This window comes from Musca vetustissima, unplaced genomic scaffold (genome assembly GCF_032173495.1).
Source record: "Musca vetustissima isolate MV318-11 ecotype Yass unplaced genomic scaffold, APGP_CSIRO_Mvet_v1 utg10220, whole genome shotgun sequence".
Classification (NCBI taxonomy): domain Eukaryota; kingdom Metazoa; phylum Arthropoda; class Insecta; order Diptera; family Muscidae; genus Musca; species Musca vetustissima.
Window position 1 is genome coordinate 4,903 of NW_026881786.1, and position 136,988 is coordinate 141,890.

The 136,988-nt window shown below is 35.2% G+C and overlaps 3 protein-coding genes across 3 annotated transcripts; 2 read left to right on the forward strand and 1 right to left on the reverse strand.

Moving 5' to 3' along the window:
• Positions 1-16,424: 16,424 nt before the first annotated feature.
• On the forward strand, positions 16,425-27,511 carry LOC133327800 (homeotic protein bicoid). Its single transcript, XM_061536337.1, has 4 exons — positions 16,425-16,586; positions 23,723-23,798; positions 23,868-24,844; positions 27,254-27,511. Exons 1-4 carry the CDS (start codon positions 16,476-16,478, stop codon positions 27,509-27,511), a joined length of 1,422 nt encoding a protein of 473 aa, XP_061392321.1. The 5' UTR covers positions 16,425-16,475.
• Positions 27,512-35,165: 7,654 nt separating this feature from the next.
• LOC133327799 (protein Skeletor, isoforms B/C) lies at positions 35,166-77,826 on the forward strand. Its single transcript, XM_061536336.1, has 14 exons — positions 35,166-35,289; positions 50,764-50,843; positions 50,898-51,046; positions 51,102-51,449; positions 51,507-52,060; positions 52,120-52,342; positions 52,403-52,470; positions 55,871-55,959; positions 56,031-56,453; positions 72,771-72,929; positions 76,439-76,751; positions 76,809-76,990; positions 77,065-77,227; positions 77,291-77,826. The coding sequence occupies exons 1-14, from the start codon at positions 35,169-35,171 to the stop codon at positions 77,764-77,766; spliced, it is 3,348 nt and encodes a 1,115-aa protein (XP_061392320.1). The 5' UTR covers positions 35,166-35,168; the 3' UTR covers positions 77,767-77,826.
• Positions 77,827-99,109: 21,283 nt separating this feature from the next.
• On the reverse strand, positions 99,110-115,751 carry LOC133327792 (uncharacterized). Its single transcript, XM_061536328.1, has 10 exons — positions 115,632-115,751; positions 109,131-109,321; positions 105,071-105,282; positions 104,670-104,824; positions 104,076-104,610; positions 101,244-101,410; positions 100,993-101,194; positions 99,802-100,919; positions 99,476-99,638; positions 99,110-99,410 (listed from the first exon to the last, which is right to left on the reverse strand). The coding sequence occupies exons 1-10, from the start codon at positions 115,741-115,743 to the stop codon at positions 99,110-99,112; spliced, it is 3,156 nt and encodes a 1,051-aa protein (XP_061392312.1). The 5' UTR covers positions 115,744-115,751.
• Between the last annotated feature and the right edge of the window lie 21,237 nt (positions 115,752-136,988).

Sequence of the window (136,988 nt, forward strand, 5' to 3'; positions counted from 1 at the left end):
TTTTCGAATATCGCCTTCAGATAAAAACCAGTGATCGGAGCAGTATGGTCGAACAGGCCGACGGCCATATGTCATCTTATATATCAAGCATTGCACTTTAACATTATGGGGATCTATATTCCTAGAATGGGAAATATTTCCTGATATTTGACTGATTGGAAATCAACAGCTCCTCATTCTTACCCCGAAGAGAGCTTCTAGAAAACCAGTCAAAAATAATGTTTTGGGTCCAATTCATCTCCTCATCTAATCTAACTTAGATGGCTTGTGACTGAACTTTCGTTCGTTCTTAAAAAAAGATTTTCGGGCGCGTCAGTCTTTTGCGCAGTTTTTCCAATTTGAAAGACCCTGTTCGGCAATTTTGACTTCTACTTGATCTTTCCATATAATTCGTGGTCTTCTGCGTGAACCATCAGCTAGTTCGCTTTTATATGCCTTTGCAGCTGGGACATCTTCATCCTTTCTCACAACATGACCTAGCCAACGCAGTCGCTAAAGGTCGATACGTCTAACAATGTCGATGTCCGAGAATAGATGATACAACTAATGGTTCGATCGCCGGCGATATTCACCGTCAACGCAGATAGGCCCATAGATCTTTCGGACAATTTTTTTCTCTCAAATACTCCAAAAGTATCTCCTTGCGTGAGTACCCATGCTTCAGATTCATATAACAGGAGGTGCTTCTAAACTGCTTACTTAGACCATAGTAGCATATGTTGGCCAACAAAATCTTTTTTCGAATTTCAAAACTGATGACATTAGTTTTATTTATAGCGGTACCAATGTATATAAAATCTTTGACTACCTCGAAGCTGTAGTTCTCAAGTTCCACAGTTGGTACGAGTCTACTGGACGTCTTGCGCGTTGATACCATCAGTTTTGTCTTCTCGCCGTTTATTCCCAGACCCACTTTGGCAGACTCCTTCTCAATTTGTCCAAAGGTGGTTGTTCCCACTCGCAATGTTCGACCCATTATATCGATGTCATCGGCGTAGGTAAGTATCATGTATTGTTTGGTGTACAGAGTGTAATTTCTGTTCACATTTGCCTCTCGATGACCTTTTCCAGCATCATGTTAAGAAGGTCACACGTTTTTCGTGTGTCTTTACCTAGATTTGATGAGTGCAAATGTCTGATCTAAAGTGGATTTGCAAGGCCTGAAGCCGTATTTGTATGGTCCAATAATCATTTACCGCAGGCTTACATTCGTTCACACAGCACGCTGGATAAGATTTTATATGCAATGGGAAGGAGGCTAATTCCTGTGAAGTTGAAACATATGGTCTTGTCTCCTTGTATGTGTACTATTCTGATATAATTTTGATCAGGTTTTATACACACTATTCAGTCATCTCTTATTGGTTCAGGAGTATCTTCTTCGCAGCCACTTGTTGATACCATAAGTTTTGCAATATGATCCTTCCATATCCTGAACACGCTATCTGTAGCTGTCATTATATTTCCTTCTTCATCACTACAATAGGATGTTCCTGCACCAAATCCTTCTGTTTTGTGTTTTACTCATTGGTAAAATTTCCGGCCTTCATTCCGACTTCTGTACATCTCGATTTGCTTATTTTTTTCATTTTCTCCCGATAATTCACTCTCGCATTACGTTTTCCTACTGTTCTGGGGTCCGCCCTATATTTTTTCACCTCAGTAGCTTTACGACCTGATCGTGTTTTTTGGTACCCGAGTGTCCCCTTGGCTGCAGTTTGTAGGGGATGGACAATTCTTTGCCATTGTGTTTTTCTATATTATCCGGACAATGAGTGTTTTGAGCGGAGTAGGCTTCTGAAATCTGTTTCAGTTTTAGATGTCGATTTCCCATGTTGTGTTAAATCGCACCTAGCTGTCACATTAAGACTGGTGTGAACCTTGGCTGCCACAAGGAATTGGTCCGATGCGATATTCGCTCATCGAAACGTTCGAACGTCTAAAGCACTCGATGTATGCCATCAGTTTATAACAATCCCGATCAATTTGATTTCTCGCTCTATGATTGGGTGAAAACTAAGTCACCTGGTGATTATCAATATGGTTAAATCTAGTGATGCTAACTACAATGTTTTTGTCGGATATTACTTCATTGAGACTGAATTTTCCCACTGTGGGTCCAAAGATATTTTCCCTTCCGATTTTTGCATTTAAATCTCCTAGCAAAATGTTATTGGCACGACCAGGGCAGCGGTTATATGTTGTTTCTAGGCGCTCGTAAAATATGTCCTACGTCTTCTTACCTTCGTCTTCGGCCGGAGCATAGGTGCAAATGAGACTGATGTAGAATAACTTCGCTTGGAGTGAATATGGAGAAGAGGTATTTCAAGTTTTGGTAAAAAATAACTTCAAAAATACAACACGTTGATATTATTGGAAATAGAAATAATTTTAAAATAAATAATAGTCCTCCAAAAATATATATTAAAAAAATCCAAGCGCCAGGAGTTCTTTAAGAAACCGATGCTTTTACTAATTCACGCTTTTATGTTTATAGTTCCGCTTGCCATGCGGTAAATTAAAAAATTTCCGGAACAAATTGCGTACCATTGTAAGTATATATCTAGTCCATTTCACACAGATACCCATCGACATGATGTACTTTTTTGGCGATGTAATTTTAGCCGTGTGCAGGACACTATTATTTTCAACAATGTGAATGCGATGAAAGAACGCTCAGTGCTATCAACGGCAACGATAAACTGGCGAACGAACGATGGAACGCATGCTGGGATCAAAATTGTTGGCCGGTCTGCCAACTGCTGGGCATGGACGGATGTTTGGCACAATGCAATGATGACTGACTCTGCTGCTGACTGTGTGGCCAGTCACCGCTTACTGTGCAATGTTGCCTGAATAGCCTGATTGTGTTTATTTAGTATCTCGTCGATATTTACTGCCACAGATACTTTCGCTATTGACTGCAGCCGTTTGTGGCGTACTTGGACCGGTGAGAATATATGTTGTAGTCCCACAGCTACTGCGTTTGTACAATTGCCAATATTTTTTTGTTCATTGGCAATTTTGTTGTTTGCCTTCCTTTAGATTTGCCCGAAGTTTTATTTCATTTTAAAATTGTTGGTGTTTTTTTGAATTTTTTAATACAAAAAGAATAAATAAACGAGAATAGGAGAACAGCAGAAGAGGGATGCACTTTTATGCGTGGCCATTGCCATACAATTGTCTATAGTAACAGACAAAACGGGCCAAAATGATTGGAGTAACTACTTTTGCGAGGACATACCGACAAAGTTGTGTATGAAGTGGAGGTTTGGGTGTATTGGTGTATGTATGAAACATTTGTATGTATTACATTGTTATTTGTTGTACATAGTGTCTTGTTTGTACGTAATATTTAATTTATTATTTTTTTGTTCGGTTTTTGCAGTGAAATGCTTTAACATCCTGTGATCGTAAAAAAGGGTGTTGCGGTATAGAATGATAAATTGGAAATTAAGTCAGTCTAGACTAAATATATACACTCAATCTATTTACTAAAATCCAACGAAATCTGGGATTAGGATTACGATTGAGGATTGAGCTACATATACAGCTTTTGAAATTCGTATTTAAGAAAAGTACTATACAGCACCATATTTGGTACAATTTGGATTTAGGTAAACAGAGAGAGAGCTGGAATCATAAAATTTGGAATATTGCTTGCTGTTCGAGTGCCGAATTGAGATATTGAAGTATATTACTTATGTGTACTAAATGGTAATATATTTGGTAAAACTTGATTATGTATGAACGAATAGAGCTGGACTCCAGAATTCTTGGAATTAATATTACCGCTGGAGTGTAGGATTGTTGTAGTTTAGTAAATTCGAACTTATGAGTACAAAAAGTACTAAATGGTACCAAATATTTATACCCTACACAACTATGTTGTCAGGGTATTATAGCTTTGTGCAGCCCCAAGAGTTTGTAACGCCGCGAAATATTGGTCCTAGACCCACCTTTAAGTATACCGATCATCATATCTCGACTAGCTGAGTCGATATAGACATGTGTGTCCGTCCGTCTGTCCATTATAATTTGTCACAGTTATGGACCTATCTTCACGAAATTTTGCATGTAGGATGGCCAATGAAGACCGCTATTGTTTTTGGTAAAGATCAGTTAATTTTTAGGGGATGAAATGGACCAAATACTAAATTTTTGTCGGTTTTTCTGGTCGCTCCAGAGGCCGCAATAATGGCCCGAACATTGTGAAATTTTGCATTGAGAATGGGATCGGGCCAAAGAATAAGCATGCCTGTTTTTATAAAGATCGGTCAATATTTAGCGGATCAAATGGACCCTCACTTTTGTGTGAAAAATGTCAAAATTTGTATTTTATGGCATATATATTTACTTCTAAAGGTCATAGACCCGAGAAGTTGACAGTATATCAAAGAGGAGTGGCTGACCTTTAAATTGATACCAATTATATGGTCGTATGTTCTCGGATGTGAGAGTTACACTTAAAAATTTACAGGTGCTTACGTATTCAGATACTATTTAATAAACCATTACCACACTTGAAGACGGAAATATCGCGCTGATCGCTTTGAAATGTTCCATGAGGTTCCAGTTATGTTCAAAGACAACGCTTAAAATTTTCTGTGATGATCAGATAATTATTTTGGGATAAAGTGCGCCCAAAATATATTTTTTATGTTTTTTTTTCAGTTCGATATATAGGCCACAATTATAAGCCGAACATCACAACACAGCTCACTGTGAAGGGAATATGCACAAGTAATTAGAAGGACTATTCTGAATATTAGTAAAATTCGGAAAATATGTCAGTGTAAGGATAAGGTGATGTAGACCTCTAATCGAACAAGAGAGTGCAAATATCACAAAATATTACCCAGGCTCGGAATAAAAATCCGCAGAAAGTTAGAGTTCCGTGGAAGTTTTGTAGGGTATCGCATGGTCGGCCCCGTCCGAATATACTGCTTTTTGTTTTTGTGTGAACGGAAAGGAATGGAATCCTGAAATTTGGCATTAAAATTACTGTTGGAATGTATATGTACCAAATGGTACTAAAATTGGTAAAGTTTAGATTTGGTTGAGCGGATAGAATTGAAAACCTGACATTTCAATTACGATTAGTGCTAGATATGTAATTGAGGGCGTTTAGTAAATTCATGGGTACGAAAATTACAAAATGGTACTAAATATGGTACAATTTAGTTTTGTGTGAACGGATATGGCTGGGATCCTGATTATTGGAATTAAAATTACTTTCAGAGTGTAATGAAAAGTAATAAATGGTACTAAATTGGGTACAATTTGGATTTGTGGAAAGATTACTTTGATGTGCATTTTTGGGTATGAAAAGTACTAAATGTGGTACAAAAGGGGAAGAGGTAGAATTTGGAATATGGATCATTGACGGAGAGTTAAAAAGGGGTACCAAAGGATGTTTGGTACTAACGGCACTAAATTTAGTAAAATTAGAATTCGATTTTTATATAGAGATAGTCTTTAACATGTGTACTTATGTGTTCGAAAAGTGCTGAATGGAACTAAAAGTGGAACCCGTAGGTATTGGCTAAAATATATAATTGAAATTCTAATCACTTTGTGTCTGTACAATGGATATAGTACTAAATGGTAATAAAATTGATATTACATGTAGGAGTAGAGAAGGAATTCGGAATTATAGTACAATAAATTTTACAGTATTCACGAATTACATATAAAGTATTACTTATTTGTTTTATACTCCCTTTCCGCATACGAAGTAGCTGGCACTTCGCTAGTAATTTATATACTTTGATAACACCCCAAATGTTTTTCATCCCCTTCGAAAAATTTAAAGTCTAAAAATGGTGAGGTCATTCTGGGTTTTTGTTATGTACCATTGAGAGGGAGAATAGTTTCCCATTGGGCTTTATTGGGCCTTCACTAGTAGAGTTACCATTCCCGGACTTTATAGGCTTGTGGAAGATTATTGGGTGAATATCGAAGGCTGTGTCGAAGTCAACATCAAAAGTTGTTGGCTTAGCCACCTGATTATCACCTTCATTTATCGGCTATGCTGGAGAGTCTGCATCTATTGTTCAAATGGTAGTAATTTCGGTTACGAAAACGTCTGTGGGAATCATTCCTGAAGGCTTGTTGAACAATTGTTGGGAGTGTTGGAAGGTAAGGTGGCTGCCAATCTCGAAATATGTTGTTAGTCAATTTAACTTTTTATCTCTGTTTAGCGATTGTTCCATTGTAGGAGTCCTGCAACTATTAGTTGTAATTGTAGTAGCTACGGCTATGAAACAGACTGGTTTAAGTCTGTGGTTGACCAGTCCAGGCAGTTTAACTTTAAAAAGCTACAGTTTTTAACCTGACCGAAGGTCTTCGGTAGCACCGGTGTCAGAGCCCCCTATGTCCGTGGCAGCATCCGGATACTTAGCTTGAGCTTTATGCTCAAATCGTGTGTAGATTTTCGGCTCGTTGTGTAGGAGTTTTAGATGGGTTCCGCTCCTGATCCAATGAGCGATCACAACCAAATACATGTGACCGATTGGTACCTGCATTGTGGTTAATGCTTTGTATTTATTGACTGTTGTGGGATATGATAACTCTCGAAAACGGTGACAGATTTAAAACTTTGTCCAAACTAATATGTTTACTGCAGAAAAGAAGATATATATAAGATTTTAAATGTTATAAATCGCCTATCATGCGATTGAAGTTTCGGACTTTAGATCATAATATTCCGAATGAGTACCTGATTTTATAAATAAGTTGTAGATATGGGCGGTAGTTCGTAAGCATATTGTCAGGTTAAAGTGGAAAAGGACGATATAAATATTGATTTAGATTTTTTAGAATATTTGGATATCAAAAAAAATAATTTTGTTGTACTTAATTTAGGCTCATGAAAATAATGGAAAAATGGTACACAAGGAATCATGTCAGAAGACGAGTTTGTCATATTCGAAAGCCCTTGATTTCATCCCAAAAATAATTTCCCACTCCAAAATCGTGCTGCACAGTGTAATTTAGTAGATTTCATTCCAAACATTATACTTGAAGCAGTTGCGAATTTGATCCCTTCCTTTCATGTTTACGTCTATATTAGTTAGCAGAATATAGTGTGATGTCCATCTTCCAATATTCACCAGACAGACAAAATTTGTTTTAGTTATGACATTTTTTTATTCTAGCGGTGGACGGGTTGAAAACCTCACCAGTTCATATCTGAAATATATCGCATCCTGCGTATATTACTTTGAGTCCGAATCTTTTCTTAGATTTTTTAGAATAAATTTCTCCTTGCAACAAACGATGTTCTTTCCGACGTGTGAACTATTTGCCTATTAACAATTTACGGTTCGATTTTATGTCATTCCAATCAATTCACAAAAGTTTGCTTACCCGTTCAAGGCTACACATAGGAATTGGTCACGCCATTTTTTATTTGTGTGTGTATGTCTGAGCCAAAACACACACACATACGTAGTGGTTAAAGCAGCCACTTCCTTGCAATGGAAAAGTAGGTGGAGTTTAAAAGGTCGCCATTAACAGAATGATGAATTATGTGATAGTTTCAATTTGTAGGAAAACTATAATAAACAGATATTTCCGACGCAAAAATAAAAATGGGAATCCTTATAATTAATACAGGTTGATTTGTTTTCATAATATTATAGTCGAAGAAATTAACATGATTTTTGAGGAGAACCGGGAATGTTTCGATATATGGGGGTTATGTTTAGGCATAACCGCCACATATCGAAACATTCCCGGTTCCCGGCCCTTTTTCGAACAGCAGAAGTAAATAAATTAATATAAAACAAGATAAAACTATGTTAAGTTCGACCCCGACGAAATATGTGTACCCTCCAGTATGAGGATACCATTAAAATTATTAGGGTCTCCTATGTGAAAACTTATGTCATGATAGAACTTTGAATATACCGAAAAAGACGTCAAAAAAGAAGATAACCTAATTACAGCAAATTTGATTAAACAACGTGTCCAAAATGCCCTATATACCGTAAATTGGGGGTAGCGTTATATGAGGGCTACCCTGAATCTTGGTTCAATATTTATTTGGTCTTCCATCGATGATAAGAAGATCTTTCCATTGAACGCCAAAAAATCTTCTCATCGAGTAATAGATAGTTTTCTAATAGAATATTAGAAGATCTTCTAATGGAAGCCAATAATTTCTTCTCATAGAAGACCAGGAACTCTTTTCGCAGTATACCACAAAGTCTTCTCCTAATATAACGGAAGGTATTTCCAAAGAACATGAGAAGTCCTTCTCCGGAAGGTCTTCTTGTAGGAGACCGAAAGGTTTTCTTATAGGAGACCGGAAGGTCTTCTCATAGAATACGAGTAGATATTTTCATAAAAGACCAGATGATGTTCTTATAGAAGACCAAAAGATTTTCTCGTAGAAGGAAGTTATTCTCACAGATGTCTAGAAGGTGTTCTTCTAGAAGTTTATATGATATTCTCATAGAAAACTACAAGGTCTTCTTATAGACGACCCGAATGTCTTATAGAAGACCTTGGTTTCTTCTATGAGAATTCCTACTTGTCTTCTATGAGAAGACGTTCTGATCTTCTATGATAAGACATTCTGGTTTCCATGATTCTCACAGAACGCCAAAATGTATTCGCATAGAATGCCAGAAGGACTTCTAATAGAATCTATATATATATATATATAAAAATGAATTGCTGTTCGTTAGTCTCGCTAAAACTCGAGAACGGCTGAACGGTTTTATACGATCTTAGTCTTGAAATGTTCGTGGAGCTTCAGGGAGCTCGTGGAGAAAAGATCGAATATATGCCGGGAAATCTCTAAAAATCCGACTTTTATATTTCCCATACCAATGTTTTCTAAATAAACTGTAGATTCATACATTCAATTTGCTTTTTTTGTCAGAATTTGTTTTTTTAAGTTTAATAATTTAAAATTTTTTCACAAATTTAGTATCTGAAAGGATTAACAGCATGTTTTTGTAAAATTAAGTTTCGAGTGACTTACGACCAATTATTTATGTTTATAAATGTTTTTGATTCAAAACAAAAATAAATGACATATTTTTCAAAACCAAGGAGTTTGGTCGTAAGTCACTCGAATTCGTTCGTTTGGAATTTTACAAAAACAGGCTGTAAGTTTCGATTACCGATACGTGCGCGAGAATTTTCTTTACTTTTGTGATCCTTTGAGATAGTGACCCTGCCATAGTTACACTATTGTTCGGCATCTTAACGGCATTAATTAATAACGTTAAGATTCCGAGGAGAAGACGACCTGACTTAGGTCGTCCATAGAATGCAAGTACATTTTGGGACTAATGCAAGGATGGAAAATCAGAAGAGATTCTGAATCGAGTTCGTGTCCATTCAGAGTATTCTGATTCTAAGATCCATGCACTTGATTAATTTGTTTGAAGATAATAATAATAGGAACATGTTGTTGCTTAAAGTTCCTGAAAGATAATTTAATATTGGGCTATCGTTATGTGAATTATACATCAACAATATTGCTATGCAAGACAACGTTTTCGGGCCGGCAATGTTGAAATATTCGTGGAGCTCCAGGGAAGGTTTAAAAGGTGAGAAAAAGTCAAAAACCGCGAAAAATTTGCAAAAGGTATTTTGCAACATATTTGCATTTTCACGAATTTAGTATCGAGCTATTTGAATTGCACCAAGTCGTATCATATCACACTGAGGTTGGAAAACGGGAATAAGAACTTCAACATACCGAAAATTGAACGGGAAATAATTATGACGTATTTCTAAAACGTTAATCTATAGTCCATAATTTCTGGGATGGTGTTTTTTATTCACAGGAGTAGTAGCAATGTATGTGCAAATTTCAGACCAATTTTTTAAATCGTGGAGTGTAGCTTAATATTGGGCTATATTGAATTATATTTGTGAATTATACATAAACAATAATGATATGCAAGACAACGTTTGCCGGGCCCGCTAGTACTAGAATATTTTTTTTCAGGCCAGAAGGTCTACTCACTGAAGACAAGAAGGCCTTCTCATGCTACTCACAGAAAACCATAATGTCTTCTATGAGAAGACTTTCTGGCTGTCTACGAGAATTTCTTCTGCCCTTCTATGAGAACACTTTTTGGTCTTACATTAAAAAATTTTGGGAATTCTATGAGAAGACATTTTGGCCTTTTGTAAGAATCACAGAACCCACGGAAGACCTGTAGGAATTCTCATCGAAGAAACCATAAAAGATCAGAAAATCTTCTCGTAGACGACTACTTTCTGGGTTCCATGAATCTTAGAGAAGTCCAAAATGTCTTTGCATAGAAGGACTTCTCATAGAATACCAAAATATATTTTCATGCAAGGCCAGAAGGTCTTCTCATTGAAGGCAAGAAGGCCTTCTCATGATTCTCACAGAATACCACAATGTCTTTTATGAGAAGATCTTCTGGCCTTCTACTAGAATTTCTTCTGGTATTCTATGAGAAAACCTTCTGGCTTTGGATGAAAACACGTTTGGTATTCTGTAAGAAGTCCTTCTGGCCTTCTATGCAAGGAAATTTTGGCTTTCAGTGAGAATCATGGAACCCAGAATGTTTTCTAACAAAAGAACAGAACGTCTTCTTATAGGATACCAGTAGGAATTCTCATAGAAGAAATCAAGGTCTTTTCATAAAAAATCAGAAAGTCTTCTCGTAGAAGACATTCGAGCCTTGTACAAGAATCATTTTTCGTCTTCTATGAGAAGACCTTCTGACCTTGTATGAAAAAGCATTCTGGTATTCTATGAGAAGTCCACCCGGCCTTCAGTGAGAATCATTGGACCCCAGAATGTCTTCTCATAGAAGATCTGAACGTCTCCTCATAGAAGACTACAAGGTTTTCTTATACACGATAATAAGGTCTTTGTCATAGAAGATCAGAAGGACTTCTCATAGCAGATCAGAAGGAGACCAGTTGGTCTTGTCATACAAGGTCAGAATGAATTCTCATAGAAGACCAAAAGTTCTTCTGTTAGAAAACCAGACGATCTTCTTATAGAAATCCGGAAGGTATTTGCAAAAAAAAAAAAAATAAGCAAGACTATCCATAGAGGATAGAAGTCAAGTGACTGATAAAAATAAAAAATAGACAACCACAAGTACGAGTGTTGTTGTCACATGACCCATGTAATTCAAAAAAAAAAAAAAAAAAAAAAAATCATGATAATATTGGTTACCCTTTTCTTCTCAATGATATTCTGTAAACTACTATCACAGATTCTATCGCATTTTAACTTTGTCGGTAAATGTAACAAATCATTCAATAAACTTACATTTACCACTACAAACAAAGTGCTGTTGCAGTTTTGTGATACGAATTTACCTTTATCGGAAATTACAAATTAAAATTCATCCATCATTCCCACAGACTGACTGACTGGTTGGTTGGCTGATGGAATCATTTTGAGGGAAATCTAGAGGAAATTGTATTAAAGTCGTGGATCTGAATAATCAATGATTTTGTAGCATTTTTTATTTAAATTGATTTTTCTTTAAATGACTTATTTTTGGGAGTAAATTTTTTTGTGTAAAAAAAAAACAATCGTTTTTTCCATCACGATAAAAGCAATAAAAGTGTTTTGTTCTACCAACGAAAATAACAACAACACTAAACCAAGGAACATTCATTGTGTCATTCATTTTTCTCATTAATCAGTTTTGTTGGCCCGAGCAGAATCCGTCAAGCAACCTACAACCAGAAATCCATCAATCATCGACTTGTAACCTTTCGCAGACAATACAAAATGATAAAGTCATCGTCTGGCAGCAGCAGCTGTTAGAATTCACTCTTTGAGAAGCTGTTGGGCGGAATGCACGAAGGCTGCAGCATAGTTTGAGTGTGTATCACAGTCTGTCACATGGATTGTTTGTTACTAAAATCCCATGCGATGTGTTCCAACCATTTCACAATAGAAATTTTCTAATAGATCTGTTAATGTTGTCTTTAAGGCAAAGGGTTTATTCGACGTGTACATTTATTTAGAGATTTTTAAAGGAATTATATACAATAATTTACATTCTCATAAAATACCTGAAAGTTTTCTATTGAAATACTAGGAGGTCTTCTCATCGAAGGTCAAAGGATCTCTTAATTGGAAACTAGAATAGAAGATCAAGGAAGACTAGAAGGCCTTCTAATAAAAAACTAGAAGGTCTTCTCATAGAAGGCCAGAACGTCTTCTAATAGAAAACCACAAGGTCTTCTATAAAAAGACATTTTGGTCTTCCATGAGAATATCAGAAGGTCTTCTCATTGAAGACCAACATGTCATCCCATGAATGCAAAAAGATCTTCTCATTGAAGACTAGAAGGTCCTTTCAATGAAGACCAGAAGATCTTCTCATAAAATATCAGAATATATTTCCGATAACACCAGAAGGTCTTTTCATAGAAAACCAAAGCAAAGGAGACGAGAAAGATTCCCTAAATAAGGCCAGACGCCCTTCACAAGAGAACCAGTAGGTCTTCGTATAGTACACCAGAAGGTCTTCTCATGAAAGATTCAGATTTTTTCTCATAGGAAACCAGGCGATCTCACAAGAAACCCATGAGGTCCTCTCAAAAACGACATGAGTCCTTTTCATAGACGAACAGAAGGTATTACCATAAAGAATTACCCATAAAGAACCAGAAAGTCTCAAAGAATACCGTAAACTCTTCTCAAATAAGACTTGGAGAACTTGAAAAATAAAATACATCCTTATTATAAAGAATGTACAAATTATATACTGAAACCAGCAAGGAAATAATAAAACTCGGCCGAGGTCGACTATATGATACCCTTCACCACTTTGGGTACATACAGAGATCCTCATATGTACAATATATTTTAGATAAAATAACCATAGCATTTTTGGAGGACCATTAAAATGGAATCGAACGAAATTAACTGCGTTAAGCACAGAGAACTGAACTGAATTAAAACAACCCATAGACATACCAATCGGAAATGTATGAAAAATTGAATGTCAATCATCGAACAAAATATGTAAATAGATAAATGGACGTATTTGAGCAATCGTGGCATCCACCATTTGCTATGCTGGAACACAGTGCGCTATCCAAAATTTATTTCGACACAAAATTCAATACAAAACTTGACATGCATCAATCTATACCTAATACAGTACTCTGTGCAACATTTTGTCTCAGACGGACAAACATTGATAGTATGCTGCACCATTTAAAATAAAATCGGAGGAAACTATTTATGGGAGCTATATCAAAATCTGAACAGATTTCAAAAAAATTTGTACAAAAATTTGTCTCAATCGGACCAATATTGACAGTATGGTGCTCCAGATAAAATCGGACGAAACTATATATGGGAACTTATCTAAATCTGAACCGATTTCTACAAAACTTCGCAGACATCAAACTGCCCCTAATTTAGTATACTGTGCAAAATGTTGTATCCATTGGACACTTATTGGGAGTTTGGTCCACCATTTACCAAAAATGGGACAAAACTATACATGGGAACTATATCTAAATCTGAACCGATTTCAACAAAACTTCGCATACACAAATTTGGACCTAATTCAGTACCCCATGCAAAATTTTGTGCCAATCGGCCTTAATTTTAATCTTTGGTGCTCCATTTACATAAAATCGACGAAACTATATATGGGAGCTATATCTAGATCTGAACCGATTTCAACAAAACTTGTATGTATAAATCTAAACTTGCATGTATTAATCTAAACCTAATTCAGTACTATGTGCAAAATTTTGTGTCGATCGGACAAATATTGGGAGTTTAGTGCACCATTTACATAAAATCGGACGATACTATACATGGGAGCTATATCTAAATCTGAACCGATTTTCTCCAACTTCAATATGGTTCGTCCTTGGGCCAAATAAGTGATATGTGCCAAATTTCATCCAAATCGGATCATAAATGCGATCTGTACATTGTTCACAAAAATACATGGACGGAAGGACGGACATGCGTAAATCGACTCAGAAAGAGATTCTCTGCATATTTTCAAAAGGAACCATGGGTCTATCACGATTCCTTTTGCCTGTTACAAAAATACAAGAGAGGCATAACTCAAAAAAGCGATTTTCGAGTTAATGATGCACGATTGGTCGCTATAATAGACCTCATATTGTGTAAAAAATTCATACCAATATCTCTTACACACTCTTATTGAGAAGCTGTATAAGTTCCTCTGTAGAAGCTCATCCTCTGTCCCATATAAAGTGTGATTAAATTGAAATCTTAAAACGCATTTTCTGCAAAATCGTGTTTTTTTTTGACAAAATACCCTGTACCACAGTGTGGTGAAGGGTATAAATAGTTGTACGATAAATCTGTAAAATTACATTACAATGCCATCTAGCGGGGAATAGGAGTACACAGTTAGGCTATGTTCCATACTAGTTTAATGACGTTAAAAGTGGTAGCACTGTGCAGTCGTGCACTGCATTACCATCACGAACTTTTAAATAACTTAGTAGTTCTTATATTTGCCGGTAGATGGTGATTAGCGCATTTTTTTATCGTAAATATTGTTCAATCATGTTAAAAAAGGGACATGGAACTCATCAAATATGCTACAGGATGAAGGGTAAAGTTTAAAGAACATCTAGCCATGTAGTTAACAATTTTTGCGAGGGTTCTGATTTCAGAATTTTTTTCCGAGCTTTCTGATTTTTTTTTGGAAATTTCTCTAACATTTTCTTAAAAATTGGACCTTGTATAAGAGATATTCATGTGAATTTTTACACAACATGAATTCTGATATAGCGAACATTAACACAAAAATCGCGTTAACGCAAAAAATAACGATTTTTGATTTAAGTTGGTCTTGCAGCAATTGAGCCAAACCTCCTTTGGAGATTTTTTTCATTTATGTCGGTCTTGCAGCAATTGAGTAATATGTCGATAGGCAAACCTCCTTTGGAGATTTTTGATTTATGTCGGTCTTGCAGCAATTGAGTCATATGTAGATAGCCAAACCATTTGGAGTAACCAAGCTCTGCCCACATTGAGGAATCTTTAAGGCCATTTGTTGGATATTACATTTGCAAAATCCACAAAACCTTCTAAGGGAAAGATTCCAGTTGCTGGTTTGGGGTTTCACTATCACTAAGGAAGAAAAAGTGACTGTAGAATCACGTATCTCGTATCCAATTGGGGTGTCAATATGAGAATTAGGAAGAGCTAGGAACGATCGAACACCTTCTAGGTTGAAGTCGAATTTTGCGTAGGAGGATATGTCAAAGATTTTGAAGATATGAGATTGTTACTCCAATGTTCTTCTTCGGAATAAATCCCCCCAAAATCTATAGCTCTAAAATAGCTGTCCTGCTTCAGCTATAATATTTAATTCCATCGTCCATCCCTCCGTTTTCTACAAATACTCAGCACAATGGACTATAGGTCTCTGGGGGGAAAGAAACACTAAATGATTGGTGGTTTACATCATATAACCTAAACTACCATCCAAAAGAAACTTATGTTGGGATCGGCTCATCTTCGATAAAGGCATTTCTTGTCAAATTGTATGGGACGAAAATAAACAAACTGCCATAACGAATGTATGCTGTTGGTCGAAAGGAATGCATATATCTCACGATAGGTAACTTTTTGGCCAAAACTCTTACCTCCTCTCCCTACTGAGAACGTTTATGCTAAAAAATGCCAAAATCGCATTGGAAATGTGAGATAGATGCATCTATCAGCAATATTGACTGATTCTTCTACTTAGTTTATTAATACGTCATTCTGATTATCAAATTTCTGATAATTATGTCGATCAATGTCAAAATAGTGATATACATCATCATCACTCCCATGTCTGCATGTTTACATTTAATACTATCACAGGTTCCCTTTTCATACCCACATTTATCATGCCAGTGACATTTTTCCTTGTGCCGTTTCAGCAACCTCAGCACTGACTACCCGACGACTCACTCTAACCTAACACAATGGGTTAGGTGAAAGGTATTATTCGATCGATCGATATTTGCAACATTCCAACATACCAAAAATCACAAAACAGAATAAGACCAAAGAACAAGCAAATAAATAATAAAAGAAATACCACGAAAGTTTAATCACAAAGAACGAACACAACTTGACAAACAAATTGACTTTCGTTGTTTTCATTTGGTGTTCCTCGTTCGTTCGTTCACACGCAGCCAGCTCAGTTGGAATCGCGTCAATTAATTGCCCTCTCTTTCTGTTTGTTTGTGTTTTTGTTTCAATTCTAATTTGAAAATCGAAAATTAATTGAATATTTTCGAACAAAATGTAAACGGGAATAGAAATAAAAAAGTGAAAAACAAAGCAAAAATTGTGTAATTATTTACTTTGTGTAAAATAAAAACTTGTACTGTTCTTGTTTAACATTTCAAGAAAAAAATCTTGTGATAAAACCCATTGAAATTGCTAAAGAAGACACAAGGAAAAACACGAAACCGAGAGAGTGATAATTACGAACATAAAAATGGCGCAGCCGCCACCTGATCAGAGTTTCTATCATCCGCATCCACATGCCCATCCCCATCCCCATCCACAGTTGCAGTTGCCACCACAATTTCGGAATCCCTTTGATTTGGTAGGTATTGAATATTTAAAGCTGTTTTCTATGGATTTTTTCTCGGCTCGATATTTTTAAATTTCGTTCGATGAATATGTGTATGGATGTGTTTGTGTTTCCCATTTGCTATTTTTGGGGGATATTCGTTTTTTATCCCATACAATAGTTGACGTATATATACTAGGGTATTTTGACATAGAATCCTTTACAGTCCCCGACCTTGTTAAGGTTATTTTAAGGTCCACAAAGTATATTCGGCTTGAGACAATTATATTTTTATTATTGTGGAAATCCATATTTCCAGAGATATGACCCTTCAAAGTTCAGTAGGGACCATTGTATTTTCCTCATGCTTTTTAAATGCACTGAAGCAATATGGATATTATTCTGAAGTTGTTGAAGTGCCGATTGCAAATGGGTTATTATTTTTATCGACCAGAGATATGAACTTCCAAAATCGGTATTTGTGCACAAAAATGAAACTTAAAACACCGGCCCAAGTCCGTTCATCCACATACTACTCATATTACTCAATGACCTCAAGATACACATATTGCACAGGTCCCAACTCGGAGCCTGATATCAAAGGAAATAGGGATTATTTTTGAAAATATTTGACACTTAAGGGAACCCCCCCCCCCATTCTCGATTTTTTATTTTTAAGATTTGAAATGGGCTGGCAAATGAATACCAATGCTTGTTAAGGTTTGTAACTTTGCACATATATATTTGAAGATTTAAAAAGGAAGAAAAATAATTTACAAAAAATTGTTGTTGTTGTTTTTTGTGATCAAAGAAAAGTCCTTATTTTTGATGGCGGGCATGATAACTCCTCACTGGAACATCGGAACCCGAAAATTCCAACGGTGTTAGAAAGAGTGGCGTAGGGGATGATAGATACCAAGCAACGGCTTTGATTGGCTTTAACATGGCGAAGCCCAGGCTTATCTTGGTCCCTCTTTCATCTCAATTGTGGACACTGACCTCCCCGCGGTGCCACCTGGGGAGCTATTCTCATCACCCGATGAAATAGTGAGCTAATATGTGCCGCGAGTTCACCCATAAGAACTATAAAAAAATGGGTTGAGGCGTCGGGTTAGTTGCCCACTCTCGGAAAACCCAACCTACTATGAAAAAGCAAAGAAAAAGAAAACCAAACCCCCATAATGTTGACGACCCCCGCAAACGTATAAAGGACCACGATCTGCGAATCTGCACTTGGAATGTGCGCACGCTATACAGAACAGGGGCAGTGTTCGCTTTGGCGGATATACTTAAGAAGTACAAAGCCGATATTATTGCCTTACAGGAAATGCGATGGAAAGGGACAGGCGTAAGTAAATCAGACGATTACGCCCTGTATTATAGCTGCCATGAAACGAGACATGAATTTGGCTGCGGATTTATGGTTAACAGGAGAATAAAAGACCTTGTCTCCAGATTCACTCCAGTAGATGAGCGAATTGCTATAATCCGTATAAAAGCGAAGTTCTTTTACATCAGTCTAATTTGCGCCCATGCTCCGACCGAAGATAAAGATGAACAGACCAAAGATATATTTTATGAGCGCCTAGAAACAGCATATGACCGTTGCCCTGGCCATGACATTAAAATTCTGCTAGGAGATTTTAATGCAAAAATCGGAAGGGAAAATATCTTTGGCCCCACCGTCGGAAAATTCAGCCTTCATGAAGAAACTTCCGACAACGGCATGAGGTTGATTGACTTCGCGGCAGCAAAAAACATGGTAGTTAGCAGCACCAGATTCAAGCATCTCGATATACACAAGGCCACCTGGATTTCTCCTGATCAAGTAACGAGAAATCAAATTGATCATGTTGTGATAGACGGAAGGCATGCATCCAGTGTGTTAGACGTCCGATCGATCCGAGGAGCGAATATCGATTCGGACCATTACCTTGTGGCAGCCAAGGTACGCACCCGTCTAAATGTTGCAGCAAAGGTGCGATCTAATACAACACGGAAACTCGACGTCGAAAAGCTGCAAACACAACAGGTAGCCGAGGCCTACTCCGCTCAACTTACCCATCTGCTTGAAGAAAGCACTTCTTGTCCCGATAATAGTATAGAAACACAATGGCAAAGAATTGCCCACTCCCTACAAACTGCAGCAAAAAGAACAATTGGGTACCAAAAACCACCACCAAGAAACCCATGGTACGATCAGGAGTGTCGTAATGCTACTGATGTGAAAAACGCAGCGTATAGGGCAACCCTGCAGACAGTAGCAACACGTAACGTGATGGAGAATTATCGGGAGAAAAGGAGAGAGGAGAAACGTGTTTTCAGAAAAAAGAAGAAAGAACAAGAAAAACGTGAGCGTGAGCAAATCGAGATGTACAGGAGTCAGAATGAAGTCCGGAAATTTTACCAACGAGTAAAACACCAAACCGAAGGCTTTGGTGCAGGCACATCCTCCTGTAGAGATGAAGAAGGAAACCTGGTGACAGATACAGACAGCGTGTTGAGGATCTGGAAGGAGCATTTCGAAAAGCTACTAGTATCAAATAGTGGCGATGAAGAAGATACCACAGAACCAATAGGAGATGATGGTATAGAGTGTATACCACCTAGCCAAGATGAGGTCATAAAAGCAATTAATCGGCTCAAGAACAACAAAGCAGCAGGAGCCGATGGGTTACCAGCCGAACTATTCAAGACTGGTGGCCAGATGCTGGTCAGGAGCATGCACCAGCTGATTAACACAATTTGGCTAGATGAATGCATGCCCAATGATTGGAACCTCAGCATCCTGTGTCCCGTGCACAAAAAAGGAGACAAGACGATATGTGCCAACTATAGAGGAATAAGTCTCCTTCCCATCGCATATAAAGTGCTATCCAGTGTGCTGTGTGAACGATTGAAGCCAATGGTCAATGACATCATCGGACCATACCAATGCGGCTTCAGACCTGGCAAATCGACCATTGACCAGATTTTCACTCTGCGCCAAATCCTGGAAAAGACCCACGAAAAACACATCGACACATATCACCTATTTGTCGACTATAAAGCCGCATTCGACAGCCCTATCCGTTCAGAGGTGTTTAAAGCCATGTCTGCGTTCGGCATTCCTGCAAAATTAATACGGCTATGCAGGATAACTTTAAGTGGCACAAGGTCAGCCGTTAAAGTAGGAAAGGACCTATCGGAGCCCTTCAATACCGAACGAGGATTCAGACAAGGTGACAGTTTGTCGTGTGATCTTTTTAACATCCTACTGGAAAAGGTCATACGAGACGCAAAGGTGAACAGAAATGGCACTCTGTACACCAAACAACACCAGTTACTCGCCTACGCCGATGACATCGATATAATGGGTCGAACATTGCGAGCGGTAACAGCCACCTTTGAACAAATTGAAAAGGAGTCTGCCAAAGTGGGTCTGGCAGTAAACGGCGAGAAGACCAAGCTGATGGTATCAACGCGCAAGACGTCCAGTAGACTCGGACCAACTGTGGAACTTGAGAACTACAGCTTCGAGGTAGTTAAAGACTTTATATACCTTGGTACCGCCATAAATAAAACGAATGATATCAGTCTTGAAATTCGGAGAAGGATTGTGATGGCCAACAGATGCTACTATGGTCTAAGTAAGCAGTTTAGAAACAAGGCCACCTCTCGCCAGACCAAACTCACACTTTACAAGACGCTGATACTACCCGTGCTATTATATGGATCAGAAGCATGGGTACTTGCGCAAGCAGATGAGGCAGCGCTTGGGGTGTTTGAGAGAAAAATTCTCCGAAAGATCTACGGGACGATCTGCGTCGACGGTGAATATCGGCGTCGAATGAACCACGAGCTCTACAATTTATACGCAGGCATCGACATAGTCAGTCGTATTGAGCTGCAGCGACTACGGTGGCTAGGCCATGTTGTGCGGATGAATGAAGATGCCCCAGCTCAAAAGGCATATAAAAATGAGCCTACGGATGGTTCCCGTAGAAGGGGAAGGCCACGAATTAGATGGAAAGACCAAGTAGAAAACAACATCTTGGAACGTGGTCTTCCAAATTGGTGGACTTGCGCACAAGACCGACGCGCTTGGAAATCTTTTTTAAGCTCGGCTTATGGAACAACCGTTCTGTAACAAGCCAGCTAAGTAAGTAAGTTAGAAAGAGTACATGTCTGGCTCTCGTATGAACTAGGATTATTGACTTCGCACAACAATTAACAAAACGGCGGAACTTTGAAAAATTATTTTTTTTTTTTTTGGAAAATCGCCTATTTTTTACCACAAACTAAGTTAAAAATAAGGTAGTTCTTCACCGATTGGCATTATCCTAGCTCATACGAGAGCTATAAACTCCCAAAATTTGGAACCGATTGGATTATTAGTTTTTGAGTTATCGTGCCCGCCATTCGCAAAAGAGAAAAATGCGTTTAAAGTTTGAGATGCCCTTTAGGCGTCACTTGATGCTGACACAATAAATCGCCTATATCTTCAAGAGTTCTTGAGATTTTCACTTGAAATTTTGTAGGGACATTCTTGAATTAGTGTAGATTCGAATAAAATCAAGAAAATTTTTGACCCCGAGAATGGGGGGTCCCCTTAATGAAATTGAACAACAGCAACTTGCCACTCCTAATGAATTTGAAAGGGTATGAGACAATACTTGGCTCACAGCTCTCATATAACGACCTCTCAGCATTTTCAGTACTTTAAAGTCTTAACTGCATTTTTCGCCTGGCCTTTGAATGGAGAAAATGGTTTTTATAGATCTATAATTGACATAGCACCCATATAAAGGGCGCATTTCCTCATACATTGGCATTTTAATTTCTTGGAGGTTACTTTCAGACATACTTGCACAAAATTTCTATTTTGAGTAATTCTCATAAAAAAGTTCTGCGAATGTTTGGTATTTTTAAGGTCGTATCCCCATTTTCATACCGAAGTGGCTGTAATAAGGCATTCAGGTTTATTGGAGAGTAAAAAATCGTTTAGGGTGAACAATATTCTTAAATAAATCAGTAAGGAAAGTGGTGAAGGGTATCATAAGTAGTCGGCCCTGCCCGACTATATGTCTAGGTTTCCTCGATGGAACACATACATGCCTTTCTGCAACCTATGCTAAATTTAATTAGATTCGGGCAGATTTAGAGTCGATTGCTAACAAAGGGACAAATTTATGGAAATCAATTTATAGCAAACTTGATACACGAAATATATATGGAAAATATATCTCAATTTAATGCGTTGTGCAAAATTGTGTGTCAATCCTACAAACATTAGGAGTTTGGTGCACCATTTAACTAAAATCGGACGAAAATATATATATGAGGGAGCTATATCAAAATCGGAACCGATTTTCACGAAACTTAGCACACATAATTCTATACTCAAGTCAGTACGCTATGCTAAATTTCGTGTAAATCAAAAGATATATAGGGGCTTTGGTACACCATTTACATAAAATCGGACGAAAATATATGTGGGAGCTATATCTAAATCTGAACCGATTTTTACGATACTTAGCACACATCATTCTAGACTTAACTCAGTACGCAATGAAAAATTTCGTACAAATCAAAAGATATATGGGGACTTTTGAGACAATTTACATTAAATCGGACGAATATATATATATATATATATATGGAAGCTGTATCTAAATCTGAATCGATTTTCACAAAACATCATTCTGGATCCAATTCAATACGCTATGCCAGATTTCGTGCAAATCGAAGAATATATAGGGACTTTGGTACACCATTTACATCAAATCCAAAATATATGGGAGCTATACCTAAATCTGAACCGATTTTTCCAACTTCAATGGAGTTCGTTAATGGACCAAATAAATGAGCTGTGTCAAATTTCATCCAATTCGGATAGTAAATGCGACTTGTATTTTGTTTACAATTTAACATCAACAGACGAACGGACGGACATGCATAAATCTAGAAAGAGATTCTATGCATATGTTCAAAAGGAACCATGGGTCTATCTCGTTTTGCCTGTTACAAACATATGCACAAAGACACAATACCCTGTACCACGGTGTGGTGAAGAGTATAAAAATTAATAAAGGTCAATTTTATGTCCAAAATTTTGACATTTATTTATGGAGACCACCAAAATTTGGTCTCATGTTTGTATATATTTGGACTAGATTTGGATTATTTCGATTTCGATACATGTCATATATATATTTTCGTGCGATTTTATATAAATGGTGCATCAAAGTCCTTGTATATCTTTCGATTTGCTCGGAAATTGGCATAGCGTACTGAATTGGCATAGCGTACTTATGATGTGTCATAAGTTTCGGAAAAATTCGGTTCAGGTTTCGATATAGCTCTCACATATACATATATATTCGTCCGATTTTACATAAATGGTGCAAATCATAAGGTTTGTCCGATAAACATGAAATTTTGCACAACGTATCAAATTGAAACTTGAATGACGTTATTGCGTTTTATTGAAATTAGTGCAGCTATAGCTTCCATATTGATTGAAATTAAATAGCGTGTATCAATTTTGATATAAATCGTTTTCTATAAATTTGTCCCATGGTACCCAGACGACTCTAAATATGCCCGAATGAAATTAAATGTATCATACGTTACAGAAATAAATGAGTATGTTTCTTCGAGGGAACATTGACATGCAATTGTAAGGATACATATGTCAGTCAGACTTTACTTTTGATTAGCTCCAAGAATAAGTTGTTTACCCACCAAGAAATCAGAATTCAAAAATGCATCACTATGATTGTAGACCAAGTACATTATCATCATAATACCTAAAAGAAGAACTTCATTAGAAGATATTTCAAAACTTGGATCTGTATTTTCACCATAAAAACCCCCCATTATATGTCTTCGATGAATTTTCTAAGTTATTCCGATTCCTTGATAATATCGTCAACAATTTTGGCAAGCCTTTTCAGTTGTCGACAGTTGTCGAATGTAGACGAGTGAACATTCTCATCTACGGACAACTCCAGCTAAAGGTCACTAGACCTTCTTCAGCTTTTATGTCAATTCAAACTTTTGTCTTTTAAATATAGTCTTTAATTTTTTGATATTTTGGGAAGGAATTTATTTTGTTCTCAAAGTCTCGCTGTTTCAAAATTCATGGCATTCAATTTGAAATCAATAACATGTCACTATTATTACAGCTATTTGACGAACGTACTGGTGCAATCAACTACAACTATATACGTCCATATATTCCTAACCAAATTCCTAAGCATGGTAAGTTTTTATTTTTATATCATCATCGTGATATTGTACTCTTTAACATTTCTCGTTTCCCTTTCTAAGAGGATCTCTCCGATTCCCTGGTTATGCGTCGACCTCGACGCACCCGGACAACATTTACCAGCGCTCAGATTGCCGAGTTGGAACAGCATTTCCTTCAAGGTCGATATCTGACATCATCACGGCTGGCTGAACTATCAGCGAAGCTAACATTGGGCACCGCCCAGGTCAAAATTTGGTTCAAAAATCGCCGACGACGTCACAAAATTCAATCCGATCAACAGAAAGACTTTTCATGTGACGGTATGCCCTTGTCACCATCAGTGGCGCATGCAATCAAAACGGAGACCCAAGGTAGTGCCAGCAGCTGTGGCAGTAACAATAGTAACGGTTCCTCGACATCTTCTTCCTCCTCATCAGGTGGACCGCCAAGCTTACAGTCGTTGAGTCTGAACGGCAATGGCGCCTCAACACCTAACCCCATGACGCCATCCCCAACTCCCACAACACCGACCACAAACTACATGGATCATTATAGCGAACCAGCAGCGTTCAATCCCTACTATTACAATAATTATCATGCAACGCATTCGACACATCCTCACCAGCCAACACATCATGCTACGCTCACCCATCCGTATGGTAGTACAGCAGCGGCTGCTGGAGGCCAATACTATCCTCCACCGCCACCACCTACAGGCCTACAACATCATCACAGTCAACATCAACAACAATATCACAGTCCACATCCCCATCAATTCCAGATGCAGCATAAACCGCACACCCCAACCATTAAAGAAGATCCGGATTATAATTACAACAATCCGTACTATATGCGCATGCCACCGGCTGTTGTGTGTAATCCAACACTGGGAAGTATCGCATCGAACACGGTGGAACCATCCAGTGCCATGTCACCGAACTCGGAAGTCTATGAACCGTTGACACCGAAAAATGACGATAATTCGAGTATGTGTAATGGTGCTGGCGGTAATGTCGATGTGGGTGATAATTTAGATGAGACCAAAGCCAAATTACGGGTGAGTTTGTAAAATAGGAATATAGGTAGTAAGGTTACCATTAAAAGTTCTAGAAATAAATCATGATGGCATAATATAGGATATATTGATCCATTAGATGAAACTCAAATAGTATTATGGTTAATGAGGGTTTATAGGGCAAAAATGACCCCATGTTTCTTTGGACCAAATCCTTTTCAGTCAGTTGTGAGTCGATTTACAAATTGCCGTCCGTCTGTCTGGCCAGGTGGATCGCATAATAACTCTCGAAGAGAGTACCAGGTTTCATCCAATATTTGCACATCGTAATATTTCTTCCAAACATGGTTTAAATTCGAAGATGGGAAATATCAGTCTACTCTTTCTGGTACATCCCCCACAAAATGGTCATAATTCTGCTGAAAATTAATATTATAATATCTTGCGAACGGACTATTATCTTTTCCAAGCCTTGATCAAGTACGAAGATGGAAACTATCGGTCCACTCCGTCTGGTATCTCCGAATCAAACCAAACTTCGTACAACCTAATTCTTTAAGCATATTGTAGGGACATTTCGGTTCACATGTTAAATTTTGTTTCCATCTGACAACTCCTTCAGGTGTTCAAAAAGGACACATCCGAAATTTTTTACAATGGAAAAATTAGAAATGTGTGCTTTCATTGTAAAAAAAAAATTCGGATGCGTCCTTTTTGAACACCTGTTTCTATATGAAGGAGTAGTCAGATCGAAACAAAATTAAACATATGTTCATAACAGAGATGAAAGTTTCCAAAACACTTAACTTTTTTCTGTTTTTTACCGCGCATTTTGTGCTAGGCTAAGAACTTTCCGAACTGCCTATGTATCCTTACAATTGCATGTCAATGTTCCCTCGAAGGAACATACTCATGTCTTTCTGCAACCTATGATAAATTTAATTTCATTTTGGCAGATTTAGAGCCGTCTGCGTATCATGGGGCAAATTTATGGAAAATGATTTTTAACAGTGCGGTACGCCGCAGCTAAGGCTGCATCTGCACCAATTTCAATAACGTCATTCAAGTCTCAATTTCATACGTTGTGTAAAATTTCGTGTTAATCGGAAAAAATTAGGAGTTTTGCGCACCATTTAAGTAAAATCGGACGAATATATATGTATATGTGAGAGCTATATTTCGAAATCTGAACCCATTTTCCCGAAACTTTCCACTCATCATTCTATACTCAGTTCATTACGCTATGCCAAATTTCGTGCAAATCGAAAGATATAAAGGGACTTTGATGCATTATTTACCTAAAATCGGACGAAAATATATATGGGAGCTATAAATAAATCTGAACCGATTTTCACGAAATTTAACACACATCGTTCTAGACTCAATTCAGTTTCCCATGCCGAATTTCGTGCAAATCTAATGATATATACGGATAATGATGCACCATAAACATAAAATCGGACGAACATATATATGGGAGCTATATCGAAATCTCTACCTATTTTCCCGAAACTCACCACTCATAATTACAGACTCAATTCAGTACGCTAAGCCAAATTTCGTGCAAATCGAAGGATATATAGGGACTTTGGTGCACTATTTACCTAAAATCGGACGAACATATATGTGGGAGCTATATCGCAATCTCAACGGATTTTTCCGAAATTCACCCCTCATCATTCTAGACTCAATTCAGTACGCTAAGCCAAATTTCGTGCAATTCAAAGGATATTAAGGGATGCATTAATTACCTAAAATCGGACGAAAATATATATGGAAGCTATATCTAAATCTCAATCGATTTTCACGAAACTTAGCACCCATTACTCTAGGCTTAATTTAGTATGCTAAGCTAAATTTCGTGCAAATCGAAGTATATAGGGATTTTGGTGCGCCATTTACATAATTGGACGAAAATATATATGGAAGCTATATCTAAATCTGAACCGATTTTTCCCAATTTCAATAGGGTTCGTCATTGGGCCAAATAAATGATCTGTACTAAATTGCATCCAAATCGAATCAATAGTGTGTCCTGTGCTTTGTTTAAAGTTTAACATGGGCGGACAGACGGACGGACAGGTATGCATATATCGACTCAGAAAGTGAGTCTATGCATATTCTCAAAAGGAACCATGTGTCTATCTCGTTTGCTTTTTCCTGTTACAAACATATGAACAAAGACATAATACCCAGTACCACAGTGTGGTGAAAGGTATAAAAATTAGTCCCATCGGTCCACTGCTTCTTTTACTGTATAACCATGTCTGTATAATATTGGAAGATGAACCACTCCTTCTAGTACCTCACCCACAAATAAGGTACTAGAAGTATAGACTACAAGTTTAGTGTAGTTTCGAATTTATTAATTCTAAAATTTTGAATAATATATTTTTTTATCCTCTTCTATCGATTTCATATATAACTAGCGAAATGATTATTTTTTTATAGGTGATTGTATCCAGTAATGCCAACCGAACTGACGATGCTTGCAGCAATACCAATCCAATTGGAAACGAAGGTTCTGGCACACCGGCTATCAACATCATGGATGAGTGTACGGGTGCATTTGCCAAATACCAGAAGATGACAACCGCTGATCCGAATGATCCCAACTATCAGTGTACGATGGATACGATAATGCACGCGTATAACAATCATCGTAATACATCGGCCAACAATCAACAATATGCCTACTGTTTCAATTGATATGATGGCGAGATTGGAGAAACCGACTCGACGCATCTATCAATCGATTGGTTGCAATGAATGTTCGCCAAAAACTAAAAAAAAAGAAATTGGCGACCAACTGGCTGGCTGTGATGTATATGAAAACAAATACAATGAAAGAAAGAGAATGAAAATCAACAAAAAAAAAATTAACAAACCCCCACCCACCCCCTTTTATCCGTTGTTCCTTGATTGTATAAAGTTTTAAATCATAAAATTGTTATATAGCTTTTTTCTTGTTAATTACATTATTTTGTCTAGCATTTAAGTTCTAATTTTGAATTTTAGGTTATGTTCTATGTTTAAAATATAAGTTTTCTAATTTAATTTAAGTTTATCATTATGCCACTTGTAAGAACAATTTCAAATCTGTTTTGCATTTTGTTTATTGAAAATAATCGATTATTAATTTGTATGTCAATGTATGTGTGTGTATGTGTATTTAAGTTAAGTGCGTTTATTTTAAGTTTGAAATATGAAATATTTTAAGATTTTATTTTTTATGTCAAACTTCCCTAATTCAAATTCGTTATTCATTCGGCAGAGCTGTAAATTCCCGAGCCCATGAATTTACACCGCTGCCCACAATGAGTGCATGGGCTCGAATTTAAATTATGGAAGTTATTCACAATCTCCTAGTCCTTAAGTTATAATTGTTTTCAAAAATGCCTCCATTGAATTGCTGCCTGCCGCGCCGATACAGTGGTCGGGGTGATGTCAGTTTGCAACAGATCACCAATTACCTTCCTTCGTATTATTGATATAGAAATGCTCTGAAACTGCAAACCCACCATAAAGTGTAAAATGTTGCTCATAGTAAAAACGAATATTTCGCTGCCAACAACGGCTTGGTTTTTAACTACAGAGAGCCAACATTTGGACAACAAATATTCAATTCACTAACTGAGTATTTTTCAATAGAGAGAGACATTTCTGGGGCATCTGTGTTTGGTCCATAAAATGGCCCAGAAGTGGCAAAATGAATTCTTTTGTTCGTCGACAATCTGCCATTTTTGTCTGCTGCAGCCCGAAATGCATGCGGAAAATGTCAAAATGTCAACGGATCGGTGAAGAATTCAAACTTTGCCATCTTTTAGAGATGCTTTATTTATTAATAAGGTGTACGTACGTATGTTGCAAATTGCCCGAGGCAATTCAAAGGTGGGCATTTTTTCGATTCTTTTTTAAACAAAATGCATATCGAAATTTGTTGCTTCTTTGGCAAGCTTCCTCTGTCTATCTTTTTTGTTTCCAATGACAAAAAACACACACACTTTTCCACAAACTCTATTCTAAAACTTATTTTTTTCTCAATTTCGAACAAATTCAATTTTAAATGTATTTCTTTCTATGTTTTTAATAAAAGTAACTTGTGTAACTAAATATATTTTTGTTTTGCTATGTTTGGTTTACTTGGGGAATATTATTATATTGCAGGTAAAATAGAAAATAATATAAAATTAGCACAGAAATTATTTTTTTAATAAATTTAGTTTTGCAACAGACATTTTTATTTCCACTAGAATTTTCCATATTTAATATATTCGCCCATGTGCTGAATATGTGAGATCGTACGTGTTTTTCTGAGCACGTACAAGTTGAAACATAACTCTGAAGTAATATTTAAAGTGTGTTTACAATATTTATTTAAAAATACAGTATTTACATTAGTTTTAATAGTAAAATTAAAGAAAATAAAAAAAGGGATCCTTTTATCAAAAACAGCGCGTAACATTTTTGAGATCAATCTGGCAACTCAACCACCATATGATCAAAATAAAAATAGAATCTATAAAAATCCACTTTGAAGATTTCCAATAGTCCCTTTAATAATGTTTCTTTCAGATGTGTGCACTTTTTGTATCGATGTTGACAAGATCCATGCTCCACTTGTTTATAGGGCGTCAAAAAATGTTTCTAAAGCGTAACCACTGTCTCCTAGAAGCCAACTATTTTGCATACCATTTTCTCTTTTGTTAATGCTGCCTAGCTGCACTTATATGCCAAATAAAATAATCATGGCTGGATCCTGGTCTGCAGCTGTCCACAGCTTGCACACACTTTGTCTTCCAGGACTTTCATTACTCTCCACAATATTTTACACATTGTTGTGCGATCAACACTTATATTTAAATTATTTACCACTATCCTCTGAAACCCATCTAAAGGTACCTGCTAACTGGAGGCTTTCGGGAACGGCACCCTTGTATATGAAAGGATCCACTTCGGCTTAAATGTACTTTACGGACACCTCTCAGATCATTTTGAAATTTTTATCATAGGTAGCCCTTCTGATGCTGATTACAGCAACATACGTTTTTTCGGGGGGAAATCTGTACTTCCCGAGTTATGGGGTTCCAAAAAATACCCCCACTTTTTATTAAACATATTTAAGAATACCACTCCGAAACGTTTAATTTTTTTACAGCACGTAGTCCGTTTGGAGCTGATTACAACCACATAATTTTTTGGGGGGGTACTTCGTACTTCCGGAAATATGGGGTTCAAAAATTTTAAAAATAAGCTCATATGGTTATTTGTTTGATTTAAGGATTTTTTCCTTTAGGGACACTCGGATTGTTCTGGATCAGCAGAGGTATGTATAATTTACCTGATTACATAAATATGTTACTATAAAATTGAAATTAAAAGAGAATACTGCTCGCGTAGCCCAACATTCCACCTGTCCATAGGAGAAAGTCTTAAATCCCCGGCCGAAGGCCGTCTATTTAGAAAAAATTGAAATTAAAAGAGAATTCTGATCGGGTAGCCCAATTTTCCATCTGTCCATAGGAGAAAGTCTTAAATCCCGGCCGAAGGCCGGCTATCAGAAAAAAATTGAAATCAAAAGAGAATTATGCTCGCGTAGCCCAATTTTTCACCAGTCCATAGGAGAAAGTCTTAAATCCCCGGCCGAAGGCCGGCTATTCCGAAAAAATTGAAATTTAAAGAAAATTTTGTTCTCATAACTCAATTTGTTGTCGGATAAGTAAGGGTATAAAATGTAGGTTTTTATTACATTTTGATACCTCATATTTCCGGAAATACGAAGTTCTCCCCAAAAAAAATTATGTGGTTCTAATCAGCCCCAAAAGGACTATGTGCTGTAAAAAATTTAAACGTTTCGGAGTGGTATTCTTAAATATATATAATAAAAAGTGGGGGTATTTTTTGAACTTTGGAACCCCATATCTCGGGAAGTACTGATTTCCCCCCCGAAAAAACGTATGTTGCTGTAATCAGCATCAGAAGGGCTACATATGGTAAAAATTTCAAAATTATCTGAGAGGTGTCCGTAAAGTGCATTTGTTCCCCAGGGAAATTAATAAGCCAACAGGCATATTTTTCCTTAATTTTGTTGGTAAACAAATTGCAAATTCCAATGAAACATATGCTTTTTTATTGAACACATTTCGTAACATATTGAACACAGCTATGCTTTCGAGCCGCACTTTCGCTCGAAATTGAGCACACCATTTTGCACAACATGGGAATTTAAAAAAGTATGGGAATTCAAAAACTCTCGGAACATGTCACATGGGCGATTATAAGTATTTTCATTGAATGCTGCTACTCCATTACTCATTGCTGTACTACCATATTTGTAGTAGAATGCTACCCTTAAGCCGTTTGTTTCTTAAGTCTTTTGTTTTAGTGAGAGAGGGAGAGAACAACTAAAAGAGACTGTTTACTAAAGAGACCGGCAATGTATCTCTTTTGTTATTAACAATACATACACACTTTAAAAAAATAAAATAAATAAATTACAGTTAGAAAGAAAATGTTATTAAAATTCAACACAACAGACAGCTCTCTTTCTCTGGTTTACCTTTTATGTGTTTCGAGCGCATTGACCACTACTTTTGTGTAGATTTTAGAAATGTCGATTTTGAAATATTAAACAAATCTTAAAATTGGGAATTTCAATATATGAATCACTATTCTAGTTATGTTAGATTACATAATAGGTGTCTCCAAAATCTTAAATTGGAATTGTTGAAGACAATGGAACAATTGAAAAAAATGTTGAATGATTGCTTTGAAAACTATCAATAGACTTAGTCAGATTACATTTATAAAATAAAATTGTATCAGCATCGTTTCAAAGAAATAAGGACGATAAAGACGCAAAAGGATTCGAGACAGATGGAGAATATGTTATACAAAAATTTAATTCTCAATTTTAAATTTCGACAATTTTTACCAGAATGGCATTATGCAAAAGGCTTGTTACTTTGATGATTTAACCCTACGGTCAATAACCGGGTACATTTGTACTTTTTTTTGAATAAAAATGCTGTAAAATTTTTAATAATGGAGATATTTGGATCAAATTTTGAGGAATCATTCTTGAGATATTTTCACACATAATCGAAGAAAAAAATTATAAATATTTTCCATATAAATAATTTTTACAATTTTTTAAAGTTATTGCCTACGTAGATCAATAACCGTGGTACATCTGTACCCATCCAAAGATAGCTCTGTAACTCATTAAAAAAATGGACTATCGTTAGGTTTTTTGTTTTAAATTAGTCTATACGGATCTGTACTCAAAATTATATATACATTAAAATAATATATATTTAAATCCATGCTTAAATGATAATCTATCTAAAACAATCATAGTAAATCCGTTATAGCTTTGGATTGGGTTAAGCTTTTTTAGTTATTTCTTTATTGGGGTCTTATTTAGGTGTTCCTCAAACCCTCTGCAAATTTTTGTGGCCCTAGACAACATGGGCCCATCAGGGCGACTCGTGGAAGTCAGAAACTACCCTGGTTTTTCGATTATGGCGTTGAGAAGAGCTCTCGCTGCCACCTGTCGTTTACACAATAAATACATTATATATTCAAGCGTTTTTGAAATTTTAAAGAGACATTCCTGAGATTTTAAGGTGAAAACTTCTGTAATTTGACATTCAGAGTGTAATTTGACATTCCACCTATGAGTGAATGGTATGAAAAGTTCGGCAGGGTCAAATTTAACCACATTTTTAATTTTTATAATCTCCAACGTAATATTAAATTTGCCATTCCGTTTGCAACACCTTGAAATATTCACATACATATTCCTGATCATAATAAAATTCGATTTCGATTTATGCATGCCCGCCTTTTGAAATTACGATTCGGTATAGTCCCCATATAAAAGTAATCCCACTATTCGATATTTTGAGAATTGCAAACGTCACACTTTCAAACGTTACTCGTCATTTTTGTTATGTTCAGGGTTTTAGCCCAACTTCAGTGTCGATAGCTTGGTATTTCGTGTTCTCGTGGAATACCCAATCGTTTGTAGGTATTTTGAATGCCCTCCTCATTGGGCAGGGTATAAAAAGTTCGGCCCCGCAGATCTTATCCTTACTTTACTTTTTGTCTATTTAAAGATTTCAACCATATTTTTAAACCAAGTTGGATCTGATTTGCGATTTTGAGTTATCATTGGTTGGAAATCAATGTACAAACCAATACGGAAAGTTCAAAAGTCGGATGGGGCCGACTATATGATACCCTTCAGCACTTTGGGTACATACAAAAGATGATAATGTGTACAATATCCTGTTGATAGAGGAGGCATAGCATCTTTGGATGACCTTTGATATGGAATCGGGTGAAAAACAAATGTGATCTACATAGATATTTGAGCCAATAAAAATCATACACATACTATTCTGAAATCTATACAAAATTTAATGTCAATCGGGCAGATTTGAATTTTTGGTGTAAAATTTGTATGAAATCCGCAAAATTTTATTTGGGAGATATATGTAAATCTGAACCGATTTCAACAAAACTTCACAGTCAAACTGAACTAAATTCCGTACGTTGTGCAAAATTTTGTCCCAATCGGGCAAAATATTTTCAGTTCGACGCACCATTTACCAAAATCGGACGAAACTATATATGAGCTATATCTAAATCTGAACCGATTTCATTAAAACTTGTCATGTATTAATCTAGGCCTAATTCAGTACTATGTGCAAAAGTTTGTCTCAATCGGGCCAATATTGGCAGTATGGTTCTCCATTTACATAAAATCGGACGAAACTATATATGAGCTATATCTAAATCTGAACCGATTTTCTTCAATTTCAATAGGATTCGTCTTTGAGCCAAACAAGTTACATGTGCCAAATTTCATCAAAATCGGATCATAAATGCGACGTGTACTTTGTTCACAAAAATACATGAAGGGACAGACATGCATAAATCGACTCATAATCTCAAAAGGAACCATAGGTCTATATCGATTAATTTTAACTGTTACTAACATATGCACAAAGACATAATACCCTGTACCACAGTGTGGCGAAGGGTATAAAAATAAAAACATCGGACGATTTTTGGATATAGCCCCCACACAAAGGTCAAGTCCCCTTTTCAACCGATATTATTATATTTTACTATTACGAAGTAGCAGAAATTTGGAGTTTCGAGACTTTTGTAGATAAACACTTTGTCCAAAAATATTTTAAATATGTGTCAATTTATATGTACTCACATACGAAGATCATGTGACATTTTTTGGTTTGTGTATGGTCCTAGCGCAATTTTCCAACCTAAGTGTCTGTAGTTCGGTATTTAGTTTTCTCCCGGCAACAACATAGTCCCTACAGAAAAAGTCTCGGTCGATTTTATGTATTTCGAATTTACACATCATGGTGGAGGGTATACAAGTTTGGCTTGGCCGATTTATTTTTTACATCTGTCTCTAAACCTTTTCGATTTTTGTCTAAATATGTTCCCCATATTAATATTTGTTTATATAAAAATCCCCTACTCATCCGTAAATTTCTCTACTGTCAACCCTACCACAAAATGCATGCCAACACATTTCCATTGTTTGCTACTTGGAGCTGGCCATAATAGCAGTCTTGACTTTAGTTTAAGAAGAACCACGCTACGGTACACAGGCACCAATTCATGGTACAACGCGAAGCGCAAGAGTCTCAGTGAAACGCTAACAATCAACATTGGTGAAGGGAGTAGAGCGGAAAGGCGGTAACGCATGCGCGCATACCAAAATACATTCAGCTGAGAAACAACAACAGCAACAAAGAAGTAAAAAAGAAAAATTAAAATCAAAACGAAAAGTGAAACAAGTTTGGTGGTGTACGGTGTATTGAAGGTTTTGTCGGTTAGTTTGTTAGTCGTCAAGTCAGTTAGCCAGTTTCCTCTTTATGTGTGTACATTTCGGCTTGAATTTCGCATGATAAGTACGACGGCAACAAAAACAACAACAAGAAACTGATGACGCAGATTGACTGACTGACAGTCGAAACGGTATGCTACGGTGCGAGTTTGAATACGTATGTGTGTGTTTGTGTGTACGTTTTAATAGGCAATGAAATTTCTTAATAAAATAGAAAACAAATAAAAATAATACACAAAGTGAAATGAAAAAGAAATAGAAAAGTAATGGTGATTTTTTTTTGTTTTATTAAAAAAAAATAATTACAAAAATAAGAAAATAAAATATTTTTGAAATTGAAAATTATGTTGAAATTGAAATAAACCACAACATCATTAAGAATTTCCCACCAAAGCAAAATAGAAATCTGTTATTCATCAAACATCCACGTAGTCTCTGAAATAAACAAAAAAATAAATCGACGTTTTTATTTTACCAAAAATGACATTGAATCTACGGCATTCAATTGACGGAAGTTGTGTTCAGTTATTCAACTTTAAATCAATATGGAGATTATGTACCACCCTGGCTGTATTATGTTTAGTTTTTCCATTACACACAGGTAATATAACTATTTTTTTTTTGTAATTACAAATTAACATAATTTAAATACTTTTTATTCTCTTCATCTGAAGTGAACAGCCTTTGGTCATTGAATTATAAAAGTAAATTGCAGCCACACTGATCTATAATTTATCATTAAATACAATGTGTTGGATATAATAAAATATTCATAGGGAAAATTAAAAAAAATGAAATCTTTGAAATGTCCCCTAGGTTTTTGCGGATTTTTTAAATGATTTTCATTTAGAATTTTGAGATCTACAAAATATCTACAAATTCAGTTGACTTAAAATTATAGGGAACATACCAAAAAGTGAACCTATACCGATAATTCTACAAACCGGTTTATGACACCCATTGTGTACACCAAATACAAATGTATTAATGAAAACCCCAAAGCGTGGACTGACACTAATAACGCATGGTAGAATATACAATCCTCAAACTACTGCAATTTAGATTACATAGTGTAAGAATTAGCGAATATTTGGGGTTGTAGTTATATGAGGGCTATGCCTAATTAATAACCGACATATGTCAATTTCAAACCCAATATTTTTGTTTTGTTTCTCCATTCTTTCCTTCATGAGGTTTAATTATATGGGAGAGATGCCTAAATGCTGGCCGATATATTTCGTTATCGTCAGGATTGAGTTTTTTTTATCACGATTTCCTTAGAAAGCGGAATGATTATAACCGATGGCTAAATCAACTTAGAATGCCATAATTTGTAGGGTAAATCTGACTTTTCGAGTAACGACTATCCTCTTTGCTATTGTATAATACGCCTATATAGGGACAACCCCTACACACGGAACTAATCAGCTAATTATTTTATTATAAGAAAAAATGGGCCTATATTTATAAATTTTAGTCAAGAAATTTGGTACCCAATAAGAACCCATTGTACCAAATTTCAGCGAATTCGGTTTAAAAACGCTCTTAAAACCTCACAAAATACCGTAAATTTGGGGGTACCGTTATAAGTGGGCTACCACTTTAGAACCTTAAACATAAACCTTAAACATGGAGTTACAGTACAACTGTTCTGTGAAGAAGTTATTTACCCACTAAGACTCTGTAGTGTCAAATCACAGGCACATCGTAATGCCAAAATAATATCACTTCGATTGGAAAATCCGTATAGGACATCAAAATACCTGCAAATGTAATAAACTACTTACTTACTTAGCTGGCTTGTGGCAGAACGGTTGTTCTATAAGACGAGCTTAAAAAAGATTTCCAAGCGCGTCGGTCTTGTGCGTATTTCATTTAATTTGAAAGGCCATTTTCCGAGATGTTGTCTTCTACTTGATCATTTCATCGGTTTCATGGCCTACCCCTTCTGCGTGAATCATCACTTGGCTCGCTTTTACATGCCTGGGCATCCTCATCCATTCTCACAACATGACCTAGCCAACGTAGTCGCTGCAGCTCGATACGTCTGACTATGTCAATGTCCGAGAATAGAATATGTATAGCTCATGTTTCATTCGACGACGATATTCACCGGCGACGCAGATCGTCTTATAGATCTTCCGGAGAATTTTTCTCTCAAACACTCCAAGAGCTGCCTCATCTGCTTGCGCAAGTACTCATGCTTCAGATCCATAGAACAGCACGGGTAATATCAGCGTCTTGTAGAGTGTGAGTTTGCTCTGGCGAGAGGTGGCCTTGCTTTTGAGTTGTTTACTCAGACCACAGTAGCATTTGTTTGCCAACACTATTCTCCTCCTAGCGGGGTATATGAAATCGTTCACTATCTCGAAGCTGTAGTTTTCAAGTTCCACAGTTAGTCAGCTTGGTCTTCTCGCCATTTATTGCCAGTCCCACCTTGGCAGACTCTTCTCAATTCTTTCAAAGGTGGCTGTTACCGCTCGCAATGTTCGAACCATTATGTCGATGTCGTCGGCGTAAGCGAGTAACATATGGTGTTTGGTGTGCGAAGTGCCATTTCTGTTCACATTTGCAGACTCCTTCTTGGCAGACTCCTTCTCAATTCTTTCAAAGGTGGCTGTTACCGCTCGCAATGTTCGCACCATTATGTCGATGTCGTCGGCGTAAGCGAGTAACATATGGTGTTTGGTGTGCGAAGTGCCATTTCTGTTCACATTTGCAGACTCCTTCTTGGCAGACTCCTTCTCAATTCTTTCAAAGGTGGCTGTTACCGCTCGCAATGTTCGAACCATTATGTCGATGTCGTCGGCGTAAGCGAGTAACATATGGTGTTTGGTGTGCGAAGTGCCATTTCTGTTCACTTTTGCATCTCGTATGACATTTTCCAGCAGGATGTTAAACATGTCACACGGAAAACTGTCAACTTGTCTGAATCCTCGTTCGATATTGAAAGGCTCCGATAGGTCCTTTCCGACTATAACTGCTGACGTTGTGTCACTTAAAGTTATCCTGTATTAATTTTGCAGGAATGCCAAACTCAGACATGCCATTAAACACCTCTGAATGGATATGCTGTCGAATGCGGTTTTATAGTCGACGAACAGGTGGTATGTGTCAATATCGTGGGTCTTTTCCAGTATCTGACGCAAAGTGAAAATCGGGTCAATAGTGGATTTGCAAGGCTGAAGTTGCATTGGTATGATCCAATAATGTCATTGGTCATTGGCTACAGTCGTTCACACAGCACGCTGGATAACACTATATATGCGATGGGAATGAGACTTATTCCTCTATAGTTGGCACATATCTTGTCTTGTCTCCTTTTTTGTGCACGAGACATAGGATGCTGAGGCTCCAATCATTGGGCATGCATTCCTCTAGCCATATTGTACTAATCAGCTGGTGCATGCTCCTGACCAGCATCTGACCACCAGCTGCTTTATTTTTCTTCAGCTGATTAATTGCTACTCTGACTTCATCTTGGCACTCTATACCGTCATCTCTTATTGATTCTGGGTAGGGATAAGTAAATCGACTTTCGATTATCTATGAGGAAATCGTAAAGTCGACTTTTAAAGATCGACTTTCGATTTTATTCATAAATACTTGATTTGTTATCACAAAGCCCAAATTGTCAAAAATTACAGATTCCACAACTTTATTTTATTGGTTGACAACTATTCACATAAAAAAATAAAATTTCAGTCGATTTCGCATTGGTCGGTAAAAGTCGAAATCGATTTTAAACAGGTTTGACAAAGTCGAAAGATCGAAAAGTCGACTTTTTAGTCAGAGGCAAAAATCAAAAAGTCTACAAGTCGACTTTTGTGCTCGCCTACGAGTCCCTGGTTTTGGGTATCTCCTTCACCGACACTATTTAATAACAGAAGCATTTCAAAATGCTCCTTCTAGATCCTCAACACGATATCTGTATCTGTCACAAGGTTTCCATCTTCAACTCTACATGAGGATGTCGGTGGTAACATTTTCCGACTTCATGCTGACTTCTGTATACCTCTATTTGCTCACGCTCACGAATTTCTTGCTCATTTCTTCTTTTTTCTGAAAATAAGTTTCTCCTCTCTCCTTTTCTCCCGATAATTCTCCATCGCATTACGTGTTGCGTTTTTCACATCAGTACAAGGAACTGGATGAATGCTTTCCGTCTATCTCAAAATTATCAATTTGATTTCTCTTTGCTTGATCAGGAGAAATCCAGGTGGCCTTGTGCATATCGAGATGCCTGAATCTGGTGCTGCTAACTACCAGGTCTGCTGTTTCTTCATATGTATATGTGTTGTGGAAGAAAATAAAAATGTGTAAAAAAGTTTGACATTTTGACAAGCATATTAAACACAATTTAGGTAGTTTTTGGTCAAAGTCGTATTTTCCAACCGAAGTTTTTGTTATAGTACCATTTTTTGGGATTTCATTACGATTTCCCCCAATAAAGGATACATTTAAAGATACTAGTCCCATTTTAAAACCACTCGGGTCACAAATGGAGAATTTGCGATCCCTACGAAATAAAATTGTGGGTGTTAGATATAGCTTTTAAGATTACGAATATAATTGATCTGGAAATTTTATAGACATAGGGAGCTCTCTTTTGAATTCGACTCTTGTGATTGAATATAAAAATTGCAATTTTAATATATACACCCCAAGCTGTGCCACAATCAACAGCTTACGTTGCTTTTCTTTGTTTTTAGCCAAGTTTCCCTTTCAAGTTTATTGGAGTAAAGCAAAAATAAAAACATAAAATAAAAGATAAAACCAAACAACTAAAACTATACGCTAAAGAGTAACAAACTAAGCGTTGTTGCGCTTAACTGAACTACAAACGCCCGAAAGAAATTCACTTTCGTACAAAACTAGAGAAACTGGTCTAATGGCCATTGTAGATGAACAACAACAAGAGCAGCAGCAGCAGTAACAACTGACTGAGTGTCTGTCTGGTCCCTGACTACTGTCATGCTTTGCTTTTACAACAAGAAATGTTATTTTTTGTTGTTAATTTTATTTCGCAAAGCATAAATTAATAGAAATGATAATAATAATATTCACATAGTTGTGCTTAAGCATCGCCAGCAACTTTTGGTCTGGCCTTTCTTTACTTTGTTGCTATTTTGCGTTTATCGTTTTTATTTATATTTTACTGCATGCCATTGATTCCAGCTTAATAGGTCATACTGTATACTGGTTATTCCAATGCAGATAAAAGATATAATAAGAAATAATCGCATTTAGTCACCACCGAAGATTGATTGGAAACCAAAATATGAGCTAAGGTTTTGGTAATGGCCTTTAAAAATTCTTGCGTTTCTTCATTAGTTCTTGTTATGATGGCTAAATTCGTCGTTGAGTCATCGCAAATGTCGGGGGGTTTGATTGGAGGTTTGTTAAATGGAAGCAGTTCTTAGTGGTCAACCCAATATTAAATAAATACATAATGAGTAATTTTTTCTTTGGAAAGTTCCAAAATTTCTGATTTGCATATGGGGTCACATATGTAGTCATTATACCATACTGTGGTATATCCCAAGACATGATAGTCATTGTGAATTTGTATGAAACATGTAGGAGAAAAATAAGAAAGAATCATATGTAGTTAATTTGGAGGATATATAGCATCACTTTTTGAGATGATTTATGAATTTCCTGCCAACACCCTGTCTGTCAGTTTATGTGGCATTTTCTCCACAGTAATTTGCACCATATTTATTCATAAAATTCTATGTAGACTTAGCAAGGTCCGCCTGATAAACATTTGTATTGTCTTTGTGCATATGTTTGTTATAGGCAAAAGGAAAAGAGATAGTCACATAGTTCCTTTTGAGTATATGCACAGAATCACTTTTTGAGTCGGTTTATGCATGTCGATCCGTCCGTCTGTAGATGTTAAATTGCAAATAAAGTACAGGTCGCATTTATGATCCGATTTGGATGAAATACTACACAAATCACTTATTTGGCTCAAGTACGAATCTTATTAAAATTGGGAAAAATCGGTTCTGATTTAGATATAGCTCCCATGTATATTTTCGTTCGATTTTATGTAAATGGTGCACCAAACTCTCAATATGTGTCCGATTCAGACAAAATTTTGCACAGCGTACTGAATTCAGTCCATTTTGACGTCTGTGAAGTTTTGTTGAAATCGGTCCAGATTTAGAAAACCTCCAATATATATATATATATACTTTCGTTCGATTTTATGTAAATGGTACATCAAACTCTCAATATTTATCCGATTTAGAAAAAATATTGCACAGCGTACTGAATTGAGTCCAGTTTGATGTGTGTGATATTTTGTTGAAATTGGTGCAAATTTAGATATAGCTCCCATATATAGTTTCATCCGATTTTAGTTAAATGGTGCACCAATCTCCCAACATTTGTCCGATTAAGACAAAATTTTGCACAGTGTACTGAAGTAAGTCCAGTTTTATGTCTGTGATGTTTTATTGAAATCGGTGCAGATAATATTGCTGGATTTCATACAAATGTTATACCAAGTCTACCAATTGACATTAAATTTTTCATAAATTTCAGAATGGTATGTGTATGGTTTTTTATTGGTTCAAATATCTATGTGGATCAAACATTTTATTCGCCAGCTTTTGGTTCAGTGGACTTCCAAAGATGATATGTCTCTTCTATCTACAGGATATTGTACGCATTATCATCTCTTGTATGTATCTAATGTTGTACAGGGTATCATATAGATACGGCTCCTTCCGACGTTTGATCTTAGATCAGTGTCTCAACATATTTGAAATAGTTTGAACGTCTAATAATTTTTTGTATTTTAAGAATTGTCAGTTTTGGCGGTGCCTTAGCCATATTTTCGATATGATGAAGTTCAAAGATTCTGGGAAATTCAGTGTATGATAAAGTTTTGGCATAACCTTTATATAATCGTCCAGTCATTTTTTCATTGTGTCTAAGGTGGAAGAAAATTTGCAATTTAGATCCATATGTTGACATAGACCCTCCCCCTTAATTTGGGTAAGGGGGTTTTAAGGGCATTTTTCTGCCGAATTCGTAATTTGGCACAATGGGTTCTTATTGGATACGAAATCTATCCACTAAAAATTATCTATATCGGTCCACTTTTTCGGATATCATCCCTATAAAGGTATCCCCAAAATATTCGGATCTTCAGGACTTTGGACAAGTTTTGCAATCAAATTCGTAACGTCAAAAGTTATCAATATTTGTCGAATTTTTTGGGTGCCCCCTAAGACAGTGCCCCAAAGTTTTAGATATTTTGGCGGTTTTGAGCAGGTTTCGAGTTCGCTGTAATTTGATGTTTTATATTCGTATTTGTTAACTACCAAAAATTATTAGTATTAGCCCCCTTTTTGGGGGTAGTTAACTGATTTGTTCCGTGTGTGGGGGCTGTCCCATATGGGCGTATTTTATCTTAATATGTGAGATTTCCTTTACTCGAAATTGTCAGTTTATACCCGTCCCATCCGTTGTAATCATTCTACCTTCGGAGGATATCGAGATAAAAAACTCGAACCTACCGATAATTAAGTACATTGGCCAGCATTTAACCCTAGCTTCATATTTGGGGGTATTTTTGGTATTTTTATAATTAACGTGTATAATGAAAAATCCAAATAAGCCAGGGTTAGAAAGTGGAGTTGTTGATCTATAATCGGTCAAGAGGTTGCAAATATTGTAAAACATTGCCCAGGCTCAGAAAGAAAGTTAAGTTTTCGTGGTAGTTGTGTAGGGTATCATATAGTCACCCAAATTCGATTAAACTGCTCCGCTCACCGCTTCTTTTCATAGACCCCATGTAAAGGTTCTAACTCTTTTTTATTTAAAAGTTAATTAACTATTAAAGTAATTAACTATTTTTAGGTCCTAGCTTTATTTTGATATAGCTATAGTTTTCAGTATGGGTATATACATTGGCAATTTTGTATTTTAAGGCCAATTCAAACCAACCACTAGTCCTTTTAAATGTCCGCTGTCTATATGACTTTTAAATGCCCATTCAGATTCTGTGAGGGAAAAATCAAATGCTCAATAAGGCCCATGTTTGGGCATATAAATAATTCCGTTCAATTTTAGGAATACAAAAGTTTGAAGTCACACTTTTCAACTGAAGTGGTTGTAATATATCGGTATATATTAGGTTGGGGAAAAATAAATCAATTATTTTTATATGAACTATATAACTTTATTTAACATGCATCGGAATGTCCGAATTGGGCCAAATATGCACCGTTTTGTTGTATGATGTGTTGCCATTTTAATGATAACTTCATAATCCCTCTCATATAGAAGACCAGCTCTCTATTTGCAAAAAAACTCTTGTAGTTGATTTTCACAATACTCCCTAGATACCAATTTTTTATCATAAAAGAAATTTTGCAATGAAAGAAAAAGATGATAATCGCTTGGTGCCAAGTCCGGACTGTATGGTAGATGCATTAAAAATCCCCAACCAAGCTCCCGAAGTTTCTGGCGAGTCACTGTAGATGAGTGTGGCCTAGCGTTGTCCTGGTGGAACACTACACCTCAATTGTTACTGACACCTGGTCAATTGCTATCTTCAAACTGGCCAGTTGTTGACAGTAGAGATCAGAATTTAGCGTTTGTCCATATGGAAGCAACTCATAATAAATATTCCCCCTCCAGTCCCATTAAATGCATAGCAGAACCTTCCTGGCCGTTAGTCCTGGTTTGGCCACCGTTTGAGGTGCTTCGCCGCTCTTTGACCACGATCGTTGTCGCACAGGGTTATCGTATGTGATCCATTTCTCATCTCCAGTCACCATCCGTTAATGAAATGGTCGTTTGTCCAAGGCTTCGCAGTTGAAACTTCGATCCATCCTATTTTTTTCTGTTAATTGGAGTGGCACCCAAACATGGAGCTTCTTATGTAATCATGATTTGTGTAAATGGTTTACGACTGCCGGCCTAATGGACTTGTTGTTCCCCAACTTAAAATTTGGACGTAGCTCTCGTATAACAAACCAATCTTTTGTATACCCTTCACCACACTGTGGTACAGGGTATTATGTCTTTGTGCATATGTTTGTAACAGGCAAAAATAATCGAGATAGACCCATGGTTCCTTTTGAGAATATGCATAGAATCACTTTCTGAGTCGATTTATGCATGTCCGTCTGTCCGTCCATGTATTTTTGTTAACAAAGTACAGGTCGCATTTATGATCCGATTTAGATGAAATTTGGCACAGGTCACTTAATTGGCCCAAGGACGAACCCTATTGAAATTGGAGAAAATCGGTCTACGTTTAGGCATAGCTCCCATATAAGGATACCCCCAAATTTTCGGTATTTTGAGGTTCTTGAGCGTGTTTTTTAACTGAATTCGCTGAAATTTGGTACTTTGAGTTCTTATTGGGTAGCAAATCTCCATACCAAAAATTATAAATAAAGGTCCATTTTTTCGCATAGCCCCTATATAAGGGTACCCCCTAATTTTCGGTATTTTGAGGGTCTTCGGCGCGTTTTTTAACTGAATTAGCTGAAATTTGGTACTTTGAGTTCTTATTTGGTAGCAACTCTCCCTACCAAAAATTATAAATAAAGGTCAATTTTTTTCGGATAGCCCCCATATAAGAGTACCCCCGATTTTCGGTATTTGGGGGTTTTGATCGCATTTTTCGACCGAATTCGCTGAAATTTGGTACTTATTGGGTAGCAAATCCCCCTACCAAAAATTATAAATAAAGTCCATTTTTTCGGATAGCCTTCATATAAGGGTACGCCAAATTTTCGGTATTTTCGGGTTCTTGGGCTCGTTTTATAACTGAATTCTCTGAAATTTTGTACATTGGGTTCTTATTGGGTACCAAATTACTCCACTAAAAATTATAAATACAGGTCCAGTTTTTCTGGTAGTCCCCATATAACGGTACCCCCAAATTTTTGGTATTCTGATCTTATTTTTTCGACTGAATTGACTGTAGTTTAGTACGTCGAGTTCTTATTAGGTAGCAAATATCTCCACTATAAATTATAAATATTGGTCAATTATTTCTGGTAGCCCCCATATAAAGGTACCCCCCAATTTTCGGTATATTGAGGTTCTTGAACCAAATTCTTTTTATACCCTTCACCACACTGTGGTACAGGGTATTATGTCTTTGTGCATATGTTTGTAAAGTGGGCCACACACGTCAAACATGTGCGTTCGATCGGTGTGAAGCTCCTAGCCCACACACGTCAAACGGATCCACAAAACTTCATTTCGAATTTATTTTTGAAGCGTTAAGATGGACAGCGATAGCGATGACGGAAAAAAGACCAAACATTTTTATTTAATTTAAATGTATTAAATACTTTTATTTCATTCCGGGAAAAACATTTTTATTTGCCAGACTGTAGAATATGTGTAAAAAAATATCAAAAAAATCTTCAAAAACGTTTTTTTGCATATGTTTGATATTGTCCGCTGATGTGCACTCCACGAAATTTCGCAACAAACGAGAAAATATCCACACACCAGCCCACAGACGTCAAACATGTGCGCGTCGCACAACGAAAAATTAAAAATTTTTAATTTCTTTCGATCGGTGTGCGCACCGGCAAATCGGTGTGAACACCGTACCACACACGTCAAACATTGCTTCGATTCACACCGATCGAACGTACATGTTTGACGTGTGTGGGCCACTTAACATGCAAAAGGAGATAGACAAATGGTTCCTTTTGAGCATATACATAGAATCACTTTTTGAGTCGATTTAAGCTCGAAATTTGGCACAGCGTAACAAATTAGGTCTAGAATGATGTGTGTTAAGTTTCCTGAAAATCGGTTCCAATTTATATATAGCTCCCATATATATTTTCGTCCGATTTAATGTAAATGGTGCACCAAAGTCCCTATATATCTTTCGATTTGCACGAAATTTGGCTCAGAGTAATGAATTATCTCTAGAATTATGTGTGTAAAGTTTCCTGAAAATCGGTTCAGATTTAGATATAGATCTCATATATACTACCGAATTGAGTCTAGACGTGTATTACGTTTATCTTATATTTGTTCCGATTTAGATATAGCTTCCAAGGTCCGATTCTATGTACATTTTGCACCAAAGATATACATTTTGTTCAATTTTTATAAATATTTAGATAGACAATCACGTAGAGTTTAGGATATTGAGGCTCAATTTTAAATCGATTCGGTTGAAATTGTGATATAGCCCCCATATATAATTCAACAGAAGAAGTTCCATTGCGATCGTACTTTGGATCAATTATAGTAGGTAACTAAATTCTGCACACCCACATTATCTGGGAGAAAATAACTCGTGATCGGGATCGTAAACAATCGTGAGACTTTGATTTTTATTCAAATTACCCTAATTCACAATGTGGTAAGTGAAAACCAGGATTTCTTTTACACGAATTACCCTAATACACCATTGTGGATTGTTGGGTGGAGGACCGATTAATTGTCTCACAATTGTTACCAAGCTAAGAAATATATTTTTTCAGAAAATACCTTAAAGCAAAACATGTTTTATAATTATATGTATGTATGTGTGCTTGTTGAAGTATATCAAATTGTTGTACAAATCTAAACGAACAACAAAAATCTGACATAGAATGGTATTATTATGATCGTGTATATCAATATTGATTTCGTAAAGTCGATTAATAGCATTGTTGTTTGTTGTTCGTTTTAGTTTTAGAAATACAAAATAATTGCAATTTAATTTTTACGAATGTTATTTTCTTGTTTTTTGTTGTGGCTGTGTGATAATGTTGGATCGTGATGGTGTTAGTGGTACTTATACCCACCTACCATACCACACCACACCATTCATTCATACATTCCCTCACTCATTCTTCTCACTCTGCGTTGTGTGTATTGTTTTCGAAGGAAATATGGTTACGTGTAATGTCTTGTAAAATGATTTCTTTGTCTTTAATTAGGCCCATTGTTGTTGTTGTCGCTGTTTCTGTTGTTGTTATTTTGTTATGCCTCGTCGACAAATAATTTTGTACTTAAATAGTGGGTGTTCATTTGGTATGATGAATATTTTGTTATTTTCAAGCGAAGGTCATTGAAAAGGGAATGATTTTGCAAATTTCATTTATCTGCGTTGTATTCATCATCAACTGATGATGGTGAAAATGATGTGAGCTCTGTGCAAAAATGAAGTCAAGATCAATCACACAATTGGTTAATAGGTGGAATGGTGGTAATGATCATACACACAATTTTTCGTAACATCTGAAATGAAAAGAAAAAAACAATAACAAAATGAAAGTAAGGAGGGTATACGTTAGAGTGCATCGAAAGACTTTAAGACGAGCTGAAAGGAGTCTTTATAGTAAAGCAGAAGCGAGGAGTCTTTACAGACGAGTTGAAGTGAATCTTTATGGTCTTTATATATGTGCTGAATGAAGTCTTTATAGAAGAGATGTTGTGGGTGGCTTTAAAGACGACTTGAAGGTAGACTTTATAGACATTGAAGGCAGTATTTATAGACGACCAAAAGGGAGTCTTTATAGAAGAGCTGAAGGAGGAATTCTTTTTAGCTTCATAGATGAGCTGAAGTGAGTCTTTATAGGCAAGCTGAAGTCTTTATGTATAGAAAAGACGAAGGGAGTCTTGATAAATGAGCCAAAGGGGGTCTTTACAGTCTGCTGCAGGGAGACTTCATCGAAGAGATGGGAAGATCCTTCCTTGCGCATATCTTCCACCAGCATATATTTAATATTGCATAAACATTTGTGAAAAACGTTTGTTCTACTTGGATACCGAACAATATGGCAATCGCTCAGAAAAAGGTTCGTGTCAATTGGAGCAAAATTTTTTCGAAAAAATACGATCTTATAAACACGTATAACAGAAATAGACCTTGTGACACTTCAAAGACGAACCAAATCCAACGATGAAGCACATCGAAACAAATTGTCTTCAATTTATTCAGCAACAAAGGAGATCAATTATGATTGACTCATAACAATTTGATTGCCCACAGTTTTCGGAGAAATTCCATAAACGAACATGGGAAGATGAACCATATGCATCATGGCAATGCGAGTTCTCACACTTCGGCTCAGACCAGCGCCTTAGCACTAGTTTTATTCCGCACATCAAAAACAAAAAATTATTTTCATAGGCAGAAGATCCGACTGGATCGTTTAAAAGCCATGTTTCCATGTTTCAATATTTATAGCCTACACAACTATGCATTTAACTTTATGTGGCCCCAAGAGTTTGTAACGCTGCGAAAAGCATCTAGTATACCTATAGTCATATCTCAACTAGCTGAGTCGATCTAGACATATTTGTCTGTCCTTTATAATTTGTAAAGTCACAGTTATGGACCAATCGCCACGAAATTGTGCATGTAGGACGGGTGATCGGTTAATTTTTAGGGGATGAAATAGACCAAAAACGTTATATTTGTCTGCTTTTCTGGTCACTATAGAGACGATAATTATGCCCCGAACACAACGAAATTTTGCACTTTGTCTAATTTGCATTGTATTGTATGCCGCTTGTTTCTTAAGTCTTTCGTTTTAGAGATAATGAAAAAATGCAGTACTCAAATTGTGACTCTAATACTAACCTTCAGACTTCCCGTTTTACTAACTTGATAACATTTAGGGGTATATTGGTCCATTTTGGCAGACGATTTTGAAAATAGTGTCATGCTTTCACATATTTCCCCAAATTGAAATCCCGACAAATTTGTTTACCTTTATCATACTGTGGTACAGGGTATTATGTCTTTGTGCATATGTTTGTAACAGGCAAAAGAAATCGAGATAGACCCATGGTTCCTTTTGGGAATATGCATAGAATCACTTTCTGAGTCGATTTATGCATTTCCGTCCGTCCGTCTGTCTGTCCATGTTAAATTGTAAACAAAGTGCAGGTCGCATTTATTATCCGAATGAAATAAAATATGGCACAGAGCATTTATTTGCCCCAAGGATGAACCCTAATGGAATAGGTGAAAATGGGTTCAGATTTACATATATCCCTCATATATATTTTCGTCCGATTTTTAACAAATTGTGCACCAAAATGTCAAATTTAGGCCGATTGGCGGGAAATTTTGCACAACGTACTGAAGTTAGAACGTGTGCCAAGTTTTATTGAAATCGGTTTAGATTTAATTATAGCTCTATATATATTTTTGTTCGATTTTTAGCAAATAGTGCACCAAAGAGTCAAATTGGCACACAATTTTACACAACGTACTGAAGTTAGAATAGCATAACGTGTACCATGTTTTATTGAAATTATTTCATATTTAGATATAGCTCCCATATTGTCCCAAGTTCCATTATAGACGCCATATAACGTCACCCTTCACTATTCGGAAATTTAGAGCACGTTCTCAACAAAATAATTTAATTTTTTTTGTTCTAAGAAGTTAATAACGAAAAATTATCAATATCCGTCGACTTTTGGTATAACTCTCATACACACCACATTATTGGACTTTTTTGAGGTTTTCGGCACGTTTGGGTTCTCGTTGGGTGGCAACCACGTCTTACTGAAATTTACCAATATCGGACCATATTTTGAAGATTTCCGATATGGATTACAGCCGAGTTGGCTCAAATATATTTTGAATAGGCTGGCAAATCTTCTTACACACAAGTAAAAAAGTTTCAGTCTATGTTTTCGACACATATATACCCTCAGATTTTATTATTCTCCATATAATGTATAAGTTTTTATGAAAGAGTATTCGGTTTTAATGCTGATAAAATTAAATTTATAAAATATTGAACATTTGCGGGGGAGGTACCAAAAGGAGAGAGCCGATAGGTCGGACTTGATCTAGGCTTGGTAAATAGGATTAGTTGTGCAAAGTTTGGTTTAAATCGGACATTCCTTTCGCCAAATGTTCACTCGCCAATATCGGTATGTTCAAGATTGCAGCACAATTTTCCAACCTGAGGGTTTTTTGTTTAGTATTTCCTTTTCTTCTGAGAGCAATTCACCATGGCATAATTCCCTTCTAAATGTTTCGATCGATTTTAGGTATTTTGAATAGCCATGGTGGAGGGTACAAGCATTTCGCTCCGGCCTAAGTTAGCACCATTTTTACTTGTTGAATATAAGCCCAAGTTTTTACATGGTTCTCTTACAAAGGTCCCGCTGAATTTTCTCATAAACAATCTACTGGTAGAAAATTTACCATGGCATATTCCCCATCTAAAGGTCCCGATCGATTTTGGGGAATTGGCCGGGCCGAACTTTGGATGCCCTCCACCATAGATACACTGACAGGTACTTGAAATAAAAATATAGGGAACACACCAAACAGTGTACCTATACCGACATTTCTACACACCGATTATGGTTCTAAACATTGGTCCCATTTATGGTACCTTATATGGGGGCTATCCGAAAAAAGGACCTATATTTATAATTTTTTCTGAGAACTCAAAATACAAAACTACAGCCAATTCGGTGAAAAATACGATCAAAACCCCCAAAATACTGAAAATTAGGAGGTACCGTTATATGGGGGCTACCAGAAAAAGTGGACCTATATTTATAATTTTTTCTAAGAACTCAAAATACAAAACTACAGCCAATTCGGTGAAAAATACGATCAAAACCCCCAAAATACTGAAAATTAAAGTTATATGGGGGCTACCTATATTTATAATTTTTTGTGAAGACATTTAGTACCCAATAAGAACCCAATGTACCAAATTTCAGCGAATTCGCTTGAAAACCCCAAAATACCGAAAATTGGGGGGTAGTCTTATAAGGGAGATATGCCTAAACTTGGACCGATATATCACATCTTCGAACTTAAACTTGACTTGACAAAAGACAACCCTATGCAAAATTTCAGCACCTTATCTCAATTTCTTCGGAAGATAGCGTGAATACAACAGACGGACGGACATGGCTAGATCGTCTTAGAATTTTACCCTGATCAAGAATATATATACTTACACGGAATATACGGAATTACAAAATTAATATACCCTCCCTACTATGGTGGAGGGTATAAAAAGTTCGACCCGCCCGAACTGAACGCTTTACTTGATGGTTTATTTATTCGAGTTTTTGTCTATTTTATTTACAGAAGCAGCTGGTGGCTTAGATGATGAAGACGGGCCCTATCAGGGCAAATATTTAGGCAAAATAAATTCTTATCATCACCAGGTAAACTTTTTTTAATTTTTTTAAAAAATCAAAATTTCAAATTTTCAAAATCAGGTATCCGGTGATGTCTATGCTGTGAATGAGTTTACCTTCCTGTTTGTGGGTTTCAACTATGATGGCAATGGTGCTGATACATTTTTCTGGGCGGGTACCTCAAATAGGCCGGGACCACAAGGTTTTATTGTGCCCGATGAATATGGAAAGTAAGTATGAGATTTTTATTACATATTTAACATTTATTAATTTTTTTTGTTGCAGAACAAATATCCTCGATCGTTATCACAATAAAGACTTCACGTTGCAGTTACCGGATCGTAAGAAAATTACCGAAGTCAAATGGTTGGCTGTTTATGATTTGAATAATCAAAATAATTTCGGTGATGTTTATATTCCTGATGAATTTGAACCACCACAGCCCCAGATAGGAGGTACTTTCTCCAAACGTAGTCATAATGTTAGTAGTGGTGCTATTGAAATCTTAGATTCCAAGACAATACGTATACCGGATTTCACCTATGATGGCAAGGGCAAGAGAACTTTCTTCTGGACTGGGGTCGGAGCACAGCCATCCAGTCGGGGTGGTAAAATACCCGATGAAATGGGATAGTAAGTTTTTATATAGCAATTAAAAAAAACAGAAAAATAATCATTTCTTCATTGCAGTTTGGACCCCATTCGTGAATACAAAAAGGAGACCATAACCCTAGAACTGCCCGGAGATAAGACCATTTTCGACATTGATTGGATTAGTATCTACGATTTGGCAGATAATGAAAATTATGGCCATGTCTTGATTGCCGATAATTTAAATGTTCCTCCGTCTTTGGTGAAAATTACACCCTATGAATTTGCCCTACCCAATTGTCGCCAACTGCATAAAAATTTACAAGTTTCATGGGAAGTCTTTGGGCCTCAGATAACCTTCCAATTATCTGGCCAAGTGGAAAAAGATGATTACATGTCATTTGGTTTATCGGGCTCGGATACATCGTCACAGATGATTGGTGGTGATGTCGTGGTGGCCTATATCGATGATATTCGTGGTTATTCTGTGGATTATAATATCACATCACTGGCGCCCTGTGTCCAGGTATTGGGTCAGAACAAAGGTGTCTGTCGTGATGATGTTGTCGGTGGGTTGGATAGTTTTCAATTGAATACCTACAGCCGTAAGGATGGTATTAATACCATTACCTTTAGAAGAACTCTAATATCGTGTAAGTTGGAAGTTTTGATTTCTCAATTAAAAAACTAAATAAATGATTTGTTTCCTCAGCTGATCCCGGTGACAAAGAGATCCGTTTGGATCGCAGCAATTATGTTATTTGGGCCTTGGGTCAATTGGACACAAATTATGAACCGGCCTTCCATACCTATTATCCGAAAAGTGATGTTCTAATTGATTTTAATACCACGGAGCCGGTTAATGATTGTTTCAGTTTTACCAAACATGTTGATAATCCCATCCAGACATGGGAAAGGGTTAAAATTTTGGATCCGTAAGTAAATGAGAATATTTTTTGTAAAAATTATATTTATATTTTGCTTTTCTTTTCTAGAACTGTTCGTACATTCAATGCCTATTTGGGTCCATCGGGTGGCCAAAAAGCATACCAGGGATGGACGGGTAAGTTTTCCATGTACCGACTCTTTGGGGTTGTAAAAATTGGAATTATGGGAGTATAATATGAACCGCGAAAGACAATAGGTCGTCAAAGTTCAATTTTTAAATTGTGGCATAATGATTTTTGGTGCTAGTGAGTTGAGCCTCGTCAGAATTTAATAAGAATTGTAAGAATTTACTAACTAACTTTAACCCTACATACCAAGGGTCCCCCTATACCATATTTATATTCAAAAATAAAATCTTCCCTCATCTCCAAATGTGATACCATAAGTATTGTACCATATATAGTACCTTTCGTACACTATTGGCAATAGTTTATGTATCGACATAGCCCCCATATAAAAGACCCGTCCCATTATCGATATTTTTAAGGTCTTAACTTCAAATAGTGCCGCTATATTTTCAGTATGTTTAAGGTTTTAGGCATGGGTTCACGTAGGGTATAAACACGTTTGCAAAATATAGTTCTTTTCATGTATGAAATCATATTTTCATTTTCAAAATTTTTGATACAAGTCCATAAGTTCCCATTTAAACTATCGGTATTTTTAAGGTCTCAGCAGGTTCACACAAAATTAAAATTGTACAAAATTTAGTGACATTTTAGCCGATAAATATATTTTATTTTGTTTTTCACATAGAACTACATATGTCAGAAGAGCTAATCAACATACATACCAATATTGACCATAATTAAAATTTTAGTACCATTTAGTTCCTTTGATATCTCATAGTTCGTGTTTCAAAAATCCGCAACACAAATCTTATTTCCTAAATTAAGTCCAAATTGTATGATTCGCTCTATAGGTTTAACCAAATTTAGTACCATTTAGTACACATTAATATAAAACCAACAGAAATCATATTTCCCAATTTCAGGATTCCTGCCCTATCTCTTCACCTAAATATAATTGTAACAAATTTAGTACAGATTAGTACGAATTTCAAAAATTTTCTACCATACACCCCATCAATGATCCTAAATCGAAATTTCAGGATTCCAGCTCTATCGGTTTACCCAAATCCACATTTGGTACCATTTAGTACACATTAGTACGAATTTCCAAAGCTTCCTTAATATCTTCACCAAAAGTCCAACATTCCAACTCCAAATTTCAGAATAACAGTTCTATCGATTTACCAAAAATTTAATTGTACCAAATTTAGTACATATTGGTACGAATTTCCAAAGCAAACACCCCATCAATAATCCTAAATCGAAATTTATGATCCCAGCTACATCGGTTCACCAAAATTCACATTTGGTATCAAATAGTACGAATTTCCGAAACTTCCTGCGTGCCCCAATCCTACACCCCATCAATGATCCTAAATCGAAATTTCAGGATCCCAGCTCTATCGGTTTACACAAATCCACATTTTGTACACATTAGTACAAATTTCCAAAACATTCTACATATTCACATCCCACACAGCAATTTACACCCAGACCCAATCTTACACCCAACAATCATCCTAACATCAAATTGTAGGATCCCATCTCTATCGCTTCACCCAAAATTCAAAATGTACCAAATTTAGTACAATTTTGTACTGATATGTTAGAATTTCCAAAACTTCATCCATACCCCATCCCAAAACTCAAACAGTAATTTTATTTCCGAATTACAGTATTCAAGCACTATAGGTTCACCCAAATCCACATTCGGTACAGTTTAGTACACATTAGTACAAATTTCCAAAACTTCCTATTTGTAACAACCAACAACGATCTTAAATCCAAAATTCAGGATTCCAGCTCTATCCACTCCAACAAAATCCAATAGTACCAAATATAGTACCATTTAGTACTTCTCCAACTCATAAGTATACATTTCTAAAACTCTCAACATGTCACTAAACTCTGACGGTAATGTTATTTTCAAATTTCAGAATCCCAGCACCATCCGTTTCCCAAAATTCAAATTGAACCAAATTTAGTACAGTTTAGTACTTTCTATATAGACGAGTATACGCTTTCAAAACCACCTCTTTATATCGACTCTACTTCTCAACCTTAACTCGCCTTCCAATTTTCAAGTTTTTAGCTCTATCCATTCACATACCAAATTTTGTACATTTTAGTACCTTTCGGTACTCTATCAATAACCCATATTTCAAATTTAAGAGTTTTATCTCTATCCTCGAAATTCAAATTGTACAAAATTTAGTACAGTTTAGTACTTTCTATATAGACAAGTATACGCTTTAAAAACCACCTCTTTATATCGACACTACTTCTCAACCTTAACTCGCATTCCAATTTTCAAGTTTTTAGCTCTATCCATTCACATGCTTATAAATTGTACCAAATTTTGTACATTTTAGTACTTTTCGGATATTCATAGTTCGAATTTCTAAAAAAAACCCCTAAGGTACATCTATACTACATTCCATCAATAACCCTCATTTCAAATTTAAGAGTTCTAGCTCTATCGGTACCTCGAAATTCAAATTGTACAAAAAATAGTACAGTTTAATACTTTTCGGATACTTATAGTTCGAATTTCTAAAAAAAACCCTTTGGTACATCTATCCTACACTCCATCAATAACGCACATTTCAAATTTAAGATTTCTAGCTCTATCGTCACCTCGAAATTCAAATTGTACCAAATTTAGTACAGGTTAGTACTTCAGTAGTTTAGTACTTTCTCAACTTTAATTCGCTTTCCAATATTCAAGTTTTTAACTCTATCCACTTCACATGCTATGAAATTGTACCAAATTTAGTAAATTTTAGTAGTAAATTTTTTTAGTAAATTTTTAGTTTCTAAAAAACACGTTGGTACATCTATCCTATACTCCACCAATACCCCTCATTTCAAATGTAAGAGTTCTACCTCTACTGGGTCACCAAATAGTAATGGTACCACATTTATGAAAAGTATTTTGTACCTTTTTTGTACAAATTTCCAAAACCCAGCAATACAGTTAGAATTTATGATCCGAATATGTAAAATTTGGCACAAGTCATTGTTTCAGATTCAGATATAGCTTCATAATAGTTCACAAAAGTCCCAATGTTTACGGTGTACAAAATTTTATACACCGTACCAAATTTAGCCTAAAATACCATGTACAAAGTTTCATTGAGTACCCATTCAATAAATATCCGTCTTCATGCAAATTGTACCTAACATTTGTTTGCTTAGGATGAAATTTCACACGCATTAACTTCTACTCCACATTAACAAAAGAGTAAAGCTCTCATATATAATTTTGTCCGATTTTCATAAAGCCAATAAGAATTTTGGTATTATGAAAATCGTCAATAAGCATTTTGGGAAGATCTTTTGTACATATCCAATATAATTTAGGGTATAATATAGTCATCCCGTCTAACTTGTGTCCTTTCCATAGTGATTTTTTACAATAATTTTTGCATTTATTTATTTTAGGACACGTTTCCAGTGGCCTGGCTTGGTACATAAATGGTTATATGATCCCTGAGCTATTTATGAAACGTGGTCTCACCTATGTTTTCAAGGTAAGAACCGAACTGCAATAAATTTGGAATAACAAATTTTCAAAACTAATTATAAATTCTTCTACCTACAGGTTCGTGGTGGCAATAATCCTCATTCGCCGGACAACTATCATCCGCTGGTAATAACCGATGAACCACGTGGTGGCTATGATCGTCTCAGCGATGCTAAACAGAGTGAAATTCGTGTCTTGGCTGGTGTCGAATTTACACGACGTGGTCGACCCAAACCCACAGCTGCCGGTCCTCTTTGCATATCTCGCTATCCACCCGGTTATGATCGTCGTTTGGATGATAATTTCCCAAGTTTTAAGAAATTCAATCGTTCTCTTATCACCGATTGTCCACCCGAGGAGCCAGCCTATTTGGAAATTACTCCGAATATAACATGGCCGGATGTAGTGTATTACAATAGTTTTACTCACGCCAATATGGGTTGGAAAATCAATATTATCGATAGTTATAGTAATGTCAGGAATGCAGGAAAATCGTTGCATGTGAATAGTTTAATTGCATTAATTGTTGTGTTCGTATTTGTGGGGACTATAAGAAGGAATTAATGTGCGTAATATGTATTCAATGATTGATTGAATGACTGATGTTATTATTTGTTAGATAATTAATTCTACATACGTTTGTATGTATGTGTAGTACATGTGTACATATTTCCATATGCATGTATAAAAAATTAAATCATTTAAATTTTATTTTTTATATAATTAAAGAAAATTGTCCATTAACTCTCGCTTCACATAGTCTTCACATTTGATTTCCTGTTACCTTTTAATCTAAAAATTACATTTTTATAAGTCTAAAGAAAAAATGTATAATCTTATGTACAAACATATATAAGATTTAAGTCAATAAATTAAAATGAAAAAAATGAAAAATTTGTTTTCTTTAAATGATTTTGATCGACAATAGGTTTTTAAATACAGAGAAAAACTATAAAGATATAATAACAGACTTAAATGTAAAATCAGAAAGGAAAGGGCAAAAGTCGGTCGGTGCCGTCTATGTGACACCGCACATCACTATAAGTACATTATAAAGAGGGGGGAGCCCCCTGTAAGATGTTTATTTCTCCCGGCAAAAAAAAAAAAACGGCAAAGTCAAGGTAGAAAATTTTCAACGAGCCCAAAAGTTAAACCGTGGTCGACTGGAAACATGTAATCGTGTTCGAAGAATCCAAGTTCAATCTTTTAAATCCGATGATAAGCTGATGATTGCTAATGAAAATTAATTCACTGAAGAACCCTTGAGGAATCGCCATGGTATGGGTTGACTTTAACTTGTGGAACCATGGACAACAGTAAGGAAAGTGGTAAAGTCGGACTGGGCCGACTATAAAATACCCTTCACCACTTTGGGCATATTCTGCATATGTATCCTAATAGACGTCGCCTTTTTGAAGTAACATTGATATGAAATTGAACGAACTTAAATATGTGATCTTTACCTAAATCTAAACCGACTAACATCAATCCGTACACATGTCATTCTGCAACCTATGCTAAATTTTGTAAATCGATTTAAAGTAAACTTGACACACGCTATTTGGTATGCTCATCGGTATAAAATGTAATCTCAATCAGACATGCATTGATTACTTGGTATACTATATCTATATCTGAACCGATTTATTAACTTCAGTATGTTTTGTCAATAGGCCTAGCAATGGATCTTTAGTGCAACATTTACTTAAAATCGGACGAAAATATATATGGGAGCTATGTATAAATCTGAACAAAACTTAGCACATGTCATTATAGACTTAATTCAGTAGGCTATACCAAAATTCGTGCAAATCGCATTAAATATATGGACTTTAGTGCACCATTTACATAAAATCGGACGAAAATATATATAAGAGCTATATCTAAATCTGAACCGATTTTCACGAAACTTAGTACATATCATTCTAGGTTTAATTCAGTACGCTGTGCCAAATTTCGCGCAAATCGACCATTTACCTTTCGTGGACCATTTACCTTAAATCGGACGAAAATATATATGGGATCTATATCTAAATCTGAACCGATTTTCGAGAAACTCAGCTTAAGTCATTCTAGACATTATTCAGTAAGCTATGCCAAAATTCGTGCAAACCTACGATTTTCAGGGACTTTGGTGTACCATTTACCTGAAATCGGGCGAAACTATATATGGGGGCTATATCTAAATCTGTACCGATCTTCACGAAACTTAGCACACATCATTCTATACTTAATTCAGTAGGCTAACCAAAAATGCTTGCAAATCGAAAGGTATATAGGTAGTTTGGTGCACCAATTATCTTAAATCGGACGAAAATATATATGGGAGCTATATCTAAATCTTAACCGATTTTTCCAAATTCAATAGGGTTCGTCCTTGGGCCAAATGAATGAGCTGTGCCAAATTTCATCCGATTCCGATTATAAATGCGACCTGTACTTTGGTTACAATTTAACATCAACAGACGGACATGAATAAATCGGCTCAGAAAGTGATTACATGCATATTCTCAAAAGGAACCCTGAGCCTATCTCGATTATTTTTGTCTGTTACAAACATATGCACAAAGACATAATACCCTGTACCACAGTGTGGTGAAGGGTATAATGACAATATAATAATGAAAGAAATCTACAAATCGTACCACCACATATAACGTTACCACGAAATATTCAGCTTTTTGGACCTGTATTTCATCGATTTGACTATAAATAATTTTATTTTAGTTTCTCATTGGATGACAAATCTTCATACCAAAAATTGTTATTATTGGTCCATTTTTTTAAAGTAGGTCTATTTTTTAGGTATTTTGAATCAACGCGTTGGCGTTTTGGTGAAGTGTTTAAAAAGTTTGACCCGGTCGAATTTACCGACGTTTTTCTTTACAACAATTTCTGCTTCAAATTTGGCCATTACGATATACTTTTCATATGTTGTAATAATTGATTATTTTCATTTAATTTCAGAACTTCCAAATTTGTTGTGTTTCCGAGATGCGGTAGATAATTTGTTAATTTTCATAACATACATATATATATACATGATTGTGATTAGTGCTGAAATTATTAGTACCGACAATTATTAGAACAATTTTCCACATGAATTCACACAAAATAATAAAATAAAAATAAACTGGCATTAAATTTCAATTTCAAGATTTTGTATAGAATACTGGTGAAAGTAATTTGCCACAATCGAAGTTAGCTTCTATTTGATAATTTGGCAGACACTTTCGAGTTTTCGATAATATTTGTTAAACCAGGATGTTACGTTTCATCCTAATTTTTGGGTTTTGTGTTCCAGTAAGTAAGAAACACAATTTAAATCGATTTTTTAAGACCTTTGTATTTCAGACAATTTTAGGTGAAATCTATTTGAAAACTAATAAAATTGTTTGTGAAACAAATCCCAGTTTTATACACAATCACTCATGTTCCCTGAAGCCGATAAATCGTTATAAGACTCTTATTTTTATGGAAGCTTGGACTGAAGTTATTCTAAGAAATTCATCAGTAAGTAGAAATTATGAAATTTGGCACAGCTCATTCAACCCTATTGAAATTGGGAAAATCGGTTCAGATTTAGATAGGGAGATCCCTTATATAGTTTCGTCCAATTTTATGTACATGGAGCACCAAAGAGGCAATTTTAGGCTGGTTGGCACAAAATTTTGGAATCGGTTCAGATTTAGATATAGCTCCCATATACATATACGTCTGATTTTATGTTAATGAAACACCAAAGCGTCAAATTAGGTCGATTCGCACAAAATTTTGCACAGCGTACTGAATTAGGTCCATTCAATTTTTAATAAATTTCAGATTGATATGTACACAGTTAATTTCGTCCGATTCCATTTCAATGGCCCTTCAAAGTTGCTATGTCTATTCTATCTAAAGGATATTTGAACTTTCCTTACTGGTTTAAACTGGTTTTACTTAATTTTTTACATTGTTTTTTCTGCAACAGGTGAACTTTTCATTATACACCCGTAACAGTGCAAATGTCTATAAACCATTCGTGATTAACACCACCATCAATGTGTGTCAGCTGTATGCGAAAAATACGCAGGGCGTTTATGGGAAAATTATAAAAAATATGTTCACTCAGTTTACGAACATCAATCACTCATGTCCATATTCGGTAAGTATTATACGTGTAATTAAATTGTTAAATTGTTTAACAATTTTTAATACAGGGTAATATCTACGTCAGAAATGCATATTGGGATTTTTCGCTGCTTCCCGTTACCTTGCCGAAAAACGCATATAAAATTGTTTTTACCTTCTACGAAAATTATCCAATATCAAATTATGGTTTTGTGGAATTTTATATGGAATTTATTGAAACCAGAACGAAATCGCCAATTGAATAAGTATTCAAAAAATTGGTTCGCGGGACTTAGAAGATAAACTTTTATTTACAGGTTCATCCATTTCGTGTTTTAAATAGTAAACCTAAATAAATCACATATAAAATATTTATATTTGATTCAAAATTTTTTATACCCTTCACCACACTGTGGTGCATATGTTTGTAACAGGCAAAAGGAAACGAGATAGACACATGGTTCCTTTTGAGAATATGTATAGAATCACTTTCTAAGTCGATTTATGCATGTCCGTCCGTCTGTCTGTCTGTCCATGTTAAATTGTAAACAAAGTACAGGTCGCATTTATGATCCGAATTGGATGAAATTTGGCATAGGTCACTTATTCGGCCCAAGGACGAACCCTATTGAAATTGGGAAAAATCGGTTCAGATTTAGATATAGCTCCCATATATATATATATATATATATATATTTAACCGATTTAATGTAAACGGTTCCTATATATCTTCCGATTTGCACGAAATTTGGTACAGCCTAATCATTTAGGTCTAGAATAATGTCTGCCAAGTTTCGTGAAAATCGGTCCAGATTTAGATATAGCTCCCATATATAGTTTCGTCCGATTTCATGTAAATGGTGCCCACAGTCCCTATATATCTTTTGATTTGCACGAAATTTGGCACAGGGTACTGAATTGAGCCTAGAATGATGTCTGGCAAGTTTCGTGAAAATCGGTCCAGATTTAGATATAGCTCCCATATATAGTTGCGTCCGATTTCATGTAAATGGTGCCCCAAAGTCCATATATATCTTTCGATTTGCACGAAATTTGGCATAACGTACTGAATTGAGCCTAGAATGACGTCTGCCAAGTTTCGTGAAAATCGGTCTAGATTTAGATATAGCTCCCATATATAGTTGCGTCCGATTTCATGTAAATTGTGCCCCAAAGTCCCTATATATCTTTCGATTTGCACGAAATTTGGCATAACGTACTGAATTGAGCCTAGAATGACGTCTGCCAAGTTTTGTGAAAATCGGTCTAGATTTAGATATAGCTCCCATATATAGTTTCGTCCGATTTCATGTAAATGGTGCCCCAAAGTCCCTATATATCTTTCGATTTGCACGAAATTTGGCATAACGTACTGAATTGAGCCTAGAATGATGTCTACCAAGTTTCGTAAAAATCGGTCAAAATTTAGATACAGCTTCCATATATAGTTTCGTCCGATTTCATGTAAATGGTGTCCCAAAGTCCCTATATATCCTTCAATTTGCACGAAATTTGGCATAACGTACTGAATTGAACCTAGACTGATGTCTGCCAAGTTTCGTGAAAATCGGTCCAGATTTAGATATAGCTCCCATATATAGTTGCGTCCGATTTCATGTAAATGGTGCCCCAAAATCCCTATATATCTTTCGATTTGCACGAAATTTGGCATAACGTACTGAATTGAGCCTAGAATGATGTCTACCAAGTTTCGTAAAAATCGATCAAAATTTAGATACAGCTTACATATATAGTTTCGTCCGATATTATGTAAATGGTGCACCAAAGTCCCTATGTATCCTTCGATTTGCACGAAATTTGGCATAACGTACTGAATTGAGCCTAGAGTGATGTCAGCCAAGTTTCGAGAAAATTGGTCCAGATTTAGATATAGCTCCCATATATAGTTGCGTCCGCTTTCATGTAAATGGTGCCCCAAAATCCCTATATATCTTTCGATTTGCACGAAATTTGGCATAACGTACTGAATTGAGCCTAGAATGACGTCTGCCAAGTTTCGTGAAAATCGGTCCAGATTTAGATATAGCTCCCATATATAGATTCGTCCGTTTTCATGTAAATGGTGCCCCAAAGTCCCTATATATCTTTCGATTTGCACGAAATTTGGCATAACGTACTGAATTGAGCCTAGAATGATGTCTACCAAGTTTCGTAAAAATCGGTCAAAATTTAGATACAGCTTACATATATAGTTTCGTCCGATATTATGTAAATGGTGCACCAAAGTCCCTATGTATCCTTCGATTTGCACGAAATTTGGCATAACGTACTGAATTGAGCCTAGAGTGATGTCAGCCAAGTTTCGAGAAAATTGGTCCTGATTTTGATATAGCTCCCATATATAGTTTCGTCCGATTTTATGTAAATGGTGCACCAAAGTCGCTATATATTTTTCGATTTGCACGAAATTTGGCATAACGTACTTGAGTAGAGTGATGTCTGCCAAGTTTGGAGAAAATCGGTCCAGATATAGATATAGCTCCCTTTTATTATAGATTGATTTTAAGTAATTGACGCACCAAGGAACCAATAGGCTGTTAGGAACAAAACTTTCTGAAATTAGTATAAACTAAGCTGTGACAAGTTTGTTTGAAATCGCTTAATATTTGGATAGAGCTTCCATATATATTTTCACCCGATTTCAAGTAAATTGGTCATCAAACTCCTCATGTTAGTCAGATTGACATCAAATTTTGCACAACATACAAAATTAAGTATAGAATTACGTAGTTGCGTTTTCTAGAAGTACAGACATAGCCCAACAGATGCCCTATTTATATTTGTTTGAAGTCGATTTACATAATTTTGTCCCATTGTAACAATCGAATGACATGTTTATGGATAGACCTAAGTTGATTCACATTTAGATTAATATCCCATATTTTATTTCATCCAATTTCATGTTAATAGTCCTGTTTAATATACCCATAATGGTGAAGGGTATCATATAGTCGGACCAATCCGACTTTACTACTTTCCTTACTGGTGTTGAAATTGGTGCAGTTACAACCATAGCTTCCATATGTATTTCGAACCTGTGACTGATTGAAATTAAACAGTGAGGTGTACCGAATAGCGTGTATCAATTTTGCTATAAATCGTTTCCCATAAATTTGTCCCATGGTACGCAGACTCTAAATCGGCCTGCATGAAATTAAATATATTATAGTTTGTATGTTCCTTCGAGGGAACAGTGACATACAATTGTTAGGATACTTATGTACAATATACCCAAAGTGGTGAAGAGTATCATATAGTCGGCCCAGTCCGACTTTACTACTTTCCTTACTGTTTTTTTTTTCGTTTTGTGCTCATATTACGAATGAATTTATGGCGATAAAATCTTTACCAAACGAGCATTCGCCAAAACATGTTCGCACACAAATAACAAACGAGTGAGAGCACTCAACAACGATCGTTCCTTTCGTTTGGTGGTTGAAATTCTTTATGACATTCTCTAACGAATGAAAACACAGTGCTGCCAGTTAAATTTCATGAGAAATCGTCATTTTTTCAGAAAAAAATCGGCATAATCGGCATTTGTATTTTTAAAAATCGGCAAAAAAATCGGCAGCATATAATTCATAAATAAATGCATATTTTTTTGGTTTATAACAAATCAATATTGTTTATTACATTAAAAAAAGATAACAAATTCAATTCTGTATAAAAAAATAACATAAAAGATTTTTCTAAAATATAGTAATTATTATGTACACTAGTGAGATCTTTCGTGTGCGCACTTTTTATTCGTTTATTTTTAATTTTGCCTTATTCGATGTAAAATGTAAACTAGACAGAGTACAATGCTGACAAAAAATGCAGATATCTAAGCCATTGAAAACGGCTGCGGTGAGTCGCCGATAGTTATAATGATTTAAAGCTGCCAATTTTATATTTTTGTACGGTAGCGCCGTATTAAATTAAAAGGTTGGACAATTTGTGTCGATTGTTGAAATATCGGCAATTCTGAGGCAAATATCGGAAAATCGGCATTTTCCATTTTTAGAGTGAAAAATCGTCAAAATGCCGATAAATCGGCAAATATGGCAGCCCTGTGAAAACATATATTCCCGAATTCTCGCGAATGCTCAAAACAGCAACAACAATAACAACAAACGTTCGTGAACTCAATAGTTGTTGGACATGTGTTTTGTTATTCCACACACTTTCTGCTACACACACATTCTTTCGTTGTTTGTGTGTTTTTACTTTTTATACCCTTCACCACATTGTGGTACAGGGTATTATGTCTTTGTGCATATGTTTGTAACAGGCAAAAATAATCGAGATATACACATGGTTCCTTTTCAGAATATGCATAGAACAGCGGTCGGCACATATACATATGCATTTGTTTGGTCACACAGACACAAAGTGTGCGAGAGTAACTTTCGTTCTCTCGACAAACTTCGCCTGCAATAATACATTGCTACGATCAATATCATAAAAACAAGCGACAACACAACCACCTTCATCAACAGCTCAAACGAGACTGATTGGTGGTTGTTTACGCTCGCGCTTTCTGTGAGTGCACATGTGCGGTCCAATGCCGAGACATGGCATAGAATCACTTTCTAAGTCGATTTATGCATGTCCGTCCGTCAGTCTGTCCATGTTAAATTGTAAACAAAGTACAGGTCGCATTTATGATCCGAATTGGATGAAATTTGGCACAGGTCATTTATTTGGCCCAAGGACGAACCCTATTGAAATTGGGAAAAATCGGTTCAGATTTAGATATAGCTCCCATATATATTTTCGTCCGATTTAAGGTAAATAGGGTACCAAAGTACCTATATATCTTTCAATTTCCACGAAATTTAGTATAGTCTACTGAATTAGGTGTAGAATGATGTGTGCTAAGTTTCGTGAAAATCGGTTCAGATTTAGATATAGATCCCATAGTTTCCCCCGATTTTAGGTTAATTGTGCACCAAAGTCCCTATATATCTTTCGATTTGCACGAAATTTGGTATAGCCTACTTAGGTCTAGAATGATGTGTGCTAAGTTTCGTGGAAATCCGTTCAGATTTAGATATAGCTCCCATATATAGGTAAGATTTTAGGTAAATGGTGCACCAAAGTCCCTGAGAATTTGAGAATTTGATTTGCACGAATTTTGGCATAGCGTATTTAATTACGTCTGGAATGACGTGTGCTAAGTTTCGTGAAAATCGGTTCAGATTTAGATATAGCTCCCACATATAGTTTCGCCCGATTTTAGGTAAATGGTCTACCAATGTCCCTATATATCTTTCTTTTTGCACGAAATTTGGTATAGCATATTGAATTAGGTCTAGAATGATGTGTGCTCAGTTTCGTGAAAATCGGTTCAGATTTACAAATAGTTCCCATATATAGTTTCGAACGATTTTAGGTAAAAGGTGCACCAAAGTCCCTGAAAATAATTTGATTTGCTCGAATTGTGGCATAGCATATTGAACTAAGTCTAGAATGACGTGTGCTAAGTTTCGTGAAAATCGGTTCAGTTTTAGATATAGCTTCCATACGTAGTTTCGTACGATTTTAGGTAAATGGTTCACCAAAGTCTCTGAAAATCATTCGATTTGCACGAATTTTGGCATAGCGTATTGTGCACTAAAGATCCACAACTAGGCCGATTGACACAACGTATTGCAATTAATATAAATTAATCTCTGGCAAGTTTGCTTCAAATCGGTTCAGATATAGATATCTTGTAGCTTCCATATATAATTTCGACTTATTTATTGAGATTAAATTTTAAACAGTGCAGCATACCGAATCGCGTGTGTAAAGTTTGCTTCAAATCGATTTACACAAATCTGTCCCACTCTGCGCAAACGACTCTAAACTTGTCCAAATGAAATGAAATTTAGCATAGGTTCCAGAAAGACATTAAAATCACATATTTAAATTCGTTCAATTTTATGTCAAAATTCCTTCAAAAAGGTATTTTCAGATACATATGTACAATATACCCAAAGTGGTGAAGGGCCCAGTCCGACTTTACTACTTTCCTTACTGGTTTATGATATTTTAGTTAGTTGTTGTTTTCGCGAGCAATTGCGAACATTTGGTTTTTTAGGTTTTTTTAAAAGAATGTACTTCAGCAAAAAATGCTCGCGAACGAACGAATCGAGGACGCTTGCAGCAACATTTACAACATACAAAATCGTGCCGAATTGACAATCGTTTTCGGAGGACCAAGTTGCAATCCCAACTTCGGACCAAAGAGTGCACCAAACAGTGGATTTTTCTGGATATAATGGCTTCTTTTAAATCACTTAAGGGTTCTCAGAACCGATTTGACTTAACATCAGAACTAGATAATTTATTATGTTTACCAATGATTATTGAGATTGGTGCGGAAATTATTACCAATAATTATTGCAGTAATTTTCTACTTGAATGCCGATAATAATATTACTATTGAAATCTAACATTGAATTTTCAATTTGTATATATATATATATTTTTTTTTTTTGGAATGCTGGTGAAAGTAGTTTGTCACATTTCGTTGTCGGATTTCATATGAAAATTTCGTATTTTCCATAATGATGTTACGTTTTATTATAACTTGTGGGTTTTGTATTACAGTAAGTGTTGTAAACATTTCAATTAAGATCGATTTTATTTATTTTTTTTTTTTGTATTTCAGATCATTTTTGGTGATAATTATTTGAAAATTACCAAAATTGTGTGTGAAACACATCCCAGTTTTATATACAACCACTCGTGTTCCCTGAAGCCGGTGAATCGTTATAAAACTTATATTTTTATGGAATGTTGGACAAGGATTCTATTAAAAAATTCTTCAGTAAGTAGAATTGGATTTCATGCATATCAATCAAATTGGCTATGATTTGTCATATTTTGTATTGTCATTTGGTCGAAAAGCTCCTAACGAAAATTATCAAAAAAATATTTTAGGATAGCCCTATTATTTTGGTATTTTGGTAAAGTTTTTCACCCCAATTGGCTTTAAATTGAATTTTGAATTCCCATTGGGTTTGGCTATAAAAATTATAAATATTGGTCACAACCAATAAATGTCCATCCTTATGGTGGATAGTGTAAAGAATTCAGTTCCATCGAATTTTTCGTTATTATTAAAGAATATATTTAATCTGTAATAGGTGAACTTAGCATTATATGCACGAAACAGTGCAAATGTCTATAAACCATTTGTGATTAACACCACAATCAATGTCTGTCAGCTGTATGCGAAAAATACCCAGGGTGCTTATGGAAAAATCATAAAAAATATATTCACCCAGTTTACGAACATTAATCATTCATGTCCATATTCGGTAAGTGCAGACATGTTTGATAACATTTGTTATTTAAATTATTATTATTTTATTTGTTTTTTAATTAAAGGGCCATATATTCGTTCGAAATGCATATTGGGATTTTTCACTGCTACCCGTTGCCCTGCCGAAAAACACATATAAAGCGGTGTTTACCTTCTACGAAAATTATCCAATATCAAATTATGGTTTTGTGGAATTTTATGTTGATTTTATTGAAACTAGGAGCAAATCCAAAATAGGATAAGTATAATGAAGATTTTCTAAACAATTTGTGTGTGTTGTACCATCTAAAAATATTGAAATGTATGTGTATAGAAACAAATATTAAAAATAAATCATAAATAGTGGATTCATGAGGATTAGGAAACAGAACAAGTATTTTATCTATAATCATTTATGATTTTTGTTTTTTGAATTTTGCCTTGTAAGGGTAGTGATCATTTGAAAGTAATTTTTAAGTAATTATTTACACTCTTTCGAGTCGAGCTTCATGATCTAAGTTTTGCAATGAAAAGTAAATCCAGGATAAGAACCTACGTACCCACCATTATGCGGCGCGTTTCGCCTTTGGTTAAGCGGCTCATCAGGCATATTGGGCTATGTGGCTTTACAAAGGTCGTACCGTTGATAACTTGTATTTATTCCGCCCTGATGCGAAACTTGCATATGCGAATTAAATTCAAATTTGTCAAAGTTCGACATTTGTCTTCATTCTAGGAACAGTCTTTTTCAAAGCAGATTTTTGTTGTAGCGATGGATAATTATTCAACACACCTACAATTGCTTCCATGGTATACACATGTTTTTTCGCAACCGTTTTGGAAGTGTGTTATTGGCTCAGAACGTTAAGTGGTCTGGCAACATTTGTGGTGCTCCGAGGACCTAGGTTCGAGCCCTTGTTTTGTGCAACCGTTTTGAAAGTGCAAAAACATGTGTATACCATGGAAGCAATTGTAGGTGTGAGGAATAATTATCCATCATTAATCAATTATCAATCATTTATGATATTTAACCAGTAAGGAAAGTAGTAAAGTCGGACGGGGCCGGACGGGGCCGAAACATGTCATTCTGCAACCTATACTAAATTTTGGTCAGATATAGAGTTGCTTCTTACAATGGGACAAAATTATGTAAATAAATTTAAAGCAAAATATCGAAATCTAAACCGATTTCATCAAATCTTGTCACATGTTAGGTTACACTTATTTCAGTATGTTTTTTGCATTCGGCCACATTTTGAGTTCTTCATTAACTTATAAATCCAAATTTCGTGCAAATCGAAGGATATATATAGGGACTTTGGTACACCATTTACCTAAAATCGGACGAATTTATATATGGGAGCTATATCTAAATCTGTACCGATTTTTCACAATTTCAATAGCGTTCGTCGTTGGGCCAAATAAGTGAACTGTGCCAAATTTCATGCAAATCGGATCATAAATGCGACCTGTACTTTGTTAACAAAAATACTTGGACGGACAGACGGACACTCATAAATCGACTTAAAAAGTGATTCTATGCATATTCTAAAAAGGAACCATAAAATTAAAATTGAATTGAATGTTGAAAAATATTAATATTTTCGTTTTGACGTCTACTATAAGTTCTTATGTATGTATAGGCTTCAAAACTTTATACTCACCTGTGCTTACTGGTCGACCTTATATAGGCCTTGGACACCAGTATTAAAACATTTTTAATTAATGAGACTTTTTGACAGATACAGTATGTCACAGTTAAAAGTATCCACCTGGTTATTTTAATACCCTTTAAGTATACCGATTGTCATATCTCGACTAGCTGAGTCTAGGCGATCTGAGTCGATCTAGACATGTGTGTCCGTCCGTCCGTCTATCCATTATAATTTGTAAACATGATACAGGCCACAGTTATGGACCAATCTTCACGAAATTTTGCCTGTAGGGTGGGTTCTGGCCAATGAAGTCCCCTATTGTTTTTGGTAAAGATCTGTTAATATTTGGGGATGAAATGGACCAAATACCTAATTTTTGTCGGTTTTTCTGGTCGCTCCAGAGGCCGAAATTATGGCCAGAACATCACCAAATTTTTCATGGAGAAGGGGATCGGGCCAAAGAATAAGTGTGCCAGTTTTGATAAATATAGGTCAATATTTAGCGGGTCAAATGGACCCTGACTTTTGTGTGAAATATGACAATATGTATTCTATAGCGTATATATTTACACCTAAAGGACATAGACCCGAGAAGTTGATGGTGTATCAAAGATGAGTGGTTGGCCTTTAAATTGATACCAATTATATTGTCGTATATTCTCGAATGCGAATTACACTTAAATATTTACAGGTGCTTACGTATTCATATATTATTTAGTAACCCATTAGCACACTAGAGGGCGGAAATATATCGCTGATCGCTTTGGAATTTTTCATAAGGTTCCAGTTATGGTCAAAGACAACGCCTATAATTTTCAGTGGTGATCAGATAAGAGCTTTACTGAATATTTATAATATTCGGAAAATATGCCAGTGTAAGGAAGAGATGATGTTGGCCTCTAATCGAGTAATAGGGTGCAAATATCACGAATTATTGTCAGGCTCGGAATAAATATCCGCAGCACTTAGAGTTCCGTGGTAGTTGTATAGGGTATCGTATGGTCGGCCCGTCCGACTATACTGCTCCGCTCACTGTTTTTTTTTTGTCTTTGTGCATATGTTTGTAACAGGCAAAAGGAATCGAGATAGACCCATAGTTCCTTTTGGGAATATGCATAGAATCACTTTCTGAGTCGATGTATGCGTCCATCTGTCCATCCGTCCACGTATTTTTGTGAATAAAGTACAGGTCGAATTTATGAACCGATTTTCATGAAATTTGGCATTTATTTGGCCCTATTGAAATTGGAGAAAATCGGTTCAGATTTAGATATAGCTCCCATATATTGTTTCGTCGGTTTTATGTAAATGGAGCACCATACTGCCAATATTGGCCCGATTGAGACAAAATTTTGCACAGAGTACTGAATTAGGTCCAGATTGATGTATGCGATGTTTTGTTGGAATCGGTTCAGATTTAGATATAGCTCCTATATATAGTTTCGTCCAATTTTATTTAAATGGAGAACTAAATAGTCAAATTTAGACCGATTGGCACAAAGTTTTGCAAAGCGTACTGAATTAGTCCAAATGTGAATTCAATATAAAAATATAAAACCAGTAAGGAAAGCAGTAAAGTCGGACGGGGCCGACTATATGATACCCTTCACCACTTTGGGTATATTCAACAGATGGGATCCTAACAGGAAACTTAGCACACATAATTCTAGACCTAATTAATTACGCTATGCCAAATTTCGTGCAAATCGAAGGATATATAGGGGCTTTGGTGCACTATTTACCTAAAATCGGACGAAAATATATATGGGAGCTATATCTAAATCTGAACCGTTTTTCATAAAATTTAACACACATCGTTCTAGACTTAATTAATTACGCTGTGCCAAATTTCGTGCAAATCGAAGGATATATAGGGACTTTTGTGCACTATTTACCTAAAATCGGACGAAAATATATATGGGAGCTATATCTAAATCTGAACCGATTTTCACGAAATTTAACACACATCGTTCTAGCCTTAATTCAGAATGCTATGCCAAATTTCGTAGAAAACGAAAGATATATAGCGACTTTGGTGCATTATTTACCTAAAAGCGGACGAAAATATATATGAGAGCTATATCTAAATCTGAACCGATTTTTCCCAATTTCAATAGGGTTTGTCCTTGGGTCAAATAAGTGAGTTTCATCCAATTCGAATCAAAATTGTTTACAATATAACATGGCAGACGGACGGACATGCATAAATCGACTTAAAAAGTGATTCTATGCATATTCTCAAAAGGAACCATGTGTCTATCTCGTTTCCTTTTGCCTGTTACAAACATATGCACAAAGACATAATACCCTGTACCACAGTATGGTGAAGGGTATAAATATTGATTGTTAAAAAAACCAATTGCATCCTCACAGCGAAAAGTATCCAAGATAAAAAACTTTTGGACAATTATAAAACATCCATTCTCGAACGATCTGGGACTTAAACATTGTGTTTCAAATTAGAATGTTAAATCATAAATTTTATTCACAGTTCCTTAAAACAACAAGATTTACCACTCTGGCAGCGCCACCATTACAGATCCTCCTCCATGCTTCACGGTCGGAATTGTCTTCTTAGGTTCCACGGCTTTATTCGACCTACATTCGACCATTTATTTTCCAGATATTTCTCTGTGATTTTATCAAGTTTAAATGCATATAGCTTTGGATAGTCGGAGCAACCACCGTGTTTATACAGAAAAACGTATAAACACGGTATATGGCGTAGACCTGGAAGCCTTCTTATGAAACACCTGAAGGTCTTTTTATTGAATGCCACGAGCTATTCTTATCGAAGAGCTTGAGGTCTTCTTATCGACGACCTGGAGCTTTTCGAATAGCAGACCTGGATGACTCCTAACATAGCTGGAGGTCTTCTTATAAAGAGCTGGAGGTTTTCGTAGTCCCATAATCATGGTGGCCAGTTGATACCGCCACGACGAGAAATTACGCTGAAATGTCTCTTGCAATAAAAGCATATTCGATCCAGTTATGTGGCATGTGGCAACCACGTACTGTTGAAACTACATATTTTCCATGTCGTATTCTTCAATAGCAGGCAATCATATGACTATATGGGGACTATACTTTGTATGTTCCAAATAAGAGACACTCATACCATGAAATGGGCAATAGAAATACCTAGAATTGTTAGCAATGAAGTTTATTAGCTGACTAAGGGAAGGACTGTGGCCAGTACCTTTATATATGGGCGTATGTTGTTCCGATTTTTTCAAACAGAATGACAAATGGAACATACCCCCACTTTGGCGGTAATGACTAGTATTCCATAAAGTAAACGATATTCAAACACTGTTGGACAACTGTAAAAAAATTAATGAGCCCTCACGCGAATCTCAATGACCATAATATGTAATATCCATATCAACGGTTTTCTAATACTTATGAATTTATTTTTATGTTTTGGGACGGAGAAAACTATAGTCAACAATTATTATTACAATTTTCCGCCTGAATTCCAATATATTTTTGTAATTGATATCTGGCACTAAAATTCAATAAGTATTAAAAAAAATAGTCATCATTTTCAATTTTATAAAGTAATTTGATAGTTTACATTGTACTTCGTTTGATAGTTTCACCAACATTGTCATGTTTCATTTAAATTTATGTCGGTTCAAATCGGACACGATGTTACCTTCTGTACTTATATTTGGATTTTGTGTTCTAGTAAGTCTAAGTAGAAAATTCCAATTAAAATAGTCTATTAATTTTTTTTTTGTATTTTATTAGACCATAGTTGGTGAAACTTATTTGAAGATTAACAAAATTGTGTGTGAAACACATCCCGATGTTATACACAATCACACGTGTGCCCTGAAGCCAATAAATCGCTATAAAACTCTTATCTCAATGGAGTGTTGGACCAAGGTGGAAATAAAAAATTCTTCGGTGAGTACAAAAGAAGATTACTTACGTAGCTGACTTGTAACAGAACATATGGTTCATAAGACGAGCTTAAAAGAGACTTCCAGGCTCGTGGGTCTTACTAGCAGTTCTTCCAATTTAAAAGACATTGTTCCGAAATGTTCTCCATCTCAATTCTTGGCATGCCCCTTCTGCTTGAGACAACAGTTGGATCGGTTTTATATGCCTTTTGTGTTGGGTATCCATTCCATTCTCACATGATTAGCCAACGTTGTCGCTGCTGATCTATACGTCTGAAAATGTCGATGACCGAGAATAGATGGTACAACTCATGGTTCATTCGAAGGTGATATTCACCATCAACGCAGATCGGCCCATAGAGAGAATTTTTCTCTCAAGCACTACAAGAGCTGTCTCATCTGCTTACACAAGAGCCCCTGCATAGCATCTGTTGGCCAACACTATCCCTCTCCGAATTTTAAAACTGATTTCAAAAGTTTTATTTATAGCGGTACCAAGGTATATAACATCTTTGACTACCTCGAAGCTGTAGGTCATTTTGCGCATTGATATCATCAGCTTGGTTTTCTCGCCATTTACTGCCACACCCACTTTGGCGGTCTCCTTCTCAGTTTATTATACCCTACACAACTATGTTGTCAGGGTATTATAGCTTTGTGCAGCCCAAGAGTTTGTAACGCCGCGAAATATTGGTCCTAGACCCACCTTTAAGTATACCGATCGTCATATCTCAACTAGCAGAGTCGATCTAGACATGTGTGTCCGTCCGTCTGTCCATTATAATTTGTAAACACGATACAGGGCACAGTTATGGACCAATCTTCACGGAATTTTGCATGTAGGATGGGTTCGGCCTAATGAAGACTCCTATTGTTTTTGGTAAAGATAAGTTAATATCTAGGGGATTAAATGGACCAAATACTTAATTTTTGTCGGTTTTTCTGGTCGCTCCCGAGCCCGCCAATCTGGCCAAGTAATTAGAAGGGCTGTACATAATATTAGTAATATTTGTTGACCTCTAGTCGGTCAAGAAGGTGCAAATAATGCGAACTTTTGCCCATGCTCAGAATATAGAACAACAGAAAGTTCGATTTTCATGGAAGTTGTGTACACTGAGAGAAAAATGCTTCATTGGATCAATGAAACATTTTCATAAGAATTTTTTCATTCATCCAATGAAAATTTTCATTAATAGAATGAAACTTCATAGATCCAATGCAAAAGTTGCATTGATCCAATGAAGGTGTTATGAAGGCTTCATAAAAAAAATCATAAAAATAATTTCATTGGTTGAATGCAATATTTCATAGGTTAAATGAAATTGCTTCATAAAATTGCTTTCATTTTTATGAAACTTTAATGAAGGTTTTCATAACCCATTTTCATAAAAGATGTTCATTGGTCGAATGAAAAGTTGCATACATGTTTTGAAATAGCTTCATTAAATTGCATTATTTCTTATGAAACTACATTGAAATTTTTCGTCCACAATGTTTATAGAGAATGTTCATAGGCTGAATGAACCGTTTCACATTGTTAATGAGATGGCTTCATAAATAAATGGACATGCTGTGCTTTGCTTTTTACGTTTGGTCAAATCTCTCTAAACATTATTTCTAGCTTTTTCCTTAATAATGTTCGTTAGAAGCCTAAATATACAAAAACATTCTTGTTACGAGAAACAAAATACACAAGACTGAACGTGACTGAAACTGCACTAAGAAGAAAATACAGTTGAACCTCGATTATCTGAAATAGTTCCTGTTTGATTTATAATGAATAATGGAAAGCCTTTCATGGATGAAATTTTTCAGTTTATAAAAATATATTTTATTTAATTTACAAAATAATATTGGCGGGTATGTTTTATGTATTAGACAAACAATTTTATATTTAATATAATTTTGTAAATATCGCATACTCGAGTGTCAACTGTAGTTTGGTTATTCAGTAAAGCGTGTGTGTGTATGGGAGCGTACCAACATAGAGTTTGATTCAGTGTTGATAACTTAGCCTTATTCTAACTATATTTCGCGTTTATTTAATTTAAGTAGACGAAAGATTTATACAATTATATTTATTGTTGCTCTGATATATTTTGTGTACACTTGAAAAAGAAAAAATATAATCGCAATAAAATCGAAAAGTGATCCGGAACTTGTGACAGCTACAGACGAAGTAATAAACATGTTTGCATCTTTAACCATTTTTTATGTTTTTTTAATATTTATGTATTGCTCCGTTCTGTATTTATCAAACTTCTGAGACATTGATGTAAAGAATTTAAAGAAATTTTAAGAATTTTATATTGCGTTAAGGCTTTTTCACGGGAAACGATATATCGTTTATCGTATGTTTTATCGTTTTGAAGCCAAATCGTACAGGCCTTTTCTCACCAAACAATTAATCTTTCAATTTTATGTCAAATAATTATCAATAAATTGAAATCATTTGACATTTTCCGTTTGAGCCGTTTGAGACTATATTTGTGGAATCGTTCCTCGAAACTTGCAAAACAATAACATTTTCAACGGATTTTGCCTTTAGGCAGAAGTCCTTTTTTTCGTTTATTTAATTTGCTTTTATTTTATTTTTAATATAGTATAAATAAACAAACAGTTTACTTAAGTGTACAGACCTATATCTGGTTTCTTAAAAACATTAATTATTAGTACATTTATTATAAGTATTTTAATAATTCGCAATGTATTTATGTGTATTGTATACTTGTGTTTTAAATAAAGCTTCACTCCATTAGTTTTTAATAGAACACAAAACATTTTTTATAATAACAAATGTCGTCTATATTTGTTTCGAAAAAGCGGATTGGTACTCGTTCTATATAAAAAAAGTTTATATTTTGACGCGTTTTTTATTCTGAAAAGTTTGCATCACATTTAATGTGTACTCATGAACTTGTTGGCAAACTATGGAAGCAACAACTACACACACACATATCTCTTTCGTCTGAACAACTCCACTAACAAAATAGAGTAACGATCAATTATAACGGTATATTTTTGTTTGTCACATATTTTTGGTTCAGCGAAGTGAAATAGAAAATTGCTTATTCATTTCATTGTGGTTTTCAATCGGAGAACATTTAAAAGTGAGTTTGTGAATTAAATAAAAATAAAAGAAATACATTCTTCAAACAAAATAAAAAACAGTGGTAAATAACACAAAATAAAATGATTTGCTTTATGTGTAAAAAAAAGTTTTGTGACAAAAAACATTTCTTCAAACACCTTCGGGGTGATCATTTTCTGAAATCTACTGATTTATACAAGTGTTGTGGTCAAAATTATGAATATAGGTCTTTTCAAAGACATATAGCAAAACGGCATAACAGCAGTTTTTCTCCCCAAGAACAAAAAAATCAAATAAAAGAGACGCGGGTTTTAACAAGTGTGAAACAAATTGAGGAAATAGAAGCAGACATTCCGGTTATTCTTGACAATCAATGCGAACAAAATATTGACGTTTCTCCAACTCCTTCAAACTATTTGCAGCCTGAATCGGAAGAAAAGAAATTTGAAAGGGTTAGCGAGAACGTTATTAAATTCCTAACAAGTATGCATTCAAACTATAATTTTTCAAGAAAAGATGTTACTTTTATTTATGGTAATGTCATTGATGCAGTCGTTAACCCGTTTTTGGAAGTAATAAATGCCTTTGCAAAAGACTTAGATAATAATTTGTCCACAAAATTATCAATATTACTATCAAAATATTCTGCAATTTTATGCTGGAAACGAATATTCTGCAATTTTATGCTGGAAAACGAATCACCTACGGCGTCAAAAAAGGCTAAAATTACTTTTGGTAGGAAATGTGGAATTTGTGGTTTAGTAATGGTTTTTAATTAATTTGTATTTTCAGTACCTGAGGAGAATGGAGAGGATTTGGTGCAAGTTCTTAAATATGACAAGCTTTCAGCTGAAGAGTTTGAAACAAAGTGGATTTCTTGTGCCAACTATAGACTTAATCAAGTACTTAACGAATGCAGTAGCCTACGAGAGATTCTTAAAAAGTGGCCTGAATATAAATCACATTATAAGTTGGTGAGTATATATATATCAAATTGTAAACATTTGATAATTTTAGCGTAATTCTACAAAAACTGTTTTAAATTCAGATTGATATTGACTTCTCAATAATGCATAAATCGCACAACAAAATGCTCAACTGGGACCAAAAAATCCTAAAGTTGTTTAACTTTTTGAAAAAATCTAAGCAACTTAAATGTCATGGCGAGTCAAAAATGTTAGAAACTCTCCAGGACGAAGATTTGGAAAAGGGTAAGAGTCTTCAAGTCAAGCTCAACAAATCGATCAAACCTAATTTAACGTTATTATTTGCAGATCGAGGCACATTTGCAGTGAAAACCCTGTGGATTTTACATTATGTTCTTTTCCCGACTGGGCGGCAAGTTCGAAAAACAATTCTCGGAAAGAAAGAAATATCTCGCTATACAATAAAGGACTCCCAGAAGACGTTTTTGTTTTTGGGAAAGACTTTGCAAGAATTACACGACCATATTGATTTTTTGTTAAAGATGAAAGAACATATTCAGCCTTTTATATTGGGAATCGGAAGTCTGGACGATATACATGAAATTTTTGTTTATTTTGATGGTGACCTCATACGGTTTCCTAATTTTCTTCGCTCTTTGGATATTTGTTTTAAAATGTTCCATTTATTTAATTTACAATATCCCACAGCATCTGAAACATTTTGGATCTTTTTGGAAAACTACTTTTTTGAAATAAGTTCATGCTCAAAGAAAAAGTCAAAGGTAAGCATCCTCTTGGATGATTTAGAGAAACAATCTGAGTAATTGGTTTCAATTTAATAAGTTATAAATTCTCAGATATTTAAAACACTAAATTAAATAATAATTAAGCTATTTATACCCTTCACCACACTGTGGTACAGGGTATTATGTCTTTGTGCATATGTTTGTAACAGGCAAAAGGAAACGAGATAGACACATGGTTCCTTTTGAGAATATGCATAGAATCACTTTCTAAGTCGATTTATGCATGTCCGTCCGTCCGTCCGTCTGTCCGTCTGTCTGTCTGTCTGTCTGTCCATGTTAAATTGTAAACAAAGTACAGGTCGCATTTATGATCCGAATTGAATGAAATTTGGCATAGGTCACTTATTCGGCCCAAGGACGAACCCTATTGAAATTGGGAAAAATCGGTTCAGATTTAGATATAGCTCCCATATATATTTAACCGATTTAATGTAAACGGCCCCTATATATCTTTCGATTTGCACGAAATTTGGTACAGCTTAATCATTTAGGTCTAGAATGATGTCTGCCAAGTTTCGTGAAAATCGGTCCAGATTTAGATATAGCTCCCATATATAGTTTCGTCCGATTTCATGTATATGGTGCCCCAAAGTTCCTATATATCTTTTGATTTGCACGAAATTTGGTATAACGTACTGAATTAAGCCTAGAGTGATGTCTGCCAAGTTTGGAGAAAATCGGTCCAGATTTAGATATAGCTCCCATATATAGTTTCGTCCGATTTCATGTAAAAGGTGCCCCAAAGTCCCTATATATCGATTTGCGCGAAATTTGGCATAACGTACTGAATTTGGTACAGCCAGATTTAGATATATCATTTAGATTTCATGTAGAAGTCCCTATATATGATTTGCACGAAATTTGGTACAGCCTAATCATTTAGGTCTAGAATGATGTCTGCCAAGTTTCGTGAAAATCGGTCCAGATTTAGATATAGCTCCCATATATAGTTTCGTCCGATTTCATGTAAATAGTGCCCAAAGTCCCTATATATCTTCTGATTTGCACGAAATTTGGCATAACGTACTGAATTAAGCCTAGAGGGATGTCTGCCAAGTTTGGAGAAAATCGGTCCAGATTTAGATATAGCTCCCATATATAGTTTCGTCCGATTTGATGTAAATGGTCCACCAAAGTCGCTAAATATCTTCCGATTTGCACGAATTTTGGCATAACGTACTGAATTGAGTCTAGAATGATGTCTGCCAAGTTTCGTGAAAATAGGTCCTGATTTAGATATAGCTCCCATATATAGTTTCGTCCGATTTCATGTAAATGGTGCACCAAAGTCCCTATATATCCTTCGATTTGCACGAAATTTGGCATAACGTACTTAATTGAGCCTAGAATGATGTCTGCCAAGTTTCGTGAAAATCGGTCCAGATTTAGATATAGCTCCCTTTTATTATAGATTGATTTTAAGTAATTGACGTACTAAGGAACCAATTGGAATAAAACGTTCTGAAAGTTGTATAACCTAACCTGTGACAAGTTTGTTTGAAATCGCTCAATATTTGGATAGAGCTTCCATATATATTTTCGCCCGATTTCTAGTAAATTGGGCATCAAACTCCTCATGTTAGTCAGATTGACATCAAATTTTGCACAACTTAAAAAATTGAGCATAGAATTACGTAGTTGCGTTTTCTAGAAGTGCAGACATAGCCCAACGGATGACCTATTTATATTTGTTTGAAGTCGATTGACATACTTTATGGATAGATCTATGTAGATTCACATTTAGATAAATATCACATTTTTTTCATCCAATTTTATGTTATAGTCCTGCTTAATATACCCATAGTGGTGAAGGGTAAAATATAGTCGGCCCCGTCCGACTTTACTACTTTCCTTACTGGTTTTATATTGATATCTTCATATCAATTAAAAATAAGTTCGAAAATTAGATTTATGCAAATAACAAACGTTCCTAAATTCCGCAGATTAAAAACTGACTGTGTATTTGAATTACCTCAAGTAATTACAAATAAAGACTTATAGACTATATAAGTAAAAAAAGTTATAGTATTTTATAAGAACTTGTATGCTAAAAATATATTAAATATATTACTGTTAAAAACAAATCAAAATGGACTGAAAAATGAATTATAACTAAGTAGAATTGTTTACAAAATATGATATGTAAGAAGAAACATTAACTTTTGTAACACTGATTAAATAATATTTACAAAATTAATTTTTAAAAACCGCTTGCAAAACAAGTCACAATATGAATTTATTATTTTTGAGTTTAACATAGATATCTAAGACCTCTTTTGTTTGTAAATGAATTAACAAAGATACGTTTTTACAAAATAAAGAAAAATAAAAAAATAAGTATGTGAATATATTCTTGTCTAAATGGTAAATAATGCCTGAACATATTCACACAACAAATGAAACCCGTTCATAAAAAATTAACAATTTCATAAAATCAAAGAAACCCTTTCATTATTTAAATGTACATCATTCATTTAGCATATGAAGGGGTTTCATTTGTTGTATTAATGTTTCATTTGCTGTATGAATATGTTTCATTCAATCTATGAACACATTTCATTGGATTTATGAAGACATTTTATTCTATTCATGAATAAATTTCATTATATCTATGAAGATGTTACATTGAATTAACGATTATGTTTCATAGAATAAATGAAAGCTTCATTAAATCAATGAATTTATTTCATTACATCAATGAACATGTTTCATTGGGTTAATGACTTTGTCGTTAGTCCAATGAAACTTTTTCAATATATGTGTGAATATGATTCATTCGACGAATGCAACTATACATTAAATATGTGAAGATATTTCATATATTCTATGAACTTGTTTCAATACATCTATGAATGGTTGTCATTAATCTAATGCAATATTTCATCCATCCAATGATGGAAACGTTTCATTAAATAAATGTTTTCGAATCATTCATCCAATGAAATGTTTCTTTGGTCTTTTTTTAATGAAACATTTCATTGGGCCAATGCAGAAATTCATTATATTGATGCAGAAATTTCTCTCAGTGTAGGGTATCATATGGTCGGCCCCGTCCGACTAAACAGCTCCGCTCACTGGTTCAAATGTGGCTGTAACAGTTTGCAATGTTCGACTCATTATATCGATTTCACCGGCCTAGGCGAGTAACATGTATTGCATTAGGTCTTTTCCAGTATTTGGCGCAGTGTGAAAATCTGGTCTATGATGGATTTGTCAGGTCCAATATGGTTCATTGGCATGGTTCAATAATGTCATTGATCATTGGATTCAGTTGTTCACATAGCACGCTGGATACCACTTCATATGCGATGGGAAGAAGACTTATTCATTTATAGTTGTCACATATCGTCTTGTCTCCTTTTTTGTGCACGGGACACAGGATGCTGAGATTCCAATCATTTGGCACGTATTCCTCTAGCCAAATTGTATTAATCAGCTGGTGCATGCTCCTGACCAGAATCTGACCACCAGTCTTGAATAGTTCGGCTGGTAACCCATCTGCAGCTGCTGCTTTATTATTCTTCAGCCGATTGATTGCTGTTCTGACCTCATATTGGCTAGGTGGTATAACTTAATACCGTCATCTGTTATAGGTTCTGCTCCTTCCAGATCTTCAACACGCTTTATTATCTGTCACCAGGCTTCCTGCTTCATCTCTACAGGAGGATGTGGGAACGCATCAAAACCTTCTAGAACATGTGGGAACGCTTCTGTCTCTAGAACATGCAACCCATAAAACTATGTTTCGATGGACGGTTTTTATCTATGGCTCATCATGAAGCTAATCGACTGGTGTAACAAGGAGACACTATGTTGCAGTTCTCAGGGTGATGTCCACACTCACTTCTTGGGATCTGTCAAACTTTAAATGCGACAGTCGTCCTTCCTGGGTTCGAGAGTCACTTAAACGTTGATCACAATTTACTGGTCACATTGTTGTATTGCTTCAGGTGGTCTAACCGGAGGTCGTAACACGCCAGCTCGCCAAATTCATTAATCATTATCGTGGCCTCTACAGAGAATTTTGGGTCTTATTTCGTTGAATCGTTCGGCAGGAAATTTCCCGAAAAAATCTCAGCTACCCGATGACCTGAGAAAATAAACAGCTCTCTGAAACAGTTATTGAAACACTCTCCGAAGTCTTTCCAATTAGCTTCTCCATGGTTCAAGAAATTATCGCGTTCAGATGTTATTAAGATAGGTAGCTCTTTGAATCAGAGATTAGAAACCCCTTCTGAAAGCTTGCCCAATAGCTTTCACATTGTTCAGGAAGTTTTAAAGTTATGTGGTCTGCAAACGGAGGTAAAGATTGAAAACTTTTTTTAAACCGGTATATTGCCAGATTATGTCATTTATCATATCTACTGCCACTATGACCATTCACCTTGTGGAATATTTGGAACTATAAATTTGCTTGGCCACAACTCTTGATGGACCTTGAAATCGCCTAGTATTCACCGACTCATTAACTCCTCAGTTTTACTGTTCGGAGTAGGGATTAGTCTTTCGACAAATCGATTAATCGACTTTTTGTATGGAAAGTCTAAAAGTCGCGGTCGACTTTTGAACTTTAATTAACCACGCATTCATAAATGCGTGGTTAATTATCACAAAGCCCAAATTGCCCAACAAGTACACATTCTAGAACTTTACTTTATCTGTTGACAACAATTCAAGCAAAAAAAAAAAATCAAATTTTTTGTAGATTTTGCAATAGCCGGTAAAAGCCGAAAATCGATTTAAAACAGGTTTGAAAAAAATCAAAAGATCGAAAAGTCGACTTTTTAGTCGAAGACAAAAATCGAAAAGTCTAAAAATCGACTTTTAGGTCAGAAAAGAAAATCGAAAAGTCGACTACATAATTCGGAGGCCTATGCAGTTAGGCAGTGTCGAACAACAAACTTTCATGTTAGATGCAGCATAAATTACTATTCAAACACACTATTCAGACATTATTAAACTTAGTCCTATGGGTAGGCGCCCATAGGACCAAGTTTCATAATTTCTTTATATTACACCGTTCTCCCGATAAAAATAACTTCCAGCCTCTAGTCGACATATTTTTTTGTAATTCAATGCGTTCCATAGAATGTAGGATTGTTTAAATAAATAACCCCATATTACTTTTTAATTTGACCCCCATAAATATTCTAACTATAGATCTGGTACAATTATGCAAGGAACTGCAATATTCAGCTGATTTGATTGTATCGTAATACTCGTGTCAAGTTCGATATGACATTTTTGATTTATGTAGAACGACCCAGCCGGAAAATTTTGTAAACATTCTATTTGAAATAAAAAAGTACGATAATACAATTTTGAGCTTTACAATATAGGGTATTTAAAACCATTTTGTGAAATGTTTGGCATTAATCATTGCTATATTTCCAAAATATGCAAAATATCAATGAAATAGCAACAGAAATTCGTGGCCATTTTGGTTTACAATTTACTTCTATTTCCTAATGGGCACATTTGAAGCAGTAAATCATTTTGTAATGAAAAATCGCCATTTTCTACGCTATTTTTAGCGTTTTTGTATTAGTTACCTCTACATATGGCAATGACTCAATTGGAAGAAAGATCTGGAATCTGGAATCCATAGAATTATAAAATTTCTAAATTTTCATTATTGTTTTTCAATTATATTCTGAAAATTGAAAAATATTTAATTTTGAAAACAAATTAAATTTATTTATATTTCGTAGTAGTGTTACATACGAAAACAATTTTCTATGTGGTTGTTGCTGAATTGTATTTGTTGTAGTTTTGAAGTTACCTTGTATAATTCATGCTATAGCTATTCAACATATAGAACAAAACTGAGATTTTTTAAATTAAAATTTCTAATTAATTTTCTACAAATTGTGTTACCTTTTCTCCAACAGGTGAACTTATCATTGTACGCCAGAAATAGTGCAAATGTTTATAAACCATTTCTGATTAATACTACCATAAATGTGTGCCGACTATATGCGAAAAATATGCAGAATGCTTATGGGAAAATTATAAAAACGGTTTACAAATATTAATCACTCGTGTCCATATTCGGTAAGTATATACACATATTTCCAATCACGAAATTTCTCAAACGATTTTAAGTCACTTTCATTATTTTCTATTTTGCAAATTTTGGTTTTTATTTTCTTATATAATCTGTATCCCTTTCTTTTCAAAAACAGGGCCATATATTCGTTCGAGATGGATTTTGGGATTTTTCGCTATTACCCGTTGCCATGCCGCCAAATATGTATAAAGTTGTATTTACCTTCTACGAAAATTATCCATTAAAAAATTTTGGTTTTGTGGAATTTTATTTTGAATTTATTGAAACGAGAACCAAAACCAGAGCGTTATAACTATAAAAACATAAATTTGTGTGTGTGTGTGTGTGTGTTATTTATTTTTACAAAGATGTCTCTATAAAAAAGTAATAAAGTTGGTTATGAAATTTAGAACTTATACAATTGTATGTAAATAAATTCGTTAGCGAATGTGTTAGTTAAACATGTTATTATTAACATATTATTTTATTTTTAAAGAAAACTGCATATGTCAGAAAAACTATGCTATCCACACATTAATATCGACCGTAAATTAAATTTGAGTACCATTTAGTACCAAATTTCATGATTCGAGCTCTACAGGTTCACAAAAATTCCAATTGTTCCAAATTTAGTGCAAAGTAGTATCAATTTCAAAAACTTCCTACATATCCCAATCCTTCACCCCCACAGTGATCATAAATCCAAGTTTCAGGATTCCCCACAATTCAAATTGTACCAAATTTAGTACACATTTTTTAAACTTCCTACAAATTCCGATCTTACACCTCAACAGTGATCATGACTCTAAATTTCATGATTCTAGCTCCATCAACGACCACCAATCGAAATTACAGAGTTCTAGCTCTACCGGTTCGCCAAATACAAATGGTATCACATTTAGTATTTTTCGTAGCGTTCTAGTACGTATTTCCAAAAACCCAGCCTTATCTGTCACATTTGGACCAAGAGTGACCCTCACCCAAAATTTCAAGATTCTAGCTTCAGCCGTTTCGCCTGGACGTTGATGAATCGTTAAATCAGTCAGCCAGTCAGTCAATCACTTTATTCTTTTACTAGCATATACCCGCTACTTCGTTAGCGAATGTCGGATGTATTCAAAACCACCCTATATCGACCATTATTAAAAATTTAGAACCATTTAGTACCATAGTATGTTCTCAAATATACCTCTGTATCTCAACCCTACACACCCATTCCGACCGCAACAGAAATCTACCTCTATACTAAATTTGGTGTAAGTTTTTACCATTTGTACTCTTGTTATACTTATTTTGAAAAAAAAAATCACCCAAATCCAAATTGAGTATCAGTTAGTGCACATTAATATAAATTTCCATAACTACCTACTTTAGCAATCAAAAGTACGAATTTCCAACACTTCCCACATACCCCAATCTTAATTCCAAATTTCCAAATTCTATCGGTTCACTTAAATCCAATTTGCATCACATTTAGTACCACATAGAACACATAACTAAAAATTTCCATTACTACCTACATCATGCAATCAAATTGAAATCATGAATTAGATAAAATCTTAATTATAATCCAAATAGTATCAAATTTAGTACACAGTAGTACGAAGTTCCAAAACTTTCTACTTAACCCAAACATACACTCCCACAGTGATCCTAAATCCAAGTTTCAGGATTCCAACTCTATTGGTTCACCCACAATTCAAATTGTACCAAATTTAGTACGTAGTTGTACCAATGTCCAAAACTTCCTACACCCCACAGTCATCCTAAATCCAAGTTTCAGGATTCCAACTTGTGGGTCAACCCCACAATTCAAATTGTACCAAATTTAGGACACAGTAGTACCACTTTCCAAAACTTCCTGCATACCTCAATCCTACATCCCCACAGTGATCCTAAATACAAGTTTCAGGACTCCAACTCTATAGGTTCACTCACAATTCAAATTGTACCAAATTTAGTACACAATAGATCGAATTTCCAAAACCTCCTTCTTACCCCAAACCTACACCCCTACAGTGATACTAAATCCAAGATTCAGGATTCCAACTCTATCGCTTCACCCATAGTTTAAATTGTACCAAATTTAGTACACAGGAGTACGATTTTCCAAAATCTCCTTCTTAGCCCAAACCAACACCCCCACAGTGTTCCTAAATCCAAGTTTCAGGATTCCAACTTTATCGGTTCACCCACAATTCAAATGGTACCAAATTTAGTACACAGTAGTACGAATTTCTAAAACATTCTACACACCCCAATCATACCCCCACACTGATTATAAAACCAAGTTTCAGGATTCCAACTCTATCGCTTCACCCACAATTCAAATTGTACTAAATTTAGTACATAGTTGTACTAATTTCCAAAATTTTCTACATACCCTAATTCTACACCTCCACTGTGATCCTAAATCAAAATTTCAGGATTCCAACTCTATCGGTTCACCCACAATTCAAATTGTACAAAATTTAGTACATAGTAGTACCAATTTACAAAACTTCCTACATACCCGAATTATACACCTCCACGGTGATCCTAAATCAAAATTTCAGGATTCCAACTCTATCGGTTCACCCACAATTCAAATTGTACCAAATTAAGTACACATTAGTACCAGTTTCCAAATCTTCCTACATACTCCAATTCTACACCTCCACAGTGATCCTGAATCAAAATTTCAGGATTCAAACTTTGTCGCTTCACCCACAATTTAAATTGTACCAAATTTAGTACACATTAGTACAAATTTCTAAAACTTACCACATATTTCAGTCTTACACTTCAACAGTCATGATTCTAGCTCTATTGGTTCACCTAAAATTCAAATTGTACCAAATTTAGTACCATTTAGTACCCATAAGTATTATTTTCTTAAAATGAATCCTGACCCTAATCCTACATCCCTACAATGATCCTAACTCCAAACTTCATTGTTCCAGCTCTATCGCTTCACCCAAACCCAAATTGTACCAATTATAGTACGATTTAGTACTTTTTGTACACATAAGTAAAAATTTTCAAAACTACGTACATATCATAATCCTACACTCCGACGGTAATGTTAATTTCAATTTTCAGGATCCCAGCTCGATTTGTACCTCCAAATCAAATTTGTACCAAATATAGTACCATATAGTACTTTTCGTACACATGAGTACACGCTTTCCAAACTCTCCTCATATCGACCCTACTTCTCAACGTTATTTTACATTCCAAATTTCAAGTTTTTAGCTCAATCCATTCACATGCTACGAAATTGTACCAAATTTAGTACATTTTCGTACTTTTCGGATAGTTATAGTTCGAATTTCCAAAAACCCTTTAGTACAGCTATCCTACAGTCAATCAAATTTCAGAGTTCTAGCTCCACCGGTTCGCCAAATACAAATGGTATCACATTTAGTACTTTTTAGTACTTTTCATACCGTTCTAGTACGAATTTCCAAAAACCAAAAAACCTTTGGACCAAGAGTGACCATCACCCAAAATTTCAAGATTCTAGCTTCAGCCGTTTCGTCTAGGGCGTTGATGAATCGTTAAATCAGTAATCGTTACTCTTTTATTAATATAGAATTAGTACTTTTCGTACCGTTCTAGTACGAATTTCCAAAAACCCAGCCTTATCTGTCACATTTGGGCCAAGAGTGACCCTCACCCAAAATTTCAAGATTCTAGCTTCAGCCGTTTCGTCTGGGCGTTGATGAATCGTTAAATCAGTCAGTCAATCACTTTACTCTTTTATTAGTATAGATTAGTATAGATTAATACATACGAACTCAGAACATAATAAAGTCGAACAGGATCAACTATATAGTATCCCACACCACTTTGGATATACACAAGATGGTTTTGTATGTGGCATCTTGATGGACCCTTTTGTATATGAGCCGACATTCGGCAATTTATTCAAAATTTAACGTAAATCTGGCCGACTGCGTGACTTTGGTGTACCATTTTATGAAATCGGACAAAATTATATATGAAAACTGCAGTTTTATTTTAAATCGGTACATAGCGTTGAATAACGTTGACATAAGTAATTCGCGGTGGTCTGATACTGAACGACTGAAGCCAATGTTCAACGATATTATTGGACTTATCAATGCGGCAAATTCTCTATAGACCAGATTTTCACACTGCGACAACCCTATCCGATCTGTGGTGCGTAAAGCCATGTCGGCGTTCGGCATTCCTGCAAAAGTATTACGTCTATGCAGAATAACTTTTACTGGCACAAGGTCAGCAGTTAAAGTTAGAAAGAACCTCTCGGAGCCATTCAATACCGAACGAGTATTCAGGTGACAGTTTATCGTGTGATCTATTTAACGTCCTGTTGAAAAAGGTCACACCAAACAGCTCATGTTACTCGCCTACGTCGATGACATCGACATAATCGGTTGATTGCGAGCGGTAACAGACATCTTAGAACAAATTGAGGAGCCTGCCAAAGTGGGTCTGGCGAGAAGACCAAGCTGATGGTATCAATGCCCAGTAGACTCGGACCAACTGTAGAACTTGAAAACTACAGCTTTGAAGTGGTGAATGGTTTTATATATCGCCTTGGTATCGCCATAAATAAAACTAATGACATCAGTTTTGAAATTCGGCAAAGGATAATGTTGGCCAACAGATGCTGCTATGATCTACGTAAGCAGTTTAGAAACAAGGCCACATTATCGAAACATGATCTTTGAAATCGGAAAAGCTGCTCACAAGACCGACGCGAATGGAATTTGTTTCTTGAGCTCGGCCTATGGAACAAATGTCTCGAGCCAGCTTTGTGGGGAAGTACTAGAAGAAGTGGAACAGACAGAGACCCATCTTCGACCCCTTAGCGTCATATGATGAGTGCAAGGAATTGGGGAAGGAATGCAAGGAAAAGTCCCATTTTCCTACTTAATTTTCCGCAAACCTTCAACCAGAGAGAGAGAGGTACAAGAAGGAGTGGACCGATAACTCCTATCTTCGAACTTGACTTGAGTTTGAAAGAGATATTACGATATGCACAGTATGGATCAAATCGAACATCCTCATTCGCCCAATAACTATCATCCGCTTGTGATAACCAATGAACCACATGGAGGCTACGACTCACAGTGGGAAAAACTGCAGATCTAGCGCGCAGAAAATAAAAGTAAATGTTTTACTGTATGTTTATCGATATTTTGGATAAGAATAGATTTAGATGGACAATTTTAATTATTTAATAAAAAAATTTGGCATTTTTTTATTAACCCATTAAGTGCCGATTTTTTTTAGAAAAACACTTAAATTTTTAGGTGAAAATTACTATTTTGAAGCATTTGAAACATTTTATAATAAGCAACATTTTTTGTTATAACTAATAGTACTCCTAAAATGGGAGCTTCATTTAAAAATTCCGAAACATTTGGAGGGTATAAAGTGGGTTAAGGGCAAACACTATTTTTATTATATATATCTTTATTATTGTTAATATTACATATCTAAAACATTACACTATATATATTTTACAAAATTTAGGCATTACTTATTAAATACTAATCAGAATCCGAGTTTTGATCTGAATTAGTTGGTAGTATTGGAACCTCCAGTAGTTTAAGGACTTTTTCAGATAGTGGCTCACTATATCGATGGTAAAGAGATGTACTACGAGACAAACTCTATAATTTTGGATCAGAAGAAATAAGCAACCTATTGAAAAGATCCCTCATTTTTTCCTCACCACTAATTTTTCTGGTGTACAGTTGCCTGTAGTTCCGAAAGTCCTTATTTCTGGATTCCATGGCTTCTTCAGACAACATTCCTATGGGCAAAGCTGCACATTTAGTTATATCAACTCCATGCACTAATATTTTGTGTATGCTTGAAGGCATATAGAACCAAGAATATAATTCCACGAAAAGAATAAATGTTTCCTCAGTAAGCTTTTTAAAAGACTCTGTGTTAATAGCATATCCACATGCCATGGTTGAAAAAATTATACTAAAATGTTTAATTAATTTTTCATCAACACCAGTTATCGACGATGCCAAGCCAGGTTGGCTAAAAAAACGCCTAGCAGTATTGCCATCGTTTGTTGTTCCAGATACTGACTTAGGTGTGTCAACAATAATGTGCATTTCTTCCTTCAAATCATTAATGATACGTGCCTTCCTTTCTTCGAAAAGTGGCCGATCGGAGCTATTAATTTTCCACTTTTTCTAAACCAGTCGGTATGAAATGTGCAATATACATTCTAAACATCGAATCCTTGCATGTAAGGTAGACAGGCCGTATTCGTATAAGTTGATGTTTGGTTTTAGTGACGAAATTTTGTTGTAATCATTCATTACTTTTGGTGTTATGTGCTTATGCGAAAACCATAAATGTAGGTAAAACCGTGTATATATGAATGTTACACCAATGATATTTTTCAGGGTTCATAAAGTGGACCCTTTACTTGCGGTATTTTAGAAGACTCTTACAACCGATTTCGTTGTAATTTCAATTTTTATTTAGAAAGACATTTGGAATAAATGTATATTCAGTGCATGAGTTTAAAATCAACGTTTGGAGCAGCTTACTTAAATACCCTCATTTTCATACTCACACCCAGTACTCTGGAACCTTAGGATGGACATTTTGAACTTGTATTTTTCTTATCTGCTATGCTGTGATCTATTCCATCTATTATATCAAAAAAAAAAAATTCACAAATTTTTAATTTTATTTGAACAAAACCTTAAAAAAACTTCCTACACCAAATTGGCATTTTTTAAACAAAATTGCCATAAATCCGAGAGTCGCAGGAAGTCGCAGGAAAAAATTTAGTATGATGTTCTAGACAGACACACAAGAAAAATAAAACAAAAATCAACGCTGAACTCGACTGCACTCCATACTAAACCCCTATTTTAATTGAAGGAATTTAAAAAAAAAAAAAAAAACGGACCTTACATATATTTAGCCCGAAACACCTAAATTAAAATAACTTATGGGTTATATAACTATACCATTTAATTAAATACCAATACTATATATCAAAAATGGACAAAATTTTATAATAATATATTCACAGAATGCACACGACCATCGCAATTTTATAGCTAAAAAATATCATTTTTAACATTGGAAAAAATTTCTATTTTAAATGTACCGTTATTCCGTTCTAGCTTATTAATTCGGATTATTTTATACGGACTTAAGTACTCTCAATACTCTACTTTAAAACTGCATTAATGTTTTAAAGTTTCCTTCAACCTCATTTTTTTTTATTTTCTGCGCGCTAGATCGGTATTTTTTCCCACTCCTGCGGGGGAGAAGACTATCTATACTAAAAAAAAGAGTAAAGTGATTGGCTGACTGACTTAACGATTCATCAACGCCCAGACGAAACAGCTGAAGCTAGAATCTTTTAGGTGAGGGTCACTCTTGGTCCAAATGTGTCAGATAAGGCTGGATTTTTCGAAATTCGTACTATAACGATACGAAAAGTATTAAAAGTGATACCATTTGTATTTAGCGAACCGGTAGAGCTAGAACTCTTAAGATGTAGCAAGGAATTATTTGGAAATTCGAAGTATAAATATCCCAAAAGGTACTAAAATGTACTAAATTTGGTACAATTTCGTAGCATGTGAATCGAAAGAGTAAACACTTGAAATTTGAAATGCGAAGTAGGGTTGAGAAATAGGCTCGATATAAGGATATGGTTTTGAAAGTGTGTACTCATGTGCACGAAAAGTACTATATGGTACTATATTTTTGTACAAATTTGATTTGGAGGTACAAATCGAGCTGGAATCCTGAAAATTGAAATTAACATTTCCGTCGGAAATAAATGTTTGCCAACTATACGCTAAAAATATGCAAAGTGCTTATGGGAAAATTGTCAACAATGTATTCACCACATTTACAAACATAAATCATTCATGTCCTTATTCGGTAAGTACGAGTATGCACATGGATTTTACATGAAGGTAATGGGTTTTAAACATAGTAAATTAATTGATTTTGATTATTACAGGGTCGCATAGTCGTTCGGAATGGATATTGTGATTTTTCACTTATACCGGTGGCCATACCGCCAAATATCTATAAAATTGTATTTACGTTCTAAGAAAATTATCCAGTAACAAATTATGGTTTTGTCGAATTATATTTTGAATTTATTGAAACCAGAACGAAGTCCAGACTATATTGAAATATATATTTTGTTATAAAAAATAATAAGAAATAAAATAGTTAAGACAATGCGAAATAAAATCTGTATATTATTATCTTTTAAAATGGCTATAGTTAATGCTTTAAAATAGACATAAAAACGGACGGACATGCATGGTCAAAATTAACTCAAAATTAACCATGGTTCTAGCTCGTTTCCTTTTGCCTGTTACAAACATATGCACAAAGACATTATACTCTGTACTACGGTGTGAAGAAGGGTCAAAACACACCACAGTTATACACAATAAATACCCCGTATCACACTGTGGTCCGACCGTCAATCTGTCCCTGTTAAATTGTAAACACATTACAGGTCGCATTTATGATTCGAATTGGATGAAATTTGGCACAGCTCATCTATTTAGCCCAAGGACGAACCCTATTGAAATTTGGAAAAATTGGTTTAAATTTAGGTATAGCTCCCACATATATATCTTTCGATTTGCACGAAATTTGGCATAGCGTACTGAAATGAGTCTAGAATGATGTGTGTTAAGTTTCGTGAAAATTGGTTCAGATTTAGATATAGCTCCCATATATATTTTCGTCCGATATAATTTAAATAGTCTACAAAAGTCCCCATATATCTTGCAATTTGCACGAAATTTGGCATAGCGTACTGAATTGGGTCTAGAATGATGTGCGTTTAGTTTCGTGAAAATCGGTTCAGATTTAGGTATAGTTCCCAAATATTCAAATTCAGATATAGCTCCTATACATTATAGTCCGATTTTAAGTAAATGGTGCACCAAAGTCCCTATATAACCTTCGATTTGCACGAAATTTGGCATAGCGTACTTAATTTAGCCTAGAACGATGTGTGCTGAATTAGGTCCAGAATAATGTGTGCTAAGTTTCTTGAAAATTCGGTTTAGATTTAGATATATCTCCCATATATATTATCGTCCGATTTAATGAAAATGGTTCATCAAAGTCCCTATATAACTTTCGATTTGCACGAAATTTGGCACAGCGTACTGAAATGAGTCCAAAATGATGTGTGTAAAGTTTCCTGAAAATCGGTTCAGATTTAGTTATAGCTCAAATATATATTTTCGACCGATTTAAATAGATTACCAAACTCCCTATATATATTTCCATTTGCACAAAATTTGGCATAACGTACTGAATTGGATCTAGAGTGATGTGTGTTAAGTTTCGTGAACATCGGTTCAGATTTCGATATAGCCCTCATCTATATTTTCGTCCGATTTTATGTAAATGGTGTGCCAAAGTCCCTAAATATCATTCGATTTGCACGAAATTTGGCATAGCGTACTGAATTGGGTCTAAAATTATGTCTGTGAAGTTTCGTGAAAATCGGTTCAGATTTAGATATAGCTCCCATATATATTTTCGCCCGATTTTATGTAAATTGTGCACTAAAGTCCCTACATATTCTTGGATTTCCACGAAGTTTGTCATGGCGTACTGAATTGTGTTTAGAATGATATGTGGTATGTACAGAATAGCGCGTATCAATTTTGCTATAAAAAGTTTTCCATAAATTTGTCCCATGGTAGGCAGACGGCTCTAAATCTGCCCAAAACAAATTAAATTTATCATGGGTTGCAGAACGAGGGAACAATGACATGCAAATGTAAGGATACATATACCCAAAGTGGTGATGGGTATCATATAGTTGGTCCAGTCCGACTTTACTACCTTCCTTACTGGTTGTACTTGTCATTCACGAAAATCAAATAAAACATGTGCAGTTAACGATTTTCGTTGCCGAGAAATTGTCCATACATTTTTACTAGTTTACGCGTGTATTCAATTATTTGATCATTTTCCACATGAACGGCGATAATGATTATAAAATTTTATCTGAACATTATATTGCAATAAAAATTTATGTTTAGAAATTTTAATAAAATGTCACGTTGGCTAAAATAAATATTGAAAAACTATAGAATTTCTGCAAACTTTGTGAACACATTGAAGTTTTCGGCAATTTGTTGAATTTAAAACGTGGCATTATGTCCTATTATATTTTATTGGTCATTGCTTGTTCGACCGTAAGTTCCTAATTTCCATAAGTGTAAGCCAATTATTGATATTTTTTCAAATTTCCAGTTAATATTGGGTGAAGAGTATTTGAAGATAACCAAAATTGTATGTGAAACACATCCCACATATATTCATAATCACTCGTGTGCCCTGAAACCGGTCAATCGTTATAAAACTTATATTTTAATGAATTGTTGGATTAAGAAAGAGTTTAAGAATTCCTCAGTGAGTATATATTAACTATAGTTCGAAACGGTTCGACCGGATCGAACTTATTTTACACTCCAACATCATCCACAATGCTTTCAAAACTCCTTGAATTGGAGATAACTGTAAGTGGGAATGAAATTGTATGCAGTAGGCTGTTTATTATGCAAAATTACAGACCAGAAAATTAAAAAGGGGCCTTTTTTACGAGGGGTATGTTAAAACATGGACTAAAATTGAAGGTGGTCTAGGAGTACGTTCTGTATTCATCCGAAATCTAGAATGACAAATAACAGAAATTAGACAACAAACTTCAAAATACTGAGGGTTATATAGGGGATACTGCGAAATTTGAGTCAATATTATTAATTTTTATCGGCAGGTTGGCCATACATTCAAAATACAAAATTTCAGCCAATACCGATGAAGAAATGTATCCAATATCCCCAAAATACCGAATATTAAATGGTACTACACTGAAATTTCAGTAAATATTAATCATATTTTTTATCCCCTATGCTGTACATTCAAAATAAGGGTATTTCAGGAGAAAACCAAATTACAGCCCATTCCGATGCAAAACGTATGCAACATCACCAAAATATCGAATATTAGGGAGTACCGTTATAAGGGGGCTACACTGAAACTTGGGTCAATATTATTAATTTTTAATCGGGAGAGATTGACAATACAATTGGAATCCAAAATACCAAATTATTGCGTATTGCGATGAAGAAACTTGTCCAATATCCCCAAAATTCCGAATATTAGGGGGTACCATTACATGTGGGATATACGAAAACTTGGGCCAATGTACCTCATTTGCAATATCAAACACCCTAGAAGTACTAGCAATGTCAGTTCAAAATTTCAGAGCTCTCTCTAAATTATCCATCGTAATTTCTAGATATGGACATGACTAAATCGACATAGAATTTTATTCTGATTTCGAAGTGTTGCAAACGGAACGGAATCCATATGGTATCCTCCACCATAAAATGTCTCTTCAAATAAGTTCGGAATGTCTCCTCATAAAAACCCTGAAGATCTTCCCATAGACGACCAAAGACACCAGAAGATCCTCCTCCATAGGGTATCCTCCACCATACTTATAAGGGGGCCATATTCAAACCTGGATATATACAGAATATTTCCTATAAAAAATTTGAAAAATGTCTCTTCAAATAAGTTCGGAATGTCTCCTCATAAAAAACCTGAAGATCTTCCCATAGACGACCAAAGACACCAGAAGATCCTTTATTATAGGAACTGACGGTTTTCTCATAGGAGACCAGAAAGTCTTCCCATTAAAGACCACAAACTATTCTTATAAGAGACTGAAAGGTATTATCATAGAATATATATATAAACCATGAACCCTTTCTCAAAATACCTGATGGTATTCTCGTAGTGAACCAGAAAGGTGTCGATAAGAGAATTCCTAGAAGAACATGATACCAAAAGGTTATCTCACAGATGATCTTTGTATAGACAACCGAAGGTATTATAAATACAATACCAGAAAATATTCTCACAAAAGAAGAAAAATCTCCAAAATTGGACCAGAAGGTCTTCTCATGGATTACTAGAATCTCTTCTTCGAATGTTTTTTTTTTAAGAAGACCAAAAGTTATTCTTGTGACGTATTTTCACAGAGTACAGCAAGGGAGGATCAAAAGGCCTTCTCATAGAAGATCAGAATGTATGAATACGAAAGTGTCTTCTCCCAGAAGAGCAAGATACCAGAAGGTTATCTCATACAGAATGAGAAGGTATCTTCTTAGCAGGACAGAATGCCTTCTAATAGGCAATCGAAGGTATTAATAAAGAAAACCAGAAAGTCTTCCCATATCAGAACGGAAGGTCTCCTCAAATAAGACCAGAAAGGTAAACTCGTGCACCAACAATACCCTCCAACAAGGTGCTTCAACTGAAAATTGTAAAAACTGGGACAAGAAGTTAAAAATGTAAAGTTTTTAGTTTTTCTATCAATTTCCTTCCGTATATCATTTGGGAATGAGGAGTATTCATAATAGTTTAGGAAAAAATTGAAAAAAATCAAATCCATATTTATTTCAGTCCATTTCAGTATTTATAATAGTTTTGGAAAAAAATTGAAAAAATTCAAGTCCATATTTACTTTTCAACCCTTCTTTCTATATTTCTGACAGGTAAACTTTTCATTATTTGCTCGAAACAGCGCCAATATCTATAAACCGTTTTTGATGAACGCCACAATTAATATTTGCCAGCTCTATGCAAAAAATATGCAAGGTCCTTATGGGAAAACTATAAAAAATATATTTACCACATTCACAAATATTAATCATTCTTGTCCCTACACGGTAAGTAACGATACAATAATAACAAATAATATTTAAAATAAATAAAAACAAATAAAACCAGTAAGGAAAGTAGTAAAGTCGGACTGGGTCAAATTTCGTGCACATCAAAAGATTTCCAGGGACTTTAGTGGACTATTTACCTAAAATCGGGCGTAGCTATATATGGGAGCTATTTCTAAATCTGAACTTATTTTCACTAAACTTTGCACACATCATTCTAGACCTTATGCATTACGCTGTGCCAAATTTCGTGCAAGTCAAAAGATTTCCAAGGACATTTACCTAAAATCGGGCGAAGCTATATATGGGAGCTATATCTAAATCTGAACCGATTTTCTCAAAACTTTTCACACATCATTCTAGACTTAATTCAGTACACCATGCCAAAATTCGTGCAAATCAAAAGATTTCCAGGCACTTTAGTGGACTATTTACCTAAAATCGGGCGAAACTATATATGGGAGCTATATATAAATCTAGACCGATTTTCACGAATCTTTGCACATATCATTCTAGACTTAATTTAGTACGTTGTACCAAAATTTCGTGCAAATCGAAAGATATATAGGGTGTTTGGTGCACCATTTACCTTAAATCGGACGAAGATTATATGGAAGCTATATCTAAATCTGAACCGATTTTCGCGAAACTTTGCACACATCATTCGTGCGTGACCTTATTCATTACGCTGTGACAAATTTCGTGCAAATCAAAAGATATATAGGGACTTTGGTGCACCATTTACCTTAAACCGGACAAAAATATATATGGTAGCTATATCTAAATCTGAACCGATTTTTCCCAATTTCAATAGCTCCCATATATATTTTCGTCCTATTTAAGGTAAATGGTGCACCAAAGTACCTATATATCATTCGATTTCCACGAAATTCGGCATAGCGTACTAAACTAAGCCCAGAACGATGCGTGCTAAGTTTCGTGAAAATCGGTTCAGTTTTAGATATAGCTCCCGTATATAGTTTGGTCCGATTTTATGTAAATGGTGCATCAAAGTCCTTATATATCCTTAGATTTGCAGGAAATTAGACATAGCGTACTGAATGAAAAGACCTGTGTTAAATTTCGTGAAAATCAGTTCAGATTTAGATATAGCTCCCATATATATTTTCGTCCGCTAAATGGTGCATCAAAGTCCCTATATATTCGAATTGCACGAAATTTAGCATAGCGTACTGAATGAAGTCTAGAACGATGTGCGTTAAGTTTCGTAAAAATCGGTTCAGATTTAGATATAGCTCGCATATATATTTTCGTCCGATTTTATGTAAATGGTGCACCAAAGTCCCTATATATCCTTCGATTTCCACGAAATGTGGCACAGCGTACTGAATAAAGTCTTGAGAGATGTTTGTTAAATTTCGTGAAAATCGGTTCAGATTTAGATATAGCTCCCATATATATTTTCGTCCGATTTAGGGTAAATGGTGCACCAAAGTACCTTTATATCTTTTGATTTGCACGAAATTTGGCATAGCGTACTGAATTGAGTCATTTAAGGTAAATGGTGCAGATTTAGATATAGCTCCCATATATATATATATATATATATATCTTTACGTATATATTGCACGAAATTTGGCATAGCGTACTGAATAAAGTCTAGAGTGATGTTTGTTAAATTTCGTGAAAATCGGTTCAGATTTAGATATAGCTCCCATATATATTTTCGTCCGATTTTAGGTAAATGGTGCACCAAAGTATCTATATAAAATTCAGACTTGAATGGCGTTATTGCGTTTTGTTGAAATTAATACAAATGCAGCCATAGCTTCCATATGGATTTCGAACGGGTGTCTGATTGAAATTAAATCGTGTTCCTATAAATCGTGTTCTATAAATTTGTTTCATGGTACGCAGACGACTCTAAACCTGCCCAAATGAAATTAAATTTTTCATAGGTTGTAGAAAGACATGAGTATGTTTCTTCGAGGGAATATTGACATGATATTGTAAGGATACATACGTACAATATACCCAATGTGGTGAAGGATATCATATAGTCGGCCCAGTCCGACTTTACTACTTTCCTTACTGGTTTTACTTGTTTTAAATATTTATTTTGTCTTTATAGGGTCAGATAATCGTTAAAAATGCATTGTGGGAATATTCGCTGTTACCGGTGGCCCTACCACGAAATGCCTATAAGGTTGTATTAACATTCTACGAAAATTATCCCCTGAGAAATTATGGGTTTGTCGAATTGTATATGGACTTTATTGAAGTAAGGCCGATATCGAAAATGGGATAAGCCTACAGAAATTCCCATTTTTAAGTTTATTGAAATAAAAAATATACAAATGTCTTTAAAAAAATGTCATAAAATATTTTTATTTAATTGTGAAATTGCAAGAAAATAGAATGGTCCAACTAAACCGCCAAATGACATCCAAAATATTATATCTACTAAAAGAAGTTTATTTATATTTAAATGCAATTAAAATTGTTGTTGTGAAAAATAATAAACTTGATGGAACTTGCTAGTTTTTTTTTTTTTTTTTTTTTTGTATCTACATTAATTTTTATCAGCATTCCTTATTTAATTGGTTTCCTTTTGGAATTTCCTCAATTCCTTTTGTATTGCCTCGATGAGCGGTGCTGCAGAAAGATCTTGCACGTGACGCGATGACGACAATTGCGGTTGGATTTCGGCTGGCCGATGGAAGGGTCCAGCACTCATCGGTCTGACCAGGGGTGAATGTGAACCATACGTGCTGCCACCATCCCAGGCGCCCATTGTTGGGGATGGTGGTTGTGTGGAATGATTGGATTTTGTGGTTTTTGAGGGTTGAGCTGTGGAGGGGCGATTATCGCTGGCATTTTGCATTTTCAGATTGACGCTGAAAAAAGAAGAAGGAAATAATAAAAATTCTGACAAATTTCAAAATCGATTTAAGTTACTCACTTTGAGGCCCCAGCTGATGAGCCACGTAATTCCCGTTTGGTGGGCTTACGGTTATTGGTAAAATCACGATTCGGCAGTGGCATGGGTAGATCGTCTTGACTGGAATACATTTGTATGGCTCCCTCGAGTAGGCCCTCGTAATGATTGCGCATTGCAGCTGGATCTCTAGAGGGACTGTAATAATCAAAATTTCGATGGTGATGTACCTCATCATCATGATCTTCATATAGCGATTCCATAGTGTTCAGGGATTTCCGATTGCACAATAAAAGATGAAAAAGTGTAGAGAGGGAGTTGAAAATTAGGAAATTTTGAAGCTTAGTAACGCTGTCTTCTTTGGTAGTTACCATTGTCCAAAATATCATCGGCACTGAGGCGCTTCTTGTGTCGCTCCCAAACAATGGGTCCCACAACACCGGGATCGGGATTATCACTTTGTGATGCAAATCGGGGAACTTTTTGTGGTGCCTTGGGTGTGGGAAATCCTTCAATGGTGGCGATTGTGGTGGCATCCAATGCATCATGGGACGAGATACGTTTATTGTGCTGGTTCCGCGATGATTTGCTTGATTGCGGAACATTTTCCACATTGTCGTAATAGGTTACGAAAACCGGTTCTAGAACACGATTTAATGGTTCCGGCAATGCTGTCTTTGGAAAGGCCTTTACCGATTGCATAGATAAGAATGACCCAATACTTCCCGAGTCCGATGATTTCTCAGCAGGTTGTAGGGTCCTTATGATTTCTTTATTTATTGCCTCTGTGGAAGGTTGGTGTTGTTGGTGTCGATGTCCTTCCACCGGATCCCCTCCACGATCTGTGTAAATTGTCTTCTGATGCAATAACTTATTCCGATGATAATTGGTGTGCGGATTAAATGCCTCATTGGGTGGATCAAAATTAACATAGGTCCTATCCAGTTCATCAGCCGAATCATCGCGATGACTCTGAACGGGACTTGTTTCCAAAGAACCAACACGATTTTCCGATAAATATCTCCGCTTCGGTTTGTGTTGACGTGACTTGTCACGTTTCTTTTCGGAAATGACAGTTGTATAGATGGCCTCTTCATTCGTTTCAGCGCGATCATATTTATTGAGACGTCGTGTTCGATTTCGCTCAAACAGTCCATTTGATTTATCGTCTAACATTCGTTGTACATCAGCCGTAGGTGGATTTATGGGGCAATACACCGAAGAGTCGGATGTATTATCCGAAGAGGTTATTGAAGATCTACGTTGATTTTGGGCGGGTGGACCGGGGAAGTGGATGCGTGGTTCTCGGGTCGTACGACCATTTTCATGTTCAAAGGAGAAATTTTGTATGCCCGTATCACGAGACTCGGCGGTTGCTATGGTACGGCCTGTATCGGGGGCGGTAACACTGGATGTGGCACGTCCACCAGATTGGGGCTCCGAGATAAGTTCATTGCGACTCGTGGTCCTAGAAATGAAAACATAAAAATCAATACTCGATTTTCTCTCTCTCTCTCCCTCTCTTCTTTCTTAGCTCTCACCTATTTATCTGATCATTTCTATGCCTAACATGTGATCTGCCCATCAAAAGTAAAGCCAACAGCAGCAGGAATAATAACAAAATCGCTATCGAGCTGACAATTACCAATATCGGATTATTTTGTATGGAATCTATGAAACCATGGCTACCGCTACTATGTGTGGCGGGTGCCAATGGTGTGGCCTGCGGTTCTCGTAGATATGCTAAAATTAGTAATGGTGTTATTTTAATTCATATGGGGAAAATTTGTTCTTGTCTTACGTTCTGCTTTCATTATAATTTCTTTGCCCAATACTGTGGATACTTCCGATTCACTGACCAATTTCATATCATTGGCAGCTGTTACCGCCAATACGGGTCTTCCATTAACAAAAACGGAATAAATCAATTCAGTTTGGTTGGTGAGGGGTCGTTCATCTCTGAAATTAATAAAAAAGTATAAATTTTGTTAAGTTTGGGGCCGAACGTTTTATACACTCCACCATTTAGTGTACTTAAAATATCCAAAACCTTCCAAACCTAAGTGGACCAATATTGATAAAATACAGAACATTTGGAAGGCTTATGTCGATTGGTTCAAAAAAATTAAAAATATATTAACATATTAATGGGTCTATAGGTTAGGTTGAAAAAAGGAGTGGTTTGGGTGGAAAGGAAAGAGAAGCACCACAAAATTGGACTTCTGATACTTCTAGGAATTCTGTGTTCTTACTGTGTTCTTCTTTAGAATTTTCCATAAATATCCCCTTAGGTTGGTTAGTTCGTGGGTAGTTTAATTTCCAAAGTATTGTGTGCGAAGTAGTGGGTGCTTCCCTAACACCCAATCTTTTGTAAATAATATCTATCAGACTGCTCGCTCAGGTTTGCTTAGTGGGTCTATAAGTCATTAAATTCGCCGGATCGGAAACTAAATTCGGTCGGGACATTTGTGAGGGGACTACGACATTATAATTTTTCCGCCAGAAGGAGAAAACGAAATGAATGTTACAGAAATCTCTATGGTACATTCGGCTGAGAAATTGGAGAAAAATGGAGAAAAATTGTCAAAATTGGACCCGTATTTATAATTTTTTTTTGTATTGACGCACAAATACTCTGGATCTCCTCACTTCGTTCGAAAAATTGGCACGGCATGTCGAATTGTTGTATATTGGAAATAACAAAATGGGTCCTATTGATTAAATGCAGCTTGGTGTGTGGGTCTGTACCGTTAATGATATTGTTCTAGAGGCATCCTTTTGTATGCTTTGATCTTTCTCTCTAGATCATGAAGATCTTTCCAGCAAAATGTTGGGGTTGTCACCACCATATAAAGGTTGCTCTGCATATATTTATATGGGGGTGACGGTATGGAAGAATCTTCGTCTCCTCGTGTCGATGGTCCACATGTCTTATGAAGAAGTAACCTCTTGCAGTTCTCAGGTCGGCATTTTGACAGGTCCACATTTGTTTGCGTGAACGATTTAAATAATCTACTGACTTTTGACCGAAAAAAATTGGGGAAGTTAGTGGTCGAAATTGTATGCCTCCCTGATATTCCACATTACACATATGTTCCCAACGATAGGACCCAAAGACATGATCGTACATTCATCTGCATACGTAACCGGAAAGGTAGTTGTTAAACAGCTACGGAGAGATTACACCACTTTGCGTAACTCTCAGCTTCACTGAACGGGGTTTGGGATTTTTATTCCGGAACATCACAAAAGACTGGCATTTTCGACGTTCTCAAACAGTATGAAAGGCTATTAATAGGTCAAACGCTACCAACACTGTTCTATGACACGGTCTTTTCTGGTTTAGTTCACGATTTCCCCAATTATGGGTATCTCAAAAGCGGGTAAACATCTTCTTCTGGTACCTCCCCCACAAAATGGCCAAAATTGAGCTAAAAAACATTTTTTTAATATCACTAATCCTACATCAAGTCCGAAGATTTGCACGAAATTTTGAATAGAGTACTGAATTGAGCCTAAAATGATGTGTGTTAAGTTTCGTGAAAATCGGTTGGGATTTAGATATAGCTCCCATATATATTTTCGTCCGGATTTATTGAAAATAGTGCGCCAAAGTCCTTATATATCATTCGATGTGCCGGCGTACTGAATTAAGTGCAGAATGATGTGTGCTAAATTTCGTGAAAAACAGTTCAGATTTAGATATTTTATTATATATTTTCGTCCGATTTAATGAAGATTGTGCACTAAATACCCAATATTTGGCCGATTGGCACACAATTTTGTACAATGTACTGAAGTTAGTCCTTATGTGTATTAATCTTTCTTGAAATCGGCTCAGATTTACATATAGCTCCTATATATATTTTCGTCAGATTTAAAGTAAATGGTTCACTAAAGACCTAAAGCTAGACCGATTGACACAACGTACTGAAGTTAATATAAATTAATCTCTGGAAAGTTTCCTTGAAATCGGTTCAAATTTAGATATACATAGCTTCCATATATACTTTTTGAATTTCAGTTAGTTAGGGTATCATATAGCCCGCCCAGTCCGACTTTTCTACATTCCTTCCTTTTTTATAAATTGTTTTATCCATTCAGAACGCGGAACACCACATAAAAGCCACTTCAATTAAAAAATGAGCTCAGGACCTCTATTTAAAATTGTTTTCGCATATGAACACCAAAATACATAAAATGGGCGGAGCCTTCATAATTATTCATAATGTTTAATTTTGGAAGGAATTATCAAACGGGAGGTTTTTCATTCTCTGAGAAATCTAACTACTAAAATTACATATATCCAAAATGCAACATTTGTCTAAGACATCGTTTATATGGATGGATTTTTAAAGAACCTAAAACTTTGATAATTATCAGCAAAGTAATATTTGATCCTCTGAAAGAGGCTATGCCAAAACATGAGCCAATAGTGAACATTTTGTTTTTCCCCCGAAATGACTTCTAACAACCAAAAACGTTGCACATTTTAGATTTTGTTTCCTGATTTCCACCAATAAAACTTTAGTCCACATGGTTCTAACCTAACTATCTTTATATTACATGATATGGTTACATACAAACATATTTCATAAACAATAGATACTCATAGTTCACTTACGTTTTATCATTAACATCACCATCGTAAATGCCTGACGACATACCATAGGACGTTGCACTATCACCATCCTCCGCATTGTTACGTTCCACATCATCGGCTGTGAGTTGGGTGGTATTGTGTATGACAACACGCACTTGATTATCACGAATGTTCAATGGTGGTAGTAAGGGTGATGCAGGTGGTGGTGCTGCCGGCCTAGGTTGTGGTTGTAAAAATCGTGTTGGCGGTTGTACCAGGGGTGCTAAAATTTGTTTCTCCAATTTGGAAGCATTATTTTGTATTAATTCCCATGGTACTGGGGTCACTTGGGCCGTGGCAATATTGGAACTTTCAACTTGCATATCAGATTCCGAGTAAGAATAACCAAATGTTACCGATTCTGTATTGTTGATATTCTCTTCAGATGATGAAATCATTTCAGATTTTTTATTAATTGGATATGTCGATGATGGAGGGGAGGGAGGGGAACGTAGGCGTATTGTGGAAGTATTATTTGTTGTCATATCCAATAGCTCAGCATCATAATCGGGAGGATCTAAGGGAAATTGTATTATAAAATGGATTATTTGATAAGGAATATGAATTAATATATACCTTGGGTTGTGGTTACACCCTCTTCGTTTTCGTCAATTTTCCCATCATTGCCATTTTCATTAGCGGGTTTAAAGTGTCTCCGATCACGTCCAGCCGTTACGGAAATTCCCGATATCTGCTGAGCTCCATTTATACCCAAGTGTTTGGTTTGTTGCCTATTAACAATAAATATTATATGAACAAAATTTTCGTAATTTGAATAATACACTAGAGCCCCAACATGCGTCTTTAAAGGTGACCCAAGAAACAATTTCGGGAAAATGCAGTAAATGTTCCTAATATTACAATCCTGACCAGCGCAATTTTGTAATTGCAAGGAAAAAAATAATATTTCCATTTTTAATCGACGCCAATTGTTACGCCGCAAGTCGGGGCTCTGCTGTATACAGGTTTTTTATTACCTCGTAAATGCCAGTCGATATAGCCGGGCTAGTTTCTCCTCCAACATCGGATTATCTTTTTGTGTATAAAATCCCGACATAACCGTAAGCAGCCAATATCGACGATCTGTTGCGGAGTAATTTAAGGGTGGTGTTCCAGCACCATTCCATACGCCGTCAATGCCCACAGTTCCCTCACCATAGCAATCTAAACAGATTGGTATATCAACTTCCTGGAAATTATTGGAAAAAATGGAATTTAGAAAATTATTGAGGAAATGTATTCGATCCTCTTAAATAAACTGGACAAAAGTACAAAATATCGAAAATCAAAACGAGGCAATAACAAAACGACTATCTATATTGACTATTTTCGGCAAAGAGATAACTTCCTTCATAGGTAGGGTTTGTGGTTCTGTAGTTTGCAAATTGTAGCAAAATATTACAATATTTAAAATATTAATCGTTTTGGAAAGATTCCACGAGAGAATTGTGTGAGAACCACTCATCTAATTTTCTACCCAGTTCTTGGGTAGTTTTGGTATTTCGTTTTCTCCTGGTTGCCATTAAACACGACATGTGCCTCATCTGAAAGTCCCGACCGATTTTAAGTATTTTAAATGTTCCCATCATGGTAATGTGTAAAAAGTCCGAAATTAAGGACGTTTTATTTATGGGCTGAAAGCTGGTTTTCAGACTAAATCAGCTGACTACGTTAATATATTTAATTTATGCCTAAAAGTATGCAGCAAACATTGAAATAGAATTTCAAAGAATATTTTTCGAAGGACTTTCAAAAAACACACGTAGATTTTTTAAACAATATTTAATTTTTTGAAGAATATTTTTGAAGGACTTTCAGAACCATAAGCGACTAGGGCTATTGAAGGCGGTCATAGCTACGATTTGTGGTTCTATAGTTTGCAAATTGTAGCAAAATATTTCAATACTTTAAAAATTAATCGTTTTGAAAAGACTCTACGAGAGAATTTGGTGAGAAAGTCTCAATTAATTTTCTACCCAGTTCATCTATAGTTTTGGTATTTCGTTTTCTACTGCCTGCTATTAACCACGACATGTCCCTCATATAAAAGTCGCGGGCGATTTTAAGTATTTTAAATATTCTCATCATGGTAATGTGTAAAAAGTCCGAAATTAAGGACGTTTTATTTATGGTAAAGCAGGTTTTCAGACTATATCAGCTGACTACGTTAATATATTTAATTTATGCCTAAAAGTATGCAGCAAACATTGAAATAGAATTTCAAAGAATATTTTTTAAACAATATTTGATTTTTTGAAGAATATTTTTAAGGACTTTCAGAACCGTAGGCGACTAGAGCTACTGAAGGCGTAGAAATTATGTTTTCAATCTCGTAGGTTTTTTTTTAATAAATTTTAGAAGGGGTAAATTTTTACATTTATTTTCAAGGACTATTGTAGAGCGTAGATTTTCTAAATGCATTTTTCAAAATCTCTTAGAAGGCGTAGATTTTTTTAATTAATTTTTCTAATGCCTATTGGAAAACGTACATTTTTATACCCCTCACCACACTGTGGTACAGGGTATTATGTCTTTGTGCATATGTTTGTAACAGGCAAAAGAAAACGAGATAGACACATGGTTCCTTTTGAGAATATACATAGAATCACTTTCTGAGTCGATTTACGCATGTCCATGTATTTTTGTGAACAAAGTATAGGTCGCATTTATGATCCGATTTAGATGAAATTTGGTACAGTTCACTTATTTGGCCCAAGGACGAACTCAGCTGAAATTGGAGAAAATCGTTTCAGATTTAGATATAGCTCCCATATAAATTTAATTGTCCGATTGAGACAAAATTTTGCACATAGGAATTAGATCCAGATTGATGTATCCGAAGTTTTGTTGAAATCTGTTCAAATTTAGATATAGCTCCCATATATAAATGATGCACCAAACGCCCAATATTGGTCCGATTGGGACAAAATTATGCAGAGAGTAATGAATTAGGTCTAGATTGAATATGCCAAGTTTTGTTGAAATCGGTTCAGATTTAGATATGGCTCCCATACATAGTTTCGTCCGATTTTATGTAAATGGAGCACCATACTGCCGATATTGGTGGATTAAGACAAAATTTTACACGATTGACCAATATTGGTCCGATTGAGGCCAAATTTTGCACAGAGTACTGAATTAGGTCCAGATTGATGTATGCGAAGTTTTGTTGAAGTCGGTTCAGATTTAGATATAGCTCCCATATATAGTTTTGTCCGATTTTTTGTAAATGATGCACCAAACTCCCAATATGGGTCCGATCGAGACAAAATTTTGCTAAGGGAACTGAATTAGATCTAGATTGATATACGCTAAGTTTTATTGAAATCGGTTCAGATTTTGATATGGCTCCCATATATAGTTTCGTCCGATTTTATGCAATTGGAGCACCATACTGCCAATATTGGTCCGATTAACACACAATTTTGTACAGAGTACTGAATTAGGTCCAGATTGATGTATGCGGAGTTTTTTTTTTTGGAATCGGTTCAGATTTAGATAAAGCTCCCATATATATTCTTCCGATTTTATGTAAATGGAGCACTATACAGCCAATGTTTTCCGATTCAGACAAAATTTTGCATACCGTATTGAAGTTACTAAAGGTTAGTATACGTATAGGTTGTTTTAGTATATAATATTTTTTTTATAATCTCTATAAAATATCTTCTCGTATTTAATTTCGTCCGATTCCATTTCAATGGTCCTCCAAAGATGCCATGTCTATTCTATCTAAAGGATATTGTACATATGAGCCCAGCCCCGACCGACGTACTCATTACGGTACACGGTCGTACAGGAAAAAATACGATCCCGTTAATAAGATCGTCGCAGTGACGATTCACAGGTCAATCCACTTCTATTAGCTTGTGTAAAATGTAAACTGGTCATGTGGTGATCGTTCCGTAGGGCGGTCAATTCTGATTGGTAGAAAGGAAACAAAGCATTACAAGATTGTACTTCTTATACTTCTAGGAATTCTGTGTTCTGAGTGTATTTCCTTTAGACTTAGATCGGTTAGTTCGTGGTTAGTGTAATTTCCCAAGAATTGTGTACAAAGACTAGCAATGGCTGGTCAGTGGCATAGAAAATGTTCCAGCATTTCGCTGCCTTCTCCACTGGTGTACATCCTTCGCATCCAATTTTGTTTTTATACCCTCCACCCCCAATTTTCGGTATTTTGGGGTTCTTGAGCGCGTTTTTCAACCGAATACGCTGAAATTTGGTACATTGGGTTCTTAATAGGTTCCAAATCCCTCCACAAAAAAATAATGAATATAGGTCCATTTTTTTCGGATAGCCCCCATATAAGGGTACCCCCAATTTTCGGTATTTTGGGGTTCTTGAGCGCGATTTTCAACCGAATTTGCTGCTTTGTATATGGTAACAAACTTCCTTACCAAAAATTATTAATATTCGCATCCTTTTTGGGGTAGTCCCTATATAACCCCCTTTTTATATTAAAATAGTTATCTGATTTGTTCCGCGTTTTGAGTTTGGTTCTAAAACTCTTTTGTAATCATTTTACCTGCGGAGGATAAAGTGTATACACCCTCATTAGCAATAAGGCTGATGGTATAATTACCCTTTAAAAATTTCTAAAATTTGTATTATGGTTTAAATAATCCGTTTTTAGAAATGCCGATATAGGTCCACTTTTTGGTATGTTCCCTATATTTTCATTTCTAGTACCTGGCAATATATCTATGGTGGAGGGTATCCAAAGTTCGGCCCGGCCGAACTTACCGCTTTTTCACTTGTTAATATAATTTTTGAAGGACACGGATTTTCTTAATTAATTTCTTAATTGCTACTAGAAGTTGTAAATTTTGAAAAATGTTTTTTTCATGGCTAATAAATAGCTAAGATTTTTAGGGAATTTTTTCCACGGACAGTCGTGGATTTTTTTGTAATATTATGCAAATAATATTTCGTAATATTACAAAGTTGTCGTTCAAAACCAGTTCATGTTGTAATTAACATCTGTTTCCATATATTTTCTATAAAAATAATTAACCAATAAAATTATCAACTTACATTATTACCATCGACATAAACAGTGGCCACAACGGTCTCCGTTTTGACCACAACATCTTTCCCCTTGCTAATGCCAGTGTGGACCTGTTTCAAATAATCCGGTGGTCCATCACCCGATCCCGTCCAAAAGAAATCCTCCAAATGTACCTCTTCACGTAATTCCGGATAATCATCACCGAAGTCATCATCATCTAAAATCAAAATAAAGAGATAGAAAAAAAAAACGAAACAAAATAGTTATGTTAATGTCAATCAGACATGACAAATATCGTGTCGGTATAGTTTGCGGCGGGGGTTGCTATAGAAATTATTTAGTTATGGTATTAAGTTGATAAGGAGGAAATAAATGTTGTTGTTGTTTTGTAAATGTATGGAAAAAGGAAATAAGAATTTGTAATTGTTAGGCTTTCGTTTTTTGACAATGTTGTATCTATTGTTATTGTTGTTGTACTGTTGCTAACGTTATCACACCGTATTTGTTTACTTTTGCAAATGTTATGTTACTACCATTCATATGTATGTATGTCTGTATGTATGTTGGTTTTGCTAGATAGTATTTATGTATCAACAAGAAAAAGAAAGTTTGTTTGATCAATTTTAAAGTCCTCCTCCTAGTTTATTTGTAATGAGGTCTTGTTGCTAGAAGTTTTGCAGAAAATTAGGCCCAAAGGGAAATTAAGAGGAAATGATGATTGAACATATAGAAGACCTATAGGCCTTCCATAGTCTAGGACATATAATGTCAATAGAAGTCCTTTATAGTCAATAAATGTCATCTAGATCTTCTACAGTCAATAGAAAAACGATTATAATGCATAGAAGACTTCTAGGTCCTCTATATGCTATAGAAGACTTCTAGGTCCTCTATATGCTATAGAAGACGTCTAGGTCTTCTATAGTCAATAGAAGACTTCTAAGTCTTCTATAGTCAATAAAGAACCACGAGGTCTACCATAGTCAATTGAAGACTTTTACGTATTCTATAGCCAATATAAGACTAATAGAAGACCTCTATATAATCTATATCAATAAAATAATCAATACAAGACCTCAAGGTCTTCTATAGTCAATAGAAGTCCTCTAGGTCTTCAAGAGTCAATAGAAGACCTCAAGGTCTACTATAGTCAATAGAAGACCTCTCGGTCTTCCATTTGGTACACCATTTACTGAAAATCGGACGGAAATATATATGGTAGCTATAAAAAACTCGCATACATCAATCTGGATCTAATTCAATACGCTGTGCAAAATTTTGTGCCAATCGGGCTAACCTTGGGTTTTGGTGCACAATTTACTAAAAATCGGACGGAAATATATATGGAATCTATATACAAATCTGATCATATTTCAACAAAACCTCGCATACATCAATCTGGACCTAATTCAGTACGCTGTGCACAATTTTGTGCCAATCGGCATAACTTTTCTTCTTTTGAACAACATTTACTTAAAATGGGACAAAAATATATATAAGAGCTATATCTAAATCTGATCCGATTTCAACAAAACCTCGCATTCATCAATCTGGACCTAATCCAGTACGCTGTGCAAAATTGTTTGGCGATCGGCTTAACTTTGGGTCATTGGTGCCCCATTTTAATAAAATCGGACGAAAAATATATGGGAGCTATATCTAAATCTTAACCGATTTTTCCCAATTTGAATAAGGTTCGTCCTTGGGCAAAATAAATGAACTGTGCCAAACTTCATCCAATTCTGATCAGAGATGCGACCTGTACTTTGTTTACAATTTAAATCGACTAAATTTACGACATAAACCGACTCAAAAAGTGATTCTATGCATATCTCGTTTCCATTTGCCTGTTACAAACATATGCACAAAGAAATAATACCCTGTACAACAGTTTGGTGAAGGGTATGAACAATGGCATTTTGGAGGCCAATATTGAACATTTTTGGTAGGTATGGACCTTATAATGAAATTTTGCTTAACCTTTTCAGTGTTTTTTCGAATATATTCGACATTTAAAAGTACCTTCTTTCTTTGCGATTTTTCGGTTATCCTATGTACCGTTACTATTGACGTTTTTGTTTTTGCTGGAAGACAGACGAACCTGGCCGAGGTTTAAAATGAACATTGCTACTTTTTCTAAACTTTGTGCCTTTATATGATTTTAAATACAAAATTTGAGATTTTTATACCGACAAACATTTTTTTACACTGGTTTCGTTTCCAGATTAAATTCTATGCAACTCCGACTACATCGAATCATCAATCTTCTCTCGATATGGATTGTATCATTCAATGTAACTGTTGATCCCTCCTCATTTTCGAATAACTAATTCCGAAGACCTTAACGGATCATAAACGGCAACAGCGAACAAAATTATGTGTAGAATGACTTATGTCTTTCCCAAATCAGTTCAGATTTAGATATAGGCCATAGGTGTTGAGTACATACTTTTGAAATCGGCTCAGATTAAGAAATATCTCCTATATAAATTTTTGTTCAATTTGATGCATTTTATGATTTTATAATCCAACAAACCTTCTTAAAAAATAAACTATTTGACCCATCCGAACTTAGAAGAAACACTAATTGAAGTATGGGTTTTCCCCACACGCAAAAACTGCCACATTTATTATTTTCCGAAATGGTTTTGTTTAGAATGAAGGGAGCGGAAATAAACGCAACATTTGTTCTTAATGCGTTAATAAATATGTTATTATTTGTTGTGCCAACTATTGTCCCGCGCGTATGGTCAACTGTATGAACTTTAATAACTATAATATAATTGAAATGAATATATACGTATATATAGTGGGTAAGTATGTAATTACGACCAACACTCGCGCTCATTAAAGTAAATAATTCCAAAAATAAATAAATTTATTATTAAAGAACGAATATTCGAAATTGTATTTCGAATAAAAGATTCATGCAAATTGTGCACCAATAAAACTAGCTTATGTTCGATAGAAACCAACGTTTGCAGACTCAAGAGTTACGTGTGTTTTTTTTTTTTTAAATCGGTTCAGATATAAATATAATTAGTGGGATTTCATCTAAATGTGCACCACATAAATGACGTTTCTTCGATTGCGATAAATTTTTTCCTATCGAACCAATTTGAACTTCAATAGACATTATATTGCTTTTTTTAATAGGTAAGATTTAGATATTATAATTCCTTTATTTAGTTTTCTTCGATTTTAAGAAAATTGTGCAACAAAGACCGGCCTATATTGGCATTTTCTGCAGAAATGTTTATCGCCCTCCGAAAAAACGAAATGCTAAATTACAGTCAAAATTTAAAATAACAAAAATGGGACTATATGGACGTCAATATATGGATCTATACTGATATTTTTTGCATAGATACTCAAAATTCCAAATTAAGTTAAAAAAATGAGGCTAAAATAATTAAAATACATAAAATGGAGCGATACCATTATATAGGGGCTAAACCAAAACATTGACCGATCTTGGATAACCACATCGTTTCCATGCAATTCTCTGAAGTTTTGAATCGACGCGTGGACCCAAAAGAGAAAAACATAAGATAAAATATCATACAATCTCTGTGGCCAAGTGATCACCTTTTTGTAAATTCCATACGAAGCGATCGCAATATCCAATTGCATTCAAACATTGGACATCGTGATATATTTACCAAGCCTAGATCAAATCCAATATTTTGCGAATGTAATGTCTGTTTTTATTAAAACTTTGCAAATCGCGATATTTTTACCAAGATTCAAATCTGAAAATGAGACACATCGGTCCTCTCTTTCTGGTATGACCCGCAGAAATGTTAACAATTTTGGTAATTGTTTTAGCCTATATCAATGAATGCAGTTCCCAATTTGGTCAAAACACCGTAATACTTTTAACAAACGTACATAAAGTCAAAACATAAGGCCCATTGGTCAACTGCTTCGGATTTCTCTCCCACAAAGGGTCGACGTTTTAAACACTTGTAAATTTGTTATGAATCGAATGGTGTATCCGATTTGATGCATAATATGGGCCAGTAGCACTGGCATGGTTTATAAAATAAATAAATATCACATATAAACGTTTTGATGGCGCTGATTACAATTCTGCAAGAAAAACTTAAAAATTCTATAGAGAAGATCGAAAATGGCGGTCATATTTTTTAAAAGTTTAATTAATCAAATTATTTTTGAACACGCTTTGTAGAACTATGGTCACTAATTACAAATGTGAAATCAGATTTTGAAAATCAAATAAAATTAATCCAAAATTTCGGATCAAACATCAGAATAGCATGAAATAGTTTTTTATGTATCATGGTCTGAAAAATAGTGGACCAAAATTTGATATGTGTTATAGACATTAAAATTTCATCTGGCACAGCTTGGCACTAAGTTCTGAAACATACCTTTTTTAGAGAAAATCATATTTATGAGTTATAAATACGAAATTGTTGATGATTATCTTAAAAATTACTAATAATTTTCACTTTCATTATTATCGCTAGTTGCATTTGTTTAATTGACCAAAATATCATTATTTTTATATCCTTCACCAGGCAAAAGGAATCGAGATAGACCCAACGTTCCTTTTGAGAATATGCATAGAATCACTGTCCGTCTGTGTATTTTTGTGAACAAAGTACAGATCACATTTATAATCCGATTTGGATGAAATTTGGCTGATTTTATGTAAATGGAACACCATATTGACAATATTATTCCTATTGAGACAAAATTTAGCACAGAATTCTGAATTAGATCTGGATTGATGAATGCGAAGTTTTGTTGAAATCGGTTCAGATTTAGATATAGGTCCCATACAAAGTTTTGTCCGATTTTATGTAAATGGAACACCATACTGCCAATATTTTTCCGATTGAGACGTAATTTTGCACAGCGTACTGAAATTACTGCATGCTGACGTCCGTGAAGTTTTGTTGAAAGAGGTTCAGATTTAGATATAGCTCCAATATATATTTCGTCCGATTTTATGTAAATGGCGCACCGATGTCTATGAAGTCTATGTTTGATCTACATTCACGAAATTTTACAGCGGGTATGGAATTTAGCCTAGAATGATTTTTGAAATCGGTTCAGATTTAAATATAGCTCACATATATACTTTAGTCCCATGTTATGTAAATGAAGCACATAGATTCTGTTCTATTTGCTCAATATTTTGTTGTTGAAATGGGTTCAGATGTTGAAATAGCTTTCTCATATATATTTGTTCGATTTTATGCAAATGAAGGAGCATATGTCTGTTCGCTTTACATGAAATGTTGCGTAGCGTATGGGATTGAAGACGTTTCTGGCTTAGATAAAGCTTCCATATATATATGTTCATCTGATTTCACAAAATTATGTACCAAATAACTAAAGTTTCTCCGCTTAGGACGAATTAGTGCACAAAGTACCAAATCGAACCTAGAATAAGGTGTATTGGATTTTGTGCCGAGATAAATTTAGGATAGCGCACTGTGTTGCAGCATACCAATGGTGGATGCTCATACATATTTTGTATATGTATATATCTTATACATATTTTGCTCGATGATTGGCATTAAATTTTTTTTAAAATTTCAGATTGATATGTGTATGGGATGTTTTAATTTAGTTATATGTATGTACTTCACGCAGTTAATTTCTTCCGATTCAATTTCAATTGTCCTCCAAAGATGCTATGTCTATTCTTTTTAAAGGATATTGTACATATGAGCATCTCTTGTATGTACCCAAAATGAAGGGCATCATATAGTCAGGCCGTTCCACTTTTGAACTTTCACACTGGTTAAATATGAAATATATTCACAAAAATATTAAATTTTAACTTTGACATCATGTCACTTGTAAACATTGACTCACAATTTTATACAATCTTACTGGGTCAAAGTCTACAGATTTAAAACGTTTGTAAAACGTTTTGTCGTCTCTAACTGATATTGACTTTTTGCCAACAAATTGGATTACTGACCCATAGTGCATTGATTGCACATAGTAATATTTTTTCCTGACAACAGAATATGAGATCTATGGGGCAACTTCAAGTTTAACTCTTTAATTTAAGAAACCTTCCTAGTACATTCTCAATTGTTCAAAGTCCTAGACCGATTTTCCTATCTAAGAGTCTGTAGTTTGGTATATATTTTTATCCTGACAGCAATTTACTATAGCACAGCCCCCATCCCGATCTAGTTTTCGTATTTAGTTTCAACTCATGATGTAGGGTCTAACTCATGATGGAGGGCCGAAATTTACAACGGTCCAATATTTATTCCAGCTTCAATTGTTGTTACAATTTTTTTATAAAAGAAATTGTTCTATACACGTTATCTATTTCGCAGAATATGTGCTCTTTTATTCAAATCACTACCGTTTACAAGAATTTCCTGAAACTATAGTTCCGAATCAGAAAATCAGCACACACATTCAGTCATTTGTTCTACGTATGTAAATATATATATATATAACACAGTTCTTTTTTCTATACAAATGTATGTATGTATATATTATAAACATTAAGGCTAGGTGCAACGTACCATGACTTATTTGTATTAACGGCAGACCGACGTCACCATAACAATTGGGCAATTTCAATGCGAATCCGATGATGAGAACGATTAAAACTTTTATAAATCTTTCGGAAGTCATGTTGTTGTTGTCGTGTTTTGTTTTTGTTATTATTTGGTGGAAAACAAATGCCTACAAACACCTTACAATGTGTGTTGTTGTTGTTGGTGGTGGTGATATTTACCACAAATATGTAGAAATTCTATTGTATATCCGTGGGTCTGTTTGTCACTTCACTTCTTCACTTTATTGTTGTTGTTGGGTTTTTCTTTTTTCAATTTTAATAATCACTTGTGACGTCAAGAACACAAACTACTATTTCAATTGGCGGTTTATAGTTTTGTTGTAATTCCTGCTGCCTCGTCAATGGCATTTCCACTTTAGACTGAATGAAGTGACTGTGAGCCTTTGTATCAGTCGTAGAGGATAAAGTTTTGCATAACATCATAATTGTTGAAATATTCAAGAAGTTCGCGAAAAAATTGCGAAATTGTGCGAACCACAACAGAACACTTTTTTTATGAATGTGACATTTTTTTTTTTTTGTTGTTGCTGTTAAGAATTTCTAATTAATAATTGAATTCAACAGTTTTGAACTGTTTGCATTTGTTGAGACAATTTTTATTAGAACTTTCTGCTTTTGGTTTTCCTTTTCACATTCCACACAATTAATTTGAATTTTCCCCGTTTATTTTCCGTTATAGTTGGATTTTCCAACTCTCTCCGCCAAGTGCTGTTCGAAAACTATTTTTTCGTTGTTATTTGCCTTGATTACCTTTGGCAGGTGGTGGTAGTTGGTGATTGTTTGTTTGCTGCTGCTGGTGGTAGTAGTCAATCAAAATACCCCCTCCCACATCAAAAGTTTCCTCTTAACCCTTAGAGGACAAAAAAATTTATTTGTCCTTAGAGGACAAATGAATGTTTGAATAAAAAAATTCCAAATGTATTTCAAAGTGTCGCCAATACGAATTTGGAAAATGCAATTAGAAATTTAAGGTGTCTAAAATCGGACGTCAAAACAACAACATCAATTGAAACAATTAACTACGCATATAAGTTCAAAACCTAATCTGAAATATATTTTTTTCAGGGGATTTATTATTGTCACAGCCCCATTTACCAAACTGCAGACACTTCGGTTGGGAAATTGGAGTAGTGCCCCCAAAACCCCGAAAATGGGGCGAGACCATTAAAGATTGTCTATTAGGAGATTTCTATCCTTTAAGAACACGATATGAAAAATACTGGCACTGGAAATATTCATATTTTTTATCGTTTGTATTTTTTTATCGTTTTTTTCAATCCACCTCGCCAGTTTAAGGGTTAATAAGTGTAACATTGAGAGAGTGTATTTCAGTTGATTTAATGTTTGTTTTATTGGTCGCTTGTTGTTGTTGCTGTAGTTGTTACCTTTGTTCACGTTCTCATTGTTCTATATAGAATTTTCACCCGTTTCGTTTTTTTTTTGTGTTGTAGTTGTTTTTGTTGTAGACATGTGTGGTCAGTTACCTGTGGCAACAGTCAGCCAGTCAACCAACAACAACAAGAAAGGTTTTGCGAATAGCCGCCCAAACGGTTCTTTAACACCAATCGCCACTAACTTCACTTTGTTTACTTTTCAGTTCAGCATTGGAAAAGTTTTTAATTTAAATTCGACGAAAAACAAAATAAATGCTTTAATTCACATTGTTTGGATAAATCAAAGTTCAGTCGATTGCGGAATTTTAACAAAGCCATCGAACAAGCGGAAGTATCGTTGATTTTTTAAAGTAGGTGTTAAAGAAAAATGTTCGTGAATATGAAACCGCTGTCATTACGATTTTTAGTGTTCCGCCAAATGGAACACTATGATTTTTAGTCTTCCGGTCAGAGGAACACTAAGATTTTTAGTGTTCCGGCAAGTGGAACACTAACATTTTTAGTGTTCTGACCGCGGTACGCAACGATTTTTTAGTGTTCCGACCGCGGTACACAACGATTTTTAGTGCTCCGACTGCGGTACACTACGATTTTTAGTGCTCCGACAGCGGTACACTACCGTCGAAATCGTTTATAACTACGCTATTCAAATTACAGTGAAAAACTATGCCCTCGTTTATAACGACTAGTTTCGCCGGGCCCTTGACCGTCGTTATAAGCGATTTCGACTGTATATTTAAAAAGTCCCAATGGGGATGTACGATACGCAGAATATACAAACAATCGTAAACTATAGAAATACTAAAAACTAAATCAAACCTAAATATCAGACTGGAGCCAACATAGTTGAAAAATGTTAACCAAATAGCCAATAGGGCGTATATATATTGCAAAGCGGACAATCCATTCTCTTGATATTGAATTAACAAATATTCCAATTTTTGCCAACATGTGGGGAAGGTACCAGAAGGCGAGAAGCGAAGGTCTCATTTTTATACCCTTCACCACTCTGTGGTACAGGGTATTATGTCTTTGTGCATATGTTTGTAATAGCCTAGACAGACGACAGCCTTAATTTGCATTAACAGCCTTAATTCAAATTAACTTGTACATTATCCTCATTTTTAATGCACAAAATCAAACTGAATTTATACTGAATTAACCAATTTCAATATGGCAATGCTGTCGAAATTCAATTTTATGTTGTCAAATTTGTTTACGTTTATAAAAATAAAAATGAGAAATAAAGACAAATTTCAACATTCTTTCAAATTGGGGGCTGTTTTGATAACAACATAGCTGCTATTCTTTCTCTATACCATGTATCTATTTCCTAACGATGTAATTCCGAAAAATTTTGGAAATAAATTTCAATATTAAGGGTCCCATACACTATAAATCATACCGTCATGCCGATGAACTCCTTTGTGTATGTGTGAGATTGACTAGTGTATGGCAAACTCTTCAATCACTATTCCAAAAAATCGATTTTTGTCCCAAAAATTGCATTTTGAGTCGTAAATTCAGATGTTTTTTTATTCCGTCACAATTCTATTATTTTTGTACGCAAAATTATAATTTTGCGTACAAAACCAGATTGATATGGTTTCATTTTCAAAATCAAAACTATGTGTCACACATACATAAATAAACTTTCAAAAAATAACTCATACTATGATAAATGCTGTAAGGCATGATGTATAGTGTATGGGGCCCTTTATATCCTACATACAGACAAACATTTGTTTTGAAGCAAAAAAACTGATTTGTAAATGCAGAAACCCTCGTCTGTCAGGGGTAAATATTAATTCAAATTAAGATTTTTTTAATGCAAATTAAGGCTGTCGTCTGTCTATGGTATAACAGGCAAAAGGAAACGAGATAGACACATGGTTCCTTTTGAGAATATGTATAGAATCACTTTTTAAGTCGATTCATGCATGTCCGTCCGTCCGTCTGTCCACGTTAAATTGTAAACAAAGTACAGGTCGCATTTATAATCCGAATTGGATGAAATTTGGCATAGGTCACTTATTTGGCCCAAGGACGAACCCTATTGGATTTGGGAAAAATCGGTTCAGATTTAGATATAGCTCCCATATATATTTTCGACCGAATTAATGTAAACGGTCCCTATATACCTTTCGATTTGCACGAAATTTGGTACAGAGTACTGAATTAGGTGCAGAGTAATGTGTGCCAAGTTTCGAAAAAAAAATCGGTTCAGATTTAGATATAGTTTAGTCTGATTTAAGGTAAATAGGTCTCCAAAGTCCCTATATATCTTTCGATTTGCACGAAATTTGGCACAGCGTAATGAATTAAGTCTAGAATGATGTGTGTCAAGTTTCCTGAAAATCGGTTCAGATTTAGATATAGCTTTCATATATATTTTCGTCCGATTTAAGGTAAATGGTGTACCGAAGTCCCTATATATCTTTCGATTTGCACGAAATTTGGCACAGTGTAAATAATTAAGTCTAGAATGATGTGTGTCAAGTTTCCTGAAAATCGGTTCAGATTTGGATATAGCTCCCATATATAATTGGGATTGAATGAATTAGGCCTAAAATGAAGCATGTTAAGTTTCCTGAGAATCGGTTGAGATTTAGGTATAGCTTCTTTATCTGACCAAATGAAAAATTTAGTATCGGCTGCAGAATGACATGTTTATGGATCCAATTTCATTTTACTGGTCCTTTAAAAATGAGACGTCTGTTAGGATTCATCTGTTGAACATACTACTTTCCTTACTGGTTGAACTTGATGTATGTAAGGCAGGGCTGTCCACACTAATACTTAAAATTGTTATGAGAGAAATATTGTACAAATTTTAATTTTCAGTAAGAGAAACATCTTTAGTGCACTGCTGATGTTAGGTACACATATAAGTTCCATTTTCCAACATTATAAAGACATGGCTAAAATAGTAGGTGGTGTAAACTTTAGTTCAAATTGGATAATCCGTTTTCATGATGTAATAAAATCAATATTGTGTGGGACGAAGACCGTCAGCTCTTCTATGACGAAGAAGACCTTCAGCTCTTCTATGACGAAGAAGACCTTCAGATCTACTATGAAGAAGAAGACCTTCAGCTCTTCTATGACGAAGAAGACCTTCAACTCTTCTATGACGAAGAAGACCTTCAGCTCTTCTATGACGAAGAAGACCTTCAGCTCTTCTATGACGAAGAAGACCTTCAGCCCTTCTATGACAAAGAAGACCTTCAGCTCTTCTATTACGACGAAGACCTTCAGCTCTTCTATGACGAAGAAGACCTTCAGCTCTTCTATGACGAAGAAGACCTTCAGCTCTTCTATGACGAAGAAGACCTTCAGCTCTTCTATGACGAAGAAAACCTTCAGCTCTTCTATGACAAAGAAGACCTTCAGCTCTTCTATGACAAAGAAGACCTTCAGCTCTTCTATGACAAAGAAGACCTTCAGCTCTTCTATGACAAAGAAGACCTTCAGCTCTTCTATGACAAAGAAGACCTTCAGCTCTTCTATGACAAAGAAGACCTTCAGCTCTTCTATGACAAAGAAGACCTTCAGCTCTTCTATGACAAAGAAGACCTTCAGCTCTTCTATGACGAAGAAGACCTTCAGCTCTTCTATGACGAAGAAGACCTTCAGCTCTTCTATGACGAAGAAGACCTTCAGCTCTTCTATGACGAAGAAGACCTTCAGCTCTTCTATGACGAAGAAGACCTTCAGCTCTTCTATGACGAAGAAGACCTTCAGCTCTTCTATGACGAAGAAGACCTTCAGCTCTTCTATGACGAAGAAGACCTTCAGCTCTTCTATGACGAAGAAGACCTTCAGCTCTTCTATGACGAAGAACCATCACCATCATGACCATCAGCTCTTCTAGTCGAAAGAAGACCTTCAGCTCATCTAGGCGAAAGAAGACCTTCAGCTCTTCTAGGCGGAAGAAGACCTTCAGATCTTCAAGGCGGAAGAAGTCCTTCAGATCTTCCAGGCGGAAAAAGACCTTCAGCTCTTCTAGGCGGAAGAATACCTTAAGCTCTTCTATGAAGAAGACCTTCGGCTCTTCTATGAAGAAGAATACCTTCAGTTCTTCTATGAAGAAGAAGATCGATGGATCCCATCTTCGAAGTTGATTAAAGCTTGAAAGAAATATAATGTTGTGCACATTTTATACAATTGAGTGGGCCGATGGGTCTCACCTTCAGACTAGATTTGAACTATTTAAAATATTACGATGTGCAACGTTTCGATTAAAATTGGTCATTCCTTTCGCTTCATATTGCATATGTAAAATGTTGACCTCATAAAATTCATTTCCAGCACAATTTTGACAATATTGGTGCCAGATGGAACCTCCACCGTTATCCAATTTTTCAATTTCGGGTTCTCGAAGGAAGAAAGATATCCTGACAGAAAATAGTCAAAATATTACCAGGATATTTTGCCCCCATGTAAATGTTTATTCCCAATTTAGGTAATTTTAATGTCAAATCGAAGTGGTTGTAATTTAGAGGGCTTAATGACCACCTCATGGGTTTTGACTATAAGAATTATGTTAATTGTTTTGCTCAATTTTTAAGTTTTTTGATTGCTCGTTCTGCATTTTTCATTCGAAGTTATTGTAATATCGTGAAGAGAAAACATCTCAATTTTTCCCACTACAATAGAGACACCGCAAAATATCTTTTTTAAAGCTTCTGTTGTTTTTCTTTGGTATGCGGTATTAAAAAGAAGACCCTGGCGAATGATGTAATTGCATATTTTAGCCGGTCAAAAGCTTCCAGTTTATACCAATGTTTAAGGGGACCCGCCATTCAAAGAAATTAATAAACATGATAATTGAAGAATGTCCCTAAAAATTTTCAAGTGATAAATTCAACAAATCTTGTAGATATAGCTTATTTATTGTGTTAACACCAACCGGCTAAAGAAGTGATTCTCAAACTTTAAACCCGTCTTTCTGAAAACAGTGTTTTTAAAAGTGGCGGACATGATTACTCAAAAACTACTAATCCAATCACTTCCAAATTTTGACACAATTCTCTGTCAGTATATATCGTATGAACTAGGAGAAATCCAATCGGCGAATATCTTCCTTATTTTTTAACTTAGTTTGTGATCAAAATAAGCCAAACAAAAAAAAACAAAGTTCGTCCATTTCGTTAATTTAAGTGCGAAGTCCATAATCCAAATTCATACGAAAACCTGACATGTATTTATACCGTTCACCACACTGTGGTACTGTGTCTTTGTGCATATGTTTGTAACAGGCAAAATGAATCGAGATATACCCATGGTTCCTTTTGAGAATATACATAGAGTCGATATACGCATGTCGGTCCGTCCATGTATTTTTGTGAACAAAGTACAGGTCGCATTTATGATCCGATTTGAATGAAATTTGGCACAGTTCACTTATTTGTCCCAAGGACGAACCCTATTGAAATTAGAGAAAACAGGCTCAGATTTAGATATTGCTCCCATATATAGTTTCGTCCGATTTTATGTAAATGAAACACCAAACTCCCAATATTTGTCCGATTGGGACAAAATTTTGCACAGTGGTGTCTGTGAATTTTTGTTCAAATCGGTTCAGATTTAGATATAGCTCCCATATATAGTTTCGTCCGAATGATACACCAAACTTCCAATATTTGTCCGATTGAGCAAAATTTTGCATAGCGAATGCAATTGAGGAAAAAAATTATGTGTGATAAGGTTTGTTGAAATCGGTTGGTAGAGGGTATTAAATTGAATATAGAGTGATAACAAAAAACAAATGGTGTATGAAACGGTTGCTTAATTAGGTCCCTGTGTGTATATATAGCTCCCATACATAATTTTATTCGATTTCATACAAATGGTACACCAAAGAATCCAAGTCTGCCCGTTTGACATGCAATTTTTCATTGGTTTCAGAATGGTATGTGTATGGGGGGTTTTCAATAAGTTCAAATATCTATCTAGATAGCACATTTAATTTCGCCCGATTCCATCTCAATGGTCCTCCAAAGATTATATGTCCGTTCTATCTACAGGATTTTGTAGATATTAACATCTCTTGTCTGTACTCAAAGTGGTGAAGGGTATCATATAGTCGGCCCCGTCCTATATGTTGAAATTTTCGGATTCCGATGTTCCAGTAAGGAGTTATCATGCCTACCATAAGAACTTTTCCCTAAATACAAAAAACAACAACAAAATTTTGTAAATTACTTGTTCTTCTCTTTTAAATCTTCAAATATATATGTGCAAAGTTACACACCTTAACCAGCATTGGTATTCATTTACCAGCCCATTGAAAATGTTGGAAATTAAAAATCGAGAATTGAGTTTCCCTTAAGGACTCACATTGTCATGGTTCAGATAAACAACTTTGTGTATACCTCAATACGTTGCTCAGGCGGAACTGAAGAGTGTCTTACAAAAACATCCTTTGGGTTTGACGCTTCTTCGAAGAGGGGCCTAAGATGTACACAATTTGCAGATTCGAAATAAAATATAACTTTATAAGAATACAATAATTAAGGTCTCCCTTCAAATTGCCAATGACATCTTCAACAAGTATTAAAGATGTAGCCAATTTATAGCGGAAGCGTCAAAATATTAAACACGTTTTTATAGGAACGGCACTTTTTGGGTACTCTAAAACCTATAATCCAATCGACAACAATAGCTCCCCTTAATGTTCATTTGTTTACACTTTGAGCACACCGTTGACAGCCCGGCTGTAGCTAAAACCGCGCGTAACCATATTTTTGCCAATACTGTTTGGCATTTTTTGTATGTATTCCAAGAAATTAGCAAACAACGAAGGTTTCACTAATTTCCCTTTGCGCCGTGGTGAAATTGAGGCATGACACACAGTAGCAGGTACAGTGTCTACTTTCAATAAACTTTGTTATTTAATTACACGGTTTTTGGTGACACTTACAAACCTTAAACACATTTTATCCACTTTGAGATTTCACAATGGGATCCTTCCAATCCCTGTTGAATTATCCATTGAAAAAATTGACCAGATGCAGCATAGCGGACTTTCTAAAAACAAAATATAATTCTTCAGCTATGCCGACATCTTGCCAACTGGCCAATAGATGTGTAGGATTTGGACGTATTGTTCCGCAGTGCCAGACGAAATTTACACCGATTGATAAAATTAACACTAGGAAATAATTTCTTTTTTTTTTCAATTTTTATTAATTTATTATTTTTAATAATTATTTATTAAATGTAGGTGTTTATATTTTTTCTTTAGACACTTCGATCAAGTTGATCTGTCTGTGATGAAGTCTTATTGGCAACTGACTTAGAAGTTCCAAGTCTAGCTCAGCACCACACCTCAAGCCATTTTTCGATTTTTGTATTTTCCATATTGGAAACACTAACACAAGTGCATGGGCCGGCAGGTACCTGTGTACATGTACGTATCTCAACAAGTGAATCCCTCCATGGGCCTGTGTGTATGTTAGTGAGCGATGTTTCTTTACACATTGTGCGTGTAAGTACGTGAGCTCGACAAGTGTCCGACCGTCCGACCAAGTGTAAATACAGGTTACGAAAATTTTATTTTCAAAAAAATATTTTTTTATTGAAAGAAAATACTTTTAGGGCATTTGAAAATGGCTGTGGGACATGTTTGTATGCATGAATGTATGTATGTATTTTAGCAATGAAGCCAATGAAATAAGAAAACGATAAAAATATGTCCAATAACAATCGATGTAAATAAAAATGGGCAATAGTGTTCTGAATTTGACCAAGAAGCTAAAGCATTGTAATAAGTCGAAGAAGGAAAATGTGTAAAGCAGAAGCTTATACTGTTTGATATTGTGATGGAATGTATTTCCATGGGACAAATCAAACCATGGCTCGTTGAATATGAACAAAATTCTATTGCACAGTGGTAAAAATAACTTAAAAATTAAGATATTTTATTAAAGAAATATTATAAGCATTTAAAAAACAAAACCGAGTTCATTTTCTTAGGGTTAATAATTCCTCATGGGGTTGAATATATTAAGAAAGACATAGCGCGTATATTAAAAATACTGAATCTGAAACTGAATGAATCCTTTGTATATCCTTACTTCAAAATACTTAAATTATGCGGAACAAAAATTTTGAACTTGAATTGCAATCCCATATCATTTTGACTTAGAAATAAAAAATTTACATGTAAATGTGCTACTTTTATATGGGGGTCTAAGTCAAAACATGTTCCAATATCGACCATTTTCAATGAGAAAGCACTTTACTCTCATTTGAACCGAAGAATATGTGTAGATGAAAATTTGACACATTTCACTTATTTGGCCCAAGGACGAGCCCTATTGAAATTGGAGAAAATCGGTTTAGATTTAGATATACCTACCATATATAGTTTCGTCCGATTTTATGTAAATGGTGCACCAAACTCCCAATATTGGTTCCATTAAGACACAATTTAGCTCAGAGTATTGAGTTAGGTCTAGATCGAAATCGGAATATAGCTCCCATATGGGAAATTACAAAATTCTTTTAAAAATCCATAAAAAAATTGAAAAAAAATTTTACGAGCACATTCTTTATTTTTGGTACATAGGTTAAGGAAAATATGTTCGCGTTCACAAATTCAGATGCTGCGCACAAAAGTTATAGCGGTTTTTAATCTTGTATTTCAAATATAAATTAACTGAATTCCTATTTGTTGTAATTCGCGAATTTCTTCACAAATGGTTAAACACATTTGTTTTCTTTGCATACTAGTCAAATCACATTGAAATACGGTTTATTAGTCGCGAAAAGCAAATAAAAGCATGAAAATACCTGAAAATAAAATAAATTAATTTTTGAATTGCCACAAAAAGTTTTTTTTTCAACTTTTGATTTTTTAGTATGGTTAAAGGAATATGGTTTTATCTAGATCTTCTAAAACATATAACGATCTTTTCTTCAAATTATTTTAGATGATTGTTAAAAATGACCAAATATATTGCAGTAACTGTATATAAAAATCGCGTATTCGTTTAAATCAGTGTCCTCCAATAATTATGATTTTTTCGATGATTCATTTAGCGGCCAAAGTGTGCCGCTCGATACACTTTACTATGCAAAAACCCTAAAATGGCTAAAAATGACGCAACGTGCTTACGATATTTATTCGCGTATCGATATATTTTTGACCTATTTTCACACAGATTCGCGAATATGATAATACAAGCATGAATGTAGGTAAAATCAATTCAAAGAAAACGCGATTATATACGCGAATTAGTCAAAATCACGAGTTCTACAATCCAGGAAACCACTTCAGGTAGAGTCAATAAAACTTTATATATTTGAAATCTTGGGGTTTTAAACTTTACACCAGCAAATTTTTACAAGATTGTGGGTCACGGTTTACAAATGACATGAGCCAAAGTCAAAATTTCATATTTGTTTGTAAATATATTTTATATTTAAAAAATGTTATGTAAAATTGGCATGCGTCAAAATAAAAACATGTAATGACGGCCAATTAAACAAAACTATTGGTGATTAAACGAAACTACATATGGGAGCTACATCTAAATCTGAACCGATTTCAACAAAAGTTCACATATGTGCAAAATTTTGTCCCAATCGGGAAAATATTTTCAGTTTTTTGTGCCAATAGGCCTAAATTTGATTCTTTGGTGCACCATTTACATAAAATCGAACGAAACTTTATATGGGAGCTATATCTAAATCTAGAATCGCATATATCAATCTGGACCTAAGTCAGTATTCTGTGCAAAATTGTGTATCAATCGGACCAATATTGACAGTATGGTGCTCCATTTACATAAAATCTGACTAAACTATAATCTTTTAAATTCCTTGAAACTGAGGTTTGTAAGCTTATAACTCGCGAAATATGAACATATTGCATATACTTTAAATTCAGTTCTATAAAATGAAGTGTTCTTATCAAAATCTTAGAATATTGATAATAAATAATAAGTTGAGTGAGGGCTATGATGGTGGTAATGTTTAAAAAATGGGTGAAATTTTTTTTTTACGTTCTTTCTTGATTTGCGGCTAAACTACACAACGCACGCACATGTAATCAGTGACTAAGTTGAAGAATACCCCATGGACAATATGGTGCTAATGGATGATTTTTCGATATAATCACTGCAACCACCCAAAACGGATGGTAGCATTTTGAAACCGGATTTTCGGTGTTTTTTTTTTCCATTTTTCTTAAAAAAGACGCGCATCCAGATCGCAATTGTTTATACCCTCTGTCTTATGGCTACTGAGGCCTCATAGAAATATTGATTTTATACCCCATGCTTCTTTGGAGCAAATCCTTTTCAGAAATTTACAAATGTTTGTCTAGCCAAACTTTGCAAATGTGATTTCCAAACGTAGTTCAAGTTCGGAGATGGGGAATATTGGCCACTCCTTGTGGTACAAATGGTACAATGGTCAAAACTAATTTTATAATATCATGCGAACGGAATATCTGATTTGAACCAAATTTGAACGAAAAAAGGACCAATTAGTCCACTCCTTCTGGTAACTTTCACACAAAAGGTCAACATTTTCAATATTTACAAATCCAATATTAGGCGAATGGAATGTCCGATTTCAACCAAACTTTGCACAGACCACCGCAAGGAAGGCGGGCCGACAACACCGACTGACACTTTTTTACTTATTTTTTTATGATTTTCTGGTCGTTTTTAAGACAACAATTATGACCCGATCGTATCATAATGTTACACGGAGAAGTCGATCTGCCCATGAAATAAGCAGCACACTTTTCCTCATAATCTGTCAATAGTTGGTGTCTCAAATTGACCCTGACTTTTGTGTGGAAAAATTATATTAGTGTACGTACTCGGATGTAGAAGTTATACGTAAATATTTGCAGCGGGTCAACTGAACCAAGACTTTTGTGTGTAAAATAACAAAATTTAAATCTTATATTCGAAAAAGCTACCATTGTAAGAAAAAGGACCTGTTAACCTCTAATAGGTCAAGAGGTTGCAAATATCGCGTAGAATTGTCCCGGTTCGGAATATGGATCCGCCGAAAATTAAAGTTCAGTGGTAGTTATGTAGTATATCATATGGTCGGTTCCGTCTGACTATACAGCTCCGCCCACTTGTTATATTTTGAATTCTCATTGGGTAGAAAATCTTCCTAACAAAAATTATCAATATCGCCCACGTTTAGTGCAGCATCTCAATTTCGCGTTTTTTAAAGATTTTTAACAATTTTTCAATCGCCCATTTTTTGGTATTTGTAGGACTTTAGGCACATTTTCAAACCATATCTGATTTATAAAAGTCCAATTCGAGTGTCTGTAGTTTGGTATTTTTGTTATTTTCCTCAACAGCAATTTGTCATGGCATGTGAATGCATCAATCGATTATAATCCTCCGAAATAACGTATATTCAGACTCGCTCAAGAAATGAAATTTATCATTCGCTACATAATTTTTCAAAAAATTGGTGTAACTACAAGAAGTTGATAAAACTATTAGTATACCACCTGTGTGGGTCTAATCGGAACGTTTCCAAGAGATGAACCTTTTAAATACCAGACTATATTTTATTTTATGAAAACATATGCAAAATGTGAACCAAATCGAATACCTCACTCCACATACATATGTGACTAGATCGATAGAGTGAATTTTTGGTCTCGATCAAGATTAAAAAAATATTCGCTCCGTTCCCGAACATAAAAGAATCTTGAAATGTTTCTCTTTTACTAGCTTTACTAATAAAAAAGTACTGGAACAGACCAATTATAATGTGCGGAAAAAATATGGAACTTCTTTCGCAATATATTTTTTTATAATTATTGGGTTATGGCAGTATATATCGATTTCAAATTTGATCGATTGTAGACTTAATGCTGATCGATAAAAAGTTTGAAGACATAAAAATTGTTCCGAATTGAATCTAATTAAACGAATTCGATTGATTTACTACAAATGAGTGCTGAGTTATCTATGTGCACCTTTAAAATTCCGAATATCGGATGTTATAGTTTCGTGAGGCTATCAGCGGTGGCTGATATATACCGTTTTCAATACCAAATGTCCTGAAATTAATATTATTGTATGCACATTTTTGAACATTCGTTATATCCAGGATCCGCTACTTTATTTTTTCATACCATACAATTAGAAATTGTTGTTTTTTTCTCTTAAAAATAAGTATTTTTCAAATATGATTCTAACAATTTTACCCACTGTGTGCACAGTAATTTCAACAGTGAGGGAGTACACACTCAATTTCAACTAACACTTGCTAACGGTTATCTCCCTATGTGTGTGTGAGTGCGAGTACTCGGACGATCATCGTCTTCTATGATGAGGAGGCGCGCACACCGACACACAGCCGATCATCGATTCAATTCATCGTCTCTGCACGGACAGTGAGGTTAGGTAGTTGTTTTGGTGGTGGGTACTGTTGTGTCAATGCGTGCTGCCGTTTTATTCATATAGTCGGGCACCTGATCTGCATTCGTAATGAGGCTTTGGTTTAGTTGGTGATTCTTTTCGTCAACCATTGCCATTGGACTTGGTTAAAAATTTTGTGTAGCCTCTCTGTGTGTGAGATTTGTTGTGTGCGTTGTAACCTCAGTTTGGGGGCAAAAATAGTCATCGATATCTTCCTATAGTTAGTTGTTTTGATAGATGGCTAGATAGGCTGACTAGGTAAACGGACGGATGGAAGGACGTGTGGGTAGGCGGACGGACATACCAGAAGCAAGTATGTCTTGTGCGAGTTGTGGTTAGTTGGCTAGCAATTGTGACAACTATACCACTACGACTCCCGGGTACGTGTATATAGGCTATTGTTTCCGGTGCTTACATTGTTACCATGCTGTTGGTTGCTTATTGTTGCTGCTGTTTTCTTCTGACAATGGTGTGAATGCGTGTTATGATAATTCTATCCGTATTGACAGAAAACCTTCCTGGAATAAAGACATTCATTTTTGGAAAACATAAAAAATGTTAAATTTTCATAATTCATGATTTCCTCTTAGCCGAAGAAAGTAATCAAAACAAAACACATTTTCAGGTTATCAGTTTTGATCTAGGTATACAATTTTTCATAGTGAAAAATCGTTAAAAGAAACGTGCGGATATTTTCCCTTCCGTTGTTACGAGACAAACTTTTCGGAATTGTATATACGTTAACGTTTCCGGCTCCTATCATTTTACAAAAAAACTCTCACCAACACTCAAACACTTCCCAAAATAATGTATGATTGTGTTAGCCCACATACACACTCAAAGCCCAGCTTTATTACCCATTCAAAGGTTTTAATTTTGTGAAGTCCATATTGGGTGTATCGGACCATAAAATATGGTGCGTTCGATTCGACGTCCCTCACCCACCTTCAATTATAGCCAAAACAAAAAAAATCACCATACGAACATTAGAGTGACCACCACCACAGCTTGAATTACTAATGGCTATGGTATGTACATTTATGGCCTTTATGGCTGTCATATTTTGTGTGTGTGTGCACATTTTTGGAGGAATATTTACTTTGTCGTTTTTGTAGTGATGTAATGTCAAAATACTTTATTCGTCAATATTTTACTTATACGCATATATTTGCATATGCGTTGGAGTAGGGTTGTCAGTTTTTAAAGGGTCCCAACGTTTCTACCGATAATTCAGATATGAATCCCGGTGGAACTTTTTATACCCACCACCTTGTGGTGTACATTCTACATTTCTTTAAAAAAGTCGGACATTTATATGGGAACAACGCAATTGTTAATTGTCTGCTAGTAGCGTTAGAAATTTAAATACCAAATTATAGGTTGGAAAAGTAGGCTAGAAATTTTAACATAGCAACAATTAAGCTGTATGAGAAGCATCTTTATCAAAACCCTGAAACCTTTTCGGTTAGAAACAGTGACTTAAACCCTCAAAATACCGAGAAGAGGACGGGACCATTATATAAGAGCTACATCAAAACATGGAACTGCAATTATTATTTCCTGTACAGATTTATACCAGCTTCCGCTCGATTATTAGAGACTTTTAGGTAGCGAAATGTAGCTAAAACCCTTAAAATACCGAAAACTGGTATTTCAACCTCCATAAACCTGGTATGCCAAAATACAGCCCTTAGGTTGGAAAAGTCAGATAAATCCCCCAAAAAACTGCAAAATGATAAGTACTGGTCAAAACTTAGACCGATACTTATCATTATCTTTATAGATTTATGTATGTATACCTTCAAAAAACTGGTATATCATATTACAGTCATTTCGGATGGACAATACGACTGGGAGGTACCCTTACATGGGAGGTGAACCAAATATATCTAGGAGGTGTACAAATAATATATATATATATATATATATATAGGAGGTGAACCGATATCAATTTCAGCGCATTCTTTTGCAATTTCTTAAATATTGCTATCTCTATGGTAACATCAACAGGCAGACAGAAATGGCTAAATCGACATAAAATTGTATTCTGATGAATACTGTATATCATTTATGGGACTACCAAATCATTCGATGTGTTGCAAACGGAGCTACAAGTTATGGTTGGGGGTATAAAAAATCGAGCCTCAATTCATTAAGGTGTTTTCATACCCCCAGCCTAATAGCTATATGCCTCATAGAAGTTTTGGTTTTTTACCCCCTGTTTCTTTGGACCAAATCCATTTCAGACAATTTTTAGTCGATTTACAAATTTAAGTCTCCAAAGTATCCTCCGTTTTCATCCAAATTTTACATATTGTAATATTTCTTCGAAACATAAATTAAGGTCAATGATGGGGTATTCTCTTTCTGGTACCTCCTCCAGAAAATGCTCAATATATTTATATATATATATATATATATATTTTTTTTTTTGCTAATTACATGGGGACGGAGTCTCCGATTTGTAATACTAATGGTTACAAATGTGCCTGAAATCCTGAAAATAACAAAAACCAGTAAGGAAAGATCAAAAGTCGGACGGGGCCGACTATATGATACCCTTCACCACTTTGGGTACTTGCAAGACATGATAATATCTACAATATCCTGTAGATAGAACGGTCATAGAATCTTTGGAGGACCATTGAGATGAAATCGGACGAAATTAAATTGAAAACCCCCATACACATACCATTCTCATTCTCATACACATTTTACTCAATCAGACAAATATTGGGAGTTTGGTGTATCATTCACAAAAAAATCGGAGCTATATCTACATCTGAACCGATTTTAACAAAACTCCGCAGACATCAGTATGCACCTAATTCAATACTCTGAGCAGAATTTTGTTTCAATCGGACAAATATTGGGATTTTGGTGTATCATTCACATAAAATCGGACGACTATATATGGAAGCTATATCTAAATCTGAACCGATACCAAATAAGTGAACTATGCCAAAATTCATCCAAATCGGATCATAAATGCGACCTGTACTTTGTTAATAAAAATACATGGACGGACGGACAGACAGACGGACATGCGTAAATCGACTCAGAAAGTGATTCTATGCATATTCTCAAAAGGAACCATAGGTCTATCTCGATTCCTTTTGCCTGTTACCAACATATGCACAAAGACATAATACCCTGTACCACAGTATGGTGAAGGGTATAAAAAGGGGTTCAGCTTAATGAGGCTTAACCCTGAACAGACAGTATTCCTAATTTTATTTGCTCTACATCAAAAATTGTGCCAATATTGATATTTTGTAGGATTATTTTCTAGCCAATGAAAACCCCAAAATTTAAACTACAGTCAATTTAGTTTAAACACGTCCCCAATAATACCGAATGTTGTACCTCATGGACGAATATATCCCATTCATACTAGGAGTTGTTCTATCTAAATTCTTACGATATTTCATGACTAAAATGATATAGAAAGCGCATTCCATTTAGAATAGATCGCGGAATGGATAGTTATAGGCCACATACTTAATTAATACACTGTTCTTCCGATTTTGGAAAGCATTGAAAAAATGAAGCCTCAATAAAATTAGAAATAAAAAATATGTAAGTGTTTGACAGGGCCTGCATCATGTGAAACGCATTTAAAATGCATAAAATCAGTTGGTATTGTCTCCAAGGTATTTGGAAAATTTGAACTTAGATTCTGCTTACCGCATTCAAAGTTTCAACATATGGACTAGATATTTATATGGATGATATTTCACATAAAATATTCGGCAAAGAAGAATTTTACCCATCAAGAGCCTAGAATATTAAATTTCAGTTAGAAAATATGCCTAGGCCATTTATATACCTAAAATTGGACCGGTTTTATAAATGAACTATTTCGTATTTTACCTCAATGTATTGGACTTAACAATAACTTGTTTCGAAGACCTATTATACCAGCCAAAAATTCGACTTCCGAATTGCAGCCACTTCGGTTGAAAATGAGCTTTAGACCTTCATCAGTCAACCTGGGTTTGATTTATTTCTTAAACAAATCTTATTATACTCTCAGCCTTTAGGCTAAGTGTATATACCCTCATACACTTTCATACGGTGAAATGTGCCTCATCGAAATATCCCATGTTTCTTTGGACCAAATCCGTTTCAGAAAATTTGGAGTCGATTTAGCCATGTCCGTTCGTCCGTGCATTGTCCGTCTGGCTGGCTGGTGCGCACAATAACTCTCGAAGGCAGCAACAGATTTCATTCAAACTTTACCCATCTTAATTTTTCGTCAAAACTTAGTTTAAGTTCGAAGATGGGGAATATTGGTCCACTCCTTCTGGTAAGTCCCCCACAAAATGGTCAAAATTGTGCTAAAAATTAATTCTATAATAACATGCAAACAGACTATTCGATTTTAACGAAACTTTGTACAGCCTATTATCTTAACAAACCTGCATCAAGTTTGAAGATGGGACCCACTGGTCCATTCTTTCTGGTACCTCGCCCACAGAGGGTCAAAGTTTTGCAATATGTATAATACCAATATCAAGCTAATGGAATGTCCGTTTTGAACCAAACTTTGCAAAACCTATTACCTTTACCAAGCTTAGATGAAATTTAAAGATGGGAGCCTTTTGTCCACTATTTCCGGTACCTCCCCCACAAAATGGTCAAAATTGTGCTAAAAATTAATTTTATAATAACATGCAAACGGACTATCCGATGGTAATGAAACTTTGCACAACCCATTATCCGTACGAAGTCTTGATTAAATCCGAACATGGGACCCATTGGTCCACTCCTTCTGGTACCTCCCCCACAAAGGGTCAAAATTTCCAATATTAGTAAATCCAAATATCCAACTCATTATCTTTACGAAGTCTAGATTAAGTCCAAAGATGCGACCCAGTAGTCCACTCCTTCCGGTACCTCCCTCACAAATAGTCAATATTTTATAAAATTTTATCAACATTAAATCCGAAACCCCTTTAATAAAAACATAATTCTTATATAATAATAACATTAAAATATTGTCTAATTCCGAATATTAAAATCTGTGTCTAATTCCGAAACCATACCATACTTGTTTTTCTAAGTTTTTTTTTTCAGTAGAAATCAAAGTTTTTTTTAATATCTTTAAATTGTCATCCCTACCAACCGATCGACGTGAATGTACACACACACATTCAAACGCTCACACATATATTTGGTAAACACACACCGTTAGGTAACAATATTAAAATATTCGATATAAAAAAAATTAATTATCGAATATTTTTTATTTTCAATAAAACGAGTCAAAACTACAAATGTTCATATTTAAAATGTATGACACAAATGCATGACCGCCGACCGACTTGGGCGCTGTTACTTCAAAAAGAGATTTGCGCCTTCGGTTGGTTTCTTTCTTTCGATTGGCCCAAAACATTCAATTGTTGGTGGTTATTACTTTTGGCACATCGGAAGTATTGCTGCCTAGATATGATGGAATGAAGATGATGAAATTGTTAATGTTTATATTTTTTTTAAGTTTAAATTAAATTGAATATTTAATTTTTAGAAATAATTCTCTATTAATCGATATATTACGCTATTATAAGATGTAGGCATTTTTATTGAAGGCCCGGATTTGTTTGTATATAAGAGCTGGAGGTCTTCATATAGAAAATCTGCAAGCATATCTTCTATACGAATGCCTCGTATTGGAGAAATGGAGGTCTTCAATTAAAAGAACGGAATAGTTCTTCTATAGAAGAACTATTTCCAGATCTCCTATATAAAGAACTCCAGTTATTATATACAAAAAATTAGAAGGCTTACATCTATATAGAAAGGTCTTTAGTATTTCAATAATGTCTATATTTAAATAATAAAGAAAGAAGAAAACATAAAGAAAAAGAAAATTAACGAGGAATATGATCGAATACGTTCTGGAAATTTTTGCAGATATTAACTGAAATTCATAATTATTCACGAAATTAACTGATTCGGTACTTTTATATGAGAGGACTATTTGACACCCCCATGAAAACCTAAATTATCAAACAAAAAACAATTCACTTGAAAAACATGCCTAAACACCTACAATTTCTTAAATACTATAAATTCCTGAAATTTGGTTTAAAATTTTTTTTATTTTGGTGGGATGATTTGGCATCCAATGGAAATGCAAAATACTTAATTAAATCCACTTTGTTTGAGAAACTTACCCAGACTCCGCTAAATACTAAAATATGGATGGTGCCGTTATATGGCACCTAACCTAAAAAATAATAGAAACCAATCCTAGGAAGGTAGAAAAACCCCAATGTACCAATCAAAAAAATCAGTAAGGAATGTAGTAAAGTCGGACGGGGCCGAATATATGATACCCTTCACCACTGTGGTTATATTCAACAGATGAATCCTAACAGACGTCGAATTTTTTGAAGGACGATTACCATGAAAATGGATCCATAAAGATGTCATCCTGCAACCTATACTGAATTTTTGATTTGGTTGCTTCAAGCTAGTCATATTAACTTCAGTACGTTGTGCCAAATTTTTTGTCAATCGGCCTACCTTGGGGTCTTCGGTGAACCATTTATCTATCGGACGAAAATATATATGGGAGCTATATCTAAATTTGGATCTATTTTCAGGAAACTTAACACACCTCATTCTAGACCTAATTCAGTACGATGTGCCAAACTTCGTGCAAATCGAAAGATATATAGGGACTTTGGTACACCATTTACATAAAATCGGACGAAAATATATATGGGAGCTATATCTAAATCTGGACCGATTTTAAGGAAACTTAACACACATCATTCTAGACTTAATTAATTGCACTGTGTCAAATTTCGTGCAAATCGAAAGATATATAAGGACTTTGGTACACCATTTACATAAAATCGGACGAAAATATATATGAGAGCTATATCTAAATCTGGACCGATTTTCAGGAAACTTTGCATACATCATTCTAGACATAATTCAAAACGCTATGCCAAATTTCGTGCAAATCTAATGATATATAGGGACTTTGGTACACCATTTACATAAAATCGGACGAATATATATGTGAGCTATATGTAAATCTGGACCGATTTTAAGGAAACTTAACACACATCATTCTAGACCTAATTCATTGAACTGTGTCAAATTTCGTGCAAATCGAAAGATATATAAGGACTTTGGTACACCATTTACATAAAATCGGACGAAAATATATATGGGAGCTATATCTAAATCTTAACCGATTTTCACGAAATTTAAAACACATCTTTCTAGTCTTAATTCAGTTCGCTATGCCAAATTTTGTGCAAATCGAATTATATATAGGGATTTTGGTACACCATTTACATTAAATCGGACTAAAATATATATAGGAGCTTGGATGTAGCTCGAACGATTTTCTGGAAACTTAACACACATCATTCTAGACCTAATTCAGTACGCTGTGCAAAATTTCGTGCAAATCGAAAGATGTATAGGAACTTGGGTACACCATTTATATATGGAAGCTATAAATCGATT

Coding starts and splice junctions, on each gene's coding strand:
- LOC133327800 (XM_061536337.1), top strand. CDS start 16,476: ATGGCGCAGCCGCCACCTGATCAGAGTTTCTATCATCCGCATCCACAT. Junction 16,587..23,722: donor TTCGGAATCCCTTTGATTTG/GTAGGTATTGAA, acceptor CTATTATTACAG/CTATTTGACGAACGTACTGG. Junction 23,799..23,867: donor TAACCAAATTCCTAAGCATG/GTAAGTTTTTAT, acceptor TCCCTTTCTAAG/AGGATCTCTCCGATTCCCTG.
- LOC133327799 (XM_061536336.1), top strand. CDS start 35,169: ATGACATTGAATCTACGGCATTCAATTGACGGAAGTTGTGTTCAGTTA. Junction 55,960..56,030: donor GTCTCACCTATGTTTTCAAG/GTAAGAACCGAA, acceptor TTCTACCTACAG/GTTCGTGGTGGCAATAATCC. Junction 56,454..72,770: donor ATGCAGGAAAATCGTTGCAT/GTGAATAGTTTA, acceptor GTATTTTATTAG/ACCATAGTTGGTGAAACTTA.
- LOC133327792 (XM_061536328.1), bottom strand. CDS start 115,743: ATGACTTCCGAAAGATTTATAAAAGTTTTAATCGTTCTCATCATCGGA. Junction 109,322..115,631: donor GTTAATACAAATAAGTCATG/GTACGTTGCACC, acceptor TTTTGATTTTAG/ATGATGATGACTTCGGTGAT. Junction 100,920..100,992: donor AGAAATGATCAGATAAATAG/GTGAGAGCTAAG, acceptor TTTCATTTCTAG/GACCACGAGTCGCAATGAAC.